A 144,179-nucleotide genomic window follows, 5' to 3' on the forward strand; every position below is an offset into this window, starting at 1 on the left:
AGACTAAGTACACCATCTCTGTAAGATCCCTCAGCCAGGTAATGAATTTCAAGCAAAGATTCAAACATGAAGATCAAGGAGCTTTCAAAACAACTCAAGGCTAAGGTTTAGAAAGTAACAAATCAGGAGAAGGGTATAAAATAATTTAAAGAAATTGAATATCCCTTTGGACATGGTGAAGTCAATCATTAAGAATTTGAATATTCACTTTACAAATGTAAATATATAATTTGTTATTCACCAAATGGGACACCTTTGAAACGGTTGAATAATTTTGCAGTGCAGTAAATGTAAAATAAAACAGTTATATTCATAATTTAATGTTTAATCAAAAACATATTTCTGGCCTACATTTAAGCAAACATATGTAGAAAGCCTGAAACCAACTTGGCATAATGTATGTCCACACATGCTGCAGCTTATCTGGTGAATGCAGAGGGACGATTTTGGACATGGAATAAGCTATGGGAAACAAAATTACCCAGTAAGGACATAGTGTTGTCAAGTCTAAAGCAAGACAAAATTCCATGCGGGACAACAGGATAAAAATATTGTGCTTCAGTAGATATCATACAAAAACATAATGTTCTGAATTTTCTTAACTACATTAGTGGACATTTCATGTACAGTATATTGTGCTTTTAACTTAAAAAGTATACATTCTGTTATATATGTTATGTAGTTTGTTAATGATCAAAATGATTCCCACAATTAAATATTGTACAAACAGCAAATTAAATACTTTTAGCACATTCTGTACAGTGTGAATATACTTACCCATATTGTAATGGTTTCAGTATGTCAGAGAATATAAATCTGAAGATTTGAACCTCAGAAATCTCTCTCCTCAAGAAAAAAAAAACTGCTAAATTATATAGAATAGGAACTCACAGTGAGCCCACATGGAAGCAATTCATTTACCTGTATACTGTATATGTGCTGCTGGGGTAGCTGGTGAAACAGTGCTGTTGGATATCTTTCCTGGCAAGGTCCATGAATGTTTACTTCCTTTATGCTGTCTTTGTTAATAAGTCCCCTCTTATACACCACCTAGTTCCAAGGTGTTCATGTCCGAACTATGACATAACCGCTAGATAAAGCAGGTATGCCATAACAAGGGAGGTAAATACTTAAGTAATCAACATATTTCAGCTTTTGATTTTTTTCTTAGTAGTTTTTGCTGACGTTTAACTTCTTTCACTGGTAAAAGTGTTCAGTTTGAATACTGATGTTTTGATTAAAATAAATAATGTGTATACAGTAAGTGAATATTTTTGCAAGGAACTGTAAATATAACTGGACTAACATCTGATTTTATTTGCCCTCTACTTTTTCCAGTATGTTTTCATTTTTGTACTGAATTTTTGCTCCTTTGCAAGCTAAACGTGTTCCAATATGATCAGTATGTTTGTCTTTCTCCAAAAGGTGTACATCATAGATACAAAGTTTGCACTGGTATAATTATTTTAACTCCATTTATTATTGCTCTTTATTAATAATACACTGAAAGTCAGAAAACTATTTTTTTCCTCTTTAAAATGGTGTCATATATCAAAACACCCTCTTTTATTTTGTTGACAGGTTTGTGTTACCACAGTAACATCCAGATGGTTTATAGAGTATTCAATGGACAATCTCAATCCAATACCATTAAGACAGGCCATTACTGGCAATTTCACACATCAGTGGATTTATTCCCTATACAAACACTTTTACTGGAAGTAATGTTCACTGTAGCATGTGACAGAACTCTGAAGTAGAGAAGGAACTTCCAATATTAACTTTCAGCCCTACCTTAGACCTATTTATTGACTCATTGCCGCAATCACAGACCACATATAGCTAATTTCTAAATCGCTACAAGTTGATCAATAGACAAAACTTTGTCTTTTCATTCCCCTTTTTTGTGAACATTTATTTGGCCCAGAAGCTTAAACGTATTAATATACTGTAATCTATGCATCATTGGTCATATCATCCTAGAAGGAAAACAATGTTCATTCAATACTCTTTTCCTGAAAACATATTTTCCAGGAATGAGGCATATTTTTCATTTGATTACCTCTGAATTGTGAATAAAATAAAGGTGTATTTTCATAGTAAACAATACAATTCAAAAGCAATTGTTCCCATAAAAATTACTAGACTTGTCAATCTCTCTCCAGTTCTTCTGGAGCAGATTTCCATTGCAGATAACCAGTTGCTGGGAATTTTTACTGCTTCCATTACAATCCATATACTGTCAACATAATAACCAATCTGAAAATGACACCAGATGCTCTATTAAGACATGCTGCAAGACACATGTGTTGTCACAGGTGTTAAGCAAGGAGGGAACTTGCAATAGGCATAAATGATTAAAAAAGGAACAGTATGTGTTAGGATAATTTAATTGAAGACTTGTTTGTTTTTATTTATCATTTCATTTACTGAAAAAACTGCATTTTCTGAATAGAATAATTATATGTGTGATAAAAGATCAAAACTATACTGCATGATTACATTTCAGATTTACAAACAGTATTTAGAGGATATTTCAAACAAGACATACAATTAAAAAAACAACTTGAATTATACTGGAATAATCTGGAAAGTTGGGAAGATGGTCAAAACTTTTTGTAAACTAAATGCAGCACTGCCCTCATGTCACAGAGTGAAAAGGATGGGTGTGGAAGGCACCAGATGTCGTTGTTGTGTCATTGATGTTAATTGCATTGATGGGCCAGTAGCACCCAAGTGTTGATGCAGTTTCATGTCCTATCCTCTGTGTTTCCTGCCTGATCAAAGGCCCTCTTAACACAGAAGCTGGGCAACTACCACCCCATTCAGGGGGACATGTAGGGTAGCAAAAAGGATCAACTGGACCCATGATTGAGAGAGAAGCCCTAAGGATCTTATCTTATCTGGAAGGACATGATACAGCTGAACAATACAGATGAAAATCTGTGCACATCCTGTTCCTTTCACAGGGAACCCGTTCACCCCCTGGGAGAGTTCAGAGCCTTTTTAAGAAGGTTTGCCGAAAGCCCCAGGGCAGGTGAGAAGGCAGGACTTTGGAGAGATAAATTAATAAATAGAAATAATAATTAACGATAAATGGGATCTCTTCAAAATTATTTAAAAATCATAACTTACAAATTACTAAACCTTTGTAGAATGGAATTGTAGAAATATGTAATTAAGCAATAAGTGCACTCAATAACAAGAGAGGTGAGATCGATAAGGCTGAGCAGATGTAAAGTTTTTATTTTGTAAAAATCATTCTATATCAGTTAAATTCTAGTAAAACACCTCAAGCAGGCTATGCGTCTAGCTTGAAAATGTGGCATGTCTACTTTTTCGATAGCTACATGGATCTGAGAGACTCAAAACCATATGAAATACTTATTATGTTATCATACAGATTATACATTATCATAAGGATTTGAGGGTTCCTCTGTTTTAAAATTGCTTATCCCACTTTTCTTTTTCTGTGCTGCATTTACATAGTTCGTACACGATTATGGTTGGACTATTTTTGACCGGGCTTCCATTTGGATAATCCACAGCAGCAACAGAAAGAGCCACTAAAAGGAACTTTCCTCTCACATTTGAACATGCTAATTAAAAATATGTTGTGCTGCACATTGAGGGGGCCCCTGATGCCATCGGCGCCCTAGGCATTCACCTAGTTCGCCTATACCCAGGGACGGCCCTGTATTGTAGTGCAGCATGGACTGTCCTCGTGGGCAGAGTGCAGAAGAGGAATCCAGGAAGAGCAAAGGCTCATAAACGTTCAGAGTTTAAGCAAGGTTGTTGTCCCTGCTTAGTTGCTCATCCCTTATTTATTTAAATTTATGGAATTTTAGTGTCAGCTCACTAGATTCATGGAATACATGTAAACATGTCAAGGGAGCTGGAAAATCTAAATAAAAGAAAAAGAAAGAACTGCAATAGTTTACTGTAGGGAGAGCTGTAAAAATAAAGAAACTGTTGGTATACATGTGACTGTTTCCTAGGTAACCATAACCTTTTGATCTCTCTTTTAGTTTATTTCAAAGTGATGTGGGACAGAAGAGAAAATACTAAGTAGCTCTGCAAATAGAAACAATACCCCACTGTATAACTCAATGTTTCCTTCCTAGTGAAATTTTGAATTTTAAGCATTGCATCTTAAATTTCCTATAGAAGACTACATAATTTGTTCCGTCATGGACCTAGACTGAAATGCCACATACTGTACCTTGCTGACAATGGAGAACCACCACTTAATTGAATTACATGCATGTGTGCATATCCGATTCTTTTATTTACTGACTGCAGTAAATAAACCAGGACATCTGTAGTTCATATGTCAAAACCTAGAATTAAGGAAGCACTGTTTCAAAACAGTACCAATTAATGTTAAGATCTCAGACACATACTAATAAAAGCATAAGTCTGATGTAGACAAGATACCGAGATATCTACCAGTGAAATCCTACCGGATTAGGATGGCTTAATTATGACTATACCACTTTAAACACATTAGTAAAGGTTCTGTAGCATAAATATTTACCATATAGACTAAGTCATTAGTCTATGTTTTTGTGTGAACTTTCTTTCTAGGTAGATTTGTTAAACATGTCATGCACCTGATGAATTATTCAGCTCAAAGCTAACAATTAAACATCAACTTGTTTCAGTTCTCAAGGACCAGAAACTTATTGTCAGCTCTGCAATGAATAATTACACAGTTCATTAAACAACTTCCTCTTTTTTCATTTATTAGAAACAACAAAGTTATTTTGATGTCAAAATAATTTATGCAGTTTCGAATCTAAACAACCAGATGGCAAACAAGTGTTTTCTATAACATAACGTCACTCAAGAGTCCTTTTCCCACATACCAACTGCCAGGGAATTCAATGGCTAGCATGGACATGTCACTGATAATTTGTCATTTCTGTCCATTAATGAAGACCTGTGTGATGATCAAACTCTAATTAAAATTTCTAAATAGCAACTGCTGAACTGAAACTCTCTTTTCCTAGCATACAAGAGAGCCATTGTATGAAGGCTGTTATTTTTTTTTTAGTTTGATTTTTCAAGACCTTTCCTGAATACTGTGTTACAGAGGTTCAGTATAATCCAAATCACAATATTTTACATTTTGTTATAATTTATTTTACTCTTTGAAGTCATTAAGTTTAAAAGCTCTTTCAATACCTGGCAGCACTATATTAAATGTGAGCCTGTGCATCCGTCAAGACACAAAATCTATCTTTTATTAAACAAATTTAGTTTGGTTGTAATTTTACATAGTTTGTGTATGTATTGTTTTAGGAACATTCATCTAATGTTTGAGATTTTACATATGCTATGTAGATTTTTTTATGAAAATGGCTGAAATGGTATTTATTAATTGTCAGTTGGCTGTTTGAAAAAAGATTTTTTATCAATCCTCCAAGTACAGGAGGATACTGAGGGATGTCTTTTGTGATAGCTGTACTCAGATCGTTTTACAAAAGAGCTCTGTACAAATGGACTGAGGCATATAAATTGACATTTTGATGTTTAACCTGGTCCCTCATACTGGCCTTCTCAAATTCAAGGAATACTGGATACTATTTTTTAAAGAAGGTGATTCAACAGTAAATATCCTCATGAGAATAATTATGTGAAACTTTAGATTCAGCAACTAGTGCACCTCCTTGAGCACCAAGACTTCACAAAGACATTTCCTGTACTTGTTTATCATTCCCTCTCATTGTTTTTTTATGAATTCTCTTCTATCCTTCCTTACAAAAACTGCTTCATGTCAGTGGCATTTGAATGATTCTTTGCATGCCATTCTGTTGCAGAGCTGCTTGTATGTTTAGGATCATTGTCTTACTGCATGACTCAAATTTAGCTGACAAATAGATGACCCATAAAGAAACAATAAATGCTTAACAACAAGTAATAGATTTATTCCATGCTGAAAAGAGGAGAGAGAAAACACAATGTTTCGGCTGTGAAGCCTTCTTCAGGTCAGGTCTTTACACCTGAAGGAGGCTTTACAGCCGAAACGTTGTGTTTTCTGTCTTCTCTTTTCAGCATGGAATAAACCTATTACTTGTTCCTTTGCAGACTACACATGCTGACGCATCTACCCACCTGAAATAAATGCTTAATTCCACAATGAAACATATAAACTAGAAACTCAACATTTAGGCAGTTTTTCCTTATGAGAGAAAAAAAGGTGCCAAGAATATAACGCATAGAAGAATAAAGTCATGAGGTAGTAATGCAGTTCCAAAACATGATTCAGAACATGTAACTCACCCGAAGAAGGCTCCACAGCCAAAACATTGTGTCTCTTTTCTTTTTCTTTCAGCTTGGAATAAACGTTTACCTGTTCCTTGGCGGCCTATGCATGCTGAGACAGCTACTGTATCTACTTGATGATTTTACTGCCACCATAATCAGTCGGGATGAGGTTTTTATGTTGGAAGGCAGTGTTTGGTTTTTGCCACTCAAAACATTTTTTGCTGTGGTCGAAAGGTTCAGCTTTTGACTATCCAGAGAATATTCTTCTAGTATTTTTGTGGTTCAGTTGTTCTTCGCCAAACCTGAGATGTGTGTCAATTTTCTTTTCAGAGAATAATATTTCCTTCCTCACTATCCTGTAATGAAAATCATTTCTACTCAGCTATATGAACAATAGATTAATTAATAATAATACCCTTTGTCACACATGAAATTAATTATTTTCTAGAATTAGTTTAGTAAGTTTAAAAGAATCCTGTATGAGTATGTTTCAAGGAATCCCGATTTATATCCTGCAACCTGATTAAGGCATGTTGCCAAAAACTTGATTCAGTAAATTCTAAACATACTGAAAATTGCCTAGATGGGCAGATGGTCTCCCCTCATTTGTAAGTGTTCTTATGTTTACTGAATAAAGAATATTGGACATACTGTACTATTTATAAACTATATTTTACAAAATTATGTTCTGTCACCACCTGACAAACGCAGGATGTTCTATTTGTTATTGAAGATATTTTTTCTCAGTTCTTGATCTGGTGTAGGTCTGCACTGCGCTAATTGGTGGACTGTAATAAGTGCAGCACTTCAGTGGTGGATAAAGGTAGCCCTCTCCTATACTATATACTGTAAAAACAGCTTTAGGATTGCTACAGATGAAAAGCACTATATAAATATAAGGAAATCTGACTTATAAGTAGTCACAATCAGACTACTTGTCTAATTGTGACAATGAACAATAATGAAGCAGGTAACTTCGCTTTCGATGCTAATAGCCACGTGTATTGTATATTCATGAAGCACTTTAGCAAGTCCTTGTGACATTATTAATGCTGCAAATTTGATAAAATGATGCAACTGGGGTGTTAAACATGTAATTAATACAGCAAACTGTGCTTCTGGGCATCAGTGATGCCTCAAGAGTGAGAGTCAATGTCCCCTTTTGTGATGTTAATCTTATTTTAAAAACATTTATGATTAAAGGGACTTCATTTTCTAAATGGTTATCTTCCATAGTTTCTATTTTCTCCATTCTTAATATATCACACTTTGTTTTAGAAAAACAGAAATCATTTTTGTGGAAAATTGAAATATATTTTATCTTGCATCACATTATTTGTTGTTACATTTGTTTACTTGTCAGAAGATATAAAATAATTTTGTAGACTGTTTTTTCTTCCTCAGCTCATGTTTCTGACAGGTCATCAGAAAGTTAGGCTTTGTTTAATAATTTTGTTTTATTGTGACAAATTTAATTACACTCTTTTCTATGTGAGGCAAGTAGAAGTCCTTTATTAGCTGTTTTATGTATTTTATTTGAACAGTACATATTGCCATACTACCCTGCCATGTGTCTGTTGTTTGCTGAGATAGGGTTCATCTCCCATGCTACCCTGAATTGAATGATACATGATACAATGGATATTGCTGTACTTTAAATGCTTACATTATATCAGCAAAACAATAAAGCATCAAATAATATCAGTTATTTGATATAACGCCTTCACTAAATGGGGCATTTATTTGGAATGCTAATACATGGTACTCTCATTGCAACAAAGATTTGCAGCATACAAAAACTATCAAGAGGTCCTAGTATATCCAAGACTGACACAAAATTGGAATATACTTTGTGGGCAGCAGGATATTGAGAAGTAAAACTAAAATCTATTGGATCACATATTGAAAGTGCAGGAATGAAAATAAAGATGAAAAAGTGAAAGTTTTTTACAGATATCTGACTTTTGTGCCTTTTTTTATTTCATGTACCGAATAAGACTCTAAAGATACGGTTCAGAGAGAATCTTTTTTTTGTCCTTGAGTGAATGAAGAGACCTCCAGATTCAGATTTTCAAGGTAGCTTCAGAGGAGATGACATCTCCTATTTTCATGAGACCTGACAGTTTGTCACTGCTGATCTGTTTGATTGCATATGGCAGCCAAGCTCCAAGTCTTCAATACAAAGATCCTGATTCAATCTATTTAATACCTGCTTCTGCAGGCAATGTCGAAAACTGCTTCATTTTATTAAAATAAAATTTTACCTGAACATAAGTAAGGCACTCTTGGGTTGGAGGAAAACCCAGCATTGTCTGTGCATTCATTAAATCCAGAATGTAGCTTTTGCTATAGTAAATTATTAATCATTTAATGTTCAATTGGAAACAAAAACATACAGATAAACAACTTTTATATATTCATTTAATTCAATTGTGTTTTGATCCTAGCATTATAAAAATGTTGTAGTACAATGGAAATCCAAAGTACTTTTTTAATTTTAGATTCAAATTTAGAATTAAATTTAAAAAAAAATTATACAAGTATTATATTACAAGTAAATGACTTTAGACTGCACATTCTGTCATATATTGATAACATGGTATCATTCCCTAAATCCTTCGTAATCTATGTGCTCCCTGACCCACTGTTTAATCACTAAATGCTTCTTAAACTGGCTACCTCTTGCGCCAACCTTAGCGACAGAGATCGCCAGACAGAGCACATTAAATTCACATCATGACAATTCTCTGGAAATTTAGAATACTAAGATTTTATTTTAAGGATTTTGATATTTTATTGTACTATGTAAGAGGAAATTTGGAAAATGAACATTTATTCATACAGTAGTGAATTTATTAGTCATCCTGGGTAAATTTCATATTCATAAGTCAAATGGGCCGATATTACCCCCTCTTTTAGTACTTTTAAGGTGGAGTTAATTAAATTCCATAAAGAACATGAAAAATGCTAAAGCAAGGAAAACATTTGATATATGTAAAAATCTAACTTGGTTACATAAATATTAACCTCATTACCGCTGGCAGTTGATTGTTTTTTTTGTTCTGTTTATGTTTTCTTTCTTTTATCTGTATATTCTCCTCCACTTGTATTTGTATGGGAGCGGCGATGGCACGTGCCCAGAGATCCCCAATCCGACATAATAGATTTAATTAAAAAAAATTAAATGCTGAGTTTTATATTTGACTAGATTATATAATTTTCATGATGAAATGCAGTAATGTGTTATTTAAGTTAAATCATTGGGCTTAATATGTATTTATAATGTAACGCAGGGCGCTTTAGCCATGTGCACGCAAGGTGGGCTGAGAACAGCACCTGGGGGCGGGACTGTGGGACTGTATATAGTTAGTGTAGGTGCAGCGCTGTAACCCCTGTCCCTGTGGGTGTACCATTTCCCGTTTCTGGTTATTGAATGTGTTGTTCAACCCCATTCCCTGAGTCCCACGCCTGCTTCATCCCATACTGAAACCTGCAGTTGATATAATATTTAAAGTTCAAATACTGTTTTATGTTCGGTCATGATTGAGTGACACAGGCCAAAATTAGTAGTACATTTATTCAGATGTCATAACAATAACTATAAATAACAACAGTAATTTTTCATGAAACACTGTGATTCTTAACAATGGCAGTGCGTCCAAAAAATATTGCTTTAAATCAAAGACGTCATGCAGGACGCATACACTGTCCATGCAGTCAATTTTGGTTTTCTTTTACGGCATGTCAGTCATTTATTTTATTTTCTCTTGGAAACAATAAGTGTCCCATTTATACGCTTTCCCTTAAAAGGTTGTTAAATTATGATGTCATGTTTACTTCATATTCCTTTTCATAACTTTATTTCATCCCACTGAAGGACCAAAACCGACACCATACAGTATAATGAAAGTATTGTCAATCGATTGTTTTTCAATCGACTTGTGATGCTTTTTGCTAAGCAACTTCAGGGGTGGGGTTAACAAAGAAGTACTTTATATTCGCTCGTAAAATGACAGATTAAGAGGGGTTTTGGGAAATGCACGAAAAAGTAGTACGTATGTTACGTATGTACATTGTAAAGTTGCTTGTTAGTCTCTAAGATTAATCTTTTTCGGGAAACTCACCTCTGAAATGGAAGGATCAGAGCTTTGACTGAGTAGTGAGCTATCAAAGGAGCAGCCCCATGTCTGTATTAGAGAAGTTGCACTACTATTCTGCTGGAAGAAATGTAGCAGTTATTGAATGTGTTATATTTGTAAGTGAAACCAAATATTTTAGTTATTCTATGTGATTTGTATAGGTACGTACATATTCAGATATCTAAATTCTGCACCTACAGATCATTTAGTTAAGTAAAATATTTGCATCTTCTACCCAGTCAGATTTTATATATTTTAGTAGCTTATACATTAATGAGCAATGAGTAAAGGTGTTGGAATTTGAAAAAACAACACAAAGTTTCTGTTCTGAGAAGTTCTTTTGGTAATTATTTTGATTAATGCTGATAATTACAGTTGGTCTCACGTTTTGCAGGATGTAACACTGTTTATTTGGAATTGCATTTAAGTCTTTTGTAGGTATATCTTAACTAACTGTAAGTAAGGCTTAGTATAGCTATGCTAGGGATGTCAAAATGGTATACTGTGAGTCATGAAAACATAATTATCATCTCACAGAAGGCACTTACTCTAATTGAAGGTTTGCAGCACGTGCAAAAAATAATTTTTAAATTACTTTGAATATATTACATGACACAGGCTTTATCTTTTAAATGTTGACTTTTCAATGTCTAAAGAGCAGAAGATAAGGTTTTCAGAAGGGGCTGAAAATGGGACCTAGTGAGACTTGCCAAGAAAGCAGATTGACAAATATTTTGTTAAATATCATACTGTAAATACTCCATGGACATCACAAATTTAGGTCCAGTACTATTCTGAGGTGTCTGTGAAACTTGATCAAAGACTGTGTCTTGAATTTTTGGTCTTGGATACACCCAAGCTCAAATGCAATGAATGTCATCCACTCAATTCAGTGGAGATCCTGAATCTGTTGATTCCTCTGACCTTGTCTAGGAAAGATATGCCATCAGCAAGGGCGGCATTTAATTTGATATGAAATGTGAATAAAATTACCCCTAAGATATTGGGACACAAGAATTACATGATATCCTTCCATTATTAGAAAGCCACTTACAAAGCAGAGAGGGGAATGTGGCTGTAACAAGCAGAAGCAATTGTGGGTTAAAGGTCTGAACTAATTACATGTCATTTGTAGGTAGAAAGACTGAATGTATCTAAATACTTGGGAAGCAACAGCTTCTTAATGGAGTTTCACCTAAAAAAAACAGCTTTCCTAAATAATGGCACACCTCATAATAGTAAGGTACAATATTCTACTTGAAAACTGTGCTTAAGCCTGTGATTTGCAACTTGTGCAACCTGTGGAAGTTCCTGGAAGACCAGATCACATCTCTGCAAACCTCTGAAATGCATACATCCCATTGATTACACACACTGAACCTTCAGAAAACAAAAGAACCACACGAGATGTAGGAAATGGCAAATCTTACATTGAAGGAGGATCACGAGAACCTGAATATGAGAACCTGAACTTAAATAGATAAAAGAAAGGAACTGGCCCTACAGTATGTTGTAAAGTGAGGCAGGCTATAGCAACGTTACAATGCCATCAAACATTCCATTGCCAAAATAGTTTCCCCCAGGCAAAAACCTAGAATCTTAGAACAGAAGTTCCCTAGATATCAACATCAAGTGCTGAAGTTCAGGCATTGAGTTACATCAATCTAAAAATTCTAGTGCCACCCAAAACATATGAATCAGAGAAATGGTTATTTTTACAGATTCTAATCTCCAGAGCACTGAAAGTGAAATACAGTATGCACCAAAAAGCAGTGTGGTGTTTCCCTGGAGTAAAAGGCGATAACATTGTCAAAATTGTTTACAGGCCCTTAATAAAGATGAGTAAAGAAGGTTATGGCTGTTTATATTGGGAAAATTGACATGAGCATGAGCACATTTTCCATTAGAAACAAATTGATTCAAAATAGACTAGGACCAAATCAGTTACTTTTAACAGGAATCTCAAAGTGAACAACTGCAAGCTACAAAACACTATAACCCGAATATGGTCAGAACATGATGTGTTAAAAAAGGCTTCAGCTTTCCCTACAGTTTATTCAGCTGTGGAAAAAGAAAGAAAAATATTCAATTTTACAAAAAACTTAGTAAAATTAAGTAATAATCTTTAACAACTAAATAATCTGCAAATTTGATTGTGCAATTCAATGCATCAAGCACCAAAACAAAGCATTGTTAAGGATCAGTTTCCAAGCTCTATTTATGTTTAAACCTCTGTAAGTAGCCTAATCACTATGAAATATACCTGCTAGGAAATTATGATGACATTTTTAATTACTATATTAGGCATGTTCAAAATTACTTTTGCTGTAGATGCAGAAAAGGACAAAATAACTGTAGATCTCTTGCAGAGATTCAAATGGTATAATTACCATTTACATCCCATTACCCATGATGCTCTGCTTGCATGTCAGGATTTTTATTTTCGCTGTTTGTAATTTTAATAGCACCTCTTGCAGTATTTCTTCCAATGTTTCGCTTTTCTCTGAGTTTCCAAGTTCATAAGTCACGTTATTAGCACTGTCACAGTATGCAGCTGTATTTGTGGCCTATAATTATGTATAATTGTAAATGATTAAAATGCAGTGAATCATAGAAATAACTAAAAGTTATTATAATATTTCAAAGCTGAAGCTTTGTTATCTGAAATGGTCTGTAAGGTTTCTTCATAACAGGAGAACTGCTTATTCATTGTAGTGTTAAAATGTATTTTAGGATATAATGCTATCTCTTCTGCATCTACACAAAACTGAACAGAGGTGTACAAAATGATTAGAAGACAAGATTGTGTTGATGATTATTTATCCATAAGGCCCATTATATTATGTATATAATATTTCTCCAAAACACTATTTTGATTAATTTAATTTTTAGTACAGTATGATTTGAACTTACATACATTACATACAATGTCCCTCCCCCACCTTTTTTAAGGGAAGAAGGTATTATATATTTTAATCAGTGACAGAAAAAAGAAACTAAAATAGGCTTAATCAATGAACTAATTATTCAATCTTTTTTATTTGTTCAAAATAATCAAAAAGACTCATCACTTCAGAATGTCAGGCAAAAGATGTCAGGTGTGTTTGTGAAAACTGAGCAGCTTCTGGGTATATTGCAGTGCACTCAAATTAAAAAAATTGATATTGCAGGCTACTGTGAAAAGATGTTATAGAACATCTTAGTTAAATAAGTTACTTGTGCGTTGTGAGGACACTTGTGCCCCTTGGCTCTTTTTTCTCTGGCATGCTTTTTGTCTAGTCTTAGTTTTTTAGTTGTTCTTTATTGGTAGGTAATAGTTTTGTCACTAGTATTTTTAATTACTTTATTATTTTTACTAGTTTGGAGGTTCAGGTTTTTCCTAACACCTTATATTTGACGATACCTTCTGCCAGCTCTGAAGTGGCTACACATGCTCAGCTAAGATCTTTCTTTGCATTTGTCTTCTTGCTGCTAATCCTGTCTGATTCCTTGGGTTTTTCCATGGCCTGCTGCAGGCTTCTACTCCAGAGTGCTTAGCTTGTGTTATCTAAGATTATTGGCTTCTATGCTGTGTGCCCTGAATCCTGATACTGCTGCAATCTGCTGGTCAGTTCACTATTGCTGTACTACTTTTGTGTTGCATCCTGCTGTTCACTATTTGCTTCCATGCTGTGTTCTGCATCCTGCACTTGGTCCTTTGGTCTGAATTCTGATGCTGTTGCAGTCTGCCGGATTGGTTCACTGTTGCCTCGTTGCTCATGTGTTGGCATATCATATGACCCTAGTCCTCTTTCTCTGTGCTATTAACCACTTTGGTGGATGTGAGGTATTGTTCCTGTGACCTATACTGCAGTAGCCTATGAAGTTAGCTGCTTCTTGTCGACCTCATCATCAGTCTTTTCTGCTTATTCTATCCAGCAGCCATATCACTCTGCAACTCACAACTGGCAACCCACTGAAGCTAAGCAGGTGTGAGCCTGGTCAGTACCTGAATGGGAAAAACTAAGGTTGCTGCTGGAAGGGGTGTTAGTGGGGTCAGCAGGGGGCGCTCACCCTGTGGTCCATGTGGGTCCTAAAGTCCCAGTATAGTGACAGGGACACTATACTGCCAACAGTACTGCACCGATGAGATGTAAAACCGAGGTCCTGCCTCTCTGTGGTCATTATAAATACCAGGGTGTTTCTCAAAAAGAGTAGGGGTGTAACCCCAGCATCCTGGCCAAATTTCCCATTGGTCCTTACCAACCATAGCCTCCTTATAATCCCCATCTATGAACTGGCTTCATTACTCTGTTCTCCTACCCACTGATAGCTGACGTGTGGTGAGCATTCTGGCGCACTATGGCTGCCGTCGCATCATCCAGGTGGGGCTGCACATTGGTGGTGGTGGAGGGGAGTCCCCATTACCTGTAAACACTTTGAGTGACGTGTCCAGAAAAGCACTATATAAGTGTAAGAAATTATTATTATTATATTCTGTGTAACTGAGGAGAACACTACATTTACTCTGCACTAACTGTTCATCCTTGGCTACCAGTGTTATTTACAGATTTAAACTGTATTGGTTCAATAATCTTGGATCAATAATCTTAATCTTTTATTGTTCCTGAAGTTTTATGTGAGTTTTCCAGCTCTTTCTTCCTTTCTTAATAAACAAGAGTTAGTTATTTGATCACTGCTGTAGTTTCAGAATGCTGCACAAACATCTGTTCAGGCACAGGTGCTCTGGTTTGGTCTATAATATAACAACTGTAATTGCAATATTACTTTCTGAGCCATCTTCCCCAAACTGCAAATTATGCTGTCTCTACAGTATACATTATCTAAGATCTCTTCAGGTCTCTAGATTCAGGTACCGAGGCTCCTATTCTAGTCATATTGAATGAGCTTAGAGTAATTCTGTGGTGCTCATCAGTAATAAAATGCTCATAGCAGTTAATAAGTCTGTTTATTCTTACTTTGCTAAACATTGTAATATATTAATGCATTTTTTTCATAAAAAATATTAATTACAAGTTGGTGACCTCAACTCCTGCAGTCAAACAAATACATCTCATGCTGCTCATCCATATTTTTTCTGCTTTTGTTTCCGCTTATTTGACTGACTTGGCAGCTAAAATTAAACTTACTATCCATGTTTTGAATCCTATTCTTACATCTCAACTGAAGACTGGCTTCTTGGCACTTTCTAAAAGAGTTACTATCATTGTCAATGTGTCCCTAATAACCTACTCAAACATTGTATAGAGCAAGTTATACTTTTCATATATAATTAATCAAATGTAATCAAATTACTTTACAAATATTAAAAATAAATGTAAAATAATATTCTGCATTTTACAAGTGCAACATGGGTTTCTGGAACTACATGGTGGCCTTCAAAGTTTTCCTGTTTCCCTTGTATATAAAAAAATTCAGAAGTACATGTAGCATGCATCACAATGGTAGCATGCATCACAATGGTTAAGAGGTTTTCAAAGACTGCAGGCAAATAGTAATTTACCTCCACAAGTAAGGAATGGGTATCAAAGAATCCACAAAAAGCTGAATCTAGCACTTTCTACTGTGTCATTCATTTTAAAAAACAGAGGGCTACTGTTTTAATGGAAAGTGTATCTTGCCACCACAAGCTATGAAACCACTGCTTTGGGAGACAAACACAAATCTGACAGCTGCAGGTGAAAATCTTCAATAAACACAGGCATCTTTAGAATACAAAGTGCTGATAACTGCTATCCAAAGTTGGCTGAATGACTGTACTGTACTGAAGCCACTTCTTAAGGCAAACTACAGACAGAGGCAACACAAACGTGCCATTTGAATGACATTTGAAACTATGTTTTATGGTTAGATTAAATAAAAAAAACGTGCAACTTGCATTTACTGATTCAACTCATGTTCTGCCAGTCTGCCTCTTGCACACAGCTAATAGCCGCTGATGTCTCAGCCTCATGCCACCAGGCTGTGTCAGCTAGCAACTGTCAGCACACCTTCCTAATGCCCAGTCATCCTTGCTTTCACACATGTACCAGTGGTGGCCCTTAAGTTCCCGGCACAACTGCATTTATCACTCCCAGAGGCCAGTGATGAGATACATATGCAACCATTCAAAACGAGCGGGTTATACCGCGGTAAAATGCAGTGGGTGTGTCATGGTATAACATGGGTTACCGTATAATACCGCATAATACCGCAAGTAAGATAATAGTATCCGGAATTACCTCCATGTGGAGCTAATAAAGCTCAACCTCTCATGTACAGCGTTTGAGCTGTTGCCATCAAAGTCTTTACCGAAGATATTACTAATAGTATTAATAATGAATGACCTTGGACAAGCTGTAAACTCAAAGTATTACCCTGGTCCACATTCTTTGTAACCGTCTTTGTAAACTAAAATACTTTATTTTTTCATTGACAAAAAGTAACACCACAGCATTTCGTTGATTCGATCACGCATTTGTTTCCAATCATACAAAGTAATTCTTGAGAATCTCTGATTCACCATGCCTTTCACATGCTCATAAAATATATTAATTTAGGAACATAAACATATTACTGTATGTAAACTGTACTGTATATGGCTGGTCTTGGTATTTTAAAGAAAAAACACACACCAGTATTCCATTTCTCCCTAAACATTTTAAGCATCAAAGTCTTACATGTGGTTATTTCGGAAACATTTTTACGTGCTCCTTGCTCCTCCTGACCATGTTACTATACATTTATAAAGTAAACAGTACTTTGTGAGAAAAGTGATAGTTTTAAGCTTTTCTGCGAATATGCTCAAAATCGGAGTAAACAGAAGCATACTTTTAGAATTTGATTAATAGGGAATATAATATGGAATCGCGTATCTAAAGAAATTAATAACGGTATAACTATATTCATGGACTGTTGCACAAACAGTAGTATAAGACTCAAGACATTGATATGGGTTTGTCACATGACTGCCTCAGTGGTGTGATAGCTTAAGTGACTTATAACCCTGAGGTTGAGTGTTCAAACCCAGCTGTTGCCACCACTTTTCTTTTAACAAATAAACATTTCTTTGAAAAACTAAAATAGCAAATATTATTGGCATTATATTGACATTGTTTATATTTCTAAATATCAGAACATGTTCGTACTGTATGTACACAGTGGTACTGCAGGTTGTACTGTAGGGCGCAAATCCATGTGAGCCCCAAAGCCCTACATTAATGTGCATTCGCCTGGAGATGTGCAGTTCTTATCTCATCTCTCTCTCTGTGTCTACAGTGTTTGTAAACAAACCGGTTTCACAGGTATTTTCAAAGTAAGAATAAGGCAAGTCCACCTCCCCCACTCACATGTTTTCTTAGAAAAACAGATTCATAATGCGAAGCTGTGTCAGTCTTCTGTGTAAAACAAATCGGTTTGAACTCCATGGGTGCTAGTTTTAAGACGCTGCTGAGCAAAGAATAGGAATTTTCCTGCTGTCAGCAGTATTGTGTATATAGTTGACCCTTACCTGAATGAAAACATGACATAAAGAAAGGGTTTCAGAAATCAAACAAAGCTTTATTCCTTTGTTTGTTTAATTGGAGGCTATGCTGTTATGCTTCCTATGGTGATATACGGGTTTTGTGCACGAAGCTTAACGATATTTCTTTAGATACACAATTCCATATTATATTCCCTATTCTGTTTACTCAGATATCAAGCGTATTCGCAGAAAAGCTTAAAACTATCACTTTTCTCACAAAGTACTGTATACCGTATAAGCATACAGAAGGAGCAAAGAGCATCTAAAACGTTTCCAAAATAACCACAAGTAAGACTTTGATGCTTAAAATGTTTAGGGAGAAATGGAATACTGGTGTGTATTTTTTCCTTAAAATACAAAGACCAGCAATATACAGTTTACATGATATGTTTATGTTCCTAAATTAATATCGTTTATGACCTTCAGATGCGTTATGCTCCTATTCTTTTTATGCTCAGCTACTAAAATTTCCCTTTAGTGGTAAAATTCCATATAAATATTCAATTCTAAGCAGATTAAAACGTGCACAGAAAAGAGATTAAATGATTAAATCTTTCCACAACTGACCAACCCACTAAAAGTGCCCCTGCTGTCATTTTGGCCAGCCAATCACGTACCGCGATAAGACGCGTTATGACACGCTATGATATAATGATTTGCCCGCGGTACGGGTTTGTACCGCACACTTTGAATGGCTGCATCTGTAGATCCTCTCCTGCTCTTCACTTCATATACAGAGCTGGGTCTCTCTGGACACACCCCTGCTCTCTGGTCTTTACATAGATCCTCAGCCACTCTTGTCATACAAAGTTGTAGTCTTATCTTAGTGACATACAGTAAAAGTTCCCTTTTCTTTCAACAAACCATTCATACTAACACAGCCTCCAGTGTCCTACTGGATATATGTCTGCAGTGCTCACACAGAGCCTTGACACAGATTATTTTCTCTTCAGAGGTACACAACCTGCAAACCTTTCTTTCACACTCCCCCAGAATTCCATAGTTCAAGGTTGACCATTCTTGTTACTGTACTGTGTTTGTGCCGAGTGACATATTGTACTAACAACACATGTGGATACCTTCCAGATCAACTGCTGCACTCCCACTCCCTGCCAGAGGAGGTTTTACAAAACGGCAACTACATTGTTTTGTTTTTTGCACATAAATTATTCATAACAAATATGATTCCGTGCAATTCTTTAAAGATTACGATGTAACATTTTTATTATCTTGTAGTTTAGAAACATTATCCATTCTGTAAATTATTTTGTTATTTGATGTTTATTCATTCTATTTCATCAGGGGTATACAGTATACAGTATTTGGATGGCACTGTATCACTATGTTAAGGTATCACTGGTACTTTCCTTCATTGGTTTGGATCTTTGGCTAAAATTTGTCAATTTGTTAATCTTGTCTAATACAAATTTAATACTGTCCCACTTAGAGTGGTCTACTATTTAATATTTACTTTGCCTCTTGGTCTAATTAATTGGCATCTAGATTATCACTGCTATGATGGTCACAGATCACAGATTTACTTGCAGACAAAATCACTACTACTGTGGTTTCTGCATGTTACAGATGTCTGTCTGATGATAAGGTATGAATTCAACAGGTCTAACTCAAGATAAACTGTAACACTATTTCTGCTCCTAACATTAGGTTTTCAAAGTTAGCAAATTCAATGTCATTTTTAATAGTGATTAAATTAAAACCTTGAAGGATATTAGATAATATGGTATTACTACACTGTTAATGTGATGCTAAATCATTGATATGTATCTTTATTTCTTTAAAGATTATACTATTGTGACACCATACACAAAACATGGTAGGTAGAATGATAATAAATAGGCTAGCTCTGCAAACAGCTATTTAAAACTTTTCTATATAAACAGAAAAGGCCTATAAATCTGTAAGCTGCACTGGTTAAATATAGACTGGACTTTAGAGTGTTCCTGCTTTAACTGATTGTCTACCTCTAGGCTGCCTCAGGGGTTTAATAATCCAATACTTAATCTGAGATCTGATGATTAAGGCAGAGTCTAGACAATGAGTGACAAGAGAAGTGAATCAAGTGGATCACATTGCCCAAGTCTGTTAGATCTTTTGCAACTGAGAAATATTTTTAAATGTGTCTTTTCGCTTTAAGTAAATCATTTAATTTTGTTCTTTTAATTTACTGTTTGTTACTTCCATGTAACTATTGTAAGGTTTTTAGTTTTTTTAAATAGCATTTATAAATATATAAATAATATATTATTGTTATTATTATTCATAATATCATAATATTACACAAATATGGTACTAAAAGTAAAAATGATGGCCTTGTGGAACCCCCCCCAAAAAAAATAATTAAGTGTCATCTCTTGCAGTAATTTACTTAATGAATTTTCTAGTACATAAGTCTTATTATTAGCATTGTCACAGCATGCAGCTGTACTACTGATCAGTATGTAATTATTCATGAATAAAGCACACTGAATAGAAAATAACAAAAATGAGTACAGATTGAATCACAATTTCATGATGTTTTCTGAGAATTAAAGTTGTGAACATTTATTTTATTTGAAAGGTTTACTCTTGAAGAGCCAGAATTTTAAATTAACTTTGCATGATAGAAGGATGCTTCGAATTTTAGGTTTGCTACACTATGCATTATATAAATAATTAAAACTGAAGGATTCTTATGGAAAGTGCTGTTTTCATTTATTTTAAATGATTTAAATCAATTTTCTGAAATATTGCACTTACAGTATATATTACAATTATACAGATGTAGCCATTCAAAATGCGCTGTAAAACCCTGTACCATGGGATTTGAGCTACAGGTGGACAAATTCGCTGGCCAAAGATGATCGACAGGTGGCACTTAAGGTGCAAACACTTCAATTTTTTAAATGCAACATGCACTTCATACACAAAAAAATCACATTCTCCCATCTCCCTGTAGTGTGAAGCAGATCAGCAGTTCTTTTAGTAATAAATTGAATAAATGAACCTCCAGACAATCTCCAGGATACTCGGAAAGGAGGGATTGTTACGGGCCAGCCAGCTAGAACATTATCACTTCACAGTAGGGGTAAGGGAAGTGGACTCCATCAATACGCATTCCCAATAGTCACTGATGCAGCTTTAGCCAAGTAATTCCTGGTTTAAATTCCTGGTTTTAAGAGAAGAATGTGAGTTTTTGTGTATACATTTCGTCTTGCATTGGCAAAATTATTTTAACTTACAGCGTTCACAAAGATTCTAAGCTGATCACAAGGAACAAAAAATAACCTGCTTTTCATGCATAATAAGTGGTATTTAACTATCTAAACATGTTTTTTATAGCTTTTAAAGTCATGCAATGTCTAAGTTAGGCAGGGACATGTCATTGTTTCTTATTTTTGATTTTCTTTAAAAAATGGTTAAAAAATCAGCTTCCCACTTTCACCTTGCCGTAACTATAGTGGGGATGTAGCACACCTCGGGGCTTGTTCAGGATCTTTGATATGATTTGTGGAGCCGATATTTTTTCCTTGGTTTACGTGTGCTGCATTTAGGGTTGTTTTAGTTTGTAGTGATCCTTTGTATTATAGGTATTATGGTTTGTATTATGGGTAATTGTGGTGTCAGTTGGGGCTTTCAGTTTAGAGGATTTTACTATGCGCCCGAGCAGTTTGAGAAATGTCGCAAGGCAGATGATTTATCAATAGCAGGTTTTAGTCTCTCTGTTTACGGGACATATCAGATGTTAAACTGAGGAAGGGATACAACCCCCACACCCCAGACAAACAAAGGTGATAAACATGATAAAAATCCATTCAAAAGGGTGCTGTGTGTTTGAGAACAAGAGCAAGGTGACTTTCTGCTATATTACATGAGTGCTACTGCACAGTCAGATAGGTTTTAAATTCTTTAAGCAACATTAGCTGTCCTGCAAACTCATCAAAGGTTTTTTTTTATAATTCCAGAACATGGACGGTATGCCTCAGGAACTCATTCATAGTATAATCCAAATACCCCCCCCAGCCTGATCTCACCTCCACACGCAAATCCCCTGAAGTCAAATCCACAGATACACCAAGACAGTAGCACACATGGCAATGAACGCCAGTGAGTTCATATACTGCACAAATATACTGTATATACAGTATGATACTCTATGGTTTCAAAGCCACTACAACAGAGTATGTGTGAAATATTAATTCGAAGATATATATTGTATATATTTATATAGCTGATACTATTATCGTATACTACCAGTCCAAATATTTTTCTTAATCAAAATTTATAGTTAAATTTCTGGTTACTGAAATTTGTATTGAGACTAATTTGTATATATTTTTTAATGTGGATATAATCCTGAAAGAGGCACATAGCTTTTGCAGCAAGCTATAATAACAAATCATTTTTACACATCTGGCTACGTAAAAAAATATACCCAAAAGGTTAATTTCAAACTGAAAAGACAAGACTCAATGTGTCTTCTCTACAACTCTTCAGTTTATGGCTCATCAATGGTCAATTAATATTATTAATAATAATCTGTATTGTATTTATATTGGAACGATTTTACATATATCAAAAGAGGAGCTATAACTCTTCAGATTAAAGAAAAATTCTGGCAGAGCCAGACAACATCATCACAACATAGTCAACAACAGTCGCTGGCTCATTTAAAGGTGTAATATGGTTTCACAGTCATGGTATGGTTTCAACATATTGATAAGCTGTTCTCCTGTTACTGGCAATTGTAAAAATAAACCTTCTTCCCTCCTTTGTTTAACTTAATCCTTAATACGAAACTATCACTTATAATTATTCATCCAGATACACACATTCACACCAGAGCCAATTTTGCCAAAAACAACCCCCCAGTAAGTGTTTGTAGACTGCGCAGTGCTGTGCAGTACAATATATGGTTTAAAGTTTTAAATTTGAAATTAAATTGTTGGCTGATTACTGGCTGCTGAAATTTGTAATTTGTAAGACAAAATATAGATTTTCTCAAATCAGATGTAAACCTGAAAGAGGCACATCACGTTCACAACAAGCTATAACATTTTTTATATATTTGGCTATGTAAGAAATAAACCAAAAGTAATTCTCCTGTCAGGCTTTGAACCGCCTGGGTGCAGGGCACTACATTACAGTCCATGAGTGTTCCATTGCCCATTACCACTGTTAGGACAATAAAAGTTTTTTTTTAAATAAATGTCAAAATGTTTCCAAAACATCCACTTGTGATATTTTAGCTGCTTAGTTACACAGTTCCATATTAATATTACTATCAAGTGGTATTAAATTAGTAAGTACAATCAGTAAATTAGTAAGTACAATCAGTGGTGTTCTTATTACGTATTCTTAGAAAAGGATAAATCGTTATAACTTTTTATGAAGTATACAAACTTATACAGTACAGTATATAAACTTTATAATGTTAGAACAACCATGTTAAAACTGTAACCCACTGTAAGTTAACAAGTTAAAGACTTTGATGCATAAAATGAAGAAGGTGGAATTCTGTTGTTTTGTTTTTTTATATTTAGCTACCACTACCATGTACTGTGTGTACATTAGGTATAGATAACGTGATACTACTGTTTTTATTTTCAGTTACCAAAATTTACCTTTAGATTTTCTGTATGTGGATGTATGTGGAGGCACATCACGTTCACAAGCTACAGTATAATAATAAACTATTTTTTATATATCCAACTGAGCAATCTTGCTTTTATAAAACATACCTACTTTTTGATTAGCTTAATGTTTAACATGCTGTAATACACAGTTTAAAATTAATAAAAGTCTAAACAGTATACAACTTAAATTCTAATTAATTGGAAAAAGATTGTCCCTCAGCATTGACCAGGATTCAAAATTGGGTGTTTTCTGGCAACAGTCCAAATGCTCCACATGCCACGTTAAGCTTTCACTGTTCCACCTGGCGGTTTTACAAAGTAGTGCAGCCCCACAAAATAATTTTTCTAAAAAGCTGTGGAACCCCGCAGCCCCTGAACTGCAAACTACTGCAGTATCCCCTGCACATTCTGAATGGATGGATCTGTATATTACACTTACTGTATATATTACACTTATACAGTATATTATATATTACACTTACCTTTTACTATTATTCTTATCAAAAGAAAAGACATAGTAGCTTATGTAAGAAATTGTGGATACAGAGATCTGTTTATTTTATATTTTTAATTATCTGTATTTCAGGGCCCAGGATGAAACAATGCTATATCCATGGATATAAAATAAAAGGCTTATGTCAAGTGTCAATTATACTGTATACATGTTTACAAAATGATGTATTTAGGTTTTTGTCTCTTCATGAAAACTAAAGTAAATACAAAAAATGAAACATTCTTCCTAGAATCTATAATCAATTTTATAATAACTTTATGCAATACAGGGTCACTGGAGTGCTGGAGCCTGTCTTGGCAAGCAATGGGCACAATACAGGGTACACCTTAGAAAGGACGCCAGTCCACCACAGGGCACATATAGACATAAACAGACATACAGTTGCACCGGGGAAAATTTTCTCAGAAGCCAGTTAACCTTCCACTATGTCTTTAGACTGTGGGGGAAAACTGGAGAACCTGGAGGAGACCCACAGGAACATGGTAAAACATACAAACTCTACACATATAGCACCCTAGGAATTGAACCCAAGGCCCCAGCACTGTGAATCAGCAATGCTAACCACTGTAGCACCACACCACCTGTCTCACTAGAGCTCTAAACTATAAATTCTGTTTTCATCATAAAACCCTCTACATAACACCCAGAAATATACTGTATATGTTACCCACAGTGTAATCCAAAGCCAAAATATTTAATTAAAAAATTAAAATGAATTAAAAGAGATATTCCTGGAACCTACAGCAATCAACTTACTACTGTCATCCTGGATTTACATTTATTACATGTACTGTATGTACAGTACTTTCAGATTGCATTGACAGCATATACTGTACAATAAGTAACACAATAAGTGTCTGTTTGTGTTTTTTTCCTTCATTTTGCCAGATACTGTAGTCAAATGAGAAGAAATTCTCATTTATGATGATGACCTAAAGACCTATTTATACAGCAGGGAATTTAATAGAGCAATTTGGAATGAAGTACCTTGCTCAAGGGTACAACTGCTACATTTTATCCTTAATTTAAAACCACAACCCACTTGTTCAGTCTTAACCACTACTCCAAGCTGCTGCTACCATGATTAATACATGATGAATAAGGGAAATAATACAACCAGCTCATGAACAAATTGTGACTGAATGTTTTGCAATTAAACTGTCTTATATTATCTGTTGGTCAACATAAATTTCATTCCTTCAGAAACTTAAAAAAACTGGTGTATTGACTTCACAGCAGTCACTTTATCTCTCATCATTGCAGCTGTCGACTGATACGCAATCATTAAATGAATGAACTAAAAAAGTTTCTTGCTCACATCTCTCTTTTTTATGTATTAGAAAAAGCTCTCATCACATTCCATGACATTTATCTCTAAAATTGTCATAGATATGAGAAAATTCTAAAGCTAGATTAAACATTTGGAAAATATTGCTGGTGAAGAACAAAACTAAGAAACAAACATTAGTATGCATAGCAGGAAAGCATAGGTATCATATAAATAAATGTATTTCTTAATTATTTATCCAGTCTTTGTTTGGCATCAGCTGGACCTAAGTATAAATTGTTATGGTGTCCTCAAAATTTTTTAACTGGATTCTAAATCAAGTTCTGCATGCTTGCTTTTATTGCCAAATCCATCTTAACCCTATTATGATTTGAATCTAAATATTGTTACACATTTGATTCCTTAGACAACAGAATGTTAGTATAAAATTGGGTAAGGCTGCTTGTTTTCTGGTAGAGCAGTTGAGTGAAGCAAGTTGTCATCATTCAACCTCTTATACTTGTTATAATTAAAACTCGAACGGTATCAAAAAAGCACTGCAATTTGTCATAAAATAGATTATATCTACATCCGATATGGATAGTAGATGGGTCAGTGTTTCTTGTTTGAAATTGGGTGGGTTGGGCTAAAAAGTCAGGTTTGCTGAGACGTGAAATAATTACTCACGCCAACCATCCCTAGTCACATACTGAATATCAGGGAAACAAAGAAATTATGTCATTCGCTTAGATGGTTTTCATTCCTAACAATAGGGGATGAGTGTATGATATTTTAAACTGGATTAAGGTTAATTCTCTACTTTTACATTTATCTACTGTATGCAAATGTATTTCAAAAGGCACTGGAAGAGACGGGATGATTTGCTTTAAATTGATATTTGTGATCAGTTAGAAGGTTTTTTTTTCATATGTATTTACTTATAAAAAATAATTCTCATTGGAGTTATAAGTAACTTCATAAGTAACTTCTATGTATTTGGATGTAGAAGTGATTGATGCATAGGAAATCTAGAACACAGAAAAGGAATGAAAGCTTAAACTGAGGTGATGTACTGTACTTATACAGATATATTTACTACCACCTTTCCAGATTTTTACAATTGATATTATACTGTATAAATCAGTTGTGTTAGAGTTATCAAACTGGTCAGGTTTGCATATAACACTAAAATACAAGGAGTAGGAATCAATGCAGATATAATGTCACACAGCCTTCTTTGGTGAGATCATTACAGGCCAACATGCTCCAAAAAATAAAACATCAATTCTATCTAAGGTAAGCATACAGCAGCACTTCTGTGCAAAAATATTTGAGCACAGTATATTGTGAAAACTTGGCATCTCACCCTTCTATTTTGCTGTAGAACTTTTCACTCTTGTTCATCAAACAACTTCTCCCATAGGAACAAATCATATAAATTGGTTTATCTCACAATAAGTATAAAATATGGCCATTTTGCTATTTCACCAATATCCAATATATAACATTTAAAACATATTATACTTTAAACACTTATACAATATTTTACCCAGTTTGAATTGTATGCATTGTTGTTTTTTCAAAGGATGTTTGTTTCTATCTCAGTTGAACATTTTCCCTCTGACAGATGCCTGTTTTTATTTGGTTCTTGTTCCTTTGGTCCTTCAAGCAGAAGTTAAGAATAATTGCATATGTTATTTTGTGTAAGTATTTGTAATGTAATACAAAAGACCTTGGGAACCTCTGTTCTTTTACTGTGTGTCTAACTGTATATTAATCTATGTCTGCGCCCACAAAACTACAGCAAAAAAGAAGAAACTATTATCTGGTTGTATGTAGATTTCTTTTTTCCTAGTGTACTGGTTTTATAACATGGTGGTGACTGTAGGCTGGAGCCTGCTTTGTCACAAATGAAAAAATCAGCCCTGAGAAAACATCTGGCAGATGACATTTAATGAAGACAAAATATTACACAAAAGTAGTCAAAACATAAAAACATAAATAAACATAAGATTGGGCAGGAAGAACTGAGAATCTAGAAACTACTTTTTAAAAAGATTTCTATGTTGTCCCAATATTTACATATTTTACACAATGTGACGAGGCATTAAAATAGGGAAACAGAATGATATAATTTTTAGTTAAAGGTGTAGATTTTAAAATAATCGCACAAAGCACTAGTAAGAATTCACCTGTGTAGAATTTTAATTTCCTTGTTCCAAAAAAAGATAATTAGTTTGTAGAATAGTAACCAAATACTATATTCCCAAGCTAAAAGAAATGACCTACTCTGAGAGAAGACTATAGGGTTTCTACAGTAGATTCAAGTTATTCAAATTTCTCTAAGGCATTGACAAAGTCAACCCAATTGACTCAAGTCTCTCAGAGGACACAAATTGAACTAAACTGAACAGCATTTAAAACTAGGAATAGCAGGATCTATATATTTTATATAAAAAGGGTTGGATACATTTACTTTGGGGAGAAGTAAAGGTTTATTCCATGCTGAAAAGAAAAAAGAGAAGAGACGTTTCGATTGTGGAGCCTTTGTCACATGTGGAGCCTTCTTCAGGTACATTTAGTTTATTTTGTTACATTGTCTGCTACAGTTTCTGATATTATTTTATTAAACTCTTAGAACCAATAACATGAGTGCTTACATTTGTGGAACTATCGAAATAATTAGTAGGACACTGCTCAAAGTGCTTTGTATCTTGAACAAAAAAATAAGTCTTCAGTTTCAGTACAGATGGAAGTACAGTATATGCTTTCTAAACACTCCTTTGGACTTAGGCTGTGCATTTCATTGAATAATAATCCCACAATAATCTTGGTTTTCTATTGAGATACTTGGGAAACTTGGGTAAACCAAACTGTTATAACTAGATCCTATAATACTTCCCAACTCCAGCATCTTTACATCCACTCCTGTACTTGTAAGTTTGCTACACTCATTTTACAAATCTAACATGTTTACATCATCATAATAGCTGCAGTATCTGTATGTAAGGAATATGTTCTTTTAAATTCCGTTTCATATTATTTTGTTTTCATGTAATTCTCTAGTGAGTACAATAAAAAGAGTAGTGTCTGGTACGCATGAGGCAAATCTAGATTACTGAATGCTTAATGCCTATTGGGAAGCTGGATTTATTCATTAATTTCAGTTTCACCTCTTTTTGTAGGCTCAAAATATTTTCTGTATGCATTAAAGAATAATCCATCTTTAAAAATATGTTGTTGGCACACAGTGCTCACACCCTAAACTCCTGTGTCTTGGCTATGGCACAGCATGTGCTTCAGTTTGGAAAATCAAATACATTTTCCACATTATCTCACAATTTGCTGATGTAGGCAATGCGCTAAACAATCCTAGGTTAACAGCCTTCATTGAGAAAGATAACTATTTCTCAACTATTCATTGAGAAAGAGAAATATGTTTTATGCATGATGTATCACAATATCACTATTGTGATACATCACTGTAGAAAGATTTTTCCATAAGACAATTTGTGTTGTGAAATAAACTGAGGTTAGCTTCTGCTGATCTGAGTATTCTAAAACTGAGATTTGTTTGGGATTCTATAGGTCACAATACAAGTGCGAGATTACTTGTTCAATGAGTTAAAAGGGATTTATAAAAAGCCAGGTACTCTGTATGAGCCAAAGAATAATAAATACCAAGTTTCTTCACCGAAAATATAATTGATGAAAGCGTTCTTGTCCTTGCTTGAATGCCAGTACATTTATTGCATTGGATTATAATGGAGTTTGATAGGTTGCAAGTGGAGTAATTATTTTGGCTTCGTATAAGCAATATAAGCATGGCTACAGATATATTAGTTTCATTGTCTAATATTATTCAATCAGAAAGACAATAAGTGATCAAAGCAGCAATTATACAAAGATGCTTTCATCTCAATCTGCTTAGTCATACACACATGCCCTTGGCTGGTTGAAGAATATATTTGTAAGCTGGGAAAAACTCCAGGAATGACTTATTATTCTACAATATTGGTTCACATTCATATTCTGCAATGATACAGTTGTTTTGTTTTAATATAGTAATATTTGTACCTCCAATTTATTCAAATGTAAACAATTTAATCATTTTTAAGACATTTAAAAATATTAATTTGCTAAAATTTAAAAATAGATATAATTGATTTCAGTACTTTTGATGAAAGGCTCAACATACAATTTGCTGGACAAGTGTCACATTCCTCAGTATGAATTTTAATAAATGCAGTAAGTTTGGCCCTATTTTGAATCCCTGCTGTCCCAGATCCAGCTCTAACAAGCTCCCTGTCTAGGAAGGGTCAACCAGTGAAATTGAAAACATGGATATAGAAACCCTCTCAAAGGGAAACAGCAAAGAAAAAAGGCACTATGCATATTTATTAACCTTCGATAGCCATACTATAAAATGTTTAAATATTTATTTTATGAACAAGCCAGAGAAATGTGACTATACATTGATAGACTGAGAGGTGAAAAAGTTGTATTCATGAAAACTGGAAGTGATCCCAGCAGAAGAAGCAAATGAGAGTCCAGGATAAGACATACGCATTCCCTTTCCAGGTAAAATCCAGCTGGACAAGCCAATGAAAAAAAAAGTTTACCATCAATGGTAAATGGGGAATTGCTAAGTGTATTCTAAAATGTACTTGAGAGTTTTTTTTTGCTTGATAAAAATGAATGATTTCCCAGAGTCTTAGTATTTGCTCTTTGTGGATATATCTTAGTGAAAAGACCCACAATTCACTCAATGTAATGCAAACATAATTTGACCACTGAGGTTTGCAAATTAGGTAAGTAAAAAAGTTTCTTGCTTCTTCTTGGAAAGGTCTGGTAAATGCGGATTTATGCATGCACAGAATAACACATGAAAGAATGCCACAAGGAAATCCATCTTTTTGAATTAAAGTGGTACAATACAACTTGTGATTTGTAAATTAAGTGTGTAATTATTATTAATTTATTCTATTGTTCATGATTAATTTTGTCAGCATTTTCTTTAGGGCTTTGTTATTAGCCCTTTGTTCAAATATTTTAACTCTCTTTTGACATTAGCTGAAAATGGGCCAGGAAGTAATATGATAGTGTTTCAAATGAGGGGTTCTGAAAATGGAGAGAATCAGGAAATGACAGAACAAATAAATCAATAAGTAAATTAGAAAATCATAGCCCCCAGCTTGTAAAGATTTTGCCAGGAATATGCCCAAGGGGTTGGTTTAATTACAAGTATGCGAGTTCTTTGTTCTCTGGCACATACTGTATTTGGTGAAAAGAGTAATAATTCAGGCACACGTGATTAAACAAGTATTTATTAAAATTGACCATGCACACACTAAACAACATACTGTAAACATGCTAAACTACATGGAACATAAACACACAACACACAAGTTACATTATGTACATATTTACAAATAAGACTTCTCTGAAAAATCCCAGACTGTTACCAAAGTATTCATACTGTACTATTACATATATAAAGCTTAGAAAAGGCTGAAAGAAGAGATAAGCTGCCTTCTAAACTAACTAGAGTACATCCTGCAATTAAATATCTTTCTCTAAACCAAGATTTCACAAAATAAATGGGAACCTATCTCCGACAAAACACACTCTAAGCAGGAGAGGCCATTTTTAATTGAGGGATTCTATACACAAACCCTAAAAACCAGAATAGCTAGCTTTCTTAACAAGGGAATACCAGTCTGCTCTTTCTGTGTGATCTGGAACAAAGAGCTCTACAGTATATATTTCTTTTCTTTTAATTACAATATTAGAAAAATACATCCATCTGTTTTCTAACTGATTTACAGAGGACCATGGAAACCAGCTGAAACCTATCCTGGTAAGCAATAGGCACAAGGCAGGATACACTCTAGATGGGACAGGTGTCCATCGCAGGGCACACACACAGTCACATTATTATTATTATTTAATAACAGACTAATAATAATAATAATAATAATAATAATAATAATAAATGGTTACACTTATGTAGCACTTTTCTAGATACTCCACTCAAAATGCTTTACAGGTAAGGGGACTCCCTTCCACCACCACCAAAGTGCGCCAAAACGCTCACCACACATCAGCTATCAGTGGGGAGGAGAACGGAGTGATGAAACCAATTCATAGCTAGAGATTATTAGAAGGCCATTAATGATAAGGGCCAATGGGAAATTTGGCCAGAACACCAGGATAACACCCCTACTCTTTTCGAGAAACACTCTGTGATTTTTAATGACCACAGAGAGTTGGGACCTTGGTTTTACATCTCATTGGAAGGACAGTGCCTTTTTTTACAGTATAGTGTCCCCATCACTATAGTGTTCCCATCACTATACTGGGGCATTAGGACCCACATAGACTGCAGGCTGAGCACCCCCTGCTGGCCCTACTAACACCTTTTCCAGCAGCAACCTTAGTTTTTCCCAGGAGGTCTCCCATCCAATACTGACCAGGCTCACACCTGCTGAGCTTCAGTGGGCTGCCAGTTGTAGGGTGTAGTATGACATGGCAGCCGGCTTTGAGGCACCATGAAGGCCAATTTTCCCCGAATAAATATATTTAAGGTGTCTGATTTATTTCCAGGAACATTGGAATAGTTGAGTTGTATACCGGTTTGATACGTTTGTGCTCAAATACTATGTGGGGTGCTGCTGTTGCACCCTTTAGCAAGGTGCTTCATTTACCTTGCTCCAACAAAATGTCCAGTTGTGTAGAAGGGACAAACTCGAAACCACGTTCTGCAAAAGTGTCACCCAAATAGATTAAGTAATACTCATAATTTGGATCCAAATTTCAAGTGATACCCTGAGAGGGAAAACATTATATATTTCTTTTCCTGCTGATTTGCTGATTGACATCTTATGACCTAATCTATACAATGTACTGTATATAAAAACAGATAGATTTCTAATGAGAGGAGACCATGTAGCCCATCCAGCTTGCTAGTAGTTAATAGATTAGAGGATCTTTTCCAGCTGTTCCTGAAAGAAGCGGAGGTACCAGCATCAACAGTAAGGATGAATAGCATGTTCCAGATTCCTACAATCCTTTGTATAAAACAATACCACTTGTCCTCTTGTAAGTGTGCTTCACTTTAGTTTTTTACATTTGACCTATGTACTGCATAGTTGTGAAAATATAGTTGTATTATTACTGATATAACATGAAGCCTTATAAACAACAAACCCAAAAAATTGGTTTTAACCTTAAACTATGTCAGATTTAACAGTTTTCTGCAAACAATTTCCTGTTGTGGTAAAAATAAGTTCTGCAAATAATTTTAAAGAGGAAAGATCAGAAAATGTAAATGATAAAGCTGTATTTCAAATACTACTGACATAAAAAAACATTTACTAAAATGCTGTGATGCTGCAGATATTTACTCTCTAAATTGCTCTTTACTATATTTTCCATTTATTGTAATTTTGGTAAAGTAAAACATTGAAGTATCTATGCTCTTAACTGATGACTATTGTCGGAAAGTCTAGCTGCAATAAACAATTTAAGTAAAGCACACCTTTTCGAAAAGTTGTCCAATTTCTTAGTAATTCTTATAATTAAACATGAGGTTAGTAAATGGACTTTAGGTGAGTCATAATCTCCCCTGACATTTCCTCTCTCCCAAGCAATGTATCACTCATGTGCTGTATTACTCATTTTAATATAATCACTCATTTTAATGTACATTGGTATCACAAGCAATTGATATTGAAGCAATATTAGCAGGTTACAGCAGTGAATTGGCATTTCAGTCAGAATGACTTAATAAGACAATGAAAATGGTAACCAAGAGCAACCAAAACATCTACCTTAAATCTACAAAAAGCTTTGTTTGGGAGGAGCCCTTACACTGCTGCAATTTTATTAAATTTATTAATTTTGCTTTATACATGTATACATGAATTTTGTTCCCTGGGTCCAATGGGATAAGGACAGAAAATATATTTAAATTCTAGTGTATGATGATTTAATGTGCTGCATTTATTTTTAAAGTCTATTTCAGAAGCAAGTGCATTGCATTTAGAGCGTGCTGCAGAGTCCGAATATTGAAAGCAGTATTATAATTATTGATTTGTAGTCTGATATTTTGAATAGAGCTACTGAGAATCTTACACTGCTGGAGATACTGTAATTAAACTCAGATTGAATGATAATCTAAATTAACATCTTTTTCAATATTGCAAATGCATGTGTGTTTTTGTCTTTCGTTGGAATTATTATTTTTTAAATCACTCGTAATTAATTTGAAATAGGTCAAATGTATACCGATGGTCACAAATTACGCATATTATAATTATACGCAAGTGAATGTAAAAATAGTAAATATAAAATAGTATTCAATGTTTAAGATTACAAATTGTCTAAGTTTCAGTACTCCATTCTGATTTAATTGAAAATTATGAGAATTATGGAAGAGAAGTCTAAAGCCACATCCAACTAAAGCCACTCTCAGAAATAAACTAGCTCAAAGAATTCCGATTTTTCATATCATATACCACAATATTGGAAGAGAAGCAGAAAATCAATATGCTAGAACAGTTATTTCACAGCTTCACTTGCTATAAAGCTGAAATGAATTCCTCCTGACTGTGCTGTTAGTTTAGATAAATTGCTCTGCATTTGGAACAGGAGTCTAGGGAAATGATGACAAAATATTGTAAATATAAAGAAAGGGTTGAGACTTTTATCTTTTTTTCTGTCAGAATCCTTTAGCCACTCTTGGGAACTAACACTAATTCAGTATTTGGATTTCTCTTTGCAAAGCAATCCTTTTGAGAGTTCTCTGGCAGAAAGTAAGTTAGAAAGTTGCCAAGTGTATCAAGCCGTTCACATGTATATTGCACTGATATTGTGTTTAACAATGTTCTCATAAATGTATAGCAATAGGGGCAAAAGACTTGTAAAACATGCCATATGGGAAATATGGAGCTTGATTTTAAAGCCTGATGAGTATTTACTGCATTTCCCATACAGATTGACCTAATGAAGTTGCCAGACCAGTAAGCACATCACACAGTTTACATCACACTCCGTGACTTTAAAATAATGTTACTTGTGGTAATGCACTGAAGTGAAGATACCTTTGAAGTGTTGTTCAGAGTGTTGTGCAACATTAAAAGCTGTTGATGCCACAAGCATTTAATTCTTTTTTTTAAATCAGAGTTGCTTCTGTGATACATTAAGGTAATATTTGTCATTTCCATTATACAGTACAAATACTGTACCCTCCAAAATTATTGGGACAACAAAAGTCAAACTATTATTTGTGCTTTACAATCAATCAAGGAGTATTTGTTATGGTGAGATTAACATTAATGATAATAATATTTATACTATTAATTTTGTTTTTTTTTCTGTAATGCCGTCCATACATTTGATTATAATGGAATACAAACAAATTTTGTGTTCATCTCAATGGTAATAAGTGAGCATAAGTATCGGAAGTGTCAAATTCAACATACAGTATGGTTGCACATCCCATTGAGGGCATAAATTTTATATATTTGTGTAATAATTTAAAATTTCTTTATTTCAGTGATATGTTGATAGGATGCTCACAGCTCTTTATGAGTGCCTAATTACCCAACAACAAACACCTGCCTAAACAGACACCTGTCAGCCAATTATCCCAATACGTTTGGTCCTTCAAAATAAAGAGGTTCAACACCATTTAAATTAACACTGTTAATTTGTTTAATTTACTCAAGACAGTAGAATCAAAATTCTGAGATCATTGTAGTTCATCCTTAAGGAGCACAATTTAGTTTAGGTATGAGTCTAATGCTTTACTTCTTTTTGGACATACAGTAAGGTACTTTAATGTAGCTATTATAAAAATAATTTTAAATATAACTACAACCATATAGTCTCATGCACCCATCATATCAGCTCATATAGCTATAAAGGTAACATTGATCAGGTGGACTTATGGAGCAAAGAGTTGACATAAAGATACATATAAAGTACTGATAGTAAAAACAGGATCAACAAAATAACAATAACTATGTTTTTAGTAGTTTAACATTGTACTGTACAAGTGATTTGCCACAGATATATTGCTCACTTGTGGACAACAAATGGATGGTTTTATTGCCGAGTTATACTGTATATGGCTAGAAACAGGCTTCAACTATTTGCACAATAATAAAATGAAAGCATTGATCTGCAATTATAAACCCATGAGAGTATTAAAACTGAGCTTTGCAACTAAGAACCATATTACAACCAATATAATGTTACACTGTAAACACTGTATTTGTGGTACAGTACATCTGAGGCAATCATAACAATGTTTATTTTACATTAGCACCTGAGAGAAATCACTTAAAGGTTTTGTCACAAATGTTATTAATTATATTCCCAAAAATTAAGGTATTTTCTGTTAAGATAGAATTCTTCAAGATTCCATGCCCTTTGATAATTGGTTAATGCCGAACAGTGGCTGATATAAGAAGTCACAGAAAATGCTTTTCATTATTAAATTGATTTTGACTTAATTTGTGAAGGATTTGTAAAGAGGAGTGGTTGGGTAGTTTGGTAGTCCATTTTAAGTAATTGTCATTCACTCTAAGTGTTCTTAATTCTCAAGTTGACTTGACCAACGTCTGTGTTTTGGAATCGTGTCTATAGTTTTCCAATATTGGTTTCAACCTGCCTGCAGCTCACTAGGTTTTTATTGTAGGAATACAAACCTAAAGGAATATTTCTAAAATGAACAAAAGCACAAAGAGTACATTTACAGATATTGAGTGCAGTAATATTTCAGGATATGTGATCTGAAGTGGGAGAGAAACACAATGAGAAATGCCAAGTACAATGTGGGCACAAATTTTGAATTGAGTCTCCTGATATGGTCTGAGAAACTCTGGGCCTCTGAAAATGTACTAGAAGCTTCAAGAATGCTTCTCAGTCCAGGCTAAGAGGTGCCAAGCAAGAACATATTTATATACGATGTATAGACTGATGTTTAATATCTATTGGTTGGATTTTGTATACATACTGTAAAATTTAATCTGGTATATATATAGTATATTAAACAATTATTAATATTTGAAAAATACTATTATTTAAAGTATATTTGGTGTTACTGAGTTGGAATGATGTGATTTAATTAAGCCAGGTCAATAATTATTTTCTGTGAAGCACCTTCAACATAGTTTTTTGTTTTTCTCTGCTTTTCAGTTCTTTATTTAACACAAAGTATAATTTTAGTGATTTATGATACAACTACAGCTCTGACAGTAGATATTATCTACTACAGTAGATACAGTACAGATGCAGCCATTCAAAATGCACGGGCGATACCGCATTATTTTGCGGTGCACTTTACGCGGTCTACCGCGAGTTACCGTAAATTCTCTTATAATACCGCATTTAAAATAATTGTAAAATAACTGTAACGCGAGTGAAGGCCATAAACGATATTAATTTTGGAACTTAAACATACAGTATATGGCTGGTCTCTGTACTTTAAAGAAAACATACACAGCAGTATTCCATTTCTCCCTAAATATTTTAAGCATCGAAGTCTTTAACTAGCGTGATACCAGAGTCAACAAGCATACTTTTAGAATTTGATTAAAAGGGAATATAATATGGAATCGCGTATCTAAAGAAATTAATAACGATATAATTATATTCATGTACCGCAACACAAGAATAGTACACGCTGTACATTGTCTGTTGCAACGTAAATTGCAAAAATGCACTTGGAATCTGTCCAAGCCCTACTTTGTCAGGCATTTTCTTTTACTGCAACGGACATAAAAACTTGCTTTTAACAGAGCGTTTCATAATTTCTAACTACGAAAATTATTTAAACTACGACACTTATCATTCAACCAGAGCTCGAAATGTCACAAGGATCCTCTAGAGCACAGCAAATACTGTATTAAAAGAATCGCGTATCGAAAGAAATTAATAAGATATAATTATATTTGTGTACTGCGACAGGGCTGTGTAGGGCTGTTTCACCTCTCTCTTCATGTGAGTCTATTCAAAAGCCATTTAGCAAAGAGGGGATGAGAAGAGTGACAAACTAGTATACTTTAGATCTTTTTTTTCTGAACCGGGGAAGATCTGATCATGTTTCTCTATAACAATAATAAAAAACATTATTTTACATATCACCTTTAAAAGTGGCATCTCAAAGCAATACAGTAGATGGAAAAACAGTTAAAAGGTCCAAAGTAAATACCAGACAAATGCAAATGGGTTTTTAATAAAATGCTTTTATTCATTCAGCAGAGAGTGAGAGGGACATCCAGCAGAGAGAGACACACATACCGGTTTCCATTGACAAAAAGTAATTGTTTTTTTTCTCTTTTCCTCTTGTCTAACAGGAATGTTTTGTTTGTGGACAGACTGTTAGACTAGAGGAAAAGAGCACCTCCTTCTACGAAGCATTTCGTTGATCCGATCACAAATTATTTTCCAGTCACACGAAGTAAGGGTTGAGAATCTCCGATTCACCATGCTACTAATGGTTTCCCGGAGATTGCAAGGCAAGGCACTTTTGCCTCTGGACCCATCGAAATTTACAGATGTGGTCCACCCCCAGTAAATTTCAAAAGTCACAAGATTTCGAAACATGGGGGCGGCGTAGCGGTCGGCTCTTGCTTTCCCGTCCAATGAAAGGCAGGTTCCTTTTGCCAAAGTCGGGAGACATTAGAGGCTTGCCACACCCGGACTGTTAAACCAACGCATTAGCACGTCAAACCCCATTGAGGAGCCGGGCGCAATAATTGTTTTGTCCCTTGATTTACTGATCTGCATTAATTACAGAAATCGAGTTCCTGCTCTTTGCAGACGACCTGGTCCTGCTGTCGCCCACAGAACAGAGGCTGCGGCAGAACCTGGCCACCTTTAAAGGCGATATACTGTATAAAAGCGTTGATTCTTATGGAATGTGTTCCGCCGGGGAACAGGGATAACCTTGTTCATGCACAAACAGTTACATGTTACATTATTAATTTGGGTGTCTCCTCTTGCCAGAAAGCTCTAAATTGCATTTTGAGTGCAGTTTTTGACTTTTTTTAAATTGCAACCCGTAAATAAAGCTGATACTGTTCAGACGTATATTAGGATTTAGACTTATATTAGGATTATATACTTTGTGAAAAGTGATAGTCTTTTAACTTTTTCTGTGAATTCGCTTGTTATCTAACAAATGCATACTTTTAGAATTTGATTAACAGGGAATATAATATGGAATTGCGTATCTAAACAAATTAATAACAATATAATTATATTCATGTACTGTCTGGCGGAATAAACTGAAGAGGTTAGTTAATGCGACACAGAATTACTTTCCACCCCCTCTACATTCTCAGAGTAGAACAGACTAACCTTCTAATGAAAGACAGTCCACCCCCCACGGACAGGAAAAGTGCCCACAGGCACTTAAACTTAATATGGTCAGTAACAGTAAACAGTAACGTGGTCAGAAGGAGCACGTACAAACGTTTCCGAAATAACCACATATAAGACTCTGATGCTTAAAATGTTTAGGGAGAAAGTGGAATACTGGTGTGTATTTTTTCTTTGAACTGCCAATACGAGCCATATACAGTCTGTAATGTAGGGATTTCTATATGTCTTTATTTTGTGGTTACATTAGTGACAAAGGCTAAACTTTTAGCTTCAGTAATGCGTACATATCTCCCCTTTTTATAAAACGACATGGTTGAAAACTGTTCCAGAACCACTGTTGTTTCATCAGTGAAAAGTACATCATGAAATGCCTCTCCCTGTTCAATCCACTGGAAAAAAGAAAAGGAACATAAAGCGTCTGATGGTCATAAACGATATTCATTTAGGAACAGCATCAGAGATATGTTTTTAAGCGCACTGCATCGGAGAGAATACCATAGTGTGTGTTTTTTTTAACTTTTTACTAGGCGTTACAATATAAACATTTATATTGATTTAAATTGCGTTTTGATTTAAATCGCAAAAGAGGGTTTAAATATATGTGTTTTCTGATTCACAATCAGACAAATGCAACATAAATTGATATCTTTGTCTTCTAAGTATCTTAATAAACTTTCAGCATAGCTTTCTCCCCGTTTAGATTTATTTTTCTTGGGATCTTGGGATCAAACGTGGAAAGATTAGATTGTAATCGTTTTTATTTTTTAAATACATTTTAGAAAAGTGTATTATATACTAAAAAGCTGAACACCACCTGCTATAAAGATACATATTGTGATACTTTCGGGTTCGGATAGGACAGACACAAGAACTCAGACTTGCGTAATTAAAGCAAGTTAAAGCTTTGATTTTATATATCACCTTTAAAAGTGGCATCTCAAAGCAAAGTAAATACCCAACACTGATTGTACCCATCTGTCATGCTAATAAAGCACCTTGAATTGAATTGAGAGAGAGAGATTTAAACTGCGACACTTATCATTCAACCAGAGCTCGATATATCACAAGGATCTCAAGAGCACAGCAAAGACTGTATTAAAAGTATACTAGTGACAAACTAGTATACTTTAGATCTTTTTTTCTGAACCGGGGAAAATCTGATCATGTTTCTCTATAACAATAATAAAAAACATTATTTTACATATCACCTTTATGTGATATCACCTTAAGGACAGCACATACAAGGGTTAATTGCACAATGGACCGCACAAAGAAATTTAAAATAGTCTTCTTTAGGTGTGAGGGCAGGAGCGGATCGCAGAAAGCATAACCAGCAAATTAGGAAAACAAAGAACAGGACAGGCGAGACGTTTATCCAGAGAGCGAGTGATCAGAAAAAGGAACAGCTGTTACGCCTAGGTTTTACACTCTCTCTCTGGTGAAAGAATAAAAGGATTTTATTAAAAACGCGTTTGCGTTTGTCTGGGTATTTACTTTGTAATCTGTGGTTTACATCTACTGTATTGCTTTGAGATGCCACTTTTAAAGGTGATATGTAAAATTCTTATTGTTAAAGAGAAACATGATCAGATTTTCCCTGGTTCAGAAAAAAGACGATTAAAATCTGTAATCTTTCCACTTGTAGGTCATCGGAAAATACAAGAAGTTTCTGCTTTGTTTAAGGATGGTATCAAAAAGTAATCTAAGTGGTGAGAAAGCTATGCTCCTCAAAGCACTTTACAGGATAAAAACAATAAGAACAATAGTGCTAGGCTGGGCAAACGATTATTTTATAGAAATACAAAATGAGATATAATGTTGTGTTCCGGCTTAGACATTAACGAGTACAACCCCCCTCTCTGCGGGAGTGCTGGCTGTGACGAATTAAACCGGTTTCACAGGTATTTTCAAAGTAGAAGGGGGTGAGATTTCCAGCGAAAGACACCTCCCCCCTCCAAAACCAAGGAAGTACAGTACTAACTAGTTAAGAAAGCTAGGCTCCTCAATGAAATCGCTTTAACATGCTAATACATCGGTGTAACAGTCCGGGCGTGGCAAGCTTCTAATGTCAACTCGACTCGATTAGAAGACAATGAACATATTCTATCCCTAAATGAATTAATAGCAAACATGGTTTACATAAAAGACATTTTTCCAAGAAAGTTTATAATAATACGATCTATAGCTGAAATCTGAGCCTAAATAAAAATAAAAAGCATTTTCAGAGAGCAATTACGGTGTGTTTATGTAGAATAAGTGATTAGGTTTATGAGCAATCTAATTACTTATTTGTTTAAAACGCTATATAAAATAAAGTTTATTATTAATTTGCTGGACAGAGCGGTGAACATTATTATGCATAAGCCAAAGATACCGATCCTGATCAGTTTAGAAATCTGTGTACGCTGTAAGGTTTTTACTTCTTAAACTTTTAAAATACACGTTTCGAATAGAAAGAAATTCTCTTCCTGGTACAGTATGTACGTATAGCAAACCAGCACGTCTTTTTTCTCCAATCAGAGGGGTGTCAGATGGTGTCAGCCAATCAACATTCTGAAGCCCTACCATAATCTCTGGTATGTGGAGACCCCAGAATTCTGTCCCATAGTTTAGACAGATGAGAGATACTTTTATTGATCCCGTGAGGGAAATAAAGTAAATCATTTTCGTTTTAGGAAATTATTAAACGCCTGGTTAAAAGGAGATTGTCTGTTATAGTGGACATAAAAACAAGAGTTCGCTGGCATTATATCCTAGAAGACACAGACCGGCGCCAGACCGGGAGAATGCCCGCAGCGTAAAAGAAAATGCCTGATGAACTAGGGATTGGACAGTTTCCAAGTGCTTGTACAATCGATGGAAATGTTCAAATAAATGTGCAAAAGAAATAAACAAAATAATAATTTATTTCTTTATCATATTGGCTAGCTGATGTCCTCTCTTTGCTTGTTAGTGGTTGTGTTTCTGCGTTGGGTAGCAACAGGTGACTGTTCTCAGGCGGAAGATGTAAACAGCTTAATTTTCGTGTTAAATAATTTTTTTTAATTAAAATTCATTCTATACAGCAATCGCATATTTGGGTACCGTTTCATAAAACTTTCTTGCTTAAAATGTTTACGGAGAAATGGAAGACTGGTGTGTATTTTTTTTTAAACTACCAAGACCAGCCATACACAGTACAGTTTACCTACATACAGTAATGTTTATGTTCCTAAATTAATATCGTCTATGACCTTCAGATGCGTTATGCTCCTCTTCTTTTTATGCTCAGCTACTAACATTTCCCTTTAGTGGTAAAATTCCATATAAATATTTAAAACTAGGCGGATTAAAATGTGCACAGTAAAGACATTAAATGATTAAATCTTTTCACTACCAACCAATGCACCACGATTGCCAATCACTTACCCTGCAGTGCCCCGCGGTGGCTTGCGGGTAGGTTACCGTACCGCGGGTTTGTACCGCGCATTTTGAATGGCTGCATCTGTATGTCCTCTACATCAAAACAGGCAGATTAGAAAACAGTTGAAGCAGCAAATAAAAATGTTAGACTACAGACATAAACTATAAATAAAGGACAGGAAATAATAATATTAAAGAAGCTACTTATGAAAAAGATTTAAGATTTTTTGACACATTTTACTTGTACTTAAAGCCATGTTTTATGCTTTTCATACTTCAACAGAGAAAACTACTAGGGTACCTGAATCAAGCACTCAAAACTATGAAAGGCTTCTAAAGTCAACCCAATGGCTTTCTTCAGAATCAGCAGTGAAAATCAAATTCAGAAGCAAGTGCATTTAAAGTTGAGAACAGAAAGCGCGCACTTTTCTATATAAATATTTGCGTTTTTCTGGGCCACACTATGCAGCCATGTTGTTGAAGATGACACTCAATTATTTAACAAAATTATTCATGTCAATTAGGTTTGGATAAATTCACAACAATCAACCAAATAAGTAAGATACTGTATGTCAAGTGATTTCCTCTCATTTTAATGTTTCAGATATGTTTATGTTCTGAACTAAGAAGTTTAAAGAAAATTTAAAGATTTTCAAGTATTGATAACTGATCATTGTGAATCGTAAATGCATGTGGCTTATTGTGGCTTCTGTCAAAAGCAACAGCTCCTATATTGTAGAATTGTATTTACTATATAGTATTGATACTTGAAAATCTCTTGAAAATACTTGAAAATCTTTGTAGTTACTCTTTTGAAATATGAAAATCAAAACCTCATAGAAATACTACATGTAATACTATCTGAAGGTGAAGGGTCATAGTAAATGTGATGTCATACTGTACTGTGCATTGAGGAGACAGATTTGTGTATTGATTTTTTTAAACTGCAGCCTAAGACTTTCTGTGAAGTCTTTCATTCTCCATCACATTGGTAGTATGTCTTAAATGCAGAAGTAGGAATGCCTATTCCTGTTGTGCTCTTTGTGGGACTCTGTAGGGTACTGAGGCTTCCAAGGAGGAATATCTATGACCTTTTGCTATTTCCTGCACAATGGTAGACCATTGACAAAAATGGATAAAGATACCATTAAGTATAACTGGAAGAAGATGCTACATATCTTAAATTCAGAATAACAAACTGGAACTAGCTTTGGACTGTAGAAGACAGACAAAGGAGTTATTATCAGTTTAATTTAAATGACAAAATATTGAGAATTCTGTTTCCTTTTTTAATGCGGACAATAAAAAGATCAGTTATTTTTTAATTACATTTTGAATAAAATATGTCTATATATAAATGACTATTTCAAACCAAATTTGCTTTGTGTTTTTGAAATATGTGGTGACATTAAATAGAATGAAATCTTAATTACAGTAAATTAGTGAATGTATCATGATACATGGAGTTGTCAGGAGAAGTTGGCTTAATAGCAATCTATTCAGGCAGACTCCTTTAATCTGTTCTTTAGCTAACGCTGTTCTGAAGACCAATTTACACTGAAATATAACTCATTTGCTTTCTCAGATCCAAAACAGGGAGCAAAAGGTATATTATTCATACAAACTATATTATACTATAAATATACAACAAAAGAATCAATGACAGAAGACACTTATGAAATTGTTTAGGCAAAATGAATGACAAAGCCAGGTAAACTTAAAGTGTTTTAGGAATACAAAAATTGAAAGCCATCCAGACAGAGTGAACTGCTTCCTCATTTTCTGTGAGGTTCCCTCCAGATGTGAGAAATCAAAAGCCACAGGCTATCCTTGAAAGGTTTTATATGGAGATTAATGAAATCACACCCAAAGCTTCTATTAGCAGGAATATTTTATTTCTGTTTTGCAACACACAGATATTTAGAAAGGATATTCTGAACTTTATGGATACAAAATAAGATTATTTTTAAATGGGTCAATCTGCTTAATACATTTAGAACTAGGTCACAGATGATTTCCTGCTCATAAAATTGAATAATTAGACTTTTAAAACTAGCTAACATACTGAATACACCTCCAATAAATGAACATTTTTTTTCCTTTTTCAAATGGCACTTATTATTTTCCGGCTATATGTTCAGACAGTTTTTGGAGTTAGCCTCAAACAATGATAATAATCATATTATTTTATTTTGTTAAAGGAGTGAAGGTAAAAAAGCTCAGTGTTTTTTAAAATAAGATGTTTTTGTTTATCTTTGGTTGGAAAAACATCAGAGATAATTCATATAAATAATAGTAACATAACATCACTTTTTTAGGCCTATAAAGACACACAGACAGGGAGAAAGAAGCTCTGGGTCAGAGTGCAGGGTCAGCCATTGTACAGTGCTCCTGGAGCAGTTGGGGTTAAGGGCCTTGCTCAGGGGCCCAACAGAGTAGGAATCCTCTGGCAGCTGCAGGATTTGAACCAGTAACTTTCCAGCCACGTGCGTAGATCCTTAGCCACAGAGCCACCACTCCACCCTTGAGTTTATGTCTATTAAATTTCTTACATATTCAAACCATCTAACAGTTTAATCATTGTTTTCCTGTTGTATGACCATAGACTTTCTGAGGCTTCACTATACAGTATACACAAAACTGGTAATCTCCGTAATATTTTAATTTAAATGGAAAAATGTGATGTGAATGTTTCAGGATTCTTCAAACTCTACTTTTGAAAAGACAGTGTTCTACAGTTGTGAAACATCACAGCATGTCTTTAGAAATCAAAAGAACTGTTGCATGAATATTAATTTGTAAAAGCACAAAATGATCTCCCTTTGTGCTTTATTATTGTAGTAGTTCAATGAATGTTGTTGTGCAGTAAGGTTGCATGTTATAACAAAGAAATTATGCATGCTAATGTTTTCTGAAAATGTTAATTCATTTAATTTGAAAATTTCCTGTGACTACAAGGAAAGGTTTTAAGTGATAGTTGTGATTCCACTTCGTAGGTTCATTAGAGTGTATCCACTTTGTGAGAGTGTATCCACTGAATCTTTGAATGGATAAATTTTTTTTCTGCAAATATATACAGTACAAGAGCACTAAATTGTTGTAATAATTATTATAGGTTCAAGAAATTGTATTCGCTAAAGATTCCCCTTATTATATTATTATATACTGAGTATTCTAAAAACATACTTTATTTATGCATTTACAGTACTGTATGTGACTGTTTAAAACTTTTTGGCATTAGTTTAAATATTTGTCATTATCATTTTAAGTAACTGACCATAACTGACTTGCGTGGCTCTGACTGTTATATAAACACTAAATCACCCTATTAGTGAGAGTCGAATTGCAAAGATGTTGAGGTGATATATCCTGCTGAATGTCAAGAAACTCAAGAAAATGAATACAATAAGGATAATACAATGCTTACCAAGAGCACAATTCCTTCATGCCTTTGATATGTTGAAGACTGTCACCACAAGTGGACTCACCAGCAATCAATCAAGACTTTGTGTTGATATGCAAAATGATAAGTTAGCTGTTGTGTTGAACACTCTAATAGTTTAAAATATGAATTTTAATAATCTCTCCTATTATTTCTTTCCTAAACATGCCCAAGCCAGCATTCAATCAAAAAGTATTTTTAAAGATTTTGAAACAAACTCACTCAGAATTTAAAATGAAAATAATCCAATAAAATACCTCTTTAGTTAAATTTTTTAACTGTTTCAGCATAATAATATAGTATTAAAATGCTGGACACATCCATTTCATACATTATGTAAATTGGTTTATAAAGTGGTAGGATTGTAAAAATGCCCTCTGACAGTACTTCACTTTAGATAAGAGATGTCATGTTTCAACCGAAAGAAAAATATATGTAGAAGAATACAGTTTAGCCTGTAGTTCTATGTATGATGTACCTTTTCCATCTCTGTCAATTTTGTATCATGTTCTGTATGTTAAATCTGTACTCTATGTTAGGAAAATGGAAAATATATTTAATTACCTGGTACATTTAGGTAGAAAATTATTCTCCTTTTAAAACATGTGAAAGCATCACGAAGATCATCAAATCATATAATAATCCTCTCACGAGGCACCAATAAATGTAGGGGTTTTGTGCATTTACTGAGACAATTATTAGTTGTAGCAGTAAGTCATAAAATGATTCTTTGATGGCTATTAGAAAACTGACCTTGCAAGGATAACAGCAACGCACACACACGGATACCAATACACAACAATACATTTATTAATACATAAAATGTGCATAAACATAACAGATCTTATCAGTGAGGGTTAGCAGAATACAAAAGATATATATTTAATCACGAAGAGTTACAAACCAAGACGGACATTCATTCAGTATACCATTCATTTAGACTGTTTCGTAAATGAAATTGGCTTACAACTTCTATGCTAGATACTCAAAAGCAAGTGCATAACTCAGAGAAATTAAATTGATATCAACTGGCGTTGAGGTAACAATTGAATTCTTGAGCTGTAATGCAGAATGTTGAATACTTATCCAATCTGTGTGGATTCAGATCTCCCGTGGACACAAAGAACAGCGGCAGGCTTGTTGCTTCCAATCAGCGTTATCTGGCCCTGTGCGACTCTTAGAACAAAGTAAAGTCCTGGCACTCAGACACACTGGAAGTTACATGATTGTCCGAGATGAGTCTGAGAATGTCCTGGAGGAGCCCTGAAATTGACTCTCTGATGGCCGGCTAGTTAGTTCTTGCTTCACTAGCGAGAGCTTGTACATGGAAAGTGACTGCGGGTCCAAGCAGGTCACACTCTTTAGACGGGAAGAAGGACCGGTTTATTCCTGATGTAGCGCTAGCCCTGAATCCTGAGATTCAGCTGTCCACAGTTCTGACTGTAGTTCACTTGTTGATCCGGTGAGCGTTCGCAGTGGGTTGCTGCTGGGCTAACCTCGGGTGGATCCTTTGGTTACGCGCTGGCGACCTCCATTCTGAACTCTTAGAACAAAGTAAATTCCTGGCACTCGTACACACTGGCCATTACGTGATTGTCTGAGTCTGAGAATCTCCTGGAGGGGCCCTGAGGATTCCTGTGCTGCCTGTTTTACCTGGAGGAACTATGGTCGTTCATTGGTTGAAAGTTTCGTGGGCATCCGAGACCAACGTGGGGTTACCCTGCCCTACCAGTTCTTGATTGGCTGAGGATGAGTAACAATGCACTCTGATCTTAGGGTTGTAAACAACTTTGGGATGAGACTCTCCCTTGGAATCTCCCAGACAGTAAGGCGCCAGAAATGACCATTTATTAGGGTTGCTGATATGTCTCAGCTTTGAGGGTTGTTCCTTATCAGGAAGCACTATCAGCTAGAAAAACACCTTAAATGTGAACCAAATGGAATCATCTCTGTATCCAGCACCACTGAGATGAGAGACAGAGGGACTGGCAAGGGAGCAGCAAACTTAATTCCTGTATTTTTAATAAGCCTTGCTGCTACATAGACATAGACAACTCTTAATAACATGATAGACAAAAGATCATGTAGCATCTAATTGTGTATTAAATTGTTTATGGAGATTCAATTCTGAATTTTTATCATATCATTCAATGTTTTCAGGCTTGTGACTAATTGTTCTGTAATATCAAAATTATATAAAAAACTAAATATATGCTTCCAAATAAGAATATTTTAACTTGAGGACTATTAAGAATGCACTACCTTTTGGTCTTAATAAACATAACAATCCATGATATTGTATTTATTAATGATTTCTAATCAAGAATAACAACATTTTGAATACATTTATCAACATTTTGAATACATCAAGGCAATTCCAGTATGTATGAAATGCCCCTGATGTACTGAATATGATATTTAATGCTATTTTTAATTAAAAGATACTTACTAATGGAAAAAGGGCATGTAGACTCAGTGTTCTAGATTTTGAGGATGTAAAGAGAAAAACTTCCAAAGTGTTAATTTCACTTTCTCTACATCCAAATTAAATAAGAGACAAAATCTAAAAAATGGTTCAGGAAAAAATGTTTCTTATCTCTTCTCAAATGTGCCCCATTCACTTCTTGTTCATGTTACTCTTTTGTTTTCATTTTTAAGTTTATTTACAACTGGGTATCAACTATGATAAAATTGTCACGTCCACCAGCAACCATAAACGACCTTTCGCTAAACCGACCACGGCTATGGGTAATTCCAGCAAGCGCCAGAGCACTGATCAATTACCAAACCCTCCACTTCCTGGGATATTTTAACCCTAATTTCCCTCAGGTCTGCACTTGGTATTAGCTTTTATCCCTGGAGCTCCTACCTTGCTGTTGTTATAGAGACATTCTCTTTCGGACTGTTACTCAGGTCTTTGAATAATTTTCCTTCGTTCCTCAACTCCGACTACAGCCCTGCAATTTGGATATCTAGCCTTCGACCCCCTCTGATGGAAACTCTGGTCTTCGACATCATACAATACCTTCGTCCCTTGACTTTGACTTCAGGCCAGCGATTTGGAAAAGTAGCCAACAATCTCCTGAAACCCTCAGAACAACGTACAGGGTCCTTCCTCTACCTCGTGGACACAGCATCCATTACAAAAATTTTAAATTCACAAGAACCTTCTTTTCTCTAAAATGCACTTGTATGTATCCTGTAGGCTGTATACTGTATTACTTTTGACATGAAGAAGTCTGCTTCATAGATAAAACTGTTTTTTATGCTCTAAAGACTAAAGACTAAAGAGATTTATATATTTTAGCCTGTCAGAGCAGGGCATTATTTTGTTCAGAAAATGCATGTTCTTTGTTGGATTAACTCTAGAGCAGCAATAGGTTTTGTAACAAAGTGACTAACATTCTGTATATTTTAAGACTTATAAGGAGATTTTATGTCTTATGAGTGCATTGTGTAGTTTTAGCATAGCATCCTTTAAAAACTCTTAAATGCTCTACATTAAGCTACACAGTATATCCTAGCATTCTGGTTGTTTTTTTATTGCTTTCCTACATTGCCTAGAAAATGTAAATAATGTGTCAACATAAACATGTCTTTTTCAAAACTAGCTTCAAGATTGGTTTTCCCATGTTATGTTTATAGTTTTTATTTTTGTATCTGTATGTAGAACTTGACACTTGTTTCCATAAAATGCCATCAACAATATGTTTATCCTGTCTTAAAAATGTAAATGTTTTAAATTTCTCTTCTGCTTCTTCAAAGTTTATAAATTCTCCTTTTGATATTATCTGGGAGAGTGACTGTTTTACTGAGTATAGGGATAACAGTAGTCTTGTGGTAAACCACTGATACCAGTTTAGTCATTATCTGTTCTGAGTTTCTTCTTATTTAACCAGTTCCCAATCTAAAATCATGCACATCTTTGTAGAAATAATCTTTAAAGCCTTCTTAAAAACCTGAATACACCATATCTTATATTCATTGCTTTTTCAAAGAACTCTAACATTTTAGTTAAGCTATATTTACCTTTTAAATCCAGAGATAACTTTCTAGTTTAGTTCTCAATATCATTTCTACATACTTAAATATAATGGAAGTGAGTCATTGATTTGGTTTGTTTTTTGTCATCCCTTTTATGGATGGGTGCTATCTTAGTAGTTTGTCAATGGGTATTACCCTTGTATGGAGTAAATGCCTTACCTATAGTATATATGGTATAATACCATCAGGCTCTGCAGATTAAGGTGCTTCTGTTGTACTTGTGAGACTTCTATGTTAATATCATGTAATATAGAACCCTGTCCTTCTTCAGCCCAAGGCTTGTTGTCGATGTATTTCCTTTGTCTGCACAGGAGAATGATATTCATTTAATAAATCAACCATTTCCATTTAATCTTCTAAATGTTTTCCAATATTATCGCTGAGGCACTTTACTTCAACCTTTATTGTTTTTGCTGTTGTAAGACTGAAATATGTTTTTGCAACACCCTCACTCTCTTGGCCTATCTAGTATCCAAATTATGTGTTTAGAATTCACTACTTTGTCCAGGCACAAGATAATATTTTTGAAGAATAAAATTCAATCAAATGAATTGTTCAATGGAGAAAACAAAATGATACAAATATAATCTGTTATTATATTTAGTGACACATGTAGTACCAATATTGATAAACAGGAGTGCCTAAAAGACTTTGAAATATATTTATATACAGTATGTCCTCAAGTCTTGTCCTCTAATTCAGGCTTTAGTACTTTTTCAGAAAGCTATAAAATACTACTTTCTTATTAGAAAGGCCTAAAGTTCTTTTGGTTATCCTTAAATATTATGTACAAACTTTCTTTTGTTTAGAAATGCAGTACCAGGTGTCTGCTCTATTTTGCCCATAGTTTAAAAAAAATAGCAAAAAGTAAATCTTATGGACTTTAATGAATAAACTCATGTTGTCCATGAGGGTGGGAGTCACATTTTTTCTTCTTTTCAAACAAGCAACTTTTTGACTTCAAGCTTTTCCATCGAGAACACCCTGCTCCTGTCATGTCTGCTCTTTTCTACAGTTCAGCTCTTTGTTCCAACTGTGGCAACGTCCTTTCCCTCTTCTCTCTCTCTTTCATGCTTTCTTTTCTGCAATCCTCACTTGCTCCACTATCTTACTCTATTCCCTCCTTTTCTCTCCATTTTTAGTCAAGCACCTCTTGCACCATTTTTGGTGATGCACCACAATGGACCCAGCCTTCTGTCTGCACTAGGTCAGGGGTTCTCATTCACATCCCTCGCTGTCCCTAGTGGATGCAGGACCATTGTCCCCAGCATGAATGCTTTAGCAGATATTTTTCCTTCTTCTGGGGGTTTTGCATGAAATTAATCCTCAGTCATTCTGTTATAGAAAACACTACTAGCTGGTTCCTATTCTACTTCCATGTAGACTATTCTTTCTTGATTAGGCAACATCTTCTGCTGCCCACCACAGAATTCCAGTCTAACCAAGGGGTTTTTGGCTTTGTTGCAACCTGTTCTCTGGATTGCATTTTATTCTCTGAAATATTTGTGATTCTCGTTCACTGCACACCAGGGTGAACATTTTCCTAAAAAACCTTTAATATCAGAACCAAATATATCAAATACAGCTCACACTCATCATTGAACAAATCCACAATTGTGTTTTAGGATTCTTCCACCTAATGGCCAGAACTGTCATTTCCATATTTAATGCCAAATGTTAAACTCTTATGAACATCATCCTCATATATTTGTCATTCCATGCTGTTGACTAGAATTTGACTTAACAACTGAAGTATAAATTGTCATGAACATCAATAAAAATACATGGAAAATGTTTAGAGGCTACTTAGCATTCATTTAAATGCTTTATTTGATGAAGAATTGTTAACAAAATGATGATGGGTTGTCAAGTAGCTAATGCTTTAAAGATCAAATCTTAAAATGTTGAAAGGTTTTGGTCAGCTAAGATAATAAGGGGTTTCATTTGCCTTTTCTCTTGTGGCTCACCTTTGCTGTGTTTTAAAAAAAAGTACTGTATGAAGGAACTCAATACTACAGTATACAGCAGGTAAATTATACCTTTTGAAATAGCCAGCAAAATTTAGAAGGATTTTACCCATAAAAAAAAACATCTGGATATTTGTTTTTCATTTATATGTACATATATTTCACACTTAGTTGAGTACTTGGAGACAGTCTGATGTCCGGGGAGACACACAGTCTCTATGGATAGCGATTACAAGATGCAAATGATTTATAAATCTGCACTGAATCTAATGTCACTTCACAAACTTTGCAGGTGTAAATCATCCATTTTATTGGTGCTTAACACAAACCCAGTGATGTAATTTACATCTCATTTCCAGGGCAGTTAGTGACAGTAAAATAGATTGCCTTATTCAGGTAAATTTTAATCAGCATTTGAAAGCTTTACAAAAAGCTTATGCTTCACACTGGCCAAAAAATAACTTGAAAACACATCTTCCCTTCAGAAGTCAACCTTTTCTTCAGACTATGGAGCAAAACATTATAGAATTAATATGTAGTTAATGTTTCCAAAATGAAGAAAAATTACAACCAGTAGTACGCATTTATATATATAAACAAATAACTCACATTTGTTAGGAACTGAAAATGTAAAATCCTAAATGTGAGATCAAATTGCCTGCAATATTATCTAAATCAACATGATCAAGATCAGAGATGTCAAACTGAATTCCTGGAGGGACTGATGTATTCTAGTTTTATTTCCACATGAGCTCTAAGATTACATAACACAATGTTAATTTATATCTCTAATCTGGCTCCAAAACATTTTAAAGTTAATCATACTTTTATTGAAGTACATGTTTTGTTTTATTCAAAAAAAAAACTAAAAATATTAAACATCATATATGTGTCTAAGTAAGAAAATAAGGTAAATGTTTATTTGACAACTCAAAGTTAGAGCAAAAAACAGAAGAAACTCCGGCTCCTCAGGGATTTGACACCCCTGATCTTGATAGTACAGTATATGGTTTTGTTTATTGTATTTATAGAGCTTCCATATTTCAGTATGCATTTCTACCAAATCTCCTTCCATTGCAATGTCTACAAATGTAAAACAGTCAAGATTATGCAAAAGCATGTTTAAATACTGAACATGATGTTAAGTTTTGGTGTTTTAAGATTTTAAAAACAAATGTTTTGAAATACTTTTTTAAAAAAGAGATTTAAGTCTTATTTTTATATTTTGCTTTAGGCAAGAATTTCCAGTGGATTAAATATTTTTAAAACATACATTTTAAAGACAGAAGGCTCAATGTTAGACAATGCGCTAAAGCAAATCAGAAAGAAAAATCTACATTTTCCTGAAAAATAACATTAAAAAAATTTAAAAAGTTAAATTCCTTAAAATTACCATATCTATAGAAAACAATTATTAAGTATTTATGATGTATTTATTATGAATCTATGATGAATATTATTAATTAGGAAATTATAAATTGTATGAATTTCTTACAAAATATCTCCTTAATCTTGTCAAAAGCTGTAAAACAGTCTCTTGTTGCCTAGATCCAATCCACACCTCTTTACTGAATGATTGCCTGCCAGACACCTGCCCTATAATTGTCGATATTATCAACAGTTCTCTTTCCATGGGTGCCTTCCCTTTTACTTTAAAGACTACATCAATCACTTCAATACTAAAGAAACCTAGCTTGGATTCTGATGTAATGATGAACTACTGACCAATTTCTAATTTAACATTTCTAAGGTTTTAGAATGCGTGGTTGCACATCAATTACAGGCTCACATGATAGCTAATGATCTGTTTGAACCATTCCAGTCCAGTTTTTGCACTAATCATAGCACTGAAACTGCTCCTGTCAGGGTTGTGAATGATTTGCTTGTTGTGTCTGACTCTGGAGCTTTAAGTATTCTTAAGCTCCTCGATCTTAGTGCCGCTTTTGATGCAGTAAATCATTCACTGTTGCTTAAATGCTTGCAGACATTTTTGTCTATCAATGTCACTAATTGTAACAATCTCTGCTTGTATCTGACTGGCAGGCAGCAGTTTCTTTTGGTCCTTATAAATGCCAATCAAGTCAATCATGGTGTATTGCAGGGTTCAATCTTCGGTCCATTACTTTTTACTTTTAATATGCTTATTATTAATTAATATGTAAAAGTATTGTCATTGTTATTGTTATGCAGATGATACTCATATTTATGTTAAAACCTCTTTCCCCCCTAATCTCCAGCCTCCATCACTTGTCTCTTGTCTGTGTGACATAAAATGCCTTGAAGCTAAATAGTGACAAAACAGGGATTTTACTGGTGGGCAGCAAATATCAGCTGAGAACTTCACAGTAATGGTGGAATGGCTTCCCCTTTCAGGCAGAAACTTGGGAGTCATGCTTGATCCTCTCCTGTCTTTTGAGCCCCACGTGAAAAATTTGATTAATTTGATCAAGACCTCTTTTTTCACCTTAGGAATATGGCCTGCATTAAGCAATTTCTAACAAGATCCTACAGTATGCTGAGTGGCTTATTCACGCATTAATAACATCAAGGCTTGATTTCTTCTGCCCTGTAGGTTTCCCAACACTCTTCTCAGTAAGTTGCAGTCTTTCCAATACTCTGACGTGAGACTTCTAAGTCACATCAGACCTTGGCAGAATATTATTCCTACTCTTAAATCTCTACATTGGTTACCAATAATGCCACCAATTCCATATTAAATCTTGTTACTAACTTATAAGGCTCTGAATAAACTGACTCCATTATACATTTCTGAACCCCTTCATGTATAATTCTTCCCTGCAGGCTCCATTCAGTCAAGGCTTTGCTCACTGTACCTTGGACTATTCACTTTTGGTGACCATGCCTTTTCTGTTGCTGCTCTAATGTTATGGAATGCCCTTCCTCTGCCTTTTTGATTTAATTTAAAATTAAAATCACCTTTTTACTAGGACCTCTTTCTATTTCTCTTCTTTTTCTTAGTATGTACAGTACACCTTTCTTAGGTTTGGAAAGGAACATTTTTAAATAATAATAATTCTCATTATTAGTATAAGTATTGGTATGTTTTCCCTCTACTTCTGTGATGGCATTCAAACACATAATCAAATTTGCTGAAGATTCTGTCACTGTTAGCCTGTGACTAGCAAACTAGTGGAGTGACGGACCAATTGTTTATGAGTTTGCCACTTGGTGTGAACAAAACTTCTTCAAGTCTTTTTCTCTTAAGGAAGCTTAAGTGTTTTAAAGTTTAAGATTAATTGTGAAAATATGTCAGAAGATCATTGGCACTGATCTTCCAGCCCTCTCCACCATCTATCATTCACGTGTTTTACGTAAAGCAAAATCCATCTTTTATGATCCTTCACACCCCTTGTTTAATAACTTCCAGTTACTCCCATCTGAACATAAATAATGACTCCCCAGTTCCAAAACCAACAGATTCAAGTTCTCATTCATACCTGTAGCCATATCGTTACTTAAAACTTGACCGTCTATGTAAATATGTATGTATATTGTTGTTCCTGTCTCTGTTTCTGTCCATCTGTACACCAACACTGCTGCTATAAAACAACTTGCTCCTCTTTCTCTCTCTGTTCTCTATTATGGATACCAATTATCACCTGATAGAGATCTGTTTTTATAAAGAATCTGCTCACATTTGCTTTGGCTGCAAGAAAAACCTTTGCTGTTTGAAATGTATCCCATTATCCACTTTAAAGTTAAAAAAGGTTTTAACCTTCCAAAGAAAGAACACAGATTTGTATTGTCAGTGTAACAGGAATGCCCTACTGAGATGACAAGTGTAGACAGGAATCACCACAACTATGTAAAGTTATACCTCAGTAGCATTACTGCAGATCTATCCAGCTTCTTTTGAGAGAATGCCAGGATGAACAGGAAGAAAAATGTAATGGTTTCAAATAGATACCATTTTAAAGACAAATATAATTTGGTAATTATTAGGTAACAGCTACTGATGCATGGTTGAATGCATTTTGTATTCTAAAATCTTTATAAAATATGTTGTGTCACATAAGGTTAAAACTTAACTAGTATGGAATCTGGTACATAAGAGCATTATGAATGGTTATGATAGCTAGGCAAATGTGTTTAATGAGGTCTGTTGAGGATGATTGTTATTTAGTGGAGAATATATCTGTCATGCCCAACATTCCTCCCCTAGAGGACGCTCCATTACTCCTGTCATTAGTCCTGTGATTGTTGCTATGTTCCCCAGGTGTACCCTTTTATGTGTTCTGCTATTTAAAGACTAGCTTCTCCAGTCCTCGAGGCTCAACATTAGGGTACGGATGTCACAAGGCCTGCCTAGAACCAGGATACCCTACATCCGTCTCCTGAGGGCATAGGCCTCATTCCCGACACCTCCCGTTTCCTGATCCTGGGGTCTAGAGGATCTCGTCCTGTCATCCTAGGACCTCCATGTTTTGCGTGTGTTCCTGTTTTCCCCCTTCCCAGGGATTTTAACCTTGTTGCGTCAGAGAATGGATTAACTGTTGATAGACTCTTGGAGTGTGCCCTGACCTGCCTTTGGACCTGCTCGGATTTGGATGCTGTTCTTTGTCTCCCCCGCTCACTGTCTCACGTACTGCCACTGTCATTTTGTGCACTATTAAACCCCTGTGTGTTTTCCCGTACCACGCCTCCTGTTTTCTCCAGCTGCACTAACCTGACACGGAATTCAGACCATGTTCGTGACAGAATGTAGAGCCAACGCTAGACCCTGTGAGCGGTAATCTGGAAAACCCGGACCCTTACCTGGATTTTTTTTTATTTCTTCAAGACACCATTCCTGGTTAGCCGTCAAGATTCTTTACTGTTACGCTGGACAAGTAATTTTTTTTGTTGAGTTTTTTATTGGTATTTTTTAAGCATTTTTCAGATTTCGTCTTGTCTTTGGATTTTCTTTCTTTCCTGGACTGCCCCGTTTCCCTTTCTTTTTCCCTGGAACTATTTTGGGAGTGTACAGCCCTACCCTTTTGTAAATACTATTCTCTGGCTTTATCTCTTGTATATAGTGATATTCTAATATCCTTGTCTCCCTGGTTGTACATAGTCATTGCTTGTGATATTCTTGTTGTAAATAGTATTCCCCTTGTTTTTACTTTTGTAGGGCGTCAGGAGCCACCCTTGAAGGGGGGTACTGTCACGCCCGACATTCCTCCCCTAGAGGGCGCTCCACTACTCCTGCCATTAGTGCACTATTAAACCCCTGTGTGTTATCCCGTACCATGCCTCCTGTTTTCTCCAGCTCTTACCGCATCGCATAGGGTCTACAACAAAACCTGACACAGAATTCAGACCATGTCTGTAACAATATCAGAGAAACTGAATAAATGTAATAAGTAAATGGCATATATAATGTTAGTAGCATTACAATGTTCCGCTCTCCCCTCAGTGATGGACTTTTGGGACTTTATTTAATCTGTCCTCCACGCTCACTTTCATCCCCCCTTATCCCTATATGAGGGTGGAAGAAGACATATTAGCTCCTTTTCTACTATGTGGTGTTTTGGGGAATGGTACACTCGCTCCCGCTCCGTAATTAGGACACAACTATTAGTTATTAAGGGCAAAAAATCACTAAGAGTTTGGAGTCCTGTTGTCTTACCTTTTCCTTCTCTACTCGCAAACATACTTAGCAGGAGACAGAGATTACTGCTACAATATGTAAACTTAATTTTTCTGCTTTGAAAGGAATTGTTTTGTATTTTCTATTCTGTATCATGTTTTCTACATTAATAAAATAGTTTAGTATATGCATCTAACATGACTAAACTTCCAAAGAAGCACGGTCACAATTTACAATGAAGGAGAGCAGGGTATTGTAGTTTTAGCCTGTTTAAAAACTTAAATAAATTGACTTAATAAACTAGAAAAATCAAGATTTGCTGTGTTACTTAGATATGTGGCTCTTTTCTTTGTCCATTTTTTCCACACATTGCATTAGATATCAATAATTTTTCTTCATTTTGAAAGATGGAAAGTTTTTATGTATTTTTGTCAAATACAATTTTTAAGGTTTATTTGCTGTTAAATTTTAAATTAATAGTTTGATGTAGTGAATTCGAAAGACCAAATGTGCCAGAGAGGTAAATTATTTAATTTTTCTTTGTTGTGTTTTTATGCTTGGCTCCATTAACTGGAAAAGAGAATGAGCTATGCAACTTGGTTCTTTGATCGGGATGACGTGAGATGAAACTGCTGGTGATGCCAGCTGCTTTGTTGATCCAGACCAAGTGTGACCTACCAGTGCTTGCTCACACGTGAGTTCCTCTGTCAAGTAAATCTTTTAATTAGATCAGTTCCAGTGAGGCCAAATTATTGCTGGAGTTTCTGGTTATTATTATGAACGGCATTCTGAGCCATTGCTGTGCAGATTGTAAATTTTCTGTGTTTTGTGAAGAAGGAATATGTATGAGAGGCTCAAGCTTTCTGGTGATCTAGAAAGAAGGTTGAGAATAATGTGATAGATGATAAATGATTATAGAATTATATATTTCAGACATACTAAGATGAAAAAAACTTTCAGTTGTAAAAAGAAGTCTGCATCAGCATTCAAATAGTGAGGGAAGAGGGGGAGGTGTCAGATTCAGATGACACCATCCAAGATTCATATTCAAGATTTGGATTCACAGACAGTGCAAAGACATAAACAAAGAAACAATGATAAGAATTAATGGAGGCTGCAGGTTATTAATGCCTCAGCAAAGACTGTGACTGGAGACTCTGTTTCCAGATCACCTTGCACTTGTGAGGTATCCACATGTACACACACATATTGTACACATACGTAAACATTTCATTATCCAAACAAAGGTGATAAATCTGGTTTCAAATGTAAACAAACTTTACCTAGTATGGAATACCGGGTAAATTAAAAATTAACTTAAACCAAACACCTGTTTTTCTTTGTTTTATAAGTGAAATGAAATAAATTGGTGTTTAACTCACGTGTTTCAAATAAATACCTTGTTTTGATTTCTCACCAGCAAAATGGTTTCTTCCACAATCGGTAGGACCCAAACCTTGGCATGGCAACAGGGGCTGGCTTAGCAGTGCCTGTTTCAGGGTCACGCATGTGTGGATCGATTTGTTAGAAGATACGATTAAGAGGGGGCAATATTTTCTTAAAAAATATTTATTATAAAGGTGTATATCAGAATTCTGATTATTATTCTGTAGAATTATTTTTGCTTTATAGAGGAATATTCTAGGGGGAGGAGCTTAACCTAGAAAATGAGCTCTTCAAGATAGGAGAAAAGAGATAGGAGGAAGTTGGTCATAGTGTAGAATACATTAGGAGCTGCCTACAACAATCTTTTTTTATCAATTAATGTATATATTATTGTACTATAGATTTGTGTTTTCTGTGTTTGGTTAGTTTGTATTTTTCACTTTGTTTTTTTTGTTTTTTGGGGTGTGGACTTTGGGAACACAGTTCACATAATAAACAACATTGCACTTCTTTGGAATTGTGGCTGTGCCATCATTATTGCTGCATTCCATCTATGCCTCTAAACCTTTGAAGGACTAGACTGTGACCTTTATGATGGCAAGATGACATCATACCCAGATCATGGGCATTCACCATACTCTGTATTTATAAAATTAATTGAGTGGAATTAAATCTGCACACAGAATTGTAGAAAAGATTACTATATTAACATTAGTTAATATAAGTTACTTTAGTCAAGGTACTCGCTACCCTGTGATATGAACAACTTAAGACAAGCAATTGAATCCATTAAAATCAGGGTCTGGGAAACTCAAATTTAATCAGATGTGTATTACACTTTTGGTTTAATAGGTACAAATCATTTTTAAATCTCTATTGAGACTTTGTTTATACCTGAATTGTTTATGACAGTTATTAAATATCCCATTATTTGTAAATGATAAACCTATTTCCATTGTTGTACAAAATTATTTTTTTCTTGTTATTCATATTCTCATTATCAAATGATTAAAATAGCTGAACAACATTTTATATGAATCACTGCTATAGACAATACAATAGTCATTTCTAATTTTGTAGTGTTTTCACAGTGTTACACTAGGGCAAAATTACAATAAATATCTGCCACAGTGCTATGAAAGAGTAATCTATCTCCAAAAGTCTCTTTGGGTTAGAGAGCTGAGTTTCAAGCATGTATCTGTAACTCGTCTTCAACAGATAAGAACTCTCAGGCAATAATGTCTGTGCTAGGGGACTTATGTATCATTTCAAAAAGTAAGTTTCATGTTGTTATTTTTTTCCGAATGTTAAGGAAACCTACTGTTCTGCTTGTCTTTTTGTTTGCCTGACAAAGTTTTGCTCATGACCTCAAACTTCTAAATAGAAAAAGGAAACAGGCACATATTTCTCTTTCTGAAGGAATTGAGGCATCTATGTTTTTAATGAATACATATCTAGATAGACGAAACTACATTTTTTTGTAGGGACCTTATTAAAAAAGGTTTACATTTAATTTGCATGTGAGGTAGCAACAGAAATGTGAAGGTATAAGCTGGAACTCCTTAGATGCCATGAAAGAGTGCTGTGTATTAATGCTGCAGTATTTGCTTATCTCTGCTTGAAATGAGAAAAGGCAGGATTGACAAGCTGCTGGCAGATGAGCCCAAAGCTAAAAGAGCTTTGGGTTAAAAAGATTAGGACAGCAGCTAAGCTGTTTAAAATCTACACTGTGTCAGCCAGAGTGGAATCACAGACTTCAAGTCACACACAAAAAAGAAATCTGATGTTTAGGTTCAGTTTGTGAAGATATACTAATGTCAATCCATGATCTTTCAACGTATGAGTTTGTTCTAAGATGAATTATTGTACAGATGCAGCCATTCAAAATGCACAGTACAAACCCGTACCGTGGGCATCTATGCGTGCGCCACTGTGCCCTACCGTGGTACATGATTAGCTGGCCAAAATGACCGACAGGGGCACCCGTGGTGAAACCGGTTTGTTTACAAACAATGTAGACACAGAGAGAGAGATGCAACAACCGCGCAGCACCAGGCCAATGTACATTAGTGTAGGGCTTTCGGGCTCACGTGGATTTGCGCCCTACAGTACAAGCTGCGGTACCGTTGTGTACATACAGTACGAACATGTTGTGATATTTAGAAATAAAAAAAATGTAAATATAATGCCAATAATATTTGCTGTTTTAGTTTTTCAAAGAAATGTTTATTTGTAAAAAGAAAAATGATGGCGACAGCTGGGTTTGAACACTCAACCTCAGGGTTATAAGTCAGTCACTTAAGCTATGACACCACCGAGGCAGTCATGTGACAAATGCATATCAATGGAAAGTTAAACTACTATTTGTGCAACAGTACATGAATATAATTATATAGTTATTAATTTCTTTAGATATGCAATTCCATATTTTATTTCCTATTAATTCTAAAAGTATGCTTTTGTTACTCCGGTATCGAGAGGATTTGCAGAAAATTTAAAACTATCACTTTTCTCACAAAGTACTGTATACTGTACAAACGTACAGTAACATGTTCAGGAGGAGCAAGGAGCACGTAAAAACATTTCCGAAATAACCACATGTAAGAATTTGATGCTTAAAATGTTTAGGGAGAAATGAAACACTGGTGTGTATTTTTTCTTTAAAATACCAAGACCAGCCATATACAGTACAGTTTACATACAGTAATATGAATATGGTTTCCCTTGTTTGCACCACTGCATAAGGTTTTATAAGAGTGCATTGTTTGGTGTCCATTAATGTAGCAATGGACATCTAATTTAATGTTATTTTAAATTATTATGCTTCTTTTCAATCCAAAATATATCTAGAGTTTGCAATAACATCTTGTGTTTCAATTGCTGTATCTCCATTACAATGGAAATATAAAAATATATATGTATTTTTATGTGCATGACAAATTATCAGTCTGAGGAATCATGTATTATTAGCTAAAATTGTGCTGTTATGCAAGTTTTAAATTACACTAGACTTCAGTAAAATATCATATTTTACCTGTCAGCGCTTAGAAAAAATGAAACTTGTTTTATCAACAGATATATACAGCCTCCATTCCATCATTTAAATCTAAAAAGCTTAATTTTATTCATTGTAATATAGCACTTCAAGTTTTTTTAAAGACATTTATATATAAAATGCACTGTATGATATATGCAGTTTTAAATTATTTTAGATTTTTTTTTGTCAAGTGCGTGAATTTAAGTGAATGAAGCAGTATTATGAATGTCCAATTATATTAGTTCAAATACCTTTAAAAACAGATCATTAAATATTTTCTTTTTAAATAATTTTATATTCAAGTCTCCAAATTAACCAGAATTAAAGTAACAGCAAAATATTAGATGCTTTATGTTTAAACATAAAATTAATTTACCTTGACTTTATTTAGATTGAGAAAAATAGGACTTCACTCAAATTTACAATTAAATGTGTACAATTAGAAAATTAAGAGATTTAGACCTTGTGTAATAATTTGATGGAGATAACATAAATAATGGCACTTTTTTACAAGTTCTGTGATGTGTTAAAATACTGTGAAGGGTTAAAATAAATTTAAGATGCAAAGGTTAGGGAGATAACCCTCAGCTAATTCCACTGACTTTACTTTTTTCTTTTTTTCCACAGCATCTGTAATTTCAGTCGTCACTTATTATGTAGCTGAACTTGCATTTGACAACTTCAACTGTTTTTTTAGCTGATTCTGATTTTTTTAATATCTTTCTGCTTTTTGTTTACTGTTGACTGCAGCTCTCCATCTGCTCACTGTCAGTCAAATTTCTCTGCTTGCAAATCCCAACCCCCCAAAACCTTTCATCAGCCACTTTTCAGCTAATGTCAAAGTTGCTTCTTTCTGTTTATACTGAGACAACTCTTCCTTAGTCTTCATATTTCACTTGAATATTGCTTTTCATCAAAGTCTTCTACTATCCCCTCCTTATTAGCACAAAGTCTTAAAAAATCAGAGCCCTATTTCTGCAGCCAATTATTCCTCCACCAAAACTCATCGTCCTTCCCATATATGATTCCTTGTCAATTTTTCCTTGCTTAAAATAAGATATTTATTTTATTTGTGGATACTTTACATTAATATTAGATCTATAATGTCTTTTTATGTATGTTCCTATTTTCATTCCATTTACATTCCAAGAAACAATGGTGAGTATTTATTTTGTCTTATGTATTTTAAGCAAACATTGTTTACACAGCTGGAACCCAGATTCAAGCAGAGCACAAACCCAAACTATAGATGAAGGTCATATCCACTGCACCAAGAGTGTCCCAATACAGAGATCTGAACACTTATGAATTCACAGTTGTAAAAGATACAGTATTGTTATACATTGTGAGTCTTCTTACATAGTCAGTAAATAAAGGTTGTGAAGAATAATAAGACCATAAAAACAGTGAAAACAGACTGCAGGATCGTGCTATAGGTTTCTTCATGTACAGATGAAGCCATCTAGAATGTGTGTCAAAACTTGCATCATTGGCAAGAAAACTGCAGGATACCAAAATTTATTCTGGCGTGTTGAATTTAGCACTTGTCTGTCCAAAGACGATTGATAATGGCACTTGTGGTGTATAGGATGCTAGTGAAATTGTAACTTAATTGATTCTGTTTTAATGCTTCTTTAGTTATATAGATATTAGGTAATATAGATATTTAGTTATATAGATATTAGGTAAACTTAAAGGGACATTTTATTTTATTGGGTTCGTGCTTTGAGGTCGGTTTTGTTGTCCATTGAATGTAGTGTTTGAGGGAGCGCCAAACTATTTCTGTTGGATTTAAATGTTAAATGTGTACTGGGGATTCTGCTGGCTTTTTCACCTCATTTATTCCCTGTACTTCAATACTAGAAATCACATCTCTGTGTATCAGATCTTTGTTGTCGTTGTCTAGATCCATAACATTCTTGACGTTATTTTTTCTAAGTAAATTGTACAGAAATGTACAACTTAAATTTATAGGTATGTTTCTAGGTAATTTCGTTTATGTGTTCACTCACTTCATCTGAAATCAATTCTAACATCAGAGATTTTAATTATTTATAGTTTACTTATAATATTAATGTATTATATATACTTTGTCTTTCCTGTGTAATGGAATATGAAACTTTTCATAAAATAAACCCATCACTTAAGCAATGCTTGTAGTTTTTAATTTAGCTCATAGCACTAAATACATGAAGTAAAAAAATATTGTAGAAAGGAAAAATGTACATGTAAATCTTCAATTATGATTTCTTTTTAAATTACCTTACTCTCCGAGCTTCCTGGAGATCATTGGTATGGTGCTCAAGCGAGTGGTTTAACTAGTTTTCTTCACTCACCTATGACAGAATTTACATGGTTGGTAGCTCTATTTTGTAGGAAAAACTTACATTTTCTTTAATAAAAAAGTTAACTAGCATGCCACAATGATGATTATGAGCTAATCGATTGAGATGCATCTCCTTTGGTTTTTAGTAGCAGCTAGTGGCATGAATATTTTTTCATGAATTTCTAAAATTATTACATAGTGTTTTACACAGATGTACCATACTAATTTGCCTTCCAGTCATGCTGTCCTACCACTCTGCCCTCTAGGAATAGGCCAAGGAAACAACCCAGGGTTCATTTGCATCTGAAAAAAAAAAACTTTGTTTGTCCTGCTTTTTACTATTACAACATACATGTTTTTTTATCCACACAAACTCTGTCTTACCAATTAAAATTTCAATGTAGTATATATATCTAGGTCTTCTATAATATTTCTACTACCTTGGATAAAAATTTGAAAGTGATTGGACAAATATATAAAAAAAATCTACATTTATTTTAAGATAGGACCTGGATGGTTTCTCAGTCTTTCAAGAACATGAAAAAATTCAAATAATGAAAAGAATAATTAATTTACTGATTTATCTGTTTACTGCCAGTACTAGAGAGGCTTTACAGTCAGAAAAAGTGTTTTTACACTTCTTACTTTTATGCACTTTTCTGGTATTTATGTACTGTACTTAAACCCGGGACTCAACAGGGAATTTGCCAGCTAAGCTAAAGGTGGACTACAGTACCTCAGCCCAGGCAGCTGAGATCCCTGTTATACACAGGGGTATATGCGTTACACTCATACTTTTGGCATACTTTTGGCTTCCTTGGAGACTCTCAGCACTGACTTTTGTTCAACAGATGAAAAAAGTGTGAATGTGAACATCTTTTTGTTAGTCGCATGGAAAGAATATCACGTTAAGTTAACCTTTTAGAAAAAAAGGCTAAGTTCAGTTCTACTCCACCAACACATACAGTATACAGCATCTCAAAGAGAACAGTTTTTTTTCTGGGATGGAGAAATTCACATGTTCACAAATAATAGAAACACTGTCCTAATTACATTTTTTAACAAAAATATGAAGAAAATCGAATATTAAGTGTCATGAGCAAAAGATAATGTTACATGCATTATTCATGCTTAAACTTGTGTCACTAAAATATTACAGCAAAATAAGTAAACAGTAAAATTACTTAAAGGTAAATTTGTTTTTGAATTAGTCTTAAAGATGGGCAAGCCCATGATGATGAGTGATGGACGAATAGCATAATTAAGTGAATGCCTGTCAGAATGTTTCAGCAGCAAGAAAAAATGTCAACTAGAGACAAGACTGGGATCCTCTGTCAAATCTTGCTGTTATTGTAAAGAATTATTTTCAATTCTTTTATACAGTCCTCCATTTCCATTCCTGTTGCTATGACAATGCATGCCAAAGACCTCTAAGACATTTTTCCACAGCCATACTTTGTATTTCTAATAATAATAATAATAATAATAATAATAATAATAATAATAATGTGTATATATCTCTTTATCAGATTTGTCTGTACAAGTAAAGACATATCCATTTTACCACTGTGTCCAAATACATTTGATTACACCCTGTCTCTTATGATTCTGATAATTAAATTATTCTACACTACACTAGCCTTCTACACAATCTGCTGTGTCCACGTACAGTATTCCTTGAAGCTACTGACAATCATGCAATTTAGTGCACCGTGCACAACCTATAAGTCTGAACTTTAAGAAGCTTTAAAAGCTTTTTTCTTTCTATCGTGGCATCCGTGTTGAGAAATCTGATCAATGTTTTTTGTGCTTCAGTAAAGAAATGTTCTATTTAAGAGGTACATACAGAATGCCTTAATAATTCAAACCTTGTTTACTGAGTTGTTGTTGTTCTTGTTGTTGTTGATATCAATATAAAAATGGAACATAAATATATTTGTCATCCTCAGCAGTTTTATGACTAGTACAAATCATGGTCTTAAAAATGTTTTGGAGCTACACTATATAACAGAAAAGGTTGGTCTGAATCATTCTAATGTGATGTTTTACCTTTCAATGAAGTCTGGATTTGTGATTTAAAATTAGTGACTCGTACTTTAATTAAAATGTCAATCATGTAGTCAAGCAGCCATAAACCACAGTACATACATTTAATTATAAGGAGATTGTTTCCTTAAAATAATCATTGTATAAAATCACTGTTGAAGTCCACTTGCTATGAAATTTCATTACTCTGATTTGTGGGGATGCAATATCATCATTACATTAGGAATCTTTATGGTCTTGAGTGAAATCATAATTTGAGTGCATTACACACAACCCAATAAAAATTACATTTTTTGTTTTGGAAAAATAGTTCAGTTATAAAATTATACTCAAAAGAAATGTGTTGCCCAAACTAAACACTGTCTCTGACAAGCACTAAAGAGGCTTTAGAAAAAGCAAAGTAATATGGATTTTAATACTTGGTATTAGGACACAATGAGACAAAGTTTTATAGTATGTCTTCTATTAACTTAACTGGCACTACCTAGTGACAGACAGCCACTTGCATACCAATCAATCAGGGCAAAACACTTGGATCACATAACTGCATTTGTATATCCCCTCTTTCACATAACACATATAGTAACACACATGGACAGCATCAACAATGCAAAGGTACATGGTAAAACATAGCAAAAACATAATTTCAACAATACTTTCCAGTCCCTGGATCTAAGTGTCCAGCGTACCTTTTTAGCATACATTTGATGTATTTCTCAACATTCTCAGGAGTCAGGGTCACTATTTCATAAATTTTGTGCCAAAGCTCCTGAAGGTGGTACTACTACTGCATTCGGCAACTACTGATGGATTTGTTCCTCTTTGCTCTGCTGTTGCCTTTTCTTGATTGTTCTCCTGTTGTTGTTTTCCTTTATTTCAATGGCTTTTACAGTCATTGTAAAGGACAAAGATACCTTAAGGATGGTAGTTAAGCATCCTGCAATATTGTTACTATTTAAAACTGTTGTATTTAACAGTTTGGCTTACAAATGATACCATTATTTACTTTGTGAAAGTCAATTGAAGAATGTGTTGAAATTGATAAGACAAGAGGGAATACACCTCATAGCTCTTTGTTCAGTATACTGAAATTTGTGACAATAGATTTTAACTGCCAAAAACTGAAATTAAATCAAAACCTAGAAATCTGATGTTATATTTTTAGTTTTAGGTTCTTGTCCCAATTTACTAAGCTATTTTTCAAATACAAAATCTGACCCACTTTCTTAAGAAAAATAAAAGAAACCATGCATTCAGCAAAACTCAGATATTCATGTCTACAAAGAGAGGTTTTCTGAATTGCTGTCTTAAGAATACTTTTTTTAAAGACCGATAGAGAATGATTCAGAAACATTATCAAATAATATTTCCAGATACTTCTAAAAAACGTTTTTAAATATTAACATAATGTTGTTTATGTTGTTGTTTATCCTTCCCTCCTTGATACAGCCATGTCCTCAGGGCTGCAATAGTACATTAACCTTTGAACTGGTGCTGCTTCTTTGGTGGAGCAGGCAGGCCTACATTATGTACATCTGGAAAGTTAAGGTTGCTCAGATATCAGTGGATCATTAAAGTGTAACTTACTGTATAAGCAGGACCTGAAAAACTGAATCAGGTTCCAATTTAACACCTGTTCTTTTTCATCCCGCTCTTTGGTCTATTGATTTAAACAGATAAATCTGCACTAGGCTTGTAAACTGCCACAAAAGGCATTGAGTGCTCCTTAAAAGTCTAATTATCCTGATCCTTCACTGGCTTGCATCTCAACCACTCTCTACAGTGCACAGAGGATAATTGGAAAGTGTCTTTGACAGTCCAGTCATAAGTCCTTTTCTGACATTGGGTGACTTATCTGGTGAGCTTTCCTGCTTTTTCAGAAGTACTGGACATCTTTTGCTACTGCTACGTATACTGATTTGTACTTGGTTCTCACCCCGATGTATTATAGTCCAGACTTAAAGTTTCTTTGAAATGGAGGCAGTTTGTTTTTCTGCTGTTCCTGCTTTCCACTTTGAGCTTTTCACTCACTGGAGTAAGATTACAATGAGTTTCCCTTTTACTGCATTGATTGTGAGCATGACCACTTTGGTTTGTTCTTACAGAAACTGGAATGAGATCCTGACCACTCTCTTGGTGTCATTGACCACGATCATGAGCAGGTTCCCAGCCTTTTGTCCTGTGTCCTACTTTTCTTCTGGTTAAAAAATCTCACCATCAGGCATCTTAATGCTTTTCCTCAATACCTACAGTCTCTTGTTGGTGATTCCTAGACTTTTCCTTACAATACCTGCTTACTGTGTGTTCCTTGATATAGGTGCAGGCTGCTTCCATTGGATGCTGTTGTGGCATTCTCAGATGAAGATATGCTTTCATTACTGTTCCTGGTGCTCCGGTGGCTGCCTCTGGGACTGCTCCAGACTCTGTTGTGGCCTTGGCTCAGAAAGCTGATGGCACAAGTTTATGGATGCTAAGACAGTGGGCAGCTAAGGAAAAGAGGGTCAGTACTAGTAATTTTGTACCTTCCAGTTGCTGCAAAGTGTTGTTTCTTGATACTGTGAGTGACAGTCATGGTACAGCCTTTACAGTTTTTCCTTTGCAGGGGGAGCTAGTGGACATACGTGCCATGAACTGCTGCTCTTTAACTTTCAGTGCAAATTCCCAAATGTTTGAAAAGGTTAGTTACAGTACCTGGAGTTTACTGGGCAGCTCTTGTAGAAGGTTCCCTTTCCTTTGTTACTCCCAAGTGTCACAAAGGTGCTTGCCGTGCAAATATCAAAAACAGGATCGAATGGATGCACACTTTATACTTGGTAATAGATTTATTTTAAAAAACTGTCACTAAAACCCGCTTTACATTGAAATCCCCCAACTACCAGCATTTCATGTGCGAAGGAAAAGACCCCTTTTAAAAAAATTTAAATTGTTCACATGGTTTTTTGTAGGCACCCATTGATTAACACAGTCAGGGTGTGATGTGGGGTGTGGATCATACAGTACCTGGGAATACCTGGGATAGAGAAAACCTAAAGAGGAAGAGAAAACCAGCACAGCCAATACTTGGCAATCATCAAATAGTACTAGCCCTCTAAGTCATCATGCAGTCTGAATACAGTAAAAGCAAAAGGCTTTTAACCATTGTATTTACACCTTTAATGTTTAATTGAATTTGGTTTCAATAGTTTTACAAAAATATGAAATTGTGTTCAAATGCTTTTCATCTAAAATAGTCTCAAGTCCAAACTATCAGACCATTGAGCATGCAATTCAAAGTTGTTTCTTGTTAAAATAAACAAAACATTGATGAAGAAACCAAGTGAGTAAATTATGTATTTATTTTATTTTTAATAATTCAGTTTTCTGTTTTACCTCCAGGTAACTTAGAGTCTTAGAGAAGCACTACTCACTCAATGAATTTACCAGGTAACAATGCTCCTCCATACCGCTTAATTCTGTATGTTTACTTTATTTTTACTTGTGGGGGCTTTACATAAATATTTTTTGGAGGGGGGGGGGGTTAATTATTTTATGTGTTTTTAATTTTACTAAAATAGTTGAGCGTCGTACAACTGTCAAAGTGTTATACTGTATGTTACATTAATATAATAAGTTATTTTCTCTGCATTATATTAAAGTGATGCTCTTAGTTTTGGTGTTGAATATATTAGGATTTTTTCCATCATGGGATTTGGCATAATGTGACAAATCTGAATCATCTTATCCTTAACAAGAACAGAGCTTTATCTTTTATGCTCTCTAAAGCATGCACATATTGCTTAATGCGTTGCCGTCTTTGAGGCAGATCAGAAAATAAGATGCTCAATGATAAATATCAATACCTAGGGAATGCAAATGACATTTAAACCATGTGTGTGTCTGCAGCAGAAGTCTTTCAGTCACAATGTTTTCAACGATATTAATTTTGCAAATGAAAACATTGTCAAATATCAAATGAATGGTCTAAATGTGTTTCTAGCTAAGAGCGATATTTAAAAAAAAAACATTAATATCAGATTTACATTATTTTTTCAGTGCATACAGTATACAGCTTTTTCATCTTTGTGAAGTTGCCAACCCAACACAGACAGCACAATGACTCCCAATACCTCCCAAGTTGCAGCTTTTTAATTTATACTGTTCTACATACTTGAGTTGTATGGTTGTTTCCTATGATGTGTATTTAAAAACAGCTGGTAACACCATTGTTGTAAGATGGGCATTACACATACTGTAGGACAGATAGTTAAGAGCTCTGTGATAAGCTATGTATCATCATTCCACATAATTGTATTTCATTTCTGGATTGAATGATATACAAGCTCTAAGAAGGTAGGAACTTAATAGCACGAATACATAGCTTAATAGCACTGACCTGGTGCAGCTTGGCCAGGCTTTTCCTGATGCAAATCATATATATATATTAACTTCCATCTCCTTTATATAAAAAGGATAAGAAAATGCTTTTCTACCACTGAGGTTAAAATAAGAGAATTGGGATTTAATTTTAGATTAATACACACATGTCAAAAGCAGAAAATAATTTACAGGTATGATCGTAGAGAAGATCGTCTACTCCTGAACAGATCACAAAAGCTATTAGTAGGCATCGGCATTGGCTAAAACAAAAAAATTTGCTTCAATGTCAGTGTTTTATTATTGTATTTCTACAAAATGGTAACAGTGGAAAAAAAGTATTATGCAAAATGTATGTTCTTTTTAATTCCCTGCACAGCTCTGATAGAGTGAAAAACTATAGACAAACAAGTATTAATGTATACTTGTATGTGTATAATCTGTGCATTCCAGAGTTCTATTTCATATATACCTAGAAAAACACTGCTTTCTGTCCCTGTAATACAAATGTGCTCTCGGCTCTTGTTCTCCATGGTCTTGTCGAAGGAACACAAGGAACTTAACCCCACCAAATTTACATGCACTAAATTTGCTCTCCCAACCACCTGCCACTCACCGTTAATGAGCACAGTGTATAAACCCTGCAGCACAGTTGATCTGGGATCAGTTATTGAGCTGTGCTTGGTCTCATTCTGCCTTTGCCTATGAGTTCTGTGTTTCAGTCGCATCTTGCTTTCTGGTGACCCTGTGGAGAAGCAAGGTGACCTGCTTCTGTTTCTGATCCAGTTCCTGCTTATCTGGCAGTCTGTGTAATCCTATTCTTGTTTCTAGACTAGTCCTGCTTCCTGGTTATCCAGTCAGCTACATCGCCCCTTTTGCTCCTTGTACAACCATATTCCTTTCAATAAACCAGTCTGCAATCCCTTCATTGCTCAAAATGCAGCAAGATACTGTAACTGGAGCCTGTCCAGGATCCCGCAAAGTGTAGTTCAGGACCCTATGCAGATGGTATAATCCAGAAGTAAGTGAAGAAGGACATCAGGGAAGGAGACGAAGAGGATCAGGACGGGTTGACAGACAAGGGGGTGTGACTACGGTGATCCGGTGCTCACGGTCTGTGGCGATGACAAACAAGTTCAGGCAGTCCAAAAGGGGGAATCCGGGGCACAGTCCACAGTCCAAAACCGGGGGATCCAACCAAGACAAAACAAACACAGTTAAAATCCAGAATGGGATCCGGAAAAGGGACACAGGAATAAAACTAAGGTAATGAGGCCAGGCGCACCGAGCCCCGGACTCAGATGGTCAGGACGCTGTGATGAAGTCTATGCTGTCAGGTCACTCCTGGACCCGCTAGTAGGTGGGCTTCCGGGCGTCCATCTCCCAATGCTGAGCCAGGAATAGTGAGAGCGCCAGGCTAAATACTAAATCAACGAAAGGGTTGGAGTGGCCTTTAAGAGGAAGAATGCCGATTGTGACAGATACCTTCCAAATGGCCTCTCCGTAACAGCAAATACACAACTAAACACCTTATACAGGTGAAAGAGAAAAGACCTGCAAACTGAGAAAAATAGATATTATCCAGGAATAAATCTCCCTCTCTAAAACATAGATGTCCACAAATGGATGTGAACCAATTTCCCTATTCTAACAATGGATCACAAAAATAGATAAAGTAGGTACTGTAGCTGTGTTAGCATGCGTAGGCTATAAAGGAACAGTAAAGTTTTATTCCATGAATGTCACCTGGGTATCACTTGAAGAAGGCTCCACAGCCAAAACGTTGGGTTTCTTTTCTTCTCTTTTCAGCATGAAATAAGCCTTTACTTCTCCCACTAAAATAGATGTCAGCTGAATGCTTATTGCTCATAATTCACAGATCACCTAGCCACAGCCTGGTCTCAAAGACTGATTATAACAAGGATACTTTGCATGGCTCAAGTTATGGAGGAAGAGGAAGATGATGGATGCTTTCTGTTCTTCCTGTCTTCCCTAATTTATTTATCCATTCCATTCCTGTGGAAGATGCCTCAACAGGCTCCTTAGGCATGGCTAGTAATTGTTGAATGTTCATATGATTATCATAATGATCTACTGTGAAGTTTATTAAGCCACGTAAATAATTAAGAACACCCTTTGACCATCTATGCCTTACTGTAGATTTACTTGCCTTCAAGCAAGTTATAGGCCTTCTGAATGGGGTGATCTAACTGGGAACTACATTGATAAATTTTGCTATCCTCCTGTCACAACAGTTTTATGTGGAAAAACAAAAATGTGAAAGTGGAACAGTACTAAACCCCCTCATAAAAATAAAAAAGTAAATTGATAAAACACTTCTACATTTGCACTAACTACTTAGTGGTTACACAGAATCAGTACAGAGACCTTCTATCATCGTTAAGAAATTTACCACAAACTCTACATGGAGATCATTTCCTTTCAAGGTTAAGGAAATGTACTGCTTATAGGACATTACAACACATGACCAGGTACACTGGCATACTTCACTAGCATACAGAAAAACCCTCAAATATTTGAACAACCTCCTTTGTACCACTCACTAGTCACTTCACACAGTTTCAGCCAAGATACTAAGGTCAACAACAGCAAGCATGAGCTGTTAGAGATCTGTCAAGAGCATCATCAGTGACAGGGTCACAGGGGACTGTTTGGGAAGACTCAGACAGCTCTAGGTAGTAGCACTGTGGGCTATACTGTCATTGACTTGGCCCCGTTTTCTGTTATTGTATTCACTTTTAGACCACAAACTCCTCTCTTCAACCACAGCTACTGTAGATCACACTGCCCAGTAAGCTGTATGATCTTAACCAGTCACACAGACGTGCTAGAATTAACCTTGACAAATACAGAACCAAAGAACAAATTAAATGATTAGGAAATTCAGACATTATTGAACACGTTGCTTAGAACACTGTTCAAACAAATAAAACATACATTTTTATACACCAGATTTAAATAACATTGTGGCAGGCCAGCAGTAGTGATATGCTAGTTTCAGTTGACTTGCTACTAGTGGTCATTCGGATCTCATTCACTTGCATAGAATTTCACATGTGGTGAATTAGTGAATTAATTGCCTTTTTGGTGAAAGATGAGGAACACATTGCTAATATGAGATATATAAAGGATTCACAGTGGTAGTCGTTGTTGGGTTTTAGATTAAGTTTTTCTTTTGTTTGTAATGAAGACATTACTACAATAAAACCTTTCACTGTCATTTTCTTTAATTTGTTTTTTGTCCATGTACTCAGGCCTCATGTGTCACCTGAGGAGAGGTTAGCCTGTGACAAACATATAGTACTGTATTTTGGAAATTATTGTAGACTTGTTTGTGCTTTTTGCAAGGGTGGAAACATCAAGTTCTGAGAAAGGTTGATGGCAATTCGTGAAAAAAATTCTTAGTACCTCAGAATCCAACGCGACTAGTGAGACTAGTTTGATTCTCCTGCACTGGGTTGTGTGCTGAGTGATGTCATGACATAATAAAAATTGCAAAGTAATTTTAGTATACATACTGCATACAGTAAATACATTTGGTTTATACAGTATATTTGTCTACATGCCGAGCCTATTACTCAGATATAAAAACATTAAGGAAAAGACTGCCATAGGCTGAAGGAGACACCTACCATGGAAAATGACACACTAACAAACTGGACTGAAGAGAATTGAAAATTTAAATTTCCATCAGGACTAAGAGCATATCTGTACACAAATAACATTTAACAAACATATTCTTATTGGACATAATTTAGAAAACTGATTTATTTACAGTGTGTCCTTGAAGAAATCTAGCTTAAGACACTGCGAGCTTATGACACACATCTGTTTATTACTTCTACAATATATTAAGATTGTCTGCATTATTTTATGAAAATAAAAACTTTTATTGGTCTGCTTTTATTGTTGTTTTTACTGAAATACCCATGGTGGAAATTAGAAGTAACCTGGGAAATTAACTGACTGATTACGTTAGCTACAAAGACAGACAGGTCTGAAAAGTCATTAGTTCAAACTGATATGCACTGTTATTCTTTTCAAAAACAAAATACCCTTAATTTTCTTTTAAAACAATTAATTTTATACCATTCTAATGTTTCTATTTTCTTTGGGACTAAAAAACTAAAACTATCTAAAGCTTTTTGGACATAAATGGCATAATGCTAATGAAGCTGTGCTGAAATTGTACAAGAATTCATGCACTAACTTGGTCCAGTCACTGGACAAAGCTCATAATCAGTTTAAAAATTCATTCTGTAATTCCTCTGGCTCTCATATAGACTATTGTTTTTATTTAATATGATTATAAACACAGTGGTAATACTGTTAATATCCTCAACAGAGGGTAATATAATCCTAATGGAACAATAAACTTTTGTTCTTTCATGTTTATGAAATTCTGCTTTGCTGAAAGACAGTAGAATTTGAAAGTTAGAATAGATTAATCCTGGCATGAGAAAAGAAAATGGATTGTAAAGTAAAAGTACACAGATGAATTTTAGAATTGTTTAGAAAATATTAATTTTATTTGAACCTTTACTTTCTGTTGAATATCTGTGGCTAGTTTTCTATATGTTGCTCTGTGAGTACTCATATAGCTACTCAACAAATATTTAATAATTATACTTAATTTTAAAAAATAGTGTTATGATTAATTTTTAAAAAATATCTTAAAGATTAACTACAATGCTATTTTTATATTTCTGGGTTAGAAAGAATCAGCATTGATAAGTGCATTCCAAATGAAGGTAAAAACTTCCAATTCACGTCACAATATAGACAAAATTTCCAAGTACGTGCAGCACTGTTGTCTGCGATTCAGGACGAGGCAACAAAACGTCTGGTGAGGTGAAACAGCCCTATTACACTATAAACAAGCAGGCATGTGAATACATCTCTTTTAATCCAGTACAAATATTGCTCTTGAGTTTGATACGGTTTGCCAGCAAATACTAGTTACTTTCATGTTGGAAGATTTCTGCAGTGGAATGTCAGCTGCAAACCCTTATTTATTTGCTCATTCAACACATTACAGTAGTCATTACACTAACAAGTGAACAGGAAGAGGTGTTTTAAGTCACAATTCTTGCAATATCTCCCTCTCACCCATGGTGAAACCAGCTGTTTACAACAGTATGGAGATCATAAAGTACTTTAACGATTACAAGATTAGAATTTGTCAAAGTTTGCGATAGTGTTTATAAATTAATTTTGTTACCAAGATGTAATAACCAGCCTTAGAAATGGGGACTGCAGATCCCCTTTAATTTACTGTCTCAACTAGCTGTACTTAAGAAAATAAGGAAGACAAGGATATCATTTACAGGAATGTACAATCTGGCACATTGTGCATATGTACAGCAAACTTAGATGAACTGCAGTTAAGACAGCACACTGATATATTACATATTTGTTTAGGAATAATACTCTGGTCTCTAACTGGACTTCAACCCACTTTGTTGAATTAAAAAAATCCAAAGAGTATCACACTGTATGTCTTATGTCACATTCTTTCTCACAATTAATGTTCAATTCATCTTATACAACATTCAATTAAATCCCCGGGGTGCTAATGAATATCTGATTTTAAAAGTACCTTGAGGGCAGGAATTAAAAAACTGCAACAGAACAGCATTTGTTTTAGCTATAAAAATAAATAAGGATAATTATTATACTGTTTTAAGAGATAGGGCTTTCATTTTCCATCCTTTATCATCCATCCATTTTATAACCGCTTCCACTTAAGGGGTTGCCGGGCAGCCAGAGCCTATCCTGGCAAGAAAAGGGAGCAAGGTAGGATACACTCTGAACAGGCCGGCAGTCCATCGCAGGGCAGATACACAGACATGCACACACTCACAACTAGCGCCAGATATCCCAGAAGCCAATTCCCTTACCAGTATGTGTCTGGACTGTGGGAAGAGCATTTGGAAGAACTCCATGCAAACACTGAGCGAGAATACAAACTCCATGCAGATAGCCCCCCAGGAATCACCAAAATACCACCTACAGATGCAGCCATTCAAAATGCGCATTATTTTGTGGTGCGCTTTACGCAGTCTACCGTGAGTTATCGGTAAATACTGCGAGTTACCGTAAATTCTCCTATAATACCGCAAGCAAAATAATAGTATCTGGAATTTCCGCAAGGTGGAGCTAATAAAGCTCAACCTCTCATGTTTGAGCTGTCGCCATCAAAGTCTTTAACGAAGATATTACTAATAGTATTAATAATGAATGACCTTGGAGAAGCTGTAAACTCAAAGTATTGCCCTGGTCCACATTCTTTTTTTCATTGACCGTCTTTGTAAAAGTAACACCACAGCATTTCGCAATCATGCATTTGTTTCCAATCATGCAAAGTACAGTAATTTTTGAGAATCGATTCACCATGCCTTTCACATGCTCATAAAAGAGATTGATTTAGGAACATAAACATATTACCGTATGCAAACTGTACTGTATACAGTATGTATACGTATATTTAATGTCTTAACTGTGCCTGTTTAAGTATTGAATATTTATATGGAATTTTACCACTGAAGGGAAATCTTAGTGCCTGAGCATAAAAAGAATAGGAGCATACAGTAACGGGTGTGAAGGCCATAAACGATATTAATTTTGGAACTTAAACATACAGTATATGGCTGGTCTCGGTACTTTAAAAAAAACATACACACCAGTATTCCATTTCTCCCTAAACATTTTAAGCATCGAAGTCTTTAACTAACGTGATACCGGAGTCAACAAGCATACTTTTAGAATTTGATTAAAAGGGAATATAATATGGAATCGCGTATCTAAAGAAATTAATAACGATATAATTATATTCATGTTGCAAAAAAACTGCAACGGACATCAAAACTCCCTTGCTTTTAACAGAGCGTTCCATAATTTTTAACTACGAAAATTATTTAAACTGCGACAATTATCATTCAACCAGAGCTCGAAATATCACAAGGATCCCCAAGAGCACAGCAAAGACTGTATTAAAAGAATCGCGTATCTAAAGAAATTAATAAGATATAATTATATTCGTGTACTGCGACAGGGCTGTGTAGGGCTGTTTCACCTCTCTCTTCATGTGACTCTATTCAAAAGCCATTTAGCAAAGAGGGGATGAGAAGAGTGACAAACTAGTATACTTTAGATCTTTTTTTCTGAACCGGGGAAAATCTGATCATGTTTCTCTATAACAATAATAAAAAACATTGCCACACCCGGACTGTTAAACCAATGCATTAGCAAGTCAAAGCCCATTGAGGAGCCTGGCGCAATAATTGTTTTGTCCCTTGATTTACTGATCTGCATTAATTACAGAAATCGAGTTCCTGCTCTTTGCAGACGACCTGGTCCTGCTGTCACCCACAGAACAGAGGCTGCGGCAGAACCTGGCACTGCTGGAGCAGCACTGTCAGACCTGGGCGCTGACAGTCAATCTGGACAAGATCAGAGTTTTCCAGAAAAAAAGCCAGACCTCCCTTAGTCTTCCTGAAATTGTCGGATTATGAGTGAATAAAAGCATCTTATTAAAAACACGTTTGCGTTTGTTTGGGAGCTATATTATGTATTTTTCATATGTAAGATATAATGATATGTTCCCGCTTACACATCGCACGACTTTAAAAGCTAGAAAAACAGGTTTCGATTCACATTATCTGGCGAGCCTTGTTTTGTCAAAGGACAGCACAAAAAAAACAGACAATACACGGGGGGGCAAGCGCGAGAGAGAGTTTTTTACCCTCTGTCTAAAAAAACCAAATCACCCAGGGCAGAGACTCTGGGGGGATCATTGTGTGGTACAGAACGGAGCTCAGTCAATCCAAACAAGTTCAGTAGTAAAGAGAGAAAAGTCAACAATTGATTTAAGGACGATCTGTCAAAGTGCAATGAAATACAATGCTGTTATTGTTGTTTTTATCCTGTAAAGTGTTTTGAGAAGCCACCTTTAAAGGCGACATATAAAAGAGCTAATTCTTATGGAATGTGTTCCGCCGGGGTTCTAAAAAAACTGCAACGGACATAAAAACTCCCGTTGCTTTTAACAGAGCGTTTCATAATTTTCAACTACGAAATTTATTTAAACTGCGACACTTGTCATTCAACCAGAGCTCGAAATATCTTCTAGAGCACAGCAAAGACTGTATTAAAAGTATACTAATGACAAACTAGTATACTTTATTGTATACTAGTTTGTATACAATAAAGTATACTATTCTGAACCGGGGAAAATCTGATCATGTTTATCTATAACAATAATAAAAAACATTATTTTACATATCACATTTATGTTCTATCACCTTTGCACAATGGACCGCGCAAATAAATTAAAAATAGTCTTCTTTAGGTGTGAGGGCAGGAGTGGATCGCAGAAGACATAACCAGCAAATTAGGAAAACAAAGAACAGGACAGGCGAGATGTTTATCCAGAGAGCGAGTGATCAGAAAAAGGAACAGCTGTTACGCCTAGGTTTTATGCTCTCTCTGCTGAATGAATAAAAGGATTTTATTAAAAACACGTTTGCGTTTGTCTGGGTATTTACTTTGTAATCTGTGGTTTACATCTACTGTATTGCTTTGAGATGCCACTTTTAAAGGTGATATGTAAAATAAAGTTTTTTATTATTGTTATATAGAAACATGATCAGATTTTCCCTGGTTCAGAAAAAAGACGATTAAAATCTGTAATCTTTCCACTTGTAGGTCATCGGAAAATACAAGAAGTTTCTGCTTTGTGTAAGGATGGTATCAAAAAGTAATTTAAGTGGTGAGAAAGCTGTGCTCCTCAAAGCGCTTTACAGGATACAAACAATAACAACAATAGTGTTAAACTGAGCAAACGATTTTTTTATAGAAATACAAAATGAGATATAATGATGTGTTCCGGCTAAGACACTAACGAGTACAACCCCCCTCTCTGCGGGAGTGCTGGCTGTGACGAATTAAACCGGTTTCACAGGTATTTTCAAAGTAGAAGGGGGTGAGATTTCCAGCGAAAGACACCTCCCCCCTCCAAAGCCAAGGAAGTACAGTGCTTACTAGTTAAAAAAGCTAGGCTCCTCAATAAAATCGCTTTAACATGCTAATGCGTTGGTGTAACAGTCCGGGTGTGGCAAGCTTCTAATCTCAACTCAACTCGATTGGAAGACAATGAACATATTCTAGCCCTAAATGAATTAATAGCAAACATGGTTTACATAAAAGACATTTTTCCAAGAAAGTTTATAATAATACGATCTATAGTTGAAATCTGAGCCTAAATAAAAAGAAAAAGCATTTTCAGAGAGCAGTTACGCTGTGTTTATGTAGAAAAAGTGATTAGGTTTATGAGCAATCTAATTACTTATTTGTTTTAAAACGCTATATAAAATAAAGTTTATTATTAATTTGCTGGACAGAGCAGTGAACATTATTATGCATAAGACAAAGATAACGATCCTGATCAGTTTAGAAATCTGTGTACGCTGTAAGGTTTTTACTTCTTAAACTTTTAAAATACACATTTCGAATAGAAAGAAATCATCTTCCTGGTACAGTATGTATAGCAAACCAGCACGTCTTTTTTCTCCAATCAGAGGGGTTAGACGCCCGGTTAAAAGCAAAGGAGATTGTCTGTTATAGTGGACATAAAAACAAGAGTTCGCTGCCATTATATCCTAGAAGACACAGACCGGCGCCAGACCGGAAGAATGCCCGCAGCGTAAAAGAAAATGCCTGATGAACTAGGAATTGGACAGTTTCCAAGTGCTTGTACAATCGATGGAAATGTTCAAATAAATGTGCAAAAGAAATAAACAAAATAATAATTTAATTCTTTATCATATTGGCTAGCTAATGTCCTCTCTTTGCTAGTAAGTGGCTGTGTTTCTGCGTTGGGTAGCAACGGGTGACTGTTCTCAGGCGGAAGATGTAAACATCTTAATTTTCATGTTAAATAATTTTTTAAAATTAAAATTCATTCTATACAGCAATCCCATATTTGGGTACCGTTTCATAAAACTTTCATGCTTAAAATGTTTAGGGAGACATGGAAGACTAGTGTGTATTTTTTCTTTAAACGACCAAGACCAGCCATACAAAGTACAGTTTACCTACATACAGTAATGTTTATGTTCCTAAATTAATATAGTTTATGACCTTCAGATGCGTTATGCTCCTCTTCTTTTTATGCTCAGCTACTAAAATTTCCCTTTAGTGGTAAAATTCCATATAAATATTCAAAACTAAGCGGATTAAAATGTGCACAGTAAAGACATTAAATGATATGATTATTTAAAAATTTAAATAAAGATTTAATAGAATCTTTATTTAAATCTTTACCACAGAACAGAGGCTGCGCCAGAACCTGGCACTGCTGGAGCATCACTGTCAGACCTGGGCGCCGACAGTCAATCTGGACAAGACCAGAGTTATGGTTTTCCAGAAAAAAAGCCAGACCTCAGGGAAACAGGTACAAATTCACACTTAACAACACCAGGCCAGTACCCACTATTGTTAAACATACAGAAAAGAATATTAAAGTATTGAAGTATTGGCTTTAGTATTAGCCATACAGAACATTAAAGTGCCCCTTTCCATTCAGCGGGTGTCTGAGCCGCTGTGTCCTATCTTCTGACAGTCGCCGTTGTGAATGTCTGTAGAGTGTATCTTATTTTTAGTACTATATTTTTGTATTATATTCCCTATTAATCAAACTCTAAGAGTATGTAGTGGCTTGTCCCCCCCTCCTACCCCTCTCTGTGTACAGTAGAGCCTCCTGTCCAGCCAGCACATGTCCACAGACATTCACAACAGCGACATATCATAAAACGTTTGCACATATAGTTAAATTATTAGTTGTTTTAGGAAGTTAAAAAAAAACACTTGAATTACTTATCCAGTCTCTCGAAATAAAGTTATTTTTCAAGCAATGCAACAAACGTCGGGAAATGTGTTTTTTTTTTATCCAACATTGACAGCCACATCTTAAATCTTGTCAGTCAGCTCTTTTTTCTCTATTTGAATTGTGGTGATTCAAACAACCCGGGATAACAAGTGGTCTCAAAGTCACCGAGCTCACAGAGCTTCAACAACAGATGACAATTCCCTTAGTCCTCCCTTAGTCTTCCTGAAATTGTCGGATTATGAGTGAATAAAAGCATCTTATTAAAAACATGTTTGCGTTTGTTCGGGAGCTATATTATGTATTTTTCATATGTAAGATATAATGATGTGTTCCCGCTTACACATCGCACAACTTTAAAAGCTAGAAAAACAGGTTTCGATTCACATTATCTGGCGAGCTTTGTTTTGTCAAAGGACAACACAAAAAAACAGACAATACACAGGGGGTGAGGGCAAGCGAGAGAGAGTTTTTTGCCCTTTGTCAAAAAAAACCAAATCACCCGGGGCAGAGACTCTGGGGTGATCATTGTGTGGTACAGAGCGGAGCTCAGTCACTCCAAACAAGTTCAGTAGTAAAGAGAGAAGAGTCAACAGTTGATTTAAGGACGCTCTGTCAAAGTGCAATGAAATACAATATTGTTGTTGTTGCTGTTATTGTTGTTTTTATCCTGTAAAGCGTTTTGAGAAGCCACCTTTAAAGGCGATATATAAAAGCGTTGATTCTTATGGAATGTGTTCCGCCGGGGATTCAAAATTTTTTTTATTTTTTTTTTATCGTGTATCCAATTAAATAGCAGTATAACCTTTATGTGATATCACCTTAAGGACAGCACATACAAGGGTTAATTGCACAATGAACCGCACCAAGAAATTTAAAATAGTCTTCTTTAGATGTGAGGGTAGGAGTGGATCGCAGCAGGCATAATCAGCAAATTAGGAAAACAAAGAACAGGACAGGTGAGACGTGTATCCAGAGAGCAAGTGATCAGAAAAAGGGACAAAGAGAGGCAAAGAGAATCTAAACCGAGGAGGATTCAAAGGTAAATAACTTTCTAAAAATACTTTTCTTGCATGTAAATACAACTACGCACATTATTTTTAAAACTAACTGTTGATCTCTTTTTTTTTCAAGTCCTATTGTGCAAGCTATCGACAAACTGACTGATGAAAATGATGAGCTACCGGCGATGCAAGTCCAAAAACGGCTATGGGCTGACCTCGGTGCAACCGTTAGTCCGACATCGATAAGAAGAGTGCGCAGGAGGCTTGGATGGACATACAGAAAAACCAACACATGCCCCATGATAAAAAACAAAAAGGAAAGACTCAAACAAGCACTCCAATGGATTGAACAAGGGGAGGCATTTCAGGATGTACTTTTCACCGATGAAACAACAGTGGCTCTTGAACAGTTTTCAACAATGTCATTTTGCAAAAAGGGGAGATATGTGGACAAGCCAAGGCCCAAATATCCACTGAAGGTTCATGTCTGGGGGGGTATATCTAGAAGAGGCCCGGGACCACTTCTTATTTTCGAAAGAATTATGGACCGTGAATTCTTTGAGGAAGTCGTGGTCACACAGCATGCCGCCCCATATATCAGGGAGCACTTTGGATCAAGGCACCGTCTCTTTCAAGACAACGATCCGAAACACACAGCAGCAAGGGCGAGGCTTGTAGCAGAAGGAGTGAACTGTATGAAAACTCCAGCCGAATCCCCAGATCTAAATCCGATAGAGATGGTTTGGCATTCGCTGAAAGACTATGTTCGGAAAACTGCTAAGCCCGTCACAAAGCAGGAACTGATCGATGCGATCTATAAATTCTGGGAGGAAGAACTGACCGAACAAAATTGTAACAATTTTATTAACAGGCTGTTTCGTGTTCTTCCTTGGATTGTTGACCGGGGCGGGGGGCATTCGGGAATGTGAGTCTGAGAAAGACAGTCTCACGTTTGTGGGCAGTCTGTCCACAAACAAAACATTCCTGTTAGACAAGAGGAATGTAAAAAAATCAATTACTTTTTGTCAATGAAAACCTGTGTGTGTGTGTCTCTCTCTGCTGGATGTCTCTCTCGTTCTGCTGAATGAATAAAAGCATTTTATTAAAAATGCCTTTGTGTTTGTCTAGGTATTTACTTTGTAATCTGTGGTTTACATCTACTGTATTGCTTTGAGATACCACTTTTAAAGGTGATATGTAAAATAAAGTTTTTTATTGTTATAGAGAAATATGATCAGATTTTCCCTGGTTCAGAAAAAAGACGATTAAAATCTGTAATCTTTCCACTTGTATGTCATCGGAAAATACAAGAAGTTTCTGCTTTGTGTAAGGATGGTATCAAAAAGTAATCTAAGTGGTGAGAAAGCTGTGCTCAATGTATTTAAGAGACTTAAAAGTAAAAGGAGATGCTTCATATTGCTTGACTTATTTTAAAAACTAAGTTATAAATGCAGATGCTCCCTCGGTGCCGCGCTGGGTGTAAATATCTAAATATGCATTCGTCCCGGGCAGAGGCCGAAGAGCGCCCATCTGGGTTGCGTGGGGAAGAGCAGGACAAGCGTGAAAGTGGTCAGGGCGGAGTTTAGGAAGGCCGCCGACCAGTGCGGCTGTCCCACAGTGAAGTGGGCGTACAGTCTGGCCAGGTATAGATTACACTTTTCTAAAACGTATTTGAAAAATAAAACGATTACAATCTAATCCTTCCACGTTTGATCCCAAAATCCCAAGAAAAATAAATCTAAATGGAGAGAAAGTTATGCTGAAACTTTATTAAGATACTTAGAAGACAAAGATATCAATTTATGTTGCATTTGTCTGATTGTGAATCAAAAAACACATATTTAAACACGTGTTTACGATTTAAATCAAAACGCGATTTAAATCAATATAAATGTTTATATTGTAACGCATATGTGACTATTCATTGTTATTAAAATGACTTAAATTCGATCATGTTATGATATTTAGAAATATAAATTTGTTTGGTGAGAGTGAGGTTTTATTTAATCTCTGACCAAGGGAAACGTTTCATTTTTTCAAAGAAATGTTTGTTAAAAAAAAAGTCATGGCTCCAGTGGGATTCGATCACAGACCGTGTGACGCGGGAGTCAGGAACTTAACCCACAGCACCACCGGCAAGGTCACATGCAAAATGCTGAAAAAGCATTACAGAAACATTATCAACAGACAATGTACAGCATGTACTATTGTTGTGTTTCGGTACATGAATATAATTATATCGTTATTAATTTCTTTAGATACGCGATTCCATATTATATTCCCTTTTAATCAAATTCTAAAAGTATGCTTGTTGACTCCGGTATCTCGTTAGTTAAAGACTTCGATGCTTAAAATGTTTAGGGAGAAATGGAATACCGGTGTGTATTTTTCCTTGTGATATTTTAAGCTCTAGTTGAATGATAGGTGTCGCATTTTAAATCATTTTCGTAGCTAGAAATTATGAAACGCCCTGTTAAAAGCAAGGAAGTTTTTATGCCCGTTGAAGTAAAACAAAATGCCTGACAAAGTATGGCTTGGACAGATTCCAAGTGCTTGTACAAATGTGCTAAAGAAATTATACTTTGAGTATACAGCTTGTCCAAAGTCATCCATTATTAATACTATTAGTAATATCTTCAGTAAAGGCTTTGATGCATAAATATTTCTGATAAAGGTAGGTTTTGTACTTTTGTCCAACTGAGCAATCTTGCTTTCATAAAATATACCAACATTTTAATGACTGATGATTAACATGCTGTATTACACAGTTCAAAATGAAAGGCTCAAATGCATTTTTTCTTTCAAGTACCAAGACCAGCTATATACTGTATCTTTATGTTCCAAAATTAATATCGTTTATGGGCTTCACACGCGTTACAGTATGCTCCTATTCTTTTTATGCTCAGCTACTAAGATTTTCCTTCAGTGGTAAAATTCCATATAAATATTCAATACTAAAACGGGCACAGTAAAGACGTTTACTGTAAATCTTTCTACGACAGACCAACGGACCACGAGTGCCCCTGTCGGTCAACCAATCATGACCGTGGTACCGCGCGTCATCGTGCATCACAGTGCGCGATACCGTAGCCAATTACCTCTGGTACGTGTCTGTACCGCGCACTTTGAATGGCTGCATCTGTATATGCAAAATAATTTGATCCTGAACTTTTAACAGGATTATATGCTCACCTGTAATGCAACAGTCACTGAGGACAATGATTTACCAGTTTTCTAATAATTATGGATGTAGTGATGAAAAATGAATAACGCATTACTAATCATGATATATATATATTAGATTAGATATTATACATAGTTTGCTAACACCTTTTTCTAGCCATATTATACCACTGGACTATACTGTTATTTTAAGCAAGATAAAATCTCAGTATTTACATTCAATCAAATCCACTAGTATTCTTTATATGCTGCCCTCAGTGTTTTGTCAAGTCGAAGTAACCTTGCTTTATTATTTCACTATAAACTACCCAGCTATTCCAGAACTGTTAAAATATGCAATGGAGTAGCCAAGGGACACCTCTCTTCAGCGGATCAGAAGTCATAATCATTTCTTCATCAAGAAATGGGTATTTAACACATTAACATTCTCCTCATCAAGTTTGTGAAGTCTCCCAGTGAATAAAAGAATAAAAGTGGACACTCACTGCAAGTCATTCTAACTGAAATTAGAGTGTGTATGCTCATTTCTTGCTAACAAACAAGTCTGCATGCATCCCCCACTTGGGACATCTCTGAATAATGGGGCATTTGTTCTCCCTGTGGCTCCTCAAAGGTGTGAAGGACTGTGAACCTTCCTCTCAAGGAGAGAGAGAAGTTGTAGACACTGCCCATAAAACCATTTTGGCACAAAGAAATTAGGTCTGGTACTTTTCAAAGAGAAAAGACTCTCTGTTTCACAGTCATAAAATTGAGAGAACATGTGAGAGAGTCACACCAAGACTTTGACTATTTTGTCAAGGTTCAGAAACTGGGTAGACATACTGTAACCTTAAAACCATCAATATAGATACAGTGTGTCCATGAGCACCATGTTTTACCATTCTGTTGATATTAAATGAAGTAATTGCACAGTTATATATATATAATAAATATAACCAACTACATTAAAACTCAAGAAACAAAGGATATCTAAGCAAATGCTAGTAGATCTTATTCCTTTGGTCTCAAATTAAAAAACTATAATAAAACATATTAACGGTCAGGGATCTGAATGCAGCAAGAATTAATACAAGGATTTAGAATTTAGAAATTAATTATTCTGAAACAACCATGTCGATTGGGGATCCCACTTGGGATGCCAAGTGACCCCTCTAGTGGCAAAATGAGGGATGACACTTCCTATTGCTTGCATAGCAAATCAGAATTTAGATGTAATAAAATATCACTCTTCATTCTTTGTACAAGCCATATAAATATATTATATCTGGTACATTAATTAGTATAACTAATGATGTTCAGAATCTATTTTAATTTTCAGTTACCAAAATATCTAATGTTACATGATTCCATATTATATTTCCTATTAAGTGGATTTAAAAACAAAACTTTTAAAAACGTTTTTTGCAAGTACAGCAAGTTACAGCAAGTAATTTCAGCAAGTTTTCATACAAAAGGTTAAAACATTATAGCTTTTTATAAAGTATATAAACTTTATATAGCTAGAAGGGGCACGTCTACACTTTTCCAAAATAATCACATTACGTAGCCGAGTTAAAGACTTTGATGCAGAAAATATTTATGAAGAAGGTGGAATACAGTTGTGTACAGGTACTTTGTTTTTAGCTACCACTACCACCTATGTACATAATGTATAATATACTTAAATTCCTAAATTAATATTGTTTATGACTTCATACTTCTATGTTACCAACGTTTCCCTTAAGATATATAATTTCATATTAATATTCCATATTAAATGGATTTAAAACTAACAGTAGAAAAGCCGATTGAAGAAATCGTTTCACTAACAATTAATGCACCACAAATGCCACCTTTCCATCATCTTTGGCCAGTGAACTACATAGTGAAGTATGCTGCTTCATAATGTGTTACATCTAAAGCAGCAATGAATGTTAATGCACTTTCTGCCTTGAATACAATGAATGAATGAGTGGCTGCATATACTATATACCTGGAACCACCTGAGGCAGGTGTGGTAGATAATTGCCTCCAGGTAGTACAAAATTCCCCTCATATTTGTAACCAGCACTGAATAACAGGTGAGTGTAGGTGTGGCTAACTACTGTGTGAATACTAGCTAATCCCGCCACTCACCAGCACCAGCACTTCCTAAATTACATTAGGAAGAATCAGAAGTTAGGTTCAGAAGTTAGACCATGGACAATAGCACCTGAGGATGTTATATCTGGAAGTCAACACCCGAGAAAGCCAGAATATCAAGGAGAAGTAGTGAAGAGCTCCACTGAACAAGGGTAGCAAAGTCCCTCTCCAGCGAGCAACCTTGTACTTGTATGCCATGAATGCTGGATCAGATCCTAAGCCAGCTTGAATTGCACCACACACCAAAGAAGCCTGAAAGATAAGGTTTTGCCTACTCCTCGTTATCTAGAACATAAGCAATAGGAACAGAAAAAGCTTTTCTAATTTGCACACTTCATAAGGGAATTATTTGCAGTTACATTATGGTTGGGAGCAATGCTTCATAGAGATAGCATAAAAGATTTACTTTGATTAGTAATTTCAATAATTCTTTGCCTTTACCTCTATTTAAATTGTGACTTTTCTAACACTTAAGTTATCCTACATCTTCACAGCATTTACTTTTCTTTTTTCTACTTTCAAACCATTTCCTCAAGTCTTTTCATACAACTTTTTATTGTATTCCTTTTATTGCTAACAAATATCTATTTTAACAAAACAAAGGAGTCCTAAATTGAAGTCAAGCAGTTCAACCCCACTGCTTTCTTCAATTCAGGTTGTTAAGGATTGGTTGGCATGGTGCTTATTACACGAGACCTATTTTCTGCCTTCTTCCTTTGGTGTTTCAATAATGTCTAGGACATGGGGTTTAAAAGTGCTTAAAACAGGTTTAGTCACATGCTATTCTCCTAGAATAGGTACATGATTGACTGGAGGTTCAAGCACCCCTCCTAAACCAACAAAACTACATCACTCAGACACATCCAGTCCCTGAATTAATCATTCCTTGATTGGCACAACACCATGTTTTAAAGTCTGAATTTTTTTATGTCAGTGATTAATTGAATAAACAGTGAAAAAAGACCAGGTAATATACTTCTCTCTATATTTACTTCTCTAAATATTGGATGATGTAATAAAATATTACTTTCAATATACTTACAATATACAGTATACAGTATATCAAATGCAATGAATGAAAGAAATCAGTATTTTACATGAAACAAGGATAAACCAAGAAATTCACTTTGATGTACAACTACAAATGTTGAATTGACTAATAATCATTCCAAAGGATCCACGTATTTGACATGATTAATAACAACATTGTATAATATTTGTAACTTTAAAAAGGCAATTGGGCTGTGATGAAACGTCCTACTGTTCTTTCTCAGGAGCTTAAGTGATTATAGTACTGTCATTATGAATGCTGTCATATGCTGATGGCAGAACTAGTTTAATGAGTCCAAAATCTGGCTTTTTGAAAGCCTGAGGGATAGCTTGCATGATTTTGATTTGTACAACATATGCATATGACATAGCAATCTATACCTTTAATTCTTTAAGGCAGATTTTGCTACTGAATAAAACTTAAAAGAAAAATCAGGTACAGTACAATAGATGGGGTGCTGCTATGCCTTCAGGCATCAACAGTAAGGGTATGACCTTGATTAAGGAGTTTAAGTTACCATTTTTTACCTTCTTGCTATTGCAGTTGTTAACATTGACAAGAAAGAAGCTCATTTATAGATGTTTCTTACAACCAGGCTTATATAAAACAACACATCAAAAAATATTTCAAATAAATATGGTGTTTCTTAAAGTTACCAATAAGGTCTTATCAATGTCTTTTATGCTGTGTTCATGTTACTGTACAGTATATATACATAGGGTCACTGAAGTTTACTTGTTCTTTGTGTTAGTCAGGTTTGAGCCTAATAAAGTGAATTAGAAAGAGGAACAAATCTTATTAGACGGCTTACTAACCACGTCATCTGATTGTTATTTGTCTTACCCTGGCAGTCTCTGATAAGGTCGCCCTGTTTTTTTCCTTTGTGCTAGTGAATGACATGGACCATTGGATTTGAATTCAAGGATAAAAGGGAAAAAAGTGCTTTTGGAAGGCTTTTTAAATTCTTTTATTGTTCCACACCTCATGGGTTGCCAATGACAACTGGAGAAAATGGTTCCATGACATTTTTGAAGATTTTACGAATCTGAAGAAATGTGGAATTTAAGTTCTTTGTTTCTACATAGCATCTATAGCAAAAACATTTTGAAAATGAAAAAAAACAGTTTACCTGGATTTTTCATTTTTACAACCAATTCAGTTAATCTCGAATGGCTATCCCTTAGAAGCCACTATATTTTGACAAATCAACAGTGAGTGTCATGCCACTGAATACTGCAATACATCCTCAAAGTACTAACTACAGGTAAGCCAGCTTTAGGATAGAGCACTTTCTGGCCATTCTTTTGATAGCATTTAACAATAACCAAATTCCCTCTAAACTCATCATCTTCTACCATTAACAATTGTGTTTCAATGTTATGGGTTATCAATTTGTTTCCCTTATTCACCCCCGCTGACAAATAACTCAAAAGAGCAGTACATCCTGAATCTTCTCTCTCTGTTGTCAATTTGGACATGTTACTAAAGTACCTTTCTGTTGTGCCGCTGCTGGCTGTATTGCACTGCTGTGGTTGAAATGACAGACTGAGATCCAAGTGCCGGACTTGGTTTTCTTAGGAACATTCTGGAAAAGACAAGGGCTAGACAAAGCTAGGCAGACTAGACAGCTGGGATATTTGGTGGAAGGTAGCAGGCAGGCAAACAGATGATGGGCTGGCACAAAAATAGGCAGAGAAGAACTGGCCGACAGGAACAGGCAGGAACAGGTTGACTGATGAAAACAGGGAGACGAGAACATCAAACTGACTGGTGATAATAACAAATGACAGTCAGGGTGCTGAGGCTTGTTCATGTTTTAGGATTCAAAGTCTTCGGATTTCAGGATTGCAACTTTTTCAGAGCAGGGCTGGTCACAGCATTACCTCAGTTAACTCAATGTCAGGACACCATTCCAGTGACGTTTTGGGGCTTAAATAGGGTGTTCAATTAGATTATTGTGTACCTGATTGATAGGGGGAGGGACTTTGGACTTTGATCAGTGGGAGGAAAGGAGAGGTAAGGAAGAAAACCATATCTATGCAAACATGGGAAGAACATACAGTACAAACTCAACACAGATAGCACGAGGGTCCTAGCACAAACAAGGCAGCAATCCTGACTCCTGCACAACAAAACAGCAACACCCTTATTTATATTTTCTTGAATTTCACTTGTTAAGAAGGTCCCTCTCATGTTTTTGGGCGGGAGGGGCTCAGCTGTCCTGGCCTTATTGACAGATTGTCATTCTTATCACCTAGCTAAATTACCCCAATAAAGATATCAGTCAATCACAGCTTTCGCTTCCAGAGAACACCGAAAAAGATTACTCATAAGGTCACCTACAATGGTTCTCTGAATTCAAGCAGTTTTACAGCGAGTTTTATGATCTGAGTACAGCTCTGGTCACCATATGTTATTACCATAAATGGATGTTTATTCCTGACCATTACTTATATGTTCTAACTGAAAATACTTACACACTTGGCACAACACCTACCTTTTTGTTATTTCTAAAATGTCACAAACAACAGGTGTCTGTTTAAAATGAACTCAAAGTCAGGGATGAAGAACTCAGGCCAGTTTGGATTTCTGCACAGCTTTTCTCAGCCTTACATACAGTAGCATTTTACCAAACTATTGAAATGGAGTTTTAAGAAAAACTTCAGGAGGAGGTCAAAACCTAAATTCGGGATCTTCCAACTATCCATGTATAAATATAATGCATCATGCTTATTCAATTGCGTGTTTTGTTTTTGCTTCCAACCCGTGCTTGCTTGTGCAGTAGTGTCCTGGCTTATGTTTCCTAAAAGGTGGGGTGTGAGTGCTGTTGGGGGGTCCTGACAGACGTGTTTCCTTTTTTCTCAGCTAAATAAAACTTATAGTTCAAATAATGAATTTTCTTTGCTTTAATTACGCTTGAAGAATCTCTTTGATAAAAAGTATTACATGTTGGGACAGATTTACATGTTATACACAATATAGATGAAAAATGCAAATAAAATATTAGGATATTGTTAGGGCAGATGGAAGAGGAGAATTATAATTAAAGCTTAAATAAGTACCATCAGACAAGCAAAAATTGGTTGTAGAATAATTTTAGAATTTTGGAGATGATGCAGATATTACTCAAAAGAGGCATAAAAACATCCTTTTTCACCTGGAAGTCCATGCAACTGATTTTGAACCAATTACAATTACTTAAATTATTAACAACGTGTTTGTGCTTGTGAGTGCTGACAAAACAGATAATTTCTTTAACAGATGCAGTACATACAGTACAGTATATATATCTTCCTTACAATACTCTGTAATTGCTGTCAATTTGTTCACTAAAAAAATTGTACTAAAAGTAGCACTGTGAGATAGGCACTAATGTTCACAGAATAAACAGCCTTGAAATGGATAGAATAAATAGCATATAAATAACTTTCTAGAAAGAGCAGAGCAAAATCTGCTTTATTACCAAAAGAAGGAATAAATCATAAATCACAGAGACACATTCTCTAACAATAAAGTATATGAATGAAACCCTTTAGTGCACTTACTGTTCCTTTTGAATATGATTAATTTTTCTGTTAAAGTCTTACAGGAATTACTAATGGAAAGTAAAAATAAAATTTCTTCAAAGCCATATTTTAGTTACATTTCATTCTCCTTCACTCACTGCATTGCAGCAGGACAAGATCTGGGTGTGTTGAAAACAAATAGAATTTCAAATCTAAACTCTAAAGTGCAAAAACTGTTTTTTTTATATATATAAATGCGACTTTTTTTATGAATCTCATTTTGAGTCCAAGGAGTTCAATTTTGGAATTTAATTAAAATCTTTAACTGAGAGAGAAAATATCAGACTAAAACTACTTCAAGGCACATCTGTCTTGTGCTTTTCAGGACTGTAATGATCAGTCCTATTCAAATGGCAATAGTCTAACATTTTTCAAGAGATAACTTAATTTATAGTTTTTATTCAAAAATCCAGTTTTACTCTGGAAAATATCAGTAAGTAGAAACTTTCTCCTTTATTATTATTTTGGTAGGAATGATGATTTCCAAAGAATCAAATGTATTGTGAATTATTATTGATTATATTAAGTATAATAAGTTTTGGTTTGCCCCCTGGCCATAGGGAGGCTAAATAAAAAAATCAGCAAGACATTTAAATAGCCTGGGATGTGTGTGTTTCTGGGAAGGTGTGATGACTAAGTATAGTAAGTATAGGTAACTAATTATAAATGAAAACACAAAATACTTTGGGCAGTGTTGGATGCTTCAGATTGAGACAGGTGGAAAACCAAATATTAAATACAGTGTCCAATGTGGCTCAACACTTTGGTGCCTTGAACTCAGGGTTCCTCCCTCCAGACCCATTACTGGAAGAGGTGTGAGTGGGGCCAGCAGGGGGCGCTCACCGTGCGGTCCATGTGGGTCCTAATGCCCCAGTATAGTGACGGGGACACTATACTGTAAACAGGCACTGTCCTTCGGATGAGACGTAAAACCCAGGGTGCTTCTCGAAAAGAGTAGGGGTGTAACCCCGGCGTCCTGGCCAAATTTCCCATTGGCCCTTACCAATCATGGCCTCCTAATAATCCCCCTCTATGAATTGGCTACATTACTCTGCTCTACTCCCCACTGAGAGCTGATGTGTGGTGAGCATTCTGGCGCACTATGGCTGCAGTTGCCTCATCCAGGTGGATGCTGCACATTGGTGGTGCTGGAGGGGAGTCCCCATTGCCTGTAAAGCGCTTTGAGTGGAGTGTCCAGAAAAGCGCTATATAAGTGTAAGCAATTATTATTATTATTATTATTAAAATCTGTAGGTTCTGAGGTAGAACACCAGACGGACCCAGGGCCGAATAGATGGCACAAGGAGCAGCAGGGGCTGAGAGGAAGGAATCCAAAGCAACGAGTGATTTGAGCAGTGTTTGATGCCAGTAAATGCCTTCTGTCCAAACAGAATGTAGGACACTATATAGACCCAGGGCCGAGCAGGTGGCACCAGTAGCAGGGGTCTGGAGGGAGGAACCCTGAGTTCAAGACACCAAAGTGTTGAGCCACATTGAACACTGTGAATATAGACAAAAGAAAAGAAAGACATTACTTTAGAAAGAAGAGTATAAGGTGCCTCTTGGCTGAGCCGGATGTAGGGTATTTGAGAACAGACTTTTGTTTTCAATTATGGTCCTAAAGACAGGCAGTGATGATGATTCAGAACTTTTCAGAAGGCAATATATTAGAAAGTATAGAAAGCCAGTGTGCTGTGAACAGCTGACCTTTAATAACAGCCTCCATGGCAAACTAAAAGTTTGGTTGGAAATTATTTGTGGGTTGTGTTGGATGTTGAATAGAATAGCTGCTGACTAGGGAAGGATGACTGACTGGGGATAAGAAAAAAACAGATTGCATTCACAACAGGTTGTAAAAAAAATATTTTATTATTTTATTTATGTGGCTGAGTAATTTTGCTTTGTGAAACAGCCCAGAAGATCACACAAGCTCTATACTATGCAAGCTATTCTATGCTTTTGCTACTTTTATTTTATTTAACATTCTGTGATATATAAGATTAACAAAAATGCCAATATAGTATACATATTATTAGAGAAAGAGTCTTTTTATCCCCAAGATATTGTTTTTTCAACAAAGTTCAACTTGCACATTGGCTGGAAATTGAACCTGAGCCCCTGGGATTGCAAATGTGAATTTTACTACTGAACAGCCAATATGTTACTCTGCTTGGATTAGCTAAATTAAAAGCCACAACTGTTTCATTTTCCGTTACATTGCAAAGAAGCATTATATATAATATATATTTATAAAATATACATATAACAACAATACATATACATTACATACAACAGAAATAATGAAACAATAAAAATGAAAGACACTAAATAAAAACTTGCATGCAATTATTGAGAAATAGCATAAAATAGAATATTATAAATCAAAAACCTTTTGTTGTAATTACTGTGGTTTCTTTAAAAACTTTACACAGCACAGACTTATATCAGTTTCAGGTATGAAAACGTAATTTAAGTCTTTTAGAGTCATTCAAGTCACTACTAACCTCTTTTTTATTTTTTACATGCTTATTTGTTTTTAGATATGATATGTTTTTAAAGCCGCTATGTGTATTTTAAAAAACAAAATCTAAAATTAAAGTGAACATTTTTAATCACTATTTATACACAAGTACTTATAATTCTATATACAGTTTGTAATTAAAAATGAAAAATTTGGATAATGTTATGTAGACTGTGATTAGCACAGTAAAGCACTAATGGGTTAAGAAAATTTAATTTTTATTATTAAAATAAGATTCATGTGACAGCCACACACAGATGTGGTACAGTACATAAAGGATTCACTGTGCCACTTGGCAGGTTTACAGAGAAGTCCTACATCAGATTATTTAAAAAATAAAAGCACCATTATGCATTATGTACACCATACCATGGCACCTTTTGCAGTAAGATGTCTGACAACTTTTGCACTTTAAACTGCTGCATCTGTACTTATTATTGATGATTGACTGAAAGGTCATGTGAAATTCAGCATTATAAATTAAATATGTTAAATACTGTATATGGAACTGTTAACATGTTGGTAGTTGAATTTAGTCTACAGATCTTAATGAGATTATATGAAGATATTTTGAATCTATTCAACAAGGTGATCTTGCTGAGAACAGAGATTCTATTCCCTACCAGATTAAGGTATTTCTGCAGTTGGTCCAGAAATTGCTGTCATCACAGACTCTTGTCATACTGTAGGTAAAATTATTCTTCACTTGTAATGTAAAGTTATAATCTTCTCTTGCTTTAAGGAAGTCTTCATCATCAAAAAGGATAATGTAATACTGTATGTCACTATTGAAAGTTTTTTTATATTAAGTGTCTCATTCTATATACAGTACATTATATTCACAAATGTTGTGCATATGAAGTATTTTGATGTATTTATTTAAATTTTACAATTACATATATTTTATAATGTTAAATATATGTTTTTAATACCTTTTTTAAAATCACATTTACAGGAAAAACATCACAGATAAAAGCTTGTATCTATTAACATTTTCCTTTCCAACTTTAAAAGATTTGGATATGTAAGCCTCAAGCAGAGAAAGGTTTGTATTCAGCATGTTTGTTCAAGCCTGACTAGATTATACATATTCTCATTGGCATGAGCTGAACCGTACAAATTGGTTTGGCAGCCAGATTCCTAGTTAGATACGACCAGCAAAATAGCCTGAATCTACAATTATTTCCAGGCTTTTTCCTAAGTCACTCATGTTCAAGTGACACATCTTAAACATTAAGGCTACATTGCAAGTTTTTTTTGCTGGGACTCCTGAACATTAGCATTTTTGCCACAAATTGCCTTTAATATATAATTTTGAACTAGAACGATAACATACATGTATTTCTCAAGAAAGGTGATAAGAGCTCATTAATTGTCCATTGTAAAACTACATTTTTTTTAGTTGATGGTAATGCTCTGAATTCAGAGTTTTTTAAAATGTAACTATATCATTTTATTAAATTGTCTGCTAGAATCCAATACAAAACACTTCCCACACAATGAAAAATAGATTTCAGACAAATAAGCATTTATTTTCAGTCATATTATATGTATATTGTTGATTATGACAGCTACAGTATATTAACAGTGACAGGGTAATTCTTGGCAATGACATTATGCAAGAATGGACCATAGCATGAATATACAGTAAGCACAGAGATACAGAAAAAAGAGAAGAAGGGAGACAGGAAGACAGAAGCAGTGAAAATGTCTGCCTTGAGAAGAATGCCTTCTTGAAATTAAAGTTTAAACCAGATTCTGCCCAAGTTATCTGGACTCTTTATAGCTTTAGAATAAAAGAGGGCATGCTTTTTTATTTATTTGGAATGTTTTATTTCCTTTATTGTTGAATTCTCAGCCTAAAAACATATTTCCTGTTTTAGTATTGCCCTTGTGTAGAATAGGTAAAATGGTTTTAATTCATTTTCGAGCATCAGCTTAAAGACAGAGATTTAGTCTAGGTTAGAATCAATTTTGTTTATGACACAAATTCTCTCTCTACAGTCTATTAATGTGATTTGTGTGTTAAGATCATAAGGATACAAGTTTGGACTTTCTATGTTTTTAGAAGGCAGGCCTCTGAAGCTCAATGAATTGTACAGTAAATATCTAGTATAGTGCAACTGGTACTGTATACTGTAGGTGTGTAGAGTTGTGTGTTTATAAAATTGTCTTTTTTATTATTAATAAATGTTCTGTTTCTTGGGTAGGTTTGTGCCTGGCTTCTATTAGAGTAATAACACACAATATTTATTAACAGGAAACCAGAAACTAAAAGAACTCACGTTCCATGTAATGCTTGATATTCACTGATTTAGATGTGAAATTATTTATCTTTTGTCATGCTGCAGATGCCTGTAAATTGTACGGTAAATCTTTATGTCTTTATGTAATTCTTTATTCTTTTTGTTTGTAAAGATAATGTTTTTGTAAATTAAAATATAGCACTATATTGCTGGCTTAGATTATTTGTCAGAGAGACAGAACACATTCTATATTCAGAGTGTTAACTGTATGTACCACAATTATTATAAATCAATGTTTATTTTCTCTAAGAAAATCAATGTTTATTTTCTCTTGAAGCACAGATTTTTTTAATGGGAGTACATTGTTTAGAAACAATGTTTTCAAACAACTCTTATCAAAATATTTTTCATGTTTGTTTAAAAAAAATCAAATTTAAAATGAAAACAAATTAGAATTCCATAATAAATAAAATAATGAAAATGGATGGACTTTTATTGCTGTTTTTTTTCTAATAGTACTTTTCTTTTCTACAATACCTTATCTTTTATACACAAAATAATTATATACACCTGTTACGTTCAGTCAGGGCCCATTTACTTCAGTTTTATGCTGTAAAGATCTAGAAAGCACTTGCCATGTTAGTATGATACTGATCTAGTCTTCCTGATTGAGTCATTCACCTGCTAGCTTGCTATTTTGTTACATTGTTTTGGTGTCTTTGTCTGATTGTACCTCTCACCTCAAGGGAGCATGTTTAGTATATGTTCAGCACTATTTTTTCATTCCTAGCCTTCTAGAAACTTACCTTATAGCCATCTCATGTTCTAATTTGGTCTTAATGACAGACTTCTGCCTGATGGGTGATTGCACTAACTACCACTTTGACCTATTGTTCTCCAACATGCGTATCTCTAAAGACATCCTGGAGCTTCTCAGTAGGTGTTCTGCTCATTGTATTTGTGTTTTTTTTTTCCATAGTTGCTGGTCTATAATGGTAATTTAAAACAAAATATGCAACAGCTACAGTATGTCATTACCCCAGCTATCATCTCTAGTTTACTTCCCATCACAAAACAATACTACTCTCTCAAGTTTAGGATTTCTTTACGGTATATTTGTTTATTTTTATTTGACTTAATCATTATATTAGCATTAATTTACATCAGGCTATCCTAATAATTATAGGAGTCTGGTAAAAGGTTCCATGATGATATTTCTTGTTTTTAACATTTGAGTTTTTTAACTTAGTGTGAACATTCATCTGCTTCCTGGTGTTTGGTTATTTTTAAAATTTTCTTTCTCCCCTTCTTTTTTTTCCATCTCTCTTATCTAATAAAGGACTGGAATCCCCCTGAATTGTGCCTGCGACAGATTCTGACCCCTGGAAATACAGGAACTGCTTTTGCCTTGTAGCCACCTAGCAATTCCAAGGGTGATAGCACCCTTGCCCCCATCAAGAGGTTGTTTTTTATCTCCCAGAACTACCAGTGCAACTGCAGACCAGACTAGGCAATCATCCTACACATCTTCCATTATTATTACAGTCTGCACATCACAAAGGATCCATGACACCACACTTTCTATAACTGACAACCTGACACATTTTATTTTATTGGAAGATATTGGGTTTTTTTTACATTTAAGGTCATTTTCCTCATTTTGTCCAACTGTTTCTGTAGCACTTTCTACTGTTTGAAAAAGATTGCATTCCTTCTCTATCATTAACACCACATTGCTCACTGAGTTGAAGTGTCCTATGATTTTTGGGAACCACCCAGGCTTAAAACTTTACTTCTTACATTGTGTAGTAAAGTAATTTCTCCCCCCCCCTTTTTATTTTAAAACCACAGTGTACCCACTATGCAATTTCTTTCAAATCTTGATTTAGAAGATTGTTGTAGTGTTCCATCAATTGTTCTTTGATGAATGTCTTGTTTATAAGAAGGGTATTGCCAACTTAATATCTCAGCAGTCTCTCAGAAAAGCTCTATTTGTCATGTCTGTCTGTAAATACTTGGGTTTCTTTTGCTTTATTCTCCTTTCTTTTAAGATAAGATAGATAAGGTAAGATCACTTTATTAGCCATATACAATTTCTTGCATTGGGAATTTGTCTTTTCGCATACCCCAACTTGCTCTCCATGAGACACACAGATGGGGAGAGAAGCTTGGGGTCAGAGTGCAGGGTCAGCCATTTATATGGCACCCCTGGAGCAGTTGGGATTAAGGGCCTTGCTCAGGGCCCCAATGGAGTAATATTCTTCTGCCCAACAACCTTCCAGCCACAGGTGCAGCCACAGAGCCACTGCTCTGCCCTGGTGGTGTGGTGGCTTTATGGCTAAGGATCTGTGCCTGTGGCTGGAAGGTTGCCGGTTTGAATCCCATAGGATCCTTAGATCTGAAAACCTCTGTAGCACAGTTTCAAACTAATGAATAACCCATTTTTAGGTAATCCATTCTTTCAAGTATTTTCGTGTTACAGCTGAGGAAAAAGCTTCTTTATGAATGAAGCCTGAGTTTCATAGTTTAATATTTGGGAGCCATTGAAGTCCAGTTACTACACAAGTGAAAAGAAGCACCTGTGAATGATGGTAAGGAATTTCATGATGATCAATAAATTCTCTTCTGTTGCCTGCCTCTGTAGCCATTAAATTTACATTGCTTGATCTTCTGTTGAGGTGTTGATGATATGGTGAAGGTGGTCATTGTGATTACCACAATAGGGAACCCTACCAAAAAAGTTACACTCCCAACAACATAACTTCAAGAAACTTTAGGAAATGCAAACTTCTCCACACAGTTCAAGATGGTAGTCCAAGGTGTAATACACAGTATTCTATATAAACATATACTGCATACTGTACACTGCATACATATGCTGCAGTTTACATGTAGTTATTATAAATACATGTAGTATTAATACACTCTACAAAATATATGTATATACTGTATATTTTGGCACAGCTGTATTCTCTTGTTACACATGACTGTGTGCCAATTTTGCTGATGACACCACAGTAATCGGTCTTATCAGCAACAATGATGAAACCACCTACAGGAGCGAGGTAGCAGAGCTGGTGGAGTGGTGCCACAACAACAACCTCACACATAACATCGGCAAAACAAAAAAGATTATTGTTGACTTCAGGAGGCACGGAAGACGTCACACACCCATCATCATTCAAAGGGCTCCAGTCAAAACTGTCAGCACCTCAAGGTTCCTCCAGATCACTGAGAGGCTGAGCTGGTCAGAGAACACTGCTGCCATCCTCATTAAAGCCCACCAGTGCTTTCACTTCCTGAGACAGTTAAGGAAGAGGACTAGCAAAACAACACTCACCATAATACCATTGAGAGTGTCCTGACCTGTAGTATCATGGTGTAGTATGGTGGAGCCACAGTAATAATAATAATAATAATAATAATAATAATAATAATAATAATAATAATAATAATAATAATAATAATAATAAACAACTTTATTTTATATAGCACCTTTAAAGGTGGCTTCTCAAAGCGCTTTACAGGATGACAATAACAATAAATAAGAAGACTACAACAATAATTAAGAAGATCTCACAAGATAGGACACAATTATAATTACAACAATACAACAATAACAATAGAAGGTGTTATTAAGAAGGTGGTATTAAGAAGAGCAGAGGGGTGAAGAATGGAACCAGTTAAGTAAAGGCTTTTCTGAAGAAGAAGGTTTTGAGTCTGGATTTGAAGGAGTTTAGAGAAGGTGACTCTCTAATATCCTTGGGCAAAGAGTTCCAGAGCTTGGGGGCATAGCAGGAGAAGGCCCTGTCGCCCATACAATGTAGACGGGCTTGGGGGACAGTAAGGAGGGCAGAATTTGAAGAGCGGAGGTTGCGAGGTGGGGAGTAGGTCGATAAAAGTTCAGACAGGTATTGAGGTGCCAAGCCATGTAAAGCCTTATAGGTGAGCAGTACAGGACAGAAAAGCCATACAGAGGGTTGTGAGGTCCATGCAAAAAAAACACTGGGACCAAGCTACCCTCTGTCAATGGGTAGGAGGTATCGCAGTATCAGAACACTGACCAATAGATTCAAAAACAGTTTCTTCCCCCAAGCAGTCTGCATCATAAAAAAGCTCAAATTAGCACATGCACACATTAGCACTTGCACTGTAAACTGTCCTGTCCTGTCTTGGCTGTACTATAACGCCTTTATAATAATCTGAATTTATTGTCCATGTCTGTCTGTCATTTGTGCCTATTTTTTTTCTCTCTACAGTTACTGGATACAGCTGAATGAGTAAGCATTACAATTCACTTGTTGTATATGGCAAATAAAAAATCTTGAATCTTTAATGTAATACATTATATATATATATGGTGATAATCAAAATACTGTTACAAATATAGGGCAAAACTGAATGGCAGTTGATAAAAGTTTAGAAAATATGCAAGCAGTACTTCTGAGCCAAAAATTATATTAACAAAACAGTCTCATTGAATTCCTGCCTACTCCCTTGGACTATCAGTACATTTAAATGGATAATTTACTATATGTAATTAAATTACCAGTGATCTCACTGCCCAATAAGTATGTATGATAAAATTAAAATTACAATATGCCATTAATCTAATTGGAAAAAGCAATGTATTTAAATCATACACTAAATAAAACACATCTGACCTAAATGTCCTTGCATATGGGGTTACTTGTAGCCTGTAGACCAGTGACATTCACTCCTGGTCCTAAAGGGCCACAGTCTATTTGGTTTTATGGTGGGTATTAATCTTCAGTGACTGTAGATTTGGAAACAGTGGTAATGTAGAACAATTAAGTGAATAATTCATTCAAGTCATTAAGAGTCCAGGGTGGAATGAAAACCAGAGGACACAGTGGCCCTCTAGTACCAGGAGTGAGAATCAGTGCAGTAGACCTTCTCCAGTCTGTTGCATTTTCTTCATCAGCAGACTCATTTACTGATAATGATCAGTATAATAATTAAGGTATGTGTTCCACTGAAATAGTATTGTAGCATTCTGCACTCCCTGTCACTGGACTTGTTGCCTTTTACATCAGGCTTGTCCTTTCCAGTTTTTTCCCTTTATTGAAACAGAGAAGACTTTTGTCCTGTCTCTTTCCCCTCGTGAACATCCATCTGATGCATGTACTGTATGTGTATTTCTTTGTCTGCCATCCTAACTATTTCACTGCTCCATGACTAGCACTCCCCTGTAGTGAAAAGGGCAATACAACTTACTGTATAGCAGTGTGATCACTGTGTGGTCCTTTCTACAGAGCTTATTTTGTACTGAATCACAGAACAGAGTGACACAAGATCATGTGTAAGATAGAAGCAGTTCACGGGTAGTCATAGTTCAGTGTTTGGTAAGTCACTCTGCATTTACCACTGTATTGAGGTTTTTTATAAGTGTACATTAGTGGACCCCATATCTTTTAAAATGCCTGTATATTTCACATAGGGTTCCCATCTTGTATTGTATTAGTATGATACCTTATATTTCTAAATTCAGCCATTTCACAAATTAACAAGGCATCACATGTTCTTGTGTATACAGTATATAGATATGTTAATCCTCAATTATATGTTTTATTTTTGAATGTGTGCCTAATTTCATTAAGAACAATTAGTAATCATAATGTACAATAACTGAAGAATTCTGTTTAAATCTGCAGTTTAGAATCTGCATTATTAAAACAATTGATATTGTCTGGGGAGAGCTTACGCTGAGGCACACAGACTCACTCTACGTTGAAGGTCAAATTAAGGGGGTTCATCCTGGGAAGCCTTTGTTGCAGCTCAGCTAGCAAAGCACAGGAGTTATCTTGTGAAGGACACATGCCCCTGACAGGCACAAACCCTAAAACCTCTGTGCAGAGCTGGTATAGTCCCACTTGGTTCTACAAGGCTAATTCATCTGGAGAAGGCTCCAAAGGTGACCCTTAACGGCTTGTTGATCGATTTCCAGGTAAGGTCATATCTGAGAAGGACGTTTTTAAAACAAAAAATATATATTTATAAGGATCACAGATTTAAAGCTGTACAGGATTCATATGGTAATAATAAAGAAGGGTAAGTAAGCACACAAGAGAAGAAAACAAAAGTTTATCAGAGACTTCTTAAGAAGAACAAATAATAAAGCAAGCACCGTATAAATCTTAAAACTTTTTCCTAGTCCCACTAGTCCATAATTTAATCCTAGTCCAACCAGTACTACCTAAATAAACTAATCTAAATTAATCTAAATAAACTAAATCTGACCTTGAATAATTGACTAATCTACTACTGAAACAATACAGAAAACAGTTAAACTTTTATTCTGTTTCACAAGTCCATTCTCTCAAACAAGTTGATTTTTTTGCACAGGCTCTGGAGGTTCTGTTTTCAGCACTGTGATTTTCAGGGCTAAATTATCTTTGCCCATTTTAGGAGATCTCTTCTAGCTTTCCTTTCAATGTTCAGAGAAGTAGTGGGTAGAACAGGGGACTGAGAAACTCCAACTGGTCCCTCTGATCCTGGCGTTCCTTTGACAATATTATTTTCAAAAATATTGTTGGAGCTTTTGGAAGTGGCTATTGAGGTGTCTCAAGGATCTATGGAAATTGTCAAATATGTAGCTAGAGGGAATTACATGAGAGAAAGGACAGCAAGACACAAGGGAATAGGAGAAGAGACAGTGCCAGGCTGGAGATCCTTGTTCTAATCAGCCTTTTAGACGAGATTCAAGATAAGTATTTGAACCTTGCTATTCTGTGGTTTATAGGAAACTGGGATTTCCTATATCGAGAACCCCTAGATTAAAAGCAGTCTTAATTTGGTTAGTGAACTCATTTTTGAATTAGGACGATACTGTAGGTTTCCCATTCACTTTGAAGCATTCAGATTTATAGATAGAGAGATGTAATTCTTGATTGTATTCTGTTTTGTGAAGGCAGGGTTATCTCTATAACTGAGAATGAAGAACTCAGGTACCTGTTCTTATACAAACTGCTCATGTTCTTGGCAAAATCTTTACAATATGGGGGTTATGATTTTATAAGTAATATTTTCTCTATAATTGTAACTCCCTTTTGTAACATATATTTTACAATAATAATGTGTAATGTAATGTTACAACATGTTTTCCTAAACCATTTTAGATTTACAAACATTAGCCTTTATTTGATTTTATTTTTCTGAATAGAGCTGTTTTATTCAGAGAGCAGAATTTGATCTGTTTGGAGTTCTATTTAATGAGAGTTTCAAAGGCGGATTTAATTAGAATTAATTTAAATATTATATAATATAGATCTTGTAAAAAAAGGAGAAAATTTATTTTTAATATATGATAGATTTTTTCTTATTTATGTGATGTAATTAATTAGTCATTTATCCAAAATATGTTTCCTGGATTAAAACAGGTAATGATAAACTTGATGATAACCAGCTGACTGCATGTCTTGAATCTCCAGGGTGAAGAACATTGTTTAAATCAAGTAAAATAATCTTGTAATAAAATAATGGTCTGTGTGAATTTAAGTCAATCTTTTAATCTATAAAACATTGTATGAAGAAACTTTTTTTGAAGTTTGAAGTGCAGTGCTAAGTTCTGGAACCTAAAATTATTGACTCAATATATTTTATTTTAATCTTTGTTCACATTTTGAACTTTTGTTGAATATTACTATAATCCAAATCCTTCAAATTGCAGAAAGATTATGCTCTCTTTTTTTAATTGAAAGATAAAGAGCAAATTGATTTTCTAGCCTTTTTGGATGAAGGAAATGTAAAGGTCATAGAATACTTTTGATGTTCACTTTATTAAATTATCTTTCTTTTTCTCAAACAAATTCCTATTTAAATTTTATATTTTTTTTCAATAGCTCTCTAGGCATTGAGAATAAAATATTCTCTTCCTCTTTGATAAGAAAAGCTTTTCAATTTTACTTTAAACATTACTTGATCTTGTTCAGGCAGAAGCTTCATTGATGCCTGTGAAAACAAAGTATTTTATCCCTTACCAAGTTGCATCTAAAATTAATTGTGTATTTTATCCCTTACCAAGTTGAATCTAAAATTAATTGTTTTATGTAGGGAACAGCTTGTAAATGATTGAATAAATGTCTCATATCTAATGCTGCAACAATTACAATCTTTATATGACATGTTTCTGCAATTATAGGTTGATTTTGGTTTGCCTTCCATTATGGCAGTATATACATATAAAATAGATAATATTCAATATGGTGACAAAGACTAATTCTTTTCAGAAATATTTAAGTTTTTAATTTTTTTTTATCAAGAAATGTTGAAGAAAGTTCTTATGCATTAATACTAGGTATTAGCAATGGGCTTAGAAAAATCTGTTTTCATGTGGGGAGAGTTTAAAAAAACAAGAACATTGTTTTAGATCTCTATAGCATAAAGTTTTGATGTCGAAAGTAAAGATCATGTTGTTGATATGCGATTTTTTGAAAAAGTTATTTTAATCCATAATGTTCCTACGATGCAGTGTCATGCAATTAAGAAATGTGTAGTGCATTATTCCAGATTTCAGATAGGATGATCTAATTAAACTTTGCAACACCTAAAGAACTGAAAATATTTATCCCAAAACACAACATTTGTCTGAGAACATGGTATCTGAAGAAAACATCTTCTTTTTTGGAAAGCTTTCTACGGCAAAGACCATTGGAACGCCCATGGAGGCTTACATTTAACTAGTATTGGCACCAGTTGACTTGGCACATGGATCCACAAAGAAATTAAAAAACATAAACTAGGATAGAAATGGAGACAACCCAAAGAAAATGTATCAGGGAGATACAGTACAGAGACAGTGAAGTTAAAAAAAGAGCCCAAGAGAAACAAATGTAAGTTTTAATAAGAAAGTAAATGTTGTGAAAACAGTGACAAATGACCCTTAACAAAATGCAAACAATTTGAAATTGTAATTATTAAAAATTTAATATTGTTAATAGTGATCAGATTGGTTATTATAGTTTAGTTCTCAATATCACTTTGTTTTTCTCAATTAAAATTGTAATACATACTATTTTGTTTTAAGACTTGATGTAAACTTGATTGTTACGATCCCAAGTATCTAGGGGTAAAGGGGTGTAACATTTAGGATAATTTGTTTGGAAGCAGGTGGGTTTTGGTGAGGGACTAGGAAGTGTGATAACAAAGGTAAGGAACTAGAGTGGTGCCAAAGAAAAGAAAATAACAAACAAAATGGAGCTGGCTAGGACAGTGAGGGAAAGCTAACCTAACTACAAAAGAAAACCCAAAACACACGGTCTTCGGCGTCTTCAACACCCTAACTAACCTCCACTGACTACCCAAAACAATACAAGACAAATGGCACTCACCCATACTAAACTAGTGTTACTAATACAAAGTTAACTAAGTGTGTAAAGTGTACCCAACAACCTAAACTAACCTTATATACAAACGTTCACACAAAAACACATGTGAACCAGGAATACAAATAAGGGAGAACAAGAGTAATCAACAGGAACAGGGTACAAAAGAACACAAAGGTTGAACATGTAACACGTTAGGGCAAAGTAATGACAAAACAAGGATAAACACACAAACAAATGAAAGTACAAAGAAACTAACAGAAAACCAACAAACCAACGAAGCCAAAGCAATAACCAAAAGCGAAGCAAAGCGATAACCAAAACCAAACGGGAGTGAAGTCAAACAAAAAGCCTCTTTCCTTCAGTAAACCTCCATGTTATATGCTGAATAAGATGTGTTCTGATTGGCTGATAGCTAATTGATGATGACATCATACTGAAACAGTGGTGTGATGGTGGGCCAATGGGGGAGGGAGAACAATCAAGGGTCAGCAGTGTGGAACACAAAAAAAAACACACACAGACCACACACTGGGACGTAACACCCCGACCCATAAAAACAAACATCTAATGTTTGGACAAAGAAGAAAAATGCAAAGAAAACAAATCTTCTTTACACATCAAGAGAATTGTGATGGATAGGTTGGTGGAGTTAGAGGTCATTGCATTAGTGATCAAGGACGCCGGTTCTCCATGTTCTCCGGTTCTCTTTGAATTGCCCCCATTGGGATGCAGTATTTTGAATTTAATTGAATTGAACTGTTGAACTGTTTTATACTATCACTGTAAACAGTATTCACATTTGCATATTCATATTTTCAGTTTATTTATTGAACACATTGTGATATATAAAAATAAAATGTCAATATAATGTACATAATATTTACTACTTTTTAAAAATAAAGTGTCTTTATTTGTTAAAAGACCTCCAGGTTGATAGGCAAGCACCCAATACAATGTACCAAAGCGTCATTTAGAAACAGTGATGAAACAGACGGGTTAAAATGTTTCCAACATAATCACAAGTCAAAGAAATTGATGCAGATGTTTACAAAGAAAGTGGAATACGGTAATACTTTGACCTATATAAATATATTATATTTAGATCCTTAAATTAATATCGTTATTGATTTCTTTAGATATTTGATTCCATATTATATTCCCCATTAAGAAGATTCTAAAAAGTACACGTTTTTTTACTGCGATAATGAGCGCAAGTATTCATAGAAAAGGTTAAAACTTTGTAGCTTTTTTCAAAGCAAATAAGCTTATTACAGACAGAACGAGCACATCAAAACTTTTCCAAAATAACCATAGTAAGTGACCGAGTGAAAGACTGATGCATAAAATGTTTATGAAGAAAGTGGAATGCTGTTGTGTTTTTTTATTTAAACTACCACTACCTGCCATATACAGTTTGTATAATATATTTATATTCCTAAATTAATATTGTTTATGACATTCAGAGACGTTATGCTCCTGTTATTTTTATGCTCAGCTACCAAATTTATCTTTAGTTGTAAAATTCCATATAAAGCGGATTTAAACATGAACAGTAGAGAGATTAAATAAAGCAATCGTTTCATTAACATCTAATTCACAAGTGCCACCTGTCAATCAACTTTGGCCAGTGAATTACATACAGTACAGCGGCTGCCTGTAGCCCGAAATCTGCAGTACAGGGTTTTACCACGAATTCTGAATGATCACATCTGTATAGGTTGAGACTAAGCCAAAGGTTTGCAATTTCTGAAAAGTAGTCTAAGAAAGAACGAAAAGTTTAATAGAAGCCGAATGGGATAAGATGGTTATGGATTCAGTAGAGAATTGATGAAAACTGTTTAAAGACATTCTGTTTGAAGCAGACGATTTATTGCTGGAGTAGGTAAATTGAAGGATGGAAAGCAGTGTCCAAAATGGGTTAATATATCAACTAAGGAAATTCTAAGGAAAAATAAAGCACTTTAGAAAATCATCATAAATTAATTTTATGAGCAGGATCTAGTTAAAGTTAAGGCACAGAATGAACTGAAAGCATAATTTAAAAAATATACTAAAAAGGTCAAGATATAGATATAAAATATATTTTAGTATTATAATGTCAAAAGAAGATAGAAGTGTGAAGTAAAGCATATCAGGGATAATATTGGGAATTATTATATAATTAATGAAAATGATATGATTGATGTATTCCATTAATAATTCACTCAGGTATTTTGTTAAAAAGAAATTCACACAACCCTTCACATTAAGGAAAGAAAAACATTTGTATTTAGCAGTATTACCATACCAGAGGCAGACGTCTTACATGTACAATAAGTACTTAAGATAGGCAAACCTCCTTGGCCCAACAGTAATCTATCAAGAATAATTAAGCAAACAGGAGATGTTATCCATGAGATAACCATTAAAACCCATTAAAACCATAACAAAACTCTTCCAGTAGTATTTTGAGACAGGGATAAAACCCATTCACTAGGCAAATGTAGTGCCCATCTTTTTTAAAGGGCAGCAAAATTGAGAAAGCAATTATCATACCAAAAATAAATTAATTCTATTAAATGTAAGGTTATGAAAAAAAAACTAAACTAGAATATCACTTGATTGGCAGTAAGATTCTTAGTCAACATGGATTTAGATAAGATTTCCCTTGCTTAACTTGTTAGAAAAACTGCAACACTAGTAATAATTACTTAGAATCTGATATGGATTACTTGAATTTCTAAAAGTCTTTTGATTTCTATCTAAAAGATTGCAGGCAGTTGGCATTTAAGGTAATACATGTCTTTGGACTGAGAATGTGTTAATGGATAAAGAACAGGGAGTACCAATGAGGGATAAATCCAAAAATTGAGTTCATGTAATTTGTGATAAACAACATGGATTTTGTACTAGGACCAACATAGGTGCTAGAACAAAGGAGCAACATGGGAGAATCAGAAAACAGTGTTAATGGTGCAAAATACATTCAAAGAGACCAAATTCAAGACTGCAAACTTGGCAAATGACATTTAACACAGAAAAGTGCAGAATAGAAAAGCATAAACTACATATAAAATCCAAAAAGCTTGATGAAGCTTCTTATAGAAAAGACATGTTATGTTAATGTGGGAAAACAATGAAAAGCAAACAGATTGTTAGGATATATACTGTACAGTTCAAAGTCTATCTATATCAAAGTATATACTCAAAGTATAAGTATAGTTCAATTTGACATTGAGATTGTATAATACACTAGTAAAATCTCATTTAGAATATTTTGTACAATTTTGGTCACAGAGCAGAGAAACCAGATACATTCAAGTTCAAAGTCCTGCACTAACATACAAAAAAAAATAGCATAGAAGACTAAGAGGGGACCTGATTCAAGGATTCCAAATCTTCAAAGAGATTTAACAGTCATTATCATGTGGAAAAAGGATTTCAATGTTGGAAATGGAGTGCTGCTGCAGGAAGTGGTCAAATTCGTATTGCATGGTATTTCTACCACGTGTAACTTCATTTCAGTAAAATAATACTTTTGCTAGAAACTTGTAGAGGGTACTGTTGTGGGAAATTCTTCATCAGAGGAGCAGGACAGTCTCTGTGCAGATTCAGTTTTATTGAGCTCAATATGTCCAACAGCGCGTGCTGGGTGTGCCACACAGAACAGACAAACTGCAAGGGTTCCCTAGCTCTTATATACAGTCAGAAGAAAGGTTGTTTCACAATCTGAGTGCTTGTCCTGTTCTTTGATATGTAATTACTTCTTGTCCTACTCTGTCTTGCTTTAGGTTCTGTCATTTGATATGCAGCAGACATTGGTCTGCTTTGTCCTGTTTGTGGGTGTTGTTCCTGTCTTTTATATGTACTGTAGCGTTAAGTCATTGGGTGTGCTAAAGCAAGTCAGCTTTATGGCATCTTAGCATAACTTTTGTTGAAGGCTAAATTAACACCTCTCACAATTTGCTTAAGTGGTGATATTATGATGCTGGATAAGTGTGATATATACATGTCCCACTTCAGTACCAATAGTGAGGGAGAATTTTGCAGGAGTATAGAAAATGTTTTGGTAAAATTAAGATAATATGTGTTTACTTAAAATAGAAGAGTAAAGCAAAATCAATATTTTAAATCAATCATATACTGTACTTTGAGTAACAATAGTTCAGTAGCCCAATACAGGTCATGGTAAGCCGATCCAGTAGACAATGCAAGGATGGATAATCCTTGTACTGGAAACCAACCCATTGCAGGGCAAACACACATGTACTCACAAATACAAGGCACACTTTAGAGAAACTATGTGCCCTAGACAGCATGCCTATTTCTTACTGCAAAATCAAACAATACAATACAATAAAGTAATATACTGTAGTAAAATAGATACGTTGTTAGTAACAAGTAACATCATTTTGTTTGCAACCTTTTAATCTATTAGAATATGTTGGCGTTTGATATTAACATTAACATTACCCTTTGTGTAATATAGTGTAATTGATCATTTCAATGTACTCTATAAAATTGAATAAAATGTGATCAAACAAAATACGCTTTTAAAAACACAGCCACACAAAACAACCCGATTGTCTTTCTGTTATTTTTGTATTGGGAGCTAATTTTCATAGCTCATTTCCATCTGGTGCTGATTTGGCTGAGTATCATCCTCATTTACAGCTGGAAGCAGAGATAGAGTAATTAAAAAATGCCAACTTTAAATCTAAGCATATGCATTTTCTTACAAGCTACAAGTTTACCCAATTCTTAGGTCAAAGAGTATATAAACTTTTACAATATATTTTTCCTGTTTAGCTTTGCAACTTAACTTTTTATTGCAAAATTTACATTAATCGTTCACATTCTAGGCAATTCAAGATTATGCTATATGCCAACATAAACCACAACAAAAACCATGAACCACAATAAACTAGGTTAGAAGATTTATATTTGTATGTACAGTACATGTGTCTCTTTAACAACTATGCCCTGTTTTCACAATCTTCCCACAAACATCAACCAGGCTTGTAACATTCAGCAGAGATTTGAAGGGTCAGATGAGAATGGTTTAGGAACTCAATACACTTGCATAATGCTACCCTCATACTAATTGGATCCAATCAGACAGAGAAAGAGATCTGATCAGACTTCTAATCACACAGGCTTGTTACAAGAGCTTGTTTTAAGCTTTATTCATCAGCAACCATGGCCTGTTGCCTGTTGTGTAGTGCAAGGTAACTTGAGGCAAAAGAAAATGCTCAGATTATCTGACTCCACATTACCATTTAGCAAAGACTAAAAATGAAATAATAAATCTGAATACCTGTCAGAGCCACTCTTCCATGACATAATGCAGATTTGGATGTGAAATTCTTTCAGTTTTTACTGTTTTTATTGTCTGTTACTTGGATTAAGATATATACCTTCATAACTGGAGCCTCTCAAAAACACAATATGTGCCCATATTGGTATGGATTTATTAGTTTGTAATTTAGATAACAATATTCATCTAGATTCTGTATAGTTACTATATAAACACAGTAGTCAGATGTTTATCCCAAATACAATGAGATAATTAAGTTGGGAGAGAACGCACCTTCCTTACTTAAAATATTATGTATTATGTAGTATTGATGAATATCTAAGAACATTAAACTGTGAATTAAGAAACTTAAAGTAATCACCTCTTTACTCATAGTGTTGTCAAAGTATGGAACAAGATATCCAGTCATATTTCTGAAGCCAAGATCCTGGCTTCTTTCAGGAAAGAGTTGAATGAGATCTTTGGATCAATAAGCTACTAACAACCAAATCTGCCAGATGGGCCAAGTGGCCTTAATGCATCCAATCACACAGAGACAAATTACAGACACCAAATTGCCAGAATATATTTTCAGGAAACGTCCTGAGCACCCAGAGAAAATCCACATGGACACAAGGAGAAAATGTGGAAATGTAGGCTTTCCACAGGATGTGTCTCAGGCAAGAATCAAATCCAAGACTAAGAGCTGTACAGAACAGCGCTGATCTTCCTGACACTGAATATACATAACATCAGATTAAAATGTCACACAAATGGTTTCCTTACTTATTCCTTGACTTCTTTCTTTGCTGAATTTATAAATTTAAATAGCCAGTGAAGCAAGCTTGACATTTTAATGGATGCATAAGAATCTAATTTTGTGAGAAGTATTTTGACATTTTGCAGAAGATTTTATATTATCAAACACAACAAGGTGAAGATTAACATGGAAAGATAGTGCGTGTTATATTTTCAAAACAGGCCAAGCTGTTTTGATAAAGACACTTTCTTATTATCAGCAATTTCCTTACAATGAATGTGACCTTTGAAAAAGTCGCTTTTTGTTTGCTATGGCAAGAAAGGACAAGAAATGACAAGGTTATGTATGCTCTAGTATATATATTATGTATTACACACTGTATATACTTGTATATACAAGCAGTGAATCAACAGATCAAAGTAGGAGGAATCAGCAGATATAATTAGAAAGTAAAGCAACCAAGTTGTACTGCACTTAATTTAAAAGATGCACTGTTTATTACATCCATGCTTTTGGTGGTATTGTAAGCATCCTCTGTATTACCTAATAGCAATACAAGCTCTAGAAAGTTTTCTAAAAAAAAGTTAAACAAATTTAATGTAATCATTAATCACCCACAATCTTTTCACCAACAATCATTTCAAGTAACACTATAAATGGTCAATGCAGATACGAGTTCATCTTCATCAGACTTTAAACACACCTTTTATTTTTTGTTATGATGCAAATTGATATGGACTGACTCGTGTGTAGGACATATCAAAGGACTGTGAAAATACTTGCTTGTGACTCGCACTGGTCTAGTGTAGTCTTTTAATTTCCAAAAAAATGGAGCCAAATACCCAGAAGGAAAAGGTGTGCACAAGTTCAAAATTTGTATAGTTGGAAATTAAATGTATGTATTGAACTGTACACAAAGTGTGTACTGTACATATATGTATATGTTATTGAGAACATGAAACCAGATTATCCAAAATTTTCCAGATTCTTTGAAGGTTTTAAATGATTTCACTCATATATTTTAACAGTTGGATCAGTAAAGTAAATTAGGCATGATTTTCCCCATATTTAATTGATATAATTATTTCATTTTATGCATATTTTGTATAAGCATTAAATAAATGTCTAACTAACTATATCTTATTTGGTATTAGGTCTTCAGATCACAGAATATTGCCACACTTTAGTGTCCTACAAAAGGCATTTTTCCCATTATTCCATTTTTGTTTTTGCTGTTACACAGATATTTAAGTCTCACCTTCCTACACTCTACAAAAAGAACTTTCTCTTGCCCTAGTAATGGAAACAAAACGTGGTATGATGAATATCTCGAAATTGTGAAAATGATTGATCATACAATTTGTAGTAATATGTATAATGAATTTGTAAGGTTGTTACGTTTGTTATTAATCTGCAATCCCATGTGTAAGGATACTGTTTTAGTTGGAGCAAGCACACAGTAATGGGGAAGTGGTGCAAGTAATACAATGTGGTGTGCAAGAGTTATTATTTCCTTTCAAAACTAATCGAGTGTTGTTGAATCGAACCCATAATAAAAACAGAACACAATTCACAAACCTAAAGAGGAATTTCATAACAGTGCTAGAATGGCTTTTATTTTACTGTGGTTAGCAGTTTGCAATTTAAGCCTGGAATTTAAACTATTTTTAAGCAATATTAGGCTATTAGAATAAACTTTTAATCAGGTTTTTATTCTTTTAGCATATTTTATCTAGCACTGGAGTTTACAAAAAATATGTAATAGGAGGAAACTTATACCAATGGACTTAGGAGAGGGAAATAAAACAGTTATTACTGTTATTGTTTTGTAGCAGCCAAGAAAAGTGCAGTTTTACATTATTAATGAGGAGCATTATTTGAATTGGGTGCTCAAAGTATGATTCATCTTGATATGGGTAACAGCAGTTTCTTATGTTTCATTATCAGTGTAATGTAGTCATTGTGTTTTTATCAGTCATTAACTGCAAGCATTTACCTGTTATCCAACATAGTGTATACTGTATATACTCCTTTTTTCTTATTTCAGTGGTATAAATGAAAGAATTAAGAGTGTGGATTTGTAATTTATTTTGTGATATTCTCTGGTGGCTTGTCAGAGGGGGGAAATAAAGAAGCCCAGTGTGCATGGTATCTGATTAAGCCTATATTTAATTTGCAGGAGTCTTGCTTAATTACAGTAGTGCTATTAACTTTCGGCAGGTAGAAAATGAATTTGTACATTATGCTCAGAAGTGTTGAATGGTAAATAGGTTTATCTGAAAAACATCAGGAAGCAATAGATTAAAACACTGGAGATTTTCCAAAGAATTGTCTTTTCTAACTAAAGTATAAAGATCAAAACAAGGCGAGTCTAATGAATATAATTTAATCAACTTTAATTTCTATTTATTTCAAAAAGTATTTCAAAGCATCTATTCAATAAATTGTGTTTAGACACACTTGGACACAATAGCTGTAGACTGCAATCTATACTCCTAGCTTGAAGACAGAACCGCTTAATTGACTCCAATTGACATTTTACAGTTGGACCTCTTTTGACAAACTAGCAGTAATACTTGCTACATTGGCTCGCTGAATATGTCAGAGTAGAACCTTTAGAGATAAAAATGTCATTTTTTTCTCATGTCGGTTTTTTGTTCACAGTATAATTCTCTAGGGAAGACTTTCTTTGATACCTAAAGCAAAAATTGTAGTACTCTATGCTTCTTACCGATTTTGTCTCCTAAAAGTTCATATGCTACTGTACAGTACGTTATGGAAAGTATCTTCTTTTATACAGTGAACAATAAAGAACCTGAAATGATTTAAACAAGAAGGAACTTTTTCCTGTCCATCGATAATGAAATTTGAATTTGAAAATATTATTATTAATATTATTATTATTATTATTATTATTATTATTATTATTATTATTATTATTATTATTATATTGTTATAACCTTAAACAAACAATTTATGTTGTGAAGGATTCATGCTGTGAGGACAAGGACAACCCAGTGTTTTTACTTTATTGAAAATAAACACAACCTTTGTTTTTACGTGTTCAAGATCTTTGGTAATGCTTCTTATGTTTTTTTGGAATAAAATCAGTACAAATTAAAATATAAGGAAAATGTGCTAGATACATGCAGTATGGATTATAAAAGAGACATTCTTTTTTACAATTTGGAAAATAAATCTCTTTATATTGGTCCTCAATGCATTCTAAAAAAATGAGTCGGTATTCTATTTTAATACACATTTTCTGCTTGAACAGCTCACATAAAAGCTGACTTGTGTCATGGCAGAAATGTATTACTAATGATTCAGACATTGCAGCAGCACAAAATGTCTTGGTAATAACCTATTATTTTAAGTATAAGCATAAAAGAAGCAGTTTGGAAAGGTTCAACATTTTGTTTTACTTCTCTTGATTTTCATGGAATGGAAAAATAGTCAGTACATAAGTTTTGATGTTATCTTTCTTGTAACAAAAATAAATGACAGCCAAAAAATACATAGGGAAATATGTGTGTATTACAATTTATTGTTTTATTTGAGGTGAAAAGCCTTTAAAAGACCAAAATGTAAATGAATTATTACAGCAACTATCAATTAAAGCACAGAAAAAATAATATATATATATACACTATAATCAAGTACAGGTTAAAGTCAAATTGTCCCCCTTGATCAACCTTATTTTTTAAAAACTGCTAAGTTGGTTACATTTAATTCTGATTAAACTGGTGAGCATATTCCTCTGATACACTGTTATATTGTATAATTGTCTTAGGCATGCTAATTTTGCTGTCTGGGAAAACACGGGATGAAATATAAAAATAGAAGAAAGATTTGCCCTGGGACACACATTTAAAGTGACCATGGTACCATTATTGTGATTAAAAATAAACTCAAGATTAATTTTTTAAATGCAAATAAGGAATAATATTGTTCCAAGTGCAACAAGGCTCATTTGTACTGAGCCTGTTACAGAAGGTGATGTCACCCCCTAAAGAGAATGTGACGTCAATATAAAGAGCACTAAATTATCCTGTACTGCAGACCAGGTCTTTTGCCATAGCAAACTTCATTGCTTTTTGGAGAGTGGTGCCATGTAGCCTTGAAGCTAGTGTAATTGAAGATAGATACTTTATTGATCCCATGAGGGAAATTGCAGTGCAACAGCAGCTTAACACAGACAACACAGCCACAGTGTAACGAATTATATAATAATAGTACAATACATACAATACAATACAAGAGTTACTCACAGTCCGGACACACAAAGAATAAACTAGAACAGAACAGTACACAGAAAAACCGTATCACACATGAATATAAATATAGATGTAAATATAGATATAGATATAAATATAGATATAAATGTATTGCACAGGTCCCTGGCATATATTGCACAAAAAACGGTTGTAAACGGGAAAAAGAAAAAGAAAGAGAACAGATGTAGCAGTAGATGTGTAGATGCGTTCAGTCCAGAAACAGGTCACTGTCGATGTTGCCTCTGCCCTGACGCAAGGTGGATGCGTTGTACAGTCTTATGGCAGAAGGCAAGAATGACCTCCTGTAGCGCTCCCCGTCGCACCGTGGATGAATCAGTCTATTGCTGAACGTGCTCTTCATTTCTGCAAGCCTGTCATAGAGGGGATGGGAGAAGTTGTCCATGATGGCCTCTAGTTTGGACATCATTCTCCTCTCAGCCACTACCTCCAAGGGGTCCAGGTCAGACCCAATGACAGAGCTTGCTCTCCTGATGAGCTTGTTCAGCCTTTTAGAATCCACTGCTCTAATCCCAGAGCCCCAGCACACCACTGCGTAGAAAATGGCACTCGCTACCACTGACTGATAGAACATATGTAGCATCTTACTACACACATTGAAGGACCTGAGCCTCCTCAAGAAGTAAAGTCGGCTCTGTACCTTCTTATAAATGGCCTCGATGTTCTTAGCCCATCCCAGTCTATCGTCGATGTGCACTCCCAGGTACTTGTACGAGTCCACCATCTCCACGCCACTCCCATGGATGTACACAGGAGTAGGTTTGATCTTTTTCCTCCTGAAATCTACCACCAGTTCCTTTGTCTTTGTTACATTCAGTTCCAAGTGGTTCACCCCACACCACTCCACAAAGCTGCTGACCAGTCCTCTGTACTCCCCCTCCTGCTCACCCTTGATACATCCCACAATTGCAGAGTCATCTGAGAACTTCTGCAGGTGGCATGACTTTGAGTTGTACTTAAAGTCCGAAGTATAGAGGGTGAAGAGGAATAGAGAAAGAACTGTCCCTTGAGGTGCCCCTGTGTTACTCACTACCTGTTCAGACACACAGTTCTGAAGTCTCACAGACTGTGGTCTGCCTGTCAGGTAGTCAATGATCCACGAGGTCGTGGAGGCATCGACTTGTATCTCCTCCAGCTTCCTCCTTAGAAGTAAGGGCTGGATGGTATTGAAGGCACTGGAGAAGTTGAAAAACATGATCCTTACAGTGTTGCCAGCCCTGTCCAGGTGTGAGTAGGCCCTTTGCAGCATGTAGATGATCGCATCCTCCACACCAACACTGTGCTGGTAGGCAAACTGTAGGGTGTCCAGTGATGAGCTGACCAGGGGTCTCAGGTGGGATAAGACCAGCCTCTCCAGTGTCTTCATGACGTGAGAAGTCAGTGCAACTGGTCTGTAGTCGTTGAGGACAGACCTTTCTTTGGTACCAGGACCAGGCATGATGTCTTCCAGAGCACCTGGACTCTCTCCAAGCGCAGGCTCAGGTTGAACAGTCACTGGAGCACTCCACTCAGCTGATCAGCACAGGCCTTCAGAACTCTGGGACAGATGTTATCTGGTCCTGTGGCCTTACCCTCATGCAGCCTCTTCAGCTCCTTCTTCACCTGGTCAGCTGTGATGGTCAGCCTGGCCTGGGGGATGGTGCTCATAGTGCTTTCAGTGCTGCAGGTGTTAATGGCGGAGGTGTTGGCAGCTGTGAAGGGTTAGGCAGCGTGTGGCTGTGGGGGGATGGGTGTTGAGCCACAGAGGACCCAGAATCAAACCTGTTAAAGAACTGGTTCAACTCGTTGGCCATCTCCAGGTTCCCCTCTGTTGCACCCCCAGCCTGTTTGAAGCCAGAGATCTCTCTCATGCAGCTCCATACATCCCTCATCCTATTCCTTTGCAGCTTGTCCTCTACCTTCCTCCTGTAGGCATCCTTGCTCTCTCTTAACTTCTGCTTTAGCTCCCTCTGTACACGCTTGACCTCTTCCTTATCTCCCCACCTAAAGGCTCTCTTCTTGTCATTCAGAAGAGCCTTCAGGTCGCTGGTGATCCAGGGTTTGTTATTGGAAAAGCAGTGTACGTCTTTGGTGGGGATGGTGTTGTCTACGCAGAAGTTAATGTAGTCAGTGACACAGTCCACCATGCTTTCTATGTCGTCCCCATGTGGTTCGCACAGCACATCCCAGTCGGTGGCCTCCAAAGCACCACGTAGATCCTCCATAGCCTCCTGAGACCATCTCCTCACAGTCCTCATGGTCACAGGTTGGCACTGGACAATAGGCGTGTATAGTGGTGTAAGAAAGACAAGGTTGTGATCTGATCTGCCAAGGGGGGGAAGGGCTGTGGAACTATATGCATCCTTAGCATTGGCATATAATAAGTCCAGTGTTTTGTTTTCTCTGGTCGGGCACTTAACAAACTGGTGGAAAGTAGGTAGAGTGGTGGAAATAGATACGTGGTTAAAGTCCCCTGAAATAGCTATAAAAGCGCTAGGGTGCTTTGTTTGTAGCCTGGCTGTGACTGTGTTTATGACGTCACATGCTACCTCTGCATTTGCCGTAGGTGGAATATAAACATCAACAAAGATGGCGCATGTAAACTCCCGCGGCAGATAGTATGGACGCAGTCCTATGGCTACCAGTTCGATGTCCGGGTTACAGACGCGCTCCTTAACATGAGTATGTCCAGGATTACACCATCTGTTGTTGACAAGCACCGCGAGCCCCCCTCCTTTCCTCTTACCGCTCTCGGTGTTTCTGTCCGCCCGCACCGTCTGAAAGCCGCCGATGGTAACGTTCGAGTCCGGAATAAGTTCCACGTCTCGGTGAAACACATGATACTGCATTCACGATACTCCCTCTGGCTCCTCACCAATGCTCCCAGTTCATCCATCTTGTTCGCTAAGGACCTCACATTTCCCATGATGATTGAAGGAAGTTAGGGTTTAAATCTCTTTCTCTTCGCCTTTCACGTTGCACCAGCCCTACAGCCTCAGCTTCTCCTCCTCAGCTCCTCCGGCACCGATGGCTTCTCTCCAGTGAGTAGAGCCAGACGCTCTAGCTCGATCAGCTGGTCTCGCGTGTAGACAATGCCTAGACATTGCAACCCGATAGCCACAGAGGTCAGAGTATCAGAAAAAACAAGAAAAGGTTTCTCAGCTTCCTGGTATCCATCATGTTGTGATCGCAAATCTAGTTGCCAGCAAAGGTATGAAGAAAAAACACTAACACACTAGCATTAACTAACTGAAAGAAACAAAAAGACAACAAAAAGACACAGAGCTGCTGTAGCAGGCTGCCACTAACACAGCGCCATCTTGAATCCCCTAGGCTGATTGAATCCTAGTACGGGCAGAACTGCCCTTAAGTATTTCATCATGGCTTTAACAATGAAGAAACAGAACTTTATGATGTTAAGTGCAATACCAGCATTAAGGATGCCTATATGGATTACTGTTTAAGACACTGAATAGTCTGTTCACCACTCTGTCTAGATTAGTTTTTGGTCAGGTATAGAGAGGAGAAGTGGAGGTGATTGGCACATTTGGTTGCATAAATCCTTCTTTGAGTGAGTGTTATGAATAGGTGAAAACGTGTGTAAATAATACAGAAGTATAGTAATGAAACCATAAGCTAAGACATGAAAAGCTAATTGAGTAAATCGACTGTATAGGTTGTACATTCAGCCATTATCACACTCTCTTTGTGTTTAGTATCAGAAGTAGCATCACCATGAATGGGTGTAATATTTTACATTTTACTTTCAGTGTTTTGGGGCTTTAAAGGAAAGAAAGCAAGTGCCTACTCCAACTGTGCAGCAAAGGCGCAGACCAAATAGACGTCAGTAGCCAATCCCTGCTGCCTAGTGTCCCTAGCTCACCACACCTCCCCTACTTAAGCCTATTTAAACCCTGCTCATTATTCAAGCTGTGCTCAGTATTGTTTACACTACTCTGAGCTCTAGATTTTGCCTTTCGTGAATTTTCCTCTTGTCCCTGTATTTTTTTTCCTACTCCTGATCACTTCCCTGTTCATCTTTGTTCCCGTCATTTTTCCTGGGTTTTGTCTACTTGTTGTTTCCTGGTTTGGTTTTCCTCAGTTTTTTGCTCAGCTTGTTTTGTCGTCTTACCTGGATTCCTTACCTGGTTTTTGACTTTTGACTTTTTCTTTGTCTTCTATTTTTGGATTGTGGCCTTGGTTTTTTTTTCTGGATTTACACTCTGGTTCTGGACTTTTGCTGGCCTCAAGACTCTGTCTTCGGATTACCCTCCATTATTTTCTTTTGGATTTTTTGTGACCTTCTAACGTGTATAGGGTCCATTTCTTGGCTACTGAGTTGTGTACCAGCCTTACAATAATGATTATTCAGATCCTTATGAGTGGTCATCATTTCACACCTGGAGGCTAGCCAGGTGCTTTTTTACTGCCTAAAAACAATAAAAAGCCTCTCTAGCAGCGACTACAGGCTCTATAGTATTCTATAGTAATTGTAATGGCTATTATTTTTAAAGAAATTTAATATGTTTTCTTGGTTTGTGAGCAAAACATTCCCAGGTTCTGTTTTCACAAAAGCGTGTATATTTTTTTTAATATCAGCTCAATTTGTCTAAAGTTTTTATACAAACTAGTACACAGATGGAGCAAGTCCTACAGGTATTTTCAACATTCTGACAGGGCCAACACAGAAACAAATCTGTTTCTTCTTTTTTTCTGAATATTTCTCTCTGGTGTGCAAAACATTAAACCATATAATAAATCTGATCATTTACACTTAAATTCTCATTGTGTCTCTCATGGTGAGCAAGTTGGGGTATGCAAAAAGATAAATTCCTTATACAAGAAATTGTACATGGCCAATAAAGTGAATGTTATGTTATGTTGTTGTTAACGCTCAAGGGATTGGCTTCAATTTAATACCTAAACCATGTCTCTACTCTCTATACTTCCAGAGATAATAGAAAATAATTGAAGGGACATAATTCCATATGGAAATTGCCCTGGACGCCAAGAAGAGTATGGGTACTTATAAACCACCAAGGCTGAGCAGGACCTGGAGGACACAAAGAAGAACCATAGATTTTTGGGAGGTGTAGTTTTCACAGGAGATTCACAATCAGTCTTCTTCTACATGGCTTTCCCCTGTTATTTTGAAATGATCCTTCTCTGGGTAATTAACTTCTTAAAATGATCTCTTCCTTCTCTGGCCAATTAATTTCTTAATTACATACAGTATGCCCTCAAATATGAAAATGTGTTTTTCCTTAAAAGGATTTTGCACATTTTAGAATTAAATTGATTAAATTGAATTAATTTGATATAAATTATTACTGTTGTCATTTACATTACTATCATGTCAACCAAATTACTTATTCATCTATTTGTTTAAAATAAATAATACAGTAGAGTCACAGTTATCCGACCTAAATGGTACCGATGGTATGTCGGATAATTGAAAATGTCAGATAGTGCGGAAACTGAGTAGACAAATTATAGATCAATGGAAGTGTAGTATAAGTATGAAATCCAGTTTGTTAATCTACTGTAATATTAAAATTACAGAGTACAGAACTACTGTTAAAAAATGAGTGATTGGAATCTGTTTCCCAGATGTGCTTCTCTTCCTTGCGGCAAGGTCTCGCCAGCATCTTAGTTACATGCCATCAGTAGAAGTTGACTCCTCTTGTTGTTCAATGTAAGTTAGTGCTGCTTCGAGAGCCTTGACCCCTTCGCTGTGACTGATTCTTTCAGCTTTGCCCAGTCCCAGTGCAGACCCAGAATCATCATCTTCATCATCTACATTGTCATAAAATTAAATAAAGGGAAAATACAATTACAATACAATACAATTCTCATCTGCTACATGGGAGGCCCAGGTTCGATGCACAAGCTGTACTTGGTGATAATAAAGACTCTTTCTCTAACAATAAAATAAATACAACAAATAGTCTGTATGCTGTATTGAAATTTTAACTAATTTAAATAACACAGTGTGTTAAATATTAAATTAATATTAATAAAAAATGTTGTGAAAACTAATTTATAAATAAAATTGAATCTAAAAATACATGAATTAGCAACAATGCTACTTACAGTCTGTGAAGTGATTCAAATCACTTTTCAATAGTTTTATTTTTATCTGGCACTTTTTAGCTTTTACATGTACTTTTGCTTTTCAATATTATTTTTGAAGACACTATGTACAGTATAATACTGTATATTAAAATATTTTGGACTGAATTTTTACAATGATTAGTTTTTTTTCTGTAGCTTCCGTTTTTCCTCTTAATTGTTGATGTAATTATGTTTTTCATAATCATTTGGGTTCACCAAAGATGTTCAGACACTTTCTCTTGCAGTGCCTGTTTCAGCATAATTTTTCTTATATAACACAGCAGTGTCCCTTGCCTTTAGTTTGCAGTCTCCTTGCAGTGGTACAGTGGGGGTTACTATGGATACCCCTTTTATAATATTTTATAAGCATAAAGAAGTAAAAACCTTTACTTAGTGAACCCAGCTTGGGAGCAGTTTGTAGCAAAGTTTTTTTTGTCTCTATAATGCCAATTTGAGGTACAGTATCATGGAAAATTAAAGTGATGTGCTAATCTGCCTTCAATTAACCTGTACTGCCCCCTTTTAGAACAATGGAGTTGTGGTAGCAATGTGGTAACAGTATTCTGTCTCAGCAATCACTGTATTTGATTTGAACAAGGGCCATCTGTTTCTGGTATATTTAGAAAGGTTCCCTCTGGTTTAGCATGCCTTGGGCTTTTTATTTTATAAGAATGGCTTTAACTTTTTTACGCTACAGTACATTTGTATCTCGGATATTGGAATCTGTTCGTCACTGAGAAGCCTGTATGGCAATGTCCAGCAAAATGCTGGGCCTAGGTTTTGAATGGCAAATATTTAAAAGTAAAAATCTCTGTGTTTTGTCTGTTATTCTTGCAAGAAAATAGGTGTTTGTATGCACTTAAATGTCACTACCTTATGTGCTCTGAAAAAAAGTACAGTGATCATCCTACACTGTTCCCAACTACAGAGAGATGCACTATTATATCTGATAAATTTGCTTGGTAGGCAATCTGTTTTCACAATCTGCAGGGTGATATGGCCAGCAGCCATATCACCCTGCAACTCACAACTGGCTGCCCACTGAAGCTAAACAGGTGTGAGTCTGGTCAGTACCTGGATGTGAGACCTCCTGGGAAAAACTAAGGTTGCTGCTGGAAGAGGTGTTAGTGGGGCCAGCAGGGGACGCTCACCCTGTGGTCCATGTGGGTCCTAATGCCCCAGTATAGTAAAGGGGGCACTATACCGTAAAACAGGCACCATCCTTCAGATGAGACTTAAAACTGAGGTCCTGACTCTCTGTGGTCATTATCCCAGGGCATTTCTCTAAAAGAGTAGGGATGTAACCCCGGCATCCTGGCCAAATTTCCCATTGGCCCTTACTAATCATGGCATCCTAATAATCCCCATCTATGAATTGGCTTCATTACTCTGCTCTCCTCCCCACTGATAGCTGATGTGTGGTGAGTGTTCTGGCGCACTATGGCTGCTGTCGCATCATCCAGGTTGATGCTGCACATTGGTGGTGGTGGAGTGGAGTCCCTATTACTTGTAAAGCGCTTTGAGTGGAATGTCCAGAAAAACTCTATATTAGTGTAAGCAATTATTATTATTACAATCTGATTTCTAACTTTGATTTTAGCAATATTTGTATTACATTTTCTAATTAGTATAATTAACTTTGAACTTTTCAGATGTGAAAGAGGTGCTAATTTGTAACAATATTTAATAATCCTACCAAATACATTGAAGGTGAACTGTGTTCTGCCCATTAATAAATTACTGAATACGTCTAAAAGTTTTAAGATACGTTTACAAATTTAGCTTTCATTATCATACGAAAAAATCACCCCTCCTACTATTTGATTGATCAAATGCTTTTTCTTTCTTATTAGGTTCAAGTTCAAGATGCTGTCTGAGTGGGTGGTTTTATTGGATACACCCCATGAGCTGAATTAAGCTGTGACTACATACAAAATTAGACCCAGCAAAGGGGTTAAACATAAGTACATGACCCTGCCATATGACAATGAACTTACAATATGGGAGATAATACAATATGGGTGCAAAACAATGCCAAGTCAACAGTATATAACTTTGTATTGTAACTTTGTTCTAGCAGCTCTTCACACAAGAAGCTCATGTACATTATACAGTATATCCATCCATCCTGTATATGATGGATGATCATACCTCATCTATGAAAATGTTATGTGGGAACAGGCCCATTTTGCTTCCAATTAGCAATCAGTGGAAATAATCTAAAAAATAAAATCAAGAACAGAATCTTAAAAAACCTTGCCTTTATATCTTCTTATCTACTGTATCTCCCCTATTATCCACGCTTGCATAAGTGTATTATGTAGAATGTATTATGTGAATAAATCATTGCCCGAGGCACATAAGCCTGAGACATCACCTGAAGCACTGGAAGCATATTACTGGTGGGTTGTACCTACCTAATGATGCTTACTTCTCTACATTATTCTTCTCATTGGTTTGTTCAGAAACACATTTTAATATTTCCCAGTAAATGATAGATGTAGAGGTACGGGAATACAAAACCAAGAGTTATCAGATAAAAGTACATTTCACTCCTATGCACAGTTTTCCATTTTTTTTCCATTTATATCTCATCATTAACCTCATGCATATGTAAGTCTTATCAATCTTGCATGTCAAAGAAATAATTAGGAAAATGGCCTTTATTCTATATGATTTAACAGACTAAATGTTTTCATGTATTATGAAAACACAAACAATATCTACAGAAAGCAATAATCCTTGAAAAGAATGCATACAGCTATGACATAAAAGCATAGTAATAGGTAGCTGTCTTTCAATATATTTGCTGTATTACCAAGATAAATTGTCATTCTACATTTCCAGTCTTACATCTGGTTAGATCTCTCTGGCACTGCATTTGAATCCCCTTTCTTGTTGGCTTTGTTCATAATTTTGCACTCCTCTAAAGTCATTATTTCCTATTTAAATTTGTCTCACTCCAGTGTGTCTGGTCTCACAATTTCATCCAACAAAGTGCTACTTTTCTACCAAAGAAAAGCAAAATGTATCAACCTAGAAAGACTATTCTTCTTTCTTCTTCAAATTTGATGTCTTACATTAGCTGTTGCTACTGTAACATTGTCGCCTTAATGAATGCACCTATATCAAAGAGTATTTCAGGATCCCCTTTTTGTAACAGATCATGGACACATGGTTAGAAGACATTGATTTCTCCATCATCTCATCCATGATTGTTCACTCCTATGAGCCCAGATATGGCATTTGCACCTTTGTTTATGCAGCTACAGGTATGTCATTCTAAATAAAGATCTTAAGATATTCTTGAATGTCTTCAGGCCACGAACGCTCACAAAGCTTTTCCCAGAGTTACATGTACAGTACATAGGTTGCAAGTTTACCTCCCTTTTAAAAACTAATGACATTATTGTGTACATCATATGCCAGCGGGGTGGTCTAGGATTCCAACAGGAGTGCATGACAGATGTTATCAGGAGTCAGCATGCCTGAGGTAAGACAGCTGACCTCTTGGTTGAGTAGAATGCTATCTGAAACCTGGTCACTTTTACTGACTCAGTTGGAGAAGAGCCACTGACTGCAAGTGTGCAGATTGTGAATGAAGACCTGCACAGAAAAACAAAACTGTCTTACATTTCACTGTAACAAGCACAATTAAAATTAAATTACAAAAAAATATTTTAAAAGCTGCCAGGTACTTACAGGACTCCAACCAGAATTTGTAGTCCATGTGTGGATTTCCAGAAACATACTGGCATTTTTTTTCTATGTGTTTCTCCAGCCACATTCTTTGAATAGATGCTGCTTCACCAGTTGTACAATAAAGAATTCAGGATCTGCTGATGAAAACCCAGGTGAATATGGTGCCGACTTCACATTTTAATCTTGTCTGAACCCACCATGATCAAATGGGGGAAGGCAATTTGTAAGGTGACAGTTAAAACCCAGAAGCAGAGGCTTTCAGCTTTCTGTATAATTCAGTAGTTTTGGAGAACACATTAGATCCTTTGCCTTTGCACCTTGCCACCAGCAGTGTCACACACACACTACTATTTTTCTAATATTATCATTTTGACTATTGTTAATACATCCTCTTTATCCGCGAAGTGATTTTACATACCAAACGCATATCTGAAGTATATGTACTCGGATGAAATACCAAAGAAAACTGCTTTTCATGTGTAGAAGTTTTTTTTTACCAAAGAAGTTCCTTCTTTTGGTAAAATTATAAAATTTGTTTTGGGAATATTTTATTTCTTTATTACACTTCACAGCATAAGGAGTTCCAAGGGCATTCAACAACTCCCAGCAAATTAACAATAAAGAATAATTTGCTTAGTTTTCATAGTTTTATAATTTGAGTCCAGGAAATACTATATACAGATGCAGCCATTCAAAATGCGCGGGCGATACCGCATTATTTTGCGGTGCGCTTTACGCGGTCTACCGCGAGTTACCGTAAATTCTCCTATAATACCACAATTAAAATAATAGTATCAGGAATTTCCGCAAGGTGGAGCTAATAAAGCTCAACCTCTCATGTTTGAGCTGTCGCCATCAAAGTCTTTAACGAAGATATTACTAATAGTATTAATAATGAATGACCTTGGACAAGCTGTAAACAAAGTATTGCCCTTTTTTTCATTGACCGTCTTTGTAAAAGTAACACCACAGCATTTCGCAATCACGCATTTGGTTCCAATCATGCAAAGTACAGTAATTTTTGAGAATCGATTCACCATGCCTTTCACATGCTCATAAAAGAGATTGATTTAGGAACATAAACATATTACCGTATGCAAACTGTACTGTATAGAGTATGTATATGTATATTTAATGTCTTAACTGTGCCCGTTTAAGTATTGAATATTTATATGGAATTTTACCCTGAAGGGAAATCTTAGTACCTGAGCATAAAAAGAATAGGAGCATACTGTAACACGTGTGAAGGCCATAAACGATATTAATTTTGGAACCTAAACATACAGTATATGGCTGGTCTCGGTACTTTAAAGAAAACAAACACACCAGTATTCCATTTCTCCCTAAACATTAAGCATCGAAGTCTTTAACTAACGTGATACCGGAGTCAACAAGCATACTTTTAGAATTTGATTAAAAGGGAATATAATATGGAATTGCGTATATAAAGAAATTAATAATGATATAATTATATTCATGTACTGCAACACAAGAATAGTACACGCCGTACATTGTCTGTTGATAATGTTTCTGTAGTGCTTTTTCAGCACTCTACACGTGACCTTGCCGTTGGCGCTTTGGGTTAGGTTCCTGACTCCCACCTCACAGGGTCTGTGATTGAATCCCACTGGAGCAATGAACTTTTTTTAACAAACATTTCTTTGAAAAAATGAAACGTTTCCTGAGTCAGAGATTAATTAAAACCTCACTCGCACCAAACAAATTTATATTTCTAAATATCACAACATGATCGAATTTAAGTCATTTTAATAACAATGAATAGTCACCTAGGCGTTACAATCTAAACATTTATATTGATTTAAATCGCGTTTAAATCGCCTTTATTTAAAACCTATAAATAAAGCTGATACTGTTTAGACTTTTAATTATTTAAAACTGTATTACAGCAGCACAATGCACAATGCAACGTAAATTGCTATCTTTGTCTTCTGTGTAATAATGTTCACCTCTCTGTCCAGCAAATTAACAATAGTAATAATAATGAACTTTATTGTATATGGTGCCTTTAAAGGTGGCTCATCAAAGCGCTTTACAGGTTAAAAACAATAACAACAATACTGTTAGGCTGGGCAAACGATTTTTTTTTTAAGAAATACAAAATGAGATAAAATGATGTATTCCGGCTTAGACATTTACGAAGAGCATAACACGTGGGCGGCGTAGAGGTCGGCTCTGGTTTTCCCATCTACTGTATACACTGCAAGAACAACCCCCCTCTCGGCGGGAGTGCTGGCTGTGACGAATTAAACCGGTTTCACAGGTATTTTCAAAGTAGAAGGAGGCGAGATTTCCAGCGAAAGACACCTCCCCCCCCTCAAAAACCCAGTAAGTACAGTACTTACTAGTTAAGAAAGCTAGGCTCCTCAATGAAATCGCTTTAACATGCTAATGCATTGGTGTAACAGTCCGGGCGTGGCAAGCTTCTAATGTCAACCCGACTACGGCGAAAGGAACCCTTCTTTCATTGGAAGACAATGAACATATTTTAGCCCTGAATGAATTAATAGCAAACATGGTTTACATAAAATACATTTTTCCAAGAAAGTTTAGCCTTTGTCACTAATGAAACCACTAAATAAAGACATAAATATAGAAATCTTTAGATTTTTAAAATATATGACTTTGCTAAAATGATTACAAACGCCAGGGGAGAGAGAGAACAGGGGAGGGGTGTTGGTGTTGCATAAGGGGCGGGGCTATGGAAATTAGGTCTGTTTGTGCAAATGTGCAAAAGAAATAAACAAAATAATAATTTATTTCTTTATCATATTGGCTAGCTAATGTCCTCTCTTTGCTAGTTAGTGGCTGTGTTTCTGCGTTGGGTAGCAACGGGTGACTGTTCTCAGGCGGAAGATGTAAACAGCTTAATTTTCATGTTAAATATTTTTTTTTAAATTAAAATTCATTCTATACAGCAATCGCATATTTGGGTACCGTTTCATAAAACTTTCATGCTTAAAATGTTTAGGGAGAAATGGAAGACTGGTGTGTATTTTTTCTTTAAACTATCAAGACCAGCCATACACAGTACAGTTTATGTATATACAGTAATGTTTATGTTCCTAAATTAATATCGTTTATGACCTTCAGATGCATTATGCTCCTCTTCTTTTTATGCTCAGCTACTTAAATTTCCCTTTAGTGGTAAAATTCCATATAAATATTCAAAACTAAGCGGATTAAAATGTGTACAGTAAAGACATTAAATGATTAAATCTTTTCACTATCAACCAATGCACCACGAGTGCCCCTGTCGGTCATTTTGGCCAGCCAATCACTTACCGCGGTGCCCTGCGGTGGCTTGTGGGTAGGTTACTGTACAGCGGGTTTGTACCGCGCATTTTGAATGACTGCATCTGTATATATGAAAAAAAAACAAAATGACCCAGGGAAATGTCCACTGGCATAATCATATAATTATCCTGAATTAAAGACAAACACATTCAACTCCTTTGATTATTCCTTCAGTACTGTATATATTATACATAACCCTATCGGTTTTAAAATTCACAGTTTTGTAGTAATGGATCTGACACATATTCATATCTTGTAACTTGTAGCAAATAGTCTTTGAGAAGCCTTCTATACTGTACATACAGAAATAATTCAGGAAAACTTGATAATTCAACTGTCAGAGAGATTTTTATTTTAAAACGTTCAAAGACATGATTTGTTATTTTGTCCATTTCTTATCATTAACCCTGATAAGTAGTGAAGAATGTTCCTGTTAAAAGCAACTTTGTACAAATTAGATGAATTTGAGAAGACAATTTATCCTGATCATAAAAAGATAAATTTGACAAACTTATTACCTGTAAAATGACTTGCAGCAGGTGCACTTACATTTTATTGAACAAATAAGGCATTGGTAAATTAACTGTTCTGAACATTTGTCATCAACTAGGCTAACCACAAGTAAAAGTCACAGGTTGATTGTATGTGTCTTCACCAGTGGAAGCAAAACGTCCTATATGTCTTTCAACAAAATCAATTTCTGAATATAATGTGTCTGTTATCTGGAATCTCAGTTTCTCTCCTCTCAATAAATACAAAAATAAATACAGTATTTATTTTTACAATGTTTTCTACTAATTCCTAAGTCCTTTGAATGATATATTAAAACTCATGTCCTGACTACTTGGTCATTAAAGATCCCATGACATTGTTTATAAAAGTAGTGGGGTTAACTCTGATGTCCTGTCTAAATTTCAAATTTGCACTTGCTCAGTCTGGCCTCGTGAAATTTCACCATTTATTAAATCGATGAAGTTATTTCTCACTTCTCTTTTTGATCTACTGTGTGTTAGAGCTGTTGGCACATAATGGCTGTCACATATTAACCAGGCGGGCGCTGCACTTCAATGGTGGATGAAATGGGTCCCCTCCTGAACACTATTTGAATCCCTTTGGAATGGAAAATGCTGCATAAAATTCAAGGAATTAAATCATACAGGGTATGATATACAGCCATATATTTTGATTGGGAACTTTAAAGGCATTAACATGTCAATTTTTAACTTTTTGATTCTCATCAACAAATGTATATTTTTCTTAGTGATTTTTTCTTTCTGCAAATTGATATACTGTATACAGTAGACATGGAGGAGATGTAGACATGGAAGCTGGGTGTTGGGAAACTTTGGTTTTAAGGTGGTTTTAAAAGGTGCATGTGAGAGAAAAAATGATAAATTCTGTATTCCCTCATAAATATTCCAAAATATGGGTTGCTTCTTATTGGATTTTTAGAATACTTCAAACGGGTCCAACAATCTAAAAAATTCAGTCAGTATTATTGAAAGCAGCTGTTAAATGCTTACTGAAAGTATAGCTTAGACTAAACCTATGTTTGAGAGTAAAAAATACAAATAAACTTGGAAGTAGCAGGATATATACAATTAAAATTAATGGAATGCAAACTCAGGGGATTTGTGAAATTAAAAGAAAGAAATATTCATTTGAAAGCTTTTCAGTTACCTTGCTGTATTTATTACTTATGCTAATATGTTTCTTGTCCTCTATCGACTCTTTTGTTTGTTCTTGACAAAAAGGGCTTTGAATAAATGCTATTTACTGTAAATACTATGTTGAGCATTGAAGTCAGAAAGACAGATTAGTAGTTTTAATTATTCCTTGGGGAACTGTCATTTTTTTCTTTTAATGTCTTAAGCAGTACTGTGTTTATGATTCACAATGCTTTTCTTTCAATATTCATTCAGCAAATTCTTCAAATATTTCACGAAACTGGTTGCTCTTCAAGAAATGTATTCATGATTTAAATTCCTTAATGACAAATGTTGGCGGGAAAGAGTTAAGCATTCATATTGTGTTTTGTGTACTGAAAAGGGTTTTAATTGTCTGTTTAGTCAAGCTTTTAACTCAATTATTTAATTAAATATAGGACAGAAGAGGTCACTTTTACCCATTGTCTTATGTGTGGTGATCAGTATATCATAAACACAAGTATCTTGCTTTCAGAATTTCAAAAAGAAACAATCTAACTAAACAAATTAAATGTTTCACATAAGCTTCAGACTTTTCCTTACATCAATTTTCAAGTATTGTAATGATATTTCATAATCTATTTTCATTTATAACATACAGAAGTTATCTAAGAGTTCACATTTTTATTGATGTGATATAGAAAAGTATGAATAAGAAAGAGTTAATCTGTGTATTTAAACAACATTTTTTTAAACAAATGATTCGTTTTTGATTAAGGTCCCAAAGAACAGGGATGCAGGTTACCTGTAACATGGTGTGGTGGCCTTTCGAGAATTTAGGCTGTCCCACACGGAGCAAGTTTCCAGGTTCCTCTGGACTAGTCAGCTGATTGTCGAAGCAGAACATTTCATTCTATGGGCAATTTGTCTCACAGGCAGGCTGCCTTCCATCATGCTGACAGCAACCGGGTGATCTTCATTAATCAAGTGTTCCATGATCATTCTCTGTTTTTACATTTAATCAAGATAATATATTTAAAAATATTTGTACAGATTCATAGTACAGTTATTTTAACAATATTAACTCAACTCAACCAAACAAAAGCATTAAACTCCTGATGTTTTTCTTAACTAAATTGCACAACCTGTGTTCAGTATGTTATTAGATTCTTGGAATATTATACTCAGTCAACAAAACTAGCTGCTCACTGTTTAAACTATAAAACATACAGTACATTGTGTATTGTACTGATGAGCTATTGATTTCAAACTATAGTGCAGACTATTGTGATTTATCTCTTGTAAATTCTTACCTCAGGGGGGTGCAATGGCAATAATACAAAATTAACAACACCCCTGTCACTGACCTGGCTCACTCTGGCAGTGTGAGTACCATTACTTGCATAAAAAGTCTGGGTGGCAGTGAGTACAAAATTAGTTGTAGATGCTTTCATAAAGCTTAGACTGCAGACATACAGTATTGAGCAATAATTCCATCTTAAATACACATACAGAACAATAAACATAGAAAATATAATGAGAATCAATGAACAGTAGCTTAGTCAGTAATAAGGAAACGAAACATCAGACAAGAGTCTTGCACATTGAAAGAGGCACTCCCATGTGGCGATATGGCATTTAACCACATTCTGTTCCTTTGTGGGGACTGGATAATTATTGTCATAATCAAATAACTGGTTTAATTGTCTTCTGTTTATTAGCACACAAAAGTTATGTTTCTAGAATGCATACATAGGGTCCTGCTACATAGTTCTATAATGTCACTAAAATTCAAAGAAAGAAAGTGAAATCTTCTGTGCATGATTTTGTGTCTCAGCCATGTCTTTGCTTCAGTTTCATTGGAAGCTTTTGTATAAAACAGTTGGTTCTGCTACATAGTCAGTCAGAATTGATTTAGTTTGCTGGCAGTCTTGTTAAGTCAAGCTTTAGTGTCTCAGTGTGAAAGGGGTGCATGCAGTGAGAACACACATTTCAAGAGCAGGTTGTTAGTTTCCACATCAATTGCCATTTGTGAATTTTGCAATGATTAGTAAAAGAAGTGGTTTACAACACCACTAAGAGTGCAAAATAGAGCAACATACTGTTTATCCTGTGGATCACTACAAAATACACTAATGTAATTTTAAAAGTTGCAAGTTTTTAGGTATCATTTGTTTTATTTTGATCTTAAATGAACTAACTGACATTATGTGCAGCTAATGTGGCTCTGATAATCAACTTGAAAAGAAGGTGAAATTTGATTGGGGTGTAAAATTTTATTTGTACATTCATATTTGTACATTCATATTCATATTGGGGTGTATCAAAAAGGTTCATAGAACCTTTGCAGGATAGTAGCCTTAACTGACTAGATTTCCAAACTACACTATAATAGTATAAAACTTATAGCCTGTGTACTGAACTTTTAGATTACAATGAATGAAATTTTCCTCATGGTATTTAAATGTAATAAGATATAAAAATCCTAATTTTGAGTAAGTATTCAGTGTTAATACCAAATATGTAAATGTGGTTATTATCTTTATGTTCTGTCATAAGCCATGCCTCATCGTAGAATATCAACTTGTAGTATAAAAACTAAACCAAGTTGGAAACTGAAGTTCTGATATTGAATGAACTACAGTATGAATCAACAACCTGCATTTGGCCACCCATTTTGAAAAATTTATTGCCTGCACATTTTATTTTAAAGCTGGTTAATACAATGTTATTTTTTAGAATTAATTACTACAATGCCTTACTCACTGGGGCATCAAAAATCCACACTGAACAAACTTTGGCAGCCAGCATCCTGACCAGGTCAAATGCAAGGGATCACAATGCCTGTCTTGAAGTCCATGCACTGGTTTCAGGCTTTGAGTCCACTACAAAATCCTCATGTTGACCTACAGTACATGCATAAGGCTATGCATGGTGTGGCACCTCAGGTTTATTATCTGCCTACTCCCCACCTTGCAACCTTCGTTCATCTGATTCTGGTCTCCTGTTTGTACCTCAAGCTTGTTTACATTCAATGTGTGGTGGGGCCTTCTCTTGCTGCACCCTAACTCTCTGGAATTTTATTTAAAATGATTTCAGGGAGTCACCTACACTGGGTGTGTTCAAATCCAATATCAAACATTTTCTTTTCTGAAACGTTTTCATTTACTTGGTGCCTATATTTACTTATTTTATAATGATCATATATTGTCTATTGTCCTTCTAACTGCTTGTGGTTCTTATTTGTGCTTATTTAGTTGTTTGATATTTTTATGAACTGTTTTCTGTTGTTTTAATTGTAAAGTGCTTTGAGATGTATAAGTGGTCCTATATAAAATAAAGTTTGTTTTTATTTTTAAGTCAGCTCCAGTGATATCTGAGTCCTTGATAATGTACAATCTATTCTGCAAATTCAAGTAAATGAATAAATATGTTTCACAAATTTTGAGTGGTTTTGTAATCATTTCCTTTATAGCCTCCAGTCTGACTCAGTGTCAGGTCGGGCAGATAGGGTAAATGGATCCTGTGCAGGACTCAGGAGACATAAACACCAAGCCGAATAACTAAGCAAAAACGAATACCACTAAGCAAAAAGCGAGCGAGTAGGTCTGTACACAGGAGAGACCAGAGGTAGCAACAATCCAAATCACTAAACAAATAATGAAAACAGGAACCTAGTGAGTAGGTCAGATCATGGGAGAGACAACGAGAGGGCAACAATCCAAAACGAATGGCTAAGTCGAAAAACGAAGAGCAGGCTAGAAGATCAAATATCGAGAAAAGACTAGAAGAGTATAACGCGCACTTGGGAGCTCTAAGAGTATCTGCAATAGTGAGTGAGGAAGTGAGGAAAGAGGAGAACTAAAATAGTGACGGGAGTGAACGGTATTTAGCGTATTACTTGCGGCGTGAGCGTTTGTTCAAGAGTGTGCACGTGGGAATGCAAGAAGGGACAGAGACGCGAGTGGAATGTGTAACACTCAGATAGTAAGGATGGTGGTGCTTGTCCAAGTGTAGGTTGAGCTCCATAATCTCAAGTTCAAACCTGACTACTGTTACTAGCTGATCATGACCAGGATTCCCTAAGCACCAGAGCACAACTGCCGGAGCCCTGTCAATTACAAGGTGAGAATGGTCATCCAGGGTTTCTCTTGATTCTCAGAAAACATAGCAAACACTACAGCCTCCCAAGCACTTGTAGGTTTGTGGCTCTCTAAGTAAGGGACAGCCCACATCTCCAGTTGATGCTGAACCTACTGCATGGGGCTATGTTTCCTGTTTAAAGAGATCAATGGTTAAAAAGTGGACAGGTTGGAAGAGTCTATCAAGACTTCCAAATTCTCTTCTGTTTGAGGATTATAGATAAGAACCAGTACATGAAAACACAATATTAATAATCCTAAATAGGATGAGTGCATCAAAAAAAGACTTTAAGAACATTTATAAAGAGGAAAAAGTTGTTTTGGTTGCTATTGATTTGAGAATCATATCCAGCCATTTCTTGAAAGAAGCATTTGTATTGATTTTGATATGATGGCTGGGTAGCTTGTTCCAGACTCCGACAAACCTTTGTATAAAGTAGTGCCTTCATTTTTTCACTTTAGATGAACTTCCCTTGAGTTCATGTTTCCTTGTTGCTACTGACGATATCCATAAAGCTGATCTCATCAATGTCTTGGAGGATTTTGAATACCTTGATGAGGCCCCCTTTTAATCTTCTTTGTTCAACACTAAACAGACTAAGTTCTTATTGTCAGCTTGCCAGTGTAGAGCATTCCCCGGAGCCCAGAAATGTACCTGGTTGCCCTTTTCTGGATGGATTCCAGTGCAGGAATATCTTTTTTTGTATCAAGGTGACCAAAACTGTATACACTATTCTAAATGAGGTCTTTTAACATAGCCTTTCTTGTTTATGATTTTAAGCTTTTATATATAAACATTTTGTTTGCCTTTCCCCACCTTTTCCTAGAAGAGGAAAATAACAGGTAACTTAAATGTTTTCCGTATGTTTCAGAACTACAGTCTTGGTGTTTCCCATTTGATAATGAGTATCAAACTAAACTTAACACTATTTTTCCACGTACAATTTCATATCAATTTTGGATATTAATTAAATATTAATTTTTAATAATTTATCATTCATGAATGATTGTGATACTATTGATTGACTTTGGCTCATGCATGGTGATGAAGAGATTTAACCTTTTTTATTGACAAGCCTGGCAAAAAAGAAAAACAGACAAAAACAATGTACTCTGTTTAACAAGAGAATTCCTTCATGCTATCGGTATGTTGGAGTCCTTATGCCTCAACAGCAGTGGAACCCAATCCACATTAGTGATGGATCAAAGTTTTGTGTGGATCACTCTGATTGGTGAGTCTAAGTGTGGTGGTCTGGGCAGGAGTGTCTAGTCCCCACAAAACTCTATTTGTAGTTCTGTTTTCCATCAATCAGTGATTGATGGAAACCTCACTGCATTGTGCTACATCACTCGACTCCTGGTACTTCACTTTGCTGTCCTTCTTGGAAGGTAATCCTGGTGTGAAACAGACTGTCATGATGTCTCTATGATAGTAGCTTTCTTGTGAAATGAGAAGGTAAAACCATGTTACAGCTACAGACTACAGACTACAGCTTTATTGAACTCATTTTGGGATGAGCTGGAATGTTGTATGGCATTTAGGGAAAAGTAACCAGTGAGCAGGCTTATATTTGTGCAGGCACAATGAGAAGAATGCAACAGAATCCCACAAGACAACATCTGTGTTTCAGATGTACAGCTAGTATTGTTTCCTGTGGATTAACATGCTATTAGAAGGTGATTTTCACAGGAAACACCCTGTTGATCAATTAATTATGTTCAGCCTTTATAATTGTGTTATGTTTGCCACATGCACTCAATAAAATGTCAATGCAGCAATACGGTGTATTTTCAATAACTGTATATATGTCATAGTGATATGAAAGATACATTTCTTCTCCTTCTTGTCTTCTGATATGGATTTATTATCTTAGGACTGTATTTGGAATTTCTGCCATCGCTCATAAATGGTTCAGCTTTTATCTTAATAATAACTGATACTTTGTTTCTCTTGGGCGTTTTAGTTCTGAAGTTGAAGACTTGTTAAGTCTGGTGTTCTTTAAGGCTCAATACTGTACCCCCTGCTTTTCAGCATTTACAGTACATGTTCCCACTTGGTCAGATATTAAAATTACATGGTATGATTTATCATTTATATACTGTTGATACTCAGATGTAAAGCTAACATTGAAGCAGCAAATTTTGCACTCTCAAAATGAGTCTCTGATATACAGTAAAAAACCTGGATAACTCAAAATTGCCTTCACTGCAACAAGACTGAAGTCATGCTACTCAGCAGCTCCCATCACATACATAAAGCCAAAACAGAAATCTTATCTGTGGATGGCACTGCGCTTGAATTTCAATCAAAATTGCAGAATTTAGGGGGGCTATTTGATCCTACCATGACTTTTGACCCTTACTGTATGTGCAGAATTGTAAAAACATAATTCTTCTGTATCAGAAATATTCCCAGAGAGATGTGTGGGGACGTTTGTGCTTTTACAATATGTTATGCCTTTTTGACAATAAAAATATCAAGTTATTCATATTCTTTATTTTCATAACATGATCTCATACATACAGTATACACATTTTTTCTGAATAAATAAAATAAGAACCATGTTTGCTGGAAAATAAAAAAGTACTTTTTTTCCCTTGTAGCCAGCAACCACTAGAAATTAGTATTATATTTCTACTAATCACAGCTTTTAAAAAATAGATCACTGCAATGACTACAAAAAAATTGAATACTTTCAACAATAATCAACAGTGTATTGTTGATTTTCTATTGTTAGGCCCCACATGTAAGTAAGCAGCAATTTTTAATTAAGAGTCTAGCACTTATCTCCTCACTTTGTGAGAATACCTTAAAAATAGACTTTAAGTGTTAAACACTGAACAGGACACAGCGCCTTGGACTTTACTGTGCTGGCAGCTGTGCAAGCTGTCGAAGTTTCAGAAATTGAATAGGATTGATATGGGATGGATTTAGAATTTCAATGTTGCATGCTCAAGCATTCAAAAACACATTCAGAAATGAAGAACCAATTGTTTGAGAATGCACTCCTACAATCTGGATAATGGCAGATGATTCTAATAGTTTGATTTAAAAAATGCCTTGGTTGGGTTACACATACTTCTACTGTTTTTACAACAGGAATGTATTTCAATCACATTTTATTGAAAATAACAAAAATTATGACAGTTGTAAGAGGACCCGGGGAAGGGTCATTTATAACCGGTATTTCCGGAACGAAACACTGAAAATACTCTATATAGACCTTATCAAATGCTTCCTCCAGATCTACATTTACTAACATGAAAAGGGAATATTCCTTGGATCTGCCTACACCATCACATCCCACACTATTGCAAAGTTCAACTGATCTTACTTCCTTTGACCCCACAAGCCTGATTTGTTTCAAAATGCTTTCACCTTATCGGCTTCCACGCTGGCTCATCGCTTATGGAGCATTTATATCCTGTTTCCTGATGTAGTTCAGCTGTGTCTCCTTGCTGCATAGGCCTTTTCCAATAGCCGGTCAGCTGGTTATCCTGGGTGGCCATCTTGCCCAGGTCTATATCGAGTATTTTCAGTGTTTCATTCCGGAAATACCGGTTATAAATTACCCTTCCCCGGGTCCTCTTACAGTCAAATGATCTTTAAAATAAAATAATATGACACAATTTGTCACCATGGTTACTCATTGGCTACTGTACTGTATGTACTCTATGTAAAATGGTCATCAAAAGTATTCACCTTCTCAGACTGAAATAAAACAAATTGAAAACAATTCTACAGATCTTCTACAGATCCTATAAATTAATGATAAATATGAAACTAAAAATACCTGATACCATATCCTCCCCCATTCAGTCAATATTTGGTGGAAGCGCCTTTGGCAGCAATTACAACAATAGGTGTTTTCTGATAAGTCTCAACCAAGTTTGCACATCTGGAGACTACAATTTCTGCCCATTCTTCTTTTGAGAACTTGCTCAAGCTACCTCACGTTGGATGGTGACAGTTGGTGAACGGCAATATCTTTTCACTCCTGCTACTTATTCTGAATTGGACTGAGGGCCCAGGCTTTGAATGAGCCATTCAAGAATACTGACTTTTTTTTGCTGCTGTTCAATGTGGCTGTGGCTATATGTTTCAGGATGATGAATCCCAGGTCTCCTGCATACTATAGCAAGTTTTTCTCCATAATTTCTCTGTGCTTTACTGCATGAACTGCAAGTACTGTATGAACTACCATCTTCCCACATAAGAACCTTCATAAGCTCCCCTTAATGTCAAACCACCAAACAAATAAACCATGTCATCATTAATAGCCAGTGGTATAGCTCACTACAAGACATTAGAGCACAACGTGGTGCAGATGCTTACAGTGATCACTAATAGCTGCCAACTTCAAGCTTTAACTCAAGAAGATGATAACACAAACACCAGCACCAAATGTAGCTGGACATTGCAAAACACAAGTGCCCCATGAAAAAAAGGGAGTTTGTATCACAAATTTAAACCAATGTTTATGCTCTGATTGTGTAGCGGACATAGTGTAGTGACGTCAGCGCTCTCACCGGCGTAGCAGGGTCCTCAGCTGCCCGGGCTGAGGGAGGTCTCCTTTAGCTCACGCAGTGGGTGCCCTGTTGCGTTATGCTGGAGACCTGGGTTCGCGCCCCAGGTGTGGGGGATGGAATGGGCGGGGGGCACGACCCCGTGCGGAACCGTGACTATCACAATTGCAGCCACTGAAAGAGAGGAAGAGTCTAATAATAGCCGTGTTTAGAATGGAACACTCCTTTGCTCCATCACCCTCTTTGAGTGGCTCCCTGTGAAATCTGGATTGAGACAAGGTTGCATTATTTATCCTATCTTCTTCCTTCTCATCATAGACTGGACCATGACTAACACCACATCAAACAAATCCAGAGGCATGCAGTGGACTCTGTTCATAGAGCTGAATGAATTAGACTTCGCTGATGACTTTGCTGTCTTATTCAAGTTCACGTTCAAGTTTATTGTTATATTTAATGACATAACAGATGACTTAAAAAGAAATTGGGCCCCCTGCTTTTCAGCAGAAACAGGGTAGCAACAATAAATTAACCAATCACTCCAACCTGCAGAAAATAAAAAAACCTGTTGTCACCTGCCAAGTGACTAGGTTTGGCTCACAAAAGAAAAGAAACTCCCACACAGCAGTCTTCAAATGCAAACAAAACTGAATTTATTGCCATCAAAATAGGGATAACAAAAAAAACCCCCACAGGAGTCCTCTCCACACCTTTACTCCAAGGCACCCTCTCTATACTGAGCTCTCCCAGTCCCTTTTATAGCCCCTCCTCTTCTAAGGACCATCCTCTTAAAGGGACTCACTCACATTTTCTTAACAGAGATAGGCAGTTTGACCAAAATAAAGTATTTAACCATCCAAAAAAAGACTTATAAATTTTAACAGAGTCATGCAACCGTGATATATTCACTTAAACAAAACAACTAACCTTACATTGGTTATTTATAGATGGCTCACCAGTAACCTTTCCCTTTAAGATCATTTGTGTGATACTACAAACAGGAAAGGTGACTGGTGCCCATCTTGATCAACACAATACAATACTCCAACGGGGAAAACACTGCAGTGATTTAGGGAAACAACAAAAAGGGTAAGTATCATTCACACTTCATTTGTATCACACACACACTCTCAAACATACCAGAAGGGTAGAGGGAAATATTGGAGTATTTCACATTCAGTAAAAGAAAGAAAAAATAACAAGCACTCTGTCACAAATACTGGATATACTTCATTGCTCAGCAAAGCACAGTCAAAACTGAGGTGACATGCATCAATACTGCCCCTCTGCACCAGTTGTCATAAACGGTGACCAACTGGGATTTGTGGATGATTTCATTTATCTGGGTAGCTTCATCAGCAAAGACAGTATGGTTGTCGAGGTTCCTTTTCCCAACTTCTGCCCATCTAGAGTTCCAAGCTATATAGCCAAAAAATAAGATCCACATTTACAAAAGCAATGTTAAATTCATCGTGTTGTATGTGTACAATTTCTGGCAGGATATGAAGATGGATATGAAGATAATTGAAGTGTTCCTAAACAGATGTCTTAGGAAGTTATGTTGCTGGCTGAATAAAATATCCAACCATAAACTATACGAAAGGACTGGAAGCCAGACTAAAATCACAGAAATCATTGAAGACTGTGATGGCTTCTAACTTTGCATATCTTCCATGCCTTGACACAGGGAAGCATCCCCATAGCACGATGCTGCCACCACCATATTTCACAGTAGGCATGGTTTTCTTATGATGAAGTGCAGAATTAAACTCCGGCCAAACATTGCACTTAGTGTTAAGACCAAAAAGATTAATTTGGGTCTCATCAGACCAAAGAATATTCTTCAACTTGGTCTCCCACATACTTTCTGGTGAACTGTAGTTAAGATATGATTACACTAAAATGTACATACTGTAGCATTGCTCTGCCCTTGCTGGGGATCGATCTCTGTGGCTTGCAGGCTCACACACTGCAACAGTAGTGCTGAGCAGAATTGTACACTCTGTAGAACATTACTTCTGTAATATGTTCATGTGCATAGAACACTGTTATGTACTGTATACAATACTATAGGAAGACCACTCAGTAATCTTCTGAAACCCTAAAATCCAACAAGAGGTCTATAGTAGGAATATTTGGAAATAGAGTAGATCTAATAGCACTGATATTGTTTTAGTTACCTTGTTAGCATGTTTTTAACAGTTTGGCTTGAAGATGTTTTGAAACTGTGTTTTGCTGATGTTAAGTTTTATGCATGTCACAGTTAAGATCTCTGATACTTCCATTGTTACACACACATCCCTTTTTTGCCATTCAGGTTGAACTCTGGCACCTCATGATTTACAAATCACGCAGTTATTTAAAAAATAATAATTTGCAGATGATGAACTTAAACAGATTTCTGCAGAATTTGTTCAGACTTTGCACAAAAGTCCATGTTAAGAACTCAACCAGTATAATGAAGGAATGAAAACAGATAAATGAAGTGGCGTAAACATTATGGCGTAAAAACTTCCATAATGTTTAAACGAACACACTCAAATAAAAGTATCCCCCCAAAAATGTACTTATGTACAGAACAAAATAACATGCTTCTGTTTCAGTCAATGAAGAAGTATTGCTGCTGTGTTACTTAGTTACCCTTAGTTATAACTAATACATACTGTATTAGGGAATAAAGACAAAAAAACTCAAATATAGAATTATTATTTGAAATATGTGGTATCAGATATACAGCTTCACCTGGGTTCCACTTATTTGTGCTGATGTGTTGTAGTCAGAGCATCAGATGGATTTTCATTTGTGCTTTTTCTGAGCCTACACACCAAGCAGGCTCAGTCAGTGATGTCACTGTGACTGTCACTGTAACATAGCACTCCCCGTGGTTTTCTATCCCCATTCAGTCCTGTTGCTTCTGATTGGTGATGTCACAGATCTTGTTTGACAGGCTTTAAATAGTTGACACCACAAGACCTGTACACACAGGTCCTGTAAACTCCGCCTCCACATTTTGGAGCACATTCAGTGACTAAACCACCAGTAATCTCTTTAAAACATGACCTACCTATTGTTTTTTTATAAGCACAAACTGATATTTTTGGAGAATTGGCTAAATCTATTGTTCTGCTCAGGAGTGATTGGAAAGTCAGCATGCTGGATCTGTGCAAGAGGTAGCGGTTGCCAGGGATGAAGGGCAAGTGAATTCATTGATGGTTTTATACTGACACATAGCAAATAGTGTTTCACATTTTCTGCATTTATTTTTCTTTATTATTTAACTTCCCCTTAACCTTGTCTTTTGACAATTTCCCCTTGTTTTCCTATTAAAAACACCGAAACCTCTAGTTATACCCTGCGCTCTGACCCCAAGCTTCTCTCCCTGTATGTGTGTCTGTGTGTCTCATGGAGAGCAAGTATGGGGTATACAAAGACAAATTCCTAATACAAGAAATTGTATATGGCCAATAAAGTGATCTTCTCATATCTTATGCTTCTCACTTATCATCACTGAGTGCTGAGTGTTAGTCTTATCCATCCTTTAAGTCCTCAAGCAACATTTAATTGAATTTATTTCAACCCTTTGAGATGTGATTAAAATATTTATAAAAAATGTGCATACATCATTTGTAATTGAACCAAATAGGACATAATTAAAAAGAGTGAATACTTTCATAAGGCATTGTGGGACTGTATGAAGAAGGAAAAAAGTAATCTATAGAGTATATACATATTACTGTTGTTAGTTATTTCTTAATTTTAAAGACTGTTCAGATTCCTACATATATTAAACTCATTAAAGCAATGAGCTATGAATGACTAGAAAAAAATATAAAAATATTAAATGTATTAAATATAAACATTTTTATCTAATAGCAGTCAATCAATCAGGAGACCAAGAAAAGATATATCCAATAATATCTGTTTTATTTACACACTGTTATGGTACAGTACATGCTTATGCCAGCAGCCATGTCACCCAGCAACTTACAATTGGCAACCCACTGAAGCTAAGCAGGTGTGAGCCTGGTTAGTACCTGGATGGGAGACCTTCTGGGAAAAACTAAGGTTGCTGCTGGAAGAGGTGTTAGTGAGGCCAGCAGGGGGTGCTCACCCTGCGATCCATGTGGGTCCTAATGCCCCAGTATAGTGATGGGGACACTATAC

The sequence above is a fragment of the Lepisosteus oculatus genome, chromosome 3 (assembly GCF_040954835.1).
Source record: "Lepisosteus oculatus isolate fLepOcu1 chromosome 3, fLepOcu1.hap2, whole genome shotgun sequence".
Taxonomy (NCBI): domain Eukaryota; kingdom Metazoa; phylum Chordata; class Actinopteri; order Semionotiformes; family Lepisosteidae; genus Lepisosteus; species Lepisosteus oculatus.